Raw genomic sequence first — 144179 nt, 5'->3', positions numbered from 1 at the left:
ACCTTCAATCCTGTATCCAATACCCTTTTTGATCTTGACCCCTTCTTCACTGCAACTCATCCCACTGACTGCAATTTTACCCTATCGTCTGCCTGTCCTTCCTGACAGTCTCACTAACCCCTGCCTCTGCTTGTGAGCCAACAGTCCTATCCTCAACCCTATCACTCTGGTTCCCATCCCCCTGCCAAATTAGTCTAAGCCCTCCCCATCAGCTCTAGCAAACCTGCCTGCATGGATATTGGTCCACCTAAGGTTCATGTATAACCCATCCCTTTTGCAGGGATCATAACTTCCCCAGAAGATATCCCAATGATCCAGAAATCTGAAACCATGCTCCCTGCACTATTTTCTCAGCCACGCATTCATCTGCCAAATTATCCTATCCTTACCCTCACTGGCACATGGCAGCAATCCAGAGTTTGCTTACCTCTTTACTGACATGATTAATCTACAGCCTTAGGATAAAGAGGAAATGGGAGGTGTTCCACTGAAAGAGGGAGAAAATATGCAGTGTCTGGGTCAGGGAATAAAATCAGATTTATTATTACTAACATATGATGTGAAATTTGGTGTATTGCAGCAGCAGTACATTGCAAAGACATAAAAGTCTACATATTCCATAACTAATACATTCTTGGAATAGATACACATTCTTTACAAAAACAATCAAAGATGAGTGTGTCCCTACAAAGTCATTCAGAGTCTTCTCCAGCCACAAGTCCTGGATGAAACATGAGATCCACAATCTGCTAAGGGCCAGATCACTGATATTCAAGTCTGGCAACCAAGCAAGGTACAAGAGGTCCAGGTACGTTCTTCGGAAAGCCATCTCACATGTGAAGTGGTATTTCTGGACTACACCTGAATCATTGAATGTTGTTTGACAGTTATAGCAGGGTTTGAATGCTAACACTTCCTACAATGTGAAACCAAGTGACATAGGTGACAACAAAGTTTTGCTCCTTGGTAATCTCGATGCCTTATATGCTTGTTTTGACTGTCAAAACACGGAGGCATGAACTCCCACAGGCCCTGATGATGTAATGATTTCAGTCTCCATGACATGACAGCATCCTTCGGGAAGGCGGACTCACGAAAAGCATACGGCTCAGACGGACTACCTGGCTGAGTACTAAAGAGCTGTGCTGATCAGCTGGCTGGAACGTTCTTCGATATCTTTAAATTTTCACTACGGCAGTCTGAGGTATCCAGCTGCTTCAAGCAGGCTTCAAGGGCGTGGTAACCTGCCTCAATGACTATCGTCCAGCAGCACTTAAGCACAATGTGCTTTGAGAGGTTGGTGATGAAACATATCAACTTCTGCCTGAGAAGCAACTTGAATCCTCTCCATTTTGCCAACCATCACAACAGGTCAGCAGCAGATGCCATTTCATTGGCTCTTCACTCAGCCCTGGAACATCTGGACAGTGAAGATGCATACATCAGAATGCTCTTCATTGAGTACAACTCAGCATTCAGTACTATCATCCCCTCAAACCTAATCAATAAGCTTCAAGACCTTGGTCTCAATACCTCCTTGTGCAACTGGATCCTCAATTTCCTGATTTGCAAACCCCAATCAGTTCAGATTGGCAACAACATCTCCTGGACAATCTCCATCAGCACAGGAGCACCACAAGACTGTGCACTTAGACCCCTGCTCTACTTACTTTATACTTAGGACTGTGAGACCAAACAGAGTTCCAAAACCATATTTAAGCTTGTTGATGACATCATTGTCGCTGGCCAGGTCAAAGTTGGTGACTAATCAGTAGAGAGATTGAAAATCTGGCTGAGTGGTGCCACAACAACATCCTCTCACTCAATGTCAGCAAGACCAAAAGGCTGATTATTGACTTCAGCAAGAGGAATCCCAAGATCCATGAGAGTCCTCATCAAGGAATGAGAGGTGGAGAGGGTCAGCAACTTTAAATTCCTCTGTGTTATCATTTCAGAGGGTTTGTCCTGGGTCCAGCACGTAAGCGCTATGATGAAGAAAGCACATCAGCGCCTCTACGCTCTTAGAAATTTGTGAAGGTTTGGCACGTCATCTGAAACTTTGAGAAAATTTGATAGATTGGTGCTGGAGAGTCTATTGACTGGTTATATCACTCCCTGGTATGAAAGAACCAATATTCCTGAACAGAAAAGCCTACCGAAAGCTATGGACGCAGCCCCAGTTCATCACAGGTAAAGACCTCCCCACCACTGAGCACATCTACAAAGAGCGTGGTTGCAGGAAAGCAGCATCCACCATCCAGGTCATGCTCTCTTCTCGCTACTGCCATTAAGCAAAAGGTACAGGAGCCTCAGGACTCGCACCACCAGGTTCAGAAACAATTATTACCCCTCATTCATCAGGCTCTTGAACCAGAGGGGATAACTTCACTCGCCCCATCACTGAACAGTTCCCACAACCTATGGAGTCACTTTCAAATATTCTATAACTCATTTTCTTGATATTTATTGATCATTCATTTATCTAATATTATTATTATTATTATTCAGTTTCATTCTCATATTGTACTTGCACATGAGTTATTTGTCCGTCATATTGAGGGCAGTCTTTCATTAATTCTATCATGTTCCTTGTATTTAATGTGAATCCCCACAAGGAAAATGAACCTCAGAGTCATATAGGTGTATATATATATATATATATATATATATAGTCATATATGTACTTCGATAATAAATTTACTTTGAACTTCAAACTTAAATAAATCGAACAAAAAAATGAATAGCAAGATAGTGAGGATAAAAATCAACTGACAAATCCTCACATTGGAATATCTGGGGTAAAAGGTTTGGTCTTTCCCGATTACAATATCAATTTTTTGGGTTTACTTTGATTTGTTGTCCTCTTAAATCTGCTGTGGTCATTTTCTGCGCAGAGAGATAATGGAGAAGTTGCTCTCACAACCTTCCCACCGGCGCCATGCTCCAGCCTGCTAATGAATAAGGGACAGTACTCAGAGGTACTTGCTGGTCATACCAGTTCTGCACCATTCTTCCACTCGTGCCTCCATCCGCTGAAGAGAGGAGCACCCAGAGACACAGCTCAAGGATCTGTGGAAGGAGTCCTTACTGGCATTTGTACACAAGAGCAGAGTTGTTGAGCCGTGTACCCTTCGCAGTGCTGCATGTAGTTAAACTGGCCAAGGGAACTGCCGTTGCTTGTGAAATCTTGTATTGGAATCGATTTATTATTGTCATATGTACCAAAATACAGTGAGAGCTTGTCTTGCACATTGCGTATATATCTCAAATCCCTGCACAGTGCAGTGTGGTAGAGCAAGGTGAAATAATAACAATGCGGAATAAAGTGTAAAAGTTACCGACCAAGTTAAGCGTAGGTAAATGATAAAGTGCAAAATCATAATGAGGTGGATAGTGAGGCCAAGAGACCATCTCATAGTGCATTCAGGAGTCTGATGACAGTGGGGTAGAAGCTGTCCTTGCTTTCAGGCTTTTGTGTCTTCTGCACGATGGAAGAGGGGAGAAGAGAGAATGCCCAGGGTGGGTGGGGTCTTTGATTATGCTGGCTGTTTCACTGAGGCACAGAGAGGTGCAGGTTCCTGTTATGTGCTGAGCTAGGTCCACAGTTCTGCAGTGGCTTGCATACTAAGCCATTGTGCTTCCAGACTGACTGCTTTCTGTGGTGGTAGGAGTCAGCGGGAACATGGCAAGTTTCTTTAGCCTCCTGAGGATGTAAAGGAACTGATGAGCTTTCTTGACTGTTCTATCAATATGGTTCGACCAGGACGGGCCCTTGGTGTTATTCACACCTAGGAACTTGAAGCTCTCAACTCTCACCAAACCACACCAAAGATATCACTCAAGCCAAGTGATGACAGCTTTTGAAAGAGGAAAGAACATCATTCTCTCTTAAAGATATTTCAGAGTTCACAATGTAAAACAGTAGCTGCAGTGTCAACTGACAAAACTACCCACTACCCCAAATCGATCCATGTCTAGATTATTTACCATCTTACATTGAATGTTGTAGCACTGCCATTGACCAGGTCTACATATATCCAAGTTCTCTGCTCCGCACTTCCTTCTGAAACATTTCTGCCTCTTATCTCTTATCACGTATTTTAATATTTGCACTTACCGATGACTAAAGTAGGTGGTGTTAGAGATAGCGCAGAATGTTTTGAAATATTACAGAAGGATTTTGGCTTTCTATAAGATATAGAAACAGAATTAGGCCATTTGGCTCATCGGGTCTGCTCTACCGTTCCATGATGACCAATTTATTATCCCTCTCAACTTCGTTCTCCTGCCTTCTCCCCATAACATTTGACACCCTTACTAATCAAGAACCTATCAAGCTCCGCCTTAAATATACCTAATGACTTAGCCTCCACAGCCATCTTTGGCAATGAATTCCTCTTCATCTCTGATCTAAAGGGACATCCTTGTATTTTGAGGCTGTGCCCTTTGTCCTGGACTCCACCACTATAAGAAAAATCCTCTCCACTTGAGCTCTGTCCAGACCTTTCAATATTCAATAGGCTTCAATGAGATCACCCCTCATTCTTCTAAACTCCAACAAGTACAGACACAAAGCTACTTTAACCCTTTCATTTCTAGGGTCATTGCAATTTGCCTATTGCCACAATAGGTCAATGGCAGATGCAATCTCAATGGCTCTCCACACGGCTTTAGACCACCTGGACAACACAAATACCTATGTCAGGATGTTGTTCATCAACTATAGCTCAGCATTTAATACCATCATTCCCACAATCCTGATTGAGAAGTTGCAGAACCTGGGCCTCTGCACCTCTGCACAATTGGATCTTCGACTTCCTAACTGGAAGACCACATTCTGTACGGATTGGTGATAACATATCCTCCTTGCTAACAATCAACACTGGTGCACCTCAGGGGTGTACTTAGCCCACTGCTCTACTCTCTATATACACATGACTGTGTGGCTAGGTATAGCTCAAATACTATCTATACATTTGCTGATGATACAACCATTGTTGGTAGAATCTCAGGTGGCAACGAGAGGGCGCACAGGAGTGAGATATGCCAACTAGTGGAATGGTGCTGCAGCAACAACCTGGCACTCAATGTCAGTAAGTCAAAAGAGCTGATTGTGGACTTCAGGAACGGTAAGACGAAGGAACACATACCAATCCTCACAGAGGGATCAGAAGTGGAGAGAGTGAGCAGGTTCAAGTTCCTGGGTGTCAAGATCTCTGAGGACCTAACCTGGTCCCAACATATTGACATAGTTATAAAGAAGGCAAGACAGTGGCTATATTTCATTAGGAGTTTGAAGAGATTTGGCATATCAACAAATACACTCAAAAACATCTATAGATGTACTATGGAGAGCAATCTGACAGGCTGCATCATTGTCTGGTATGGAGGGGCTACTGCACAGGACTGAAAGAAGCTGCAGAGGGTTGTAAATTTAGTTGGCTCCATCTTGGGTACTAGCCTACAAAGTACCCAGGACATCTTCAGGGAGCGGTGTCTCAGAAAGGCAGTGTCCATTATTAAGGACCTCCAGCACCCAGGGCATGCCCTTTTCTCACTGTTACCATCAGGTAGGAGGTACAGAAGCCTGAAGGCACACACTCAGCAATTCAGGAACAGCTTCTTCCCCTCTGCCATCCAATTCCTAAATGGACATTGAACCCGTGAACACTACATCACTTTTTTAAATATACAGTATTTCTGTTTTTTGCACGTTTTTAAAATCTATTCAATATACGTATACTGTAATTGATTTACTTATTTATTACTATTATTATTTTTCTCTTCTAGATTATGTATCGCATTGAACTGCTGCTGCTAAGTTAACAAATTTCACATCACATGCCGGTGATAATAAACCTGATTCTGATTCTGATTGTTGTGGAACTCCTCTGGACCTTCTCTAATGTCAGTACATCCTTTCTTGGAAAAGGAACTCAAACCTGCTCATGATACTTCAAGTCCTCTCAAAATGAATGATTTCAATCCAGATAAATGTGAGGTGTTGTATTTTGGGAGATCAACGACAGTAAGATTTATGCAGTGAATAGTAGGCCCCTGGGGAGTATCATGGAACAGATGAATATAGGAGCGAAAATTCATAGTTGAGTGAAAGCAGCATCACACATGCACAAACAGGAGAAAATCTGCAGATGCTGGAAATCCAAGAAATACACACAAAATGTTGGAGAAACTCAGCAGGCCAGGGAGCATCTATGGGAAAAAGAATGTCCAGCCGAAGGGTCCGGGCCCGAAACGTCAACGCTGCTCTTTTCCATAGATACTGCCTGGCCTGCTGAGTTCCTCCAGCATTTTGTGTGTGCTGATCACACATACACTACATGGTGAAGGTGGTGTCTGGCACTCTAACCTTCATCAGTCAGTACATCGAATAATGGAATCAAAAAGTCATGTTGAGGTTCTGTTAGAGTGTTGGTGAAGCTGCACCTGGGGTTTTGGTCATCCTGTCACAGGCAAGATGTTATCAAAGAGTGTGGAAAAAAGTATTGTGTGAAGGGCCTGAGTTCAAGGAGAGGTTGTGTTGACTAGGATTTTATTTCCTGGAACACGGGAGATTGATGGGTGCCCTGATAGATGAGAGGCATAGACAAGATGAAAGCACATAATCTTTTTTTCCAAAGGATAGGGTGCTAAAAAAACAAGATGGTATGGATTTAAGATCAGAGTTGAGAGATTTGAAAGGGACATTGGGGCAGCTTCTTCACACAAAGTATTTGGAATGAATTGTCAGAAACAGTGGTTGAGGTGGACACATTGGCAACATTTAAAAGCTGTCTACGTAAGTATATGGATAGGAGAGGTTGAGAGGGCATGGGCCAAACGTGAGCAGATCAGACTAGCTCAGCAAGGGCAAAGGGCCTATTCCCATTCTGTCTGACTCTGTTACTCTGTACCTCTATAACCTTCGGCTCCTCCATTAAAATGAACCTCTTAGACCAAGAGCTTTTACCCACTAGGAACTCCTACTGGATCATCGTTGCTGCTCTTCCAGGTAAATGCAGTTGACAAAGCACATGAATGTTGACGATCCAATCCTGAATGACAAGCCTTGAAAGTTCTCAAGTTTACTTTGTAGAAATTTCACTCCAAAGCTGGGTTATCTTTTCCATCATGTGTGGGCTGACCGCACTATGAGTCTCAATGTCTTGGACCTCTATAGACTGCTTGTGGCCTCCAGCAAAAACTTCCAGCAAACACCCTGCAGGGTGAGAGGCAGCCCTTTTGATCTCTACAAAAATCTGCTCTTGGTTTTGGGTTTCTAACCTTCCTTAAACATTTTTGGAGATGTCTGCTGCCCATCCACGCAAACCACTTTTTTCCAGACTCCAATATTTTTAAAACAAATAATCAGAAGTATTCAGAAGAACTTCTAATGCCACCATGAATTTTTGCTGGAATGATCAGAAGGAAAATTTTTCATTCCGGGCAGCTTCAAGATAGTCCATGAAGCTTGCCCACCTTATTCCCGGAAGTTGTCTACATTATCCTGGGAGTTGTTCACATTATCCCAGAGCAGTATTCATATTCTCCTAGAGAGTTGTCCATATTATCCCTGAGGAATGTACACATTATCCCAAGAAAAAAATTAAAAGATTTAAAGATTAGCTTTATTTGTCCCATGTAAATTGAAACATTGAAACATACAGTGAAGTGTATCAGTTGTCTCAAATCAAATCAAATCAACAAGCAAGTGTGGCCACACTTCCAGCACCAGCAGAGCGTGTCCACAACTCACAAACCCTAAACCTAACCATACGCCTTTGGAATGTGGAAGGAAACTAGAGCACCCAGAGGAAATCCACACGGTCCCAGGGAGAATGTACTGTAGGGTTTTGTAATTGGTCAAAAAGTACATAATTCACAACCACCAACAGCGAGTTGAGGTACCCTTCAAGGGACCTGTCTACGTGATGACATAATTATGTGAAGTTCAGTTACCCCATGCTTTGCGTTCAGGTTTTGGAGTACAATAAATGAGTTGTTACGGTTTTTCTTAAATATAGAATGCCTCACGTCATTTTATTTGCAAAAACCTGCAGTACAAACTCTCTACAGACAGCAGTAAGAATTGAACTCTGATCAGTGATCGCTGGCACTGTGAAGCAATTGCACTAACTACGATGCTATGCTATGTGGCATGTAGAAGGTTAATTTTCCATTCCTGGCAGCTTCAAGATAGTCCAACAAGTTGGTTTGCCTCATTCCAGGAAGTTATCGGCATTTTCCTGAAAGTTGACAACATTATCCCAGAGCGATATTCGCACTCTCCCAGAGTTGTCCATGATATCCTTGTGGGATGTCCACATTATCCCAGGGGATTTCTCCACGTCATCTTGGTTCCATACATGCAGCCGACTTTTGCACTTCCACTCTCAGTATCCCCAATCAGGAATAGCTGGGAAAGACTGCACCCTGACAAGTTCTAGGACGAATTTTAACCAGTCTTCCATGCCTGAAGATTAAAGCAATCAAAGTGAGAGGAGCAGAGGAGGAAGGGCACAGGGAGAAGAGGGTAGAAGGTACAAGAGAAAGCTAAGGAGTTTATAACATTATAGGTTTATAAAATTATGAGGGGTATAGAGTAGACACCAGTATCTTTCTACCAGAGTCAGAATGTCTAATACTAGGTGAGAGGGTGTAAGTTCAAAAGAGACCTGAGAGGCAAGTTTTCTTTTACACAGTTTAGATTAAAATTAGTTTTATTTGTCACATTTATATTGAAACATTGGAATATATAGTGAAATGCATTGTTTGCGTCAATGTCCAGCACAGTCCAAGGATTATGGTGAGGGCAGCCCGCAAGTGTCACCACACTTCCAGAGCACCCAGAGGAAAGCCACGTGGTCACAGGGAGAACATACAAACTCCTTATTGACAAAGGCAAGAATCGGTGATCGCTGGTGCTGTGAAGTGTCAGGAAATGACTCTCAGCTGGACACATGAATATGCAGGGAATAGAGGGATATGTACTTGTGTAGGCAGAGGGTACTAGTTTAGTTAGACTTTTAATAACTAGTTTAGTTAGCTCAGCACGGGTATCATGAAGTACTATTCTATTCTATTCTATGTTCTAAAATCTGGTACATACTGCAATCGACCAAGAAGGTGTTTCCAGCTGAACCTTCTATGTTGTCAGTTTCATAAAACCTGATCACATAACTTTGTAAATTTGAAGCTCTGTTAAATCCCATTCTGCGCTTGCCCTTTCCCTGTGTACCCAGAGGGGCAACGAGAGCTACTCCTGTCCTCCATCACACCAGACTCCATGTTCAAAGGTTGATCCTTCATCATCTCCATCATGATGTCACCACCAAACGCATCTTCTCCTCCCACCTTCTCATAGTGCTCAGAAGGGATCATTCCCTCCACAACACCTGGATCCCTTCCTAGCTTCCTCTCGCCTTCTCACATGAAGAGTCCAAACCCTGTAGATTCAGTATGTAACATGCTATAAGGTTTCACTGCTGAGGTAATGGCTTCTCTGTAGTAGCAATGTTTGGGTAATGACTGGAGACAATGGGGCATGTTGGCCAATGAGCGGGAGTTGTTCTCTCTTGTGTGTCTGGGAGCCAGAAATTTGCGCTTTTACCAGGGAGAGATGAGGAGAGAAGACACGAATTAATTCCCGGGATGGCGGGACTGTCATAGGTTGAAAGATTGGAGTGACTGGGCTTGTATACACTGGAATTTAGAAGGATGAGAGGGGATCTGATTGAAACATATAAGATTATTAAGGGATTGGACACGTAAGAGGCAGGAAACATGTTCCTGATGTTGGGGGAGTCCAGAATCAGAGGCCACAGTTTAAGAATAAGGGGTAGGCCATTTAGAACAGAGTTCAGGAAAAACTTTTTCACCCAGAGAGTTGTGGATCTATGGAATGCTCTGCCTCAGAAGGCAATGGAGGCCAGTTCTCTGGATGCTTTCAAGAAAGAGCTCTTATAGATAGCAGAGTCAAGGGATATGGGGAGAAGGCAGGAACAAGGTGCAGATTGTGGATGATCAGCCATGATTGCATTGAATGGCGGTGCTGGCTCGAAGGGCCGAATGGCCTACTCCTGCACCTATTGTCTATTGAATTGAGAGAGTTGGTAGACCTCAGATGGAGTGGACTTGGAGCGAGGCTCCGAAGGTCAGCGATAATTGGAGGAGGCTGATGGTGAACGAACGGCCTTATCAGTGAGCTCCAACCTTGTGTATTAGACTGTTTAATGAGAATGGGCTCTTTTCTTTCTTTGTTTCTTTACTAACCATATAGTCAAATTAAGAATTATAAAGCTCAGTTATTTAATCGCATACTGTGTGCTATTTGTTATTTCATGGTACTGATTTGTAACAGGGGACACATCGCACAGCATCCACCCAAACGAGATTTCTTAAGTTTGGCCAGGCCAGGGGGCTATTACCCCCTAGATTAAGCCACTAACCGAAGCGAGAGTTACAAATAAGTGCCTTTTTAATCCCCCTCATAAATCCGGACATTATTTTGACATAAAACAACAGATCTTCATTACACATCACCGTCCTCTCTGTTCACAGTGTGGGCTCCTGTACACGGAGGAGACTAAATAGGACCTGGGAGCCACATGTGCCAAATACCTCTGCTCAGCCTGGGTTCGCCTGACTTTCCGGCTACTCTGTCAGCAGGTTGAAGCTACCGTTCCACTCCTTGCAGAACTGACAGGAGTTGTACTTACCTCCACAGTGATGAAGTGATTGAGCGGTTGGTGATGAAACACATCAATGCCAGCTTGAGAAGCGACTTGGATCCACTCTAATTTGCCCACCGGAGTAACAGGTCTCCCTGTTGCAATACCCCCTTGTGCAACTGAATCCTCGATTTTCTCACTTGCAGACCCCAGTCAGTTTGGATTGGCAACAACATCTCCTCTACAATCATCAGCAGAGGGGCATCACAAGACCGTGTGCTTAGTCCCCTGCTTTACTCACTTCACACTTATGACTGTGTGGATAAGCACATCTCCATTACCATATTCAAGTTTGCAAATGACAACATTGCAGGTCAAATCAAAGGCAGTGATGAATCAGCATACAGGAGGGAGATTGTAGATCCAGCTGAGTGGTGCCACAACAACCACCTCTCACTCAATGTCACCAAGACCAAGGAGCTGATTATTGACTTCAGGAGGAGGAAACTGAAGGCCCATGAGCCAGTCCTCATCAGGAGATCAGAGGTGGAGAGGGTCAGCAACTTTAAATTCCTCTGTGTTATTATTTCAGAGGATTTGCCCTGGATCCAGCACAGAAGTGCAATTATGAAGAAAGCACAGCAGTGCCTCTGCTTCCTTAGGAGTTTGCGGAGAATTGGCATGACATCTAAAACTCTGACATAGATGTGGAGTGGAAAGTATATTGTCTGGACTGGTATGGAAACACCAATGCTCTTGAACGGAAAATCCTACAAAAAGTAGTGGATTCTGCCCAGTCCATTAACGGGTAAAGCCCTCCCCACCATTGAGCATATCTACATGAAACACCGTCACATGATCATCAGGGACCCCCCCCCCCCCCACCATCAACATGTTCTCTTCTCACTGCTACCATCAGAAAAACAGTACAGGAGCCTCAGGACCCACACCACCAGGTCTAGGAACAGTTATTATCCTTCAACCATCAGGCTCTTGAACCAAAAAGGATAACTGCACTCGATCCATTATTGAAATGTTGCCACAACCAATGCACTCACATTCAAGGGCTCTTCATTTCATGTTTTCTAAATGTATTTATTATTATTATTATTTCTTTCTTTTTGTATTTGCCCAGTGTGTTGTCTTCAGCAGTCTGGTTGAAAGCTCGAGTTGGGCGGTCTTCCTCTGATTTTGTTATAGCTATTACTTATTGAGTATGCCCACAAGATGAATCTCACGGTTGTAGATGGTGACATACATGTACTTTGATAATAAACTTGCTTTGAACTCTTGAACAAGGTTCCATTCGCTGAGAGCAAGTAAACCTTGGTTTGCTAATCCAGTCTCAGCTCTTCAGTTGTGTACCAGACTGTTGTGCTCAGTTCCGCACGATGAACTTCAACCCACTCAGAATGATCATCATTAAGACCCAGAAAACTGCTGCTGCTTTTCTGACAAAAACTGACATGTGCTCCCTGAAGCAGTCATGTGAGCCACCTCCAGATCGGCAGGGGATTTTGAGGTAATTTTTGTTCTCTACGTTGGACAGATTGTGCACGTTACACAAGAGAAGGCACAGCATTACAAACAAAGCACAGCAGCACCTCTACTTTCTTAGAAGTTTGCGCAGATATGGCATGTCATGTAAAACTTCAACTAACTTCTGTAGATGCACAGTGGAGAGAATCCGGACTGGTTGTATTATGGTCTGGTACGAAAACACCAATGCTGCTCCACACCACTCTAAACTGATTCCACAACTATCAACTCATTTTCAAGTACTGTACAACTCATGTTCTCAATGTTATTTATTTATCTATCTATCCATCATATTTATTTATTCATTCAATCATCTGTTTATTTATTTATTCATTTATGTATTTGTTTGTTGTTATTGTATTTTCACTGTTTGTCTTCTTTTGCACTCTGGTTGCTTGTCAGTCTCTGTGTGTCGTTTTTCACTGATTCTTTTGTACTTACAGTGAATGCCTGCAAGAAAATGGATCTCAGTGGGATATATAGTGACATATTCATACTTAGGTAAAAAAAATTACTTTGAACTTTGAAGAGAAACGACAGATGCTGGTACACAAAACGTTGGGGGAACTCAGTGAGTCAGGCAGGACCTATGGAGAAAAATAAACAGTCGACATTTCAGGCTGAGACCCTTCAACAGGGCAGGACAGGAAGGGGAACATCAAACATTGTCGATCACCTCATACCTCTGGTTCTTCTCCTGAGAACGTCTTGAGATTAATAGTACTTGCTGTTAAAGGTAGGTGAGTAAATTCCCTTCAATACTGATATTCAACTGCACACCAGGAAGATGTATTTGTATTTTAATTTTGAAACCTTCCTGCCGTTTCCATCGGTGTGTGGATGCTGTTGGTCTAGTCCAAATCTGACAGCAGCACCAGGGCTTGCTTTGGTAGCACTGGCATAGACAGTTGATCTAGTTTCCAGCCTAACTCCTCTCAAGGTAAACTCTTTAACAGAACCATTAATCACTGATGTTTCATCTTCTCTTCACGCCTTTGCATCAAACTTGTACCTCTCTGTTAGTTCAAGTGGCTCCAAATGAGAACAGTGCTCCAATTTCTTCACTACTTCTGTGAACAGGACTACCCTGACCTTCTGTGGGACCACCAGTAAGCATATGGTAGGTTTCAGAACAAGCCTCTATCAATAGGATACTCCTGTAGGCTGTAAACAAGATCTCTCAGTTACTGCATGACGGGCTCTCCCTCTTGGGCTGCCTGTCCACGCTTGCCCATCTTGTCCCAGTTTCCGCTACACTCAAACTTTGTTATACTGTACTCATCTCACTTCCCTGTCGGTGAACTGTGAAATTGGTTTATTATGTCACAGGCACTGAGGTACAGTGTTTCCCATGCTGTCCATACAGATCATTTCATCACATCAGTGCAGCAAGGTAGTTTATGGGGAAAGCATTAACAGTATGCAGAATATAGTGTTGGAGTTACAGAGCAAGGGCAATGCACGACGAGGTAGATTGTGAGGTTGCAAGTCCATTCAGTAGTCACATACAGCTGGGTAGAAGCTGTCCTTGAGCCTGGTGGTATGTGCTTTTGGACTTTTATGCCTTCGGCCCGATGGGAGGGGCGAGAAGAGAGAATGACCGGGGTGGTAGAGTCTTTGATTATGCTGGCTGCTCTACCAAAGGAGAGAGGTGCGTAGGCAGAGTCTGCTCCCGTGCATTTACTTTTCCAGTAGCCCACGGGCTCCCTTTGTTTTTTTTAAAAAAGAGTTGCCACAGCCAGCACAGTTTGACAGGCTCACTGTGCACCCCATAAATCGTCAACACTCAAGCCTTTTCCTCTCCCCTGGCTGCCTATGCTGAGGGCTATTAATCAGCAGTGCCCAGTAGCTTCATTCATACTACTGCTTTCTTTTAGGAGCCAAATCTTATCAGATGTTCGGTCTATCCTCAACACCAGATGTAGCATATTAGGAAATGGTCTGCAAGCCAATCTTGAAGAGCAGTTAAGTATTATTTATAGTAAATCCTAGGAGACATCACAGACAAGGGTGTATACTACTGATTAACTACTAACATATGCTTACACCACACATTTTATAATTAATTTATTCACTTTTTAATTTAGAAATACAGCACAGTAACAGGCCCTTCCAGCCCAATGAGCCTACAGCACCCAACTATAGCCATGTGACCAATCAACCTACTAACCTGTACGTCTTTTGAACGTGGGAGGAATCTGGAGCACCTGGAGGAAACCCAAGTGGTCACGGGCAGAGCGTACAGACTTCTTACAGAAAAACGGCAGGAATTCAGCCCGATCGCTGGCACTGTGAAGTGTTACGCTAACCACTACACCACCGTGCCAACCCCTGATTCCAGTAGAGAGGTAATTCTAGAATTTATGGTTCACCATTGCCAGGCTGAAGAGTGGAAAGCCTCAAGAGGAATGTTTGATTTAATCCAGGCTTGCCAGAATTTTGTAAGCTTTTATTATATTCCAGAAGGAAGTGTGAATTCTTCTGCATATATAGAATCCTGCAGTTCTGACTGCATATGAAATTCCACTTGTGCTTTGAGAATACAGTGCGACCAATCAGACTGGCAAAGTGTCTCTCCTCATCCTTAGCTGGAGGGGGCTGTCCACTGCCCAGTTAACCATCACACAGAAAACTGTCGCAAGTAAAAACGCCTGCTGGGAGAAAAGACAATGATGGTTACTCAGCAGGTCCGTGGAAAGAGAAGCAGAGTTAATATGCCGGCTGGCTAACCTTTCTTTGGTAATGATGAAACTGTAGATATGGGGAAAAGTAGAATGGGGTGAAAGGAGATATAGACCGGTGGAATAGGATATGATATAATTTCAGATTTGCCAAGTGCTTGTCATTGTGGGAAAATTATGATTCACTCTACCATGAAGAAAACATTGCATCAAACTTCGAGCAATTCTGTTAAATCCACATCCCTGGCTTTTGACCACTCTACTAAGAGAAATAGGTCCTTCCTATTCACTCAATCTTAGCTCCAATTTTATGTACCTCAGGTCTCCCTTCAACATTCCCTCTGGCCAAGGAAACAAATGCCAGCTTGTCCAGTCCTACCTGGTAGTTTCAGTCCTCCAGTCCCAGTAACACTTCGTCAATCGGCACTGCACTGTGTCTGCTTCAATCACACCTTCCCCTGTTTTGGTGACCGGAGCTATGTGTAAAACTGAAGATCTGCTGCTGTATACAATGGCTAATAAAGGAAATATGAGCGACTTTCCTTGGACGTTGTGGTGGTATTTAGTACACTCCCAGCAATATGACTGCCTCTTTGTTGTCTTTAGTTCAACCCATACAACTAATTGATCCCTCTTGCTCTCTCTGACCTGCTAATCTTTACCTGTGAGGCAGCTGCCCAGCAACTCTCTGTCTAAACTCTCTTGATGGATGGGGTGCATTAATTTCTGAGAAGTGTCCTCCATAGAACCCTCAGCCTCATGGATGGGCTGAGTAACACCAGCTGAGGGTTAAGCTCCAAAGCCTGGAGCTCGATCACCTCCTCTTTCGTACACCCTGGACCCAAGTAACCTTGAGGTTCTAAACAGCAAATCCTGCATTACATGGGTCTGAGGTGCTCCACCATGACTCGTTCTCCTCAGATCAGCTCACAAAGCAGAAACCAAATGCTGGAAAATTTTAGTTTATCTATTTTTGTAAATATAAAGCTGCACCACTGCACTAGATTCACTGAAGTTCCTATTCGTTTCCTGCCAAGCGCACATCCCTACAAAAACAGCTCTATAGAAACCAACTAAAACGGTGCCTGCTGGGGATCAAAACAACAAATGCAATGACAGAAGATAAGCCTCCAAAAGTATCATGAGCCCTCCTGGACTGGAGAACAACTATCAACTATAAACATCCTCTCTTCCTATTGCCCATCCAAGCCAATATTAATTAACATAATCTTTCAAATACACCGTGGATCTCCGCTCCCTCTGGGAGAGCATTTGACCTCCTCTTGAGACTGTACAGTACCTTTTGCTCTTCTCTAAATGATTGATATTGCATTCATTGATACAATATCCAGATGATCCATCATTAGCACTAGGTCCTGTTTAGCTGCCCCAGGCACTGGAAAATGAACAAGTGCATCGTCCTGTTTCAAAAACCATTGACAATCCATATCTACTCAAGGTCAAAGCCCATCTTTAAACTCATGGGGAAACCACTTGAGGCACTGGGTTCATTTCATGGGGATTGAGGGGTTGTGATCTGTGCAAATGGTGAATTGATATCTATAAACATACTTCTGGAACCAAAACATGACAGCTGGACCTTCTTTTCCAAGCTGTGAACAGTTTCTCTCTGCTGTAGTCAGTATCGTGGACATAAATTGTGTTGGCTTCTCAGGATCGCCTTCCGTTTAATGGGACAACACAGCAACGTTTTAGGAGACATAGAGTCACAGGGTTATATAATGTGGAAGCACACCCTTCAGCCTAATTTGTCCATGCTGACTGAAATATCTTTCCAAGCTAGTCCCATTTACTTGTGTTTGGCCCACATCCATATAAAACTTCCATATGAAGGTCCAAGTGTCTTTCAGCTAATGCATCTGTACCCACCTTTATAGCTCCTCCTGCAGCTCGTTCCCTATACCCACCACCCACTGGGTGGAAAGTTTCTTTTTAGCTCCCTTTGAAATCTTTCCCCTCTTACCTTTACCCCATATGCTCTAGTTTTAAACACCCTGCCTGGGAAAAAGACTGTGACCATCCATTTTGTCCTCATGATTTCATAAACCACTATATAAGATCATCCCTCAGCCTCCTACACTCCAGGGAAAAAGTCCCAGCATTTCCTTATTGCTCAAGCCCTCCAGACTCGACAACTTCTGCATTCTTCTTATAGATGGGCAACCAGACCTGCACACTATACTCCAAATGAAGTGCCACCAACAACTTGCACAATTGTAACAAGATATACCAACTCAAGGCTCTGATGAACTCTGTATCCTGAGGTCTATCTATTCTTCAGCCCTTTCCAGGACCCTACAATTCACTGTGTAAATCCTGCCCTGTATTAAACTTACCAAAATGCAACACTTTGTACTTGTCTGTTACATTCCATCTGTATTACTTGTCCACCATCCCCAGTTCATCTAGATCCTGTTGCAATCTTAGACAACATTCTTCACTGTCCACTACACCATCGATTTGGATGTCAACCACAATCTTATTAACCCTGTAATCCAAATTGTTAATATACAGTAGGCGTTGATAATAAAGGAGGCTGAACCAAACCCTGAGACGGCCCATCTGAATAACACCCTCTACCACCATCCCCTGACTCTTTCCACCATGCCAATTTTATTTTCAAATTGGCTAGCTCACCCTGTATTACATGTGATCTAGATTAATGTGATCTACATTATAAGATGATGTGTCACAAGATAAAGTTAACTCTGTGGCTATTAAGTAGTGGACAAACACATCGGTAGACTGTTGGAATTCTTTGGAATGCACAAACCCCTTTGCCGTGGTTTTGCCCCACTCTTTTCCAACAGCTATTGTAATGCAGCCAAGAGCATTGCCTGATATTATTTGGGGCCGGTTATTACCTGAACAGGGTGTAATCCAAGCAGTGCCCTAAGTATGTTACTTTGATCACTAAGTAACTACACTTACTTTTCTTTAAATATCTTTTCCAATCTTCTCAACACTTCCTATTTATTTCTCAAAGTCCCCATAACCAGCATTTTGTCCAAGAATACAGTGGCCCTGTTGATGCCATTTAGCAAGTCCTCAGTGACTATCTGAAAGATAGCAGCTGCCAATGAAACTCTAAAGGGTAGAGAGCTGGGTATGAATCAGCCCTTATATATTGACAGTCAAAACCTTCTCAGACAGTTCCTCTGAAGCCCTCTGTTGATATGTATGACTCATATCCATCTCAGTGAACTGTTGCCCTCCAGTCAACATTTCAAACAAATCTTCTATTCTAGAAAAGAGATACAGTTCCAGGAAGTAGACTCATCTATCATCCATCTTGTAATCTCCACAAATCTTGATGGATCAAAAAGACTGAGACAGAAGCAAGAGTAGGTCACCATTCTCCCTGTAGCTCTGAGAACACATCCTGATCTTTCAAGTATTTGTCCAGCTCCATTTTAAATACTTCTGATGACCCAGCTTCCACAACCCTCCAGACCCAGAATTCCAGAGGTTAATACCCTCTTCAAGGAAACTTCCACATACCACAGTTTTAAATAACCAGCCACTTACTTGAAACTATGCCCCGTCATTCAAGACTCTCCACTTGTGATAATGTCTCAACATCTCCCCCATCACAGTCCCTCAGGATCTAATATATTTCAGTGATTCCCACCACCCCCTCTTCATTCTTCTAAACTCCAAGGAATGCAGAGCCAACCAGTTTAAAAGTACAATCCTCTGATTCCCAGGAATTATCCTGGTGAATCTATTTTGGCTGCCTCCAAAGCCACTGTATCCTCTCTCTGCTCTACACTCATGACCGTGTGGCTAGGCACAGTTCAAACACCATCTATAAATTCACCAGTGACAGCACTGTTGCTGGCAAAATCTCAGGTGGCAACAAGAAGGCAAGGAGCGAGATTGGTCAGTTGGCTGAGTAGTGTCTCAAGAACAACATTGCACTCAACGTCAATAAGGCCAAGGAATCGATTGTGGTCTTCAGGAAGAAGCTGGGAAAACACGTACCAGTCCTCTTTGAGAGATCAGCAGCAGAAAGAGTGAGCAGTTCCTGGACATCAACGTCTCAGAGGACTATCCTGGGTCCAACACATTGATGCACTCAAAGAAAGCATGCCAATGGTTATACTTCATTATGAAAAACACGAAAAACACAGGAGTCCTGATGAAGGGTTTTGGCCCAAAACGTCGTCACTACCTCCTCCCATAGATGCTGTCTGGCCTGTTGAGTTCTGCCAGCATTTCGTGTTTTTTATTTATTTCCAGCATCTGCAGATTCACTCGTGTATACTTCATTATGAGTTTGAGGAGATTTGCTAAATCATCAAAGTCACTAGCAAATCTCTACAGATGTATAGTGGGGAGCATTCTGACTGGTATGGAGGCTCCAATGCAGGGGATTGAAAGAGGCTGCAGAGGGTTGTGGAATCTGCCAGCTCCATTGCAGACACAAGCTTCCCCACCGTCAAGGATGTCTTCACAAGGTGGCGCCTCACCAACATCCTGCCTAATTGCAACAAAACGTCACTATTTGTAAACTCCGATCTCTTTACAATGAAGGCCATCGTACCATTTTCCCTCTTAATCCTTGTACCCACCTGCTAACATTTTGAGATTTATTGCCGAGGTTGCTCGAAACTTCACTCATCTGTAGTTTCTCCCAACTCAGATAATAATCAGTCATCTGGCTCTTCTTACTAAAGCACATAACCTCACACTTTCCCGCTTTAAACTCCATTTGCCAAGTTTTAACTCATTTACTTGATCTATCTATATCATATTGCAGAGCTCAAATAACCTCATCACAACATACCCTCCCACCTATTTTTGTATCATGGCAATCTTGGCAACCTTACATTCAGCCGCCTCCTCAAGGTTATTAATGTAAATAGGAAATAGGAAATAATGAAAAGGAAATAGGATCCATCATGCCATAACTCAGGCACATTCAGGGTACTTAACAGGCTCAATTACCTTCTCCCTGAGACGCCTGTCAATTTTTGCCTCCAATTCTGGCTCCAGTCCACCAGAACAACCATGATGTGATGTTGGGATCGACACAACTTTTGGCTTGGATCCCCTTTAATGTAAGCAGCTCATCTTTGAATACCTCTTCATGACTTGCAGGCACTTCTTGTAATATTCCACCCTTTCCTGTCTTAATGTGATTAATACTTCTCCAATCTAGCCAACCAACCATCAAATTTGTTCTGGACCCACTAGTTATAAGTCTTTAACCTGTCTTTGGCACTTCATTGTCGCCTTAGCAACTCCAACATCTTCACAGTTTACAGATTTAGCTGTGCCTTGTTAAGTTCAAGTGCTGTGTTTTCTGGCCAACAGTTACATATTCAGTCTGATTTATCAGCCTAGCCGTGCACACTTTCTCAGGCTCAAATGTCATCTGTCTGTCATTCATTTTCACAATAACAGTCATTAGTCGTACTTCTGATAAGTCGGCCTCCTTCTCATTAAAAAATTGTGAACATTTCCTCTGTATTTCAAACTTCACTTATCTCCTACAGATTATGGAAGTTTACAAATTTTGAGCACCATCATTTAATTTCTTACTTTCATATTGTTTTCTCAGCTTTATTGCTATGAGCTCTGGCAATATGTTCTTTTAGCACTTTTCTTGCTTAAATTAGCATTCTGGTCCATATGTTTCACTCCACGTTGGTAATATACTGTGCATACATTTTAAAAATGATGTTCAGTTTGTTTTGGAACAGGATGTTATACCATTTGTCCACTATGCACACAGTTGCATGGGAGGAAAAAACAGTCTCACTTGCAAATTTTTACTTGCCCGCTCCACTAATTGGAAATATTTCAATGCTTTCTCAAAGGTAAGACTCATCTCTGAAATCATCCATCTCTAAATCAGATAATCATTAGTTCCACTTGCTAGCCCATCCCTTAGCATCATGCCATGATTGCTGTCTTGTGGCAAGTTTCTCAATCCAGCTACAAACTTCTACACCGTTTCATTAGATTTCTTAAACCCTGAAACAAACTTAAAGCTTTGAACGCTCTTGCTTGGCTTTGGGCTAAAATGATTACTCAACAAATACACAAAGTCCTTAGTTGACTTTGGGCTCATCAGACTTTATTTAGGAACTCCTATCAAGATAGACCACTCTCACTATTAATGTCATTTGTAGCGCAGTATCCCATAGTATTCTACCCATGAATAGAGTTAAGAATCAAATGCTGCGATGAGTACTTTAGCTTTGACCATGTTCTTTATCTTATTATCTTGTTAGAATTTGGTTGTTAGAATTTCCATCCCCTCTGACCCGACCTGACTTTGGGAGCAATTGTCCTCCTTTCTCTAACTTCTGGTAACAGCTCTACTCTGTCCCCCTTTGTTTTCCTTTGTCCCACCAGCCCCACCACTTCTTCTCTTTCTCCTCTCCCACCTTGTCAATCTGACCATCACTAACACATTCCTTCCATCGGTTTGCCTCCTCACTGAATTCCCTTTGTCCCATGGTTCACTGTTCTCTCTTCTCTGATTCAATCTTCTTCAGTCCTTTGTCACTTCCACCTATCACCTCCTAGTTTCTAATATCACTCCCACCCCCAACCCCCTGCCCCTGACCTGCCTCTCTATATTCCCCTCTCACCTGGATCCACGGATCACCCACCAGCTGTTGCTCCATCCCTCCTCCCACCCTTTTCTACCAGCTGCCTTCCCTCTTTCTTTCCAATCCTAATGAAGGGTCTTAACCCAAAACATTAAGTGCCCATTTCCCTCCATAGATGCTGTCTGATCTGCCAAGATCCTCTATGATTTTGGGAGCTGTTTCCTCATCACCAATTAGTTTTAGCAAACAAAAAAAAGTGAAGGCTGAAAGTTTTTCTTCAAGAGGTTTACTTGTTTCCTTCAAGCCTGCTGAGTCTGCAAGTATGATCCTTATAGAGGTCAAAATAAATGGTGTCAATAATTGTCCAAAAGCACGTGTCCCGGCTTTCTTGGAGGAGAAAAGCTATCAAATATAGACACTCAGTATACTGCAAAAACACTTTTAGATTAAGTTTTGATTGCCATGAAACAATGGCAGACACTGAAAATCAGCCACTTCACATCTTGTTCCAAGCATTGCAGCTACAAATGTAAAAAATAGTACTTTTTTGCCTTTTTTGTCACTTTCTGATTCAGTCATTTTGGTTCTTTTTATTAATTCCACCTTTCTTTCCTTGTCTTTATTTCTCGTTCTCTACCTCATTTGAAACTGCATTCATAAGCGAAACAATTGCCTTTATAAAGCAGCACTCAAAGCAGATCTTGTCTGTGGAATAATTGAGATATATTCACTGCTTTAATGTGGGAAATGTGCTGGCCAATTTGTGCACGACCTAGTGATAATGATCAAATAAACTGTATTCAGTGGTGCTAAGTGAAAGATAAACCTCCCTACTCCCCTTTGAAATAGAGCCTTGGGATCTTTTATCTCCACCTAAAGAAACAGCAAGGTCCTTCTTCTTCAGCCCTTTGCCTCTTCCACCTATTGTCTCCTGGTTTCTTACTTCATCCCCCTTTCCCACCACCCTCCTTCCCCTTCACCTGGGCTTTGTCTCTTCCGCCTATCACTTATTGTACTCCTTTATCCTCCACCACCTCCCACATTCTTATTCTGGCTCCTGCTCCTGTCCTTTCCAGTCCCAATGAAGGAGTCTTCCCTCCATAGATGCTGAGTTCCTCCATTTTGTGTGTCACTATCTATTACTGTGCTTAAGTCTATGGCAAGAGAATTCACACAATAGCCTAACAGAAACAAGGATGCTAAAAAATGAACTGCAGTTGACATTCCCTTTAATATACCCTCCCCTCACCCACACCCCATGCATTATTTTCCTCCAATTAGTTTGGACCAAAAGGAACAACTTGCTCTTTTCCTTCAACCAAATCGAACCAATATTTATATTTACAAATCATAAACACAAACACATTTACAAAGCAGCTTGAGCCAAATGAAACACCCCAGGACGTTTCCTAGGAGGAGTCTTGAACAAAACGTAACATCAAGCCAGTTAGAAGTATTAGGATCGATGAGCAAATGCTTGGCCAGTAGCTAGAGTGACAGCAGTGATTATGAAGAGAGTTATATAATGAGTTTATGCAGTATATGCAGTTTATACTGTGGGTGGCACGGTACTGCAACTAGTAGAGTTGCTGCCTCACAATGCTAGTGACTTATGTTCAATCCTACCCTCAAACGTTGCCCGTGTGGAGTTTGCATGTTCTTCCCGTCACCACGTGGGCTTCTCCAGGCTGCTTCTGGTCCTTTCAACGTGCTGAAGATGTGCAGCTTGGCAGGGAACCGCGGTTGGTGGGCAAAGGTGGATGAAATTGAAGGAAAGAAGGCATGCTAGTGGTTATAGTTCGTAAGGAGTTTGAGGAGATTTGGCATGTCGCCAAGGACTAGCAAACTTCTGCAGGTGTATGTCAGAGGGCATTCTGCCTGGTTACGTGCCCAATTGGCATCGAGTTTCCAATGCCCAGGATTGAAAGAAGCTGCAGAGATTTGTAGACCCAGCCAGCTCTATCACTGGCTCAAGCCTCCCCACCATCGAGGGCCCTTCAAAGAGTGGTGTTTCAAGAAGGTGTCGTCCACCTTCACCATCCTGGACATGCCCTCTACTCATTACGACCCTCATGGAGAAGGTACGGGAGCCTGAAGGTGCACACTCAATGTTTTAGGAACAGCTTCCTCCGTTCCAACATCAGATTCTGAATGGTCCATGAACCTAAGAACACGACCTTGCTTTTCCTCTTTCACACTATTTATTTATTGTAAATTACAGTAATTTTTATGTCTTGCACTGTACTGCTGCCACAAAACCATAAATTCCATATCATACAGTATGTCAGTGATAACAAACCTGATTCTGAGTAAAAGGAATAGGGTAGCAATGGTACATAGAGGGTGGCTGGTGGTCAGCACAAGGTCAGTTATCCTCTTGTACCTCTGTGTGACTCTTTAAGACTGTATGACCAGGAATGAAGGACCTGTTAGTTAAAGGGAAGTGATTACAGAGTTGGAAGGAAAAGACCATGGAGGAACTTCGTAAAATAAACAGTTTAAAAATGCCTTCCTTCACTAGGGTCCAGTACAGGCGAGTGAGCACTGGGATGATGGAGGAATAGGACCTGTTAGGATACAAGCATCAGGACTTTAGATGAGAGATTTACAGAGGATGGAAGATGACAATCCTTCTAGTGTCTTGATTTAGAACTAACAATGGCATGGAGAAGGGCTCAGCAGCAGAAATATTCACTCAGTGACCACTTTGTAGGTACACCTATATGCCTGCTCATTAACGCAAATATCTAATCAGCCAATCATGTGGCAGAAACTCAATGCATAAAAGCATGCAGACACCATCAAGCGGTTCAGTCGCTGTTCAGACCAAATATCAGAAAAGTGATCTAAGTGACTTTGATTGTTGGTGCCAGATGGGGTGGTTTGAGTATCTCAGAAACTGCTGATCTCACACACAACAGCCTCTAGAGTTTATAGAGAATGGTGCAAAAAACAAAAAGCATCCAGTGAACAGCAGTTCTGTGAGTGAAAATGCCTTGTTAATGAGAGAGATCAGAGAAGAATGGTCAGACTGGTTCAAGCTGACAGGAAGGCAACAGTAACTCAAATAACCATGTGTTACAACAGTGCAATCACTGCAACCCACGTCCTGTAATTTCCCTGTGAGATTTGTGCTTTTGAACCGTCTGTATGTCCTGACATTTTTGTGATATCCTGAAAGATTCAGCAAATTGGAATATCAAGTGTGCAGGTACGGACTAGGGGCTAGATTAAAACTTCAGTCCAGATCGAAACAACGGGACAAGGGCCGAGAAATTAACTGATGTTTAGTTGATATAAGCACCAAGCCAGATAAAAGATCAAGGCATTAAGGCTCAGGGCAGAGGAGAACTACTCTGAGAAGCTTTACTCACCTCAGTACTGAGGCCTGCTGCCCTCAGGCTCCTGGACTGGCCCCGTGGCTGTGGGCTGAGCTTCTGGAACTCCGTGGTTCATGTTCTGTGTGTTGTTTGTTTATTTTTTTCCATTGTTAGTGCGATTTGATGTTTTTTTCGCACATTGCGTGTTTAACCGCCTTTGTTGTGTGACGTGTTTTAGCAGGGTTTCTTTGTTTTTGTGGCTGCCTGCAAAAAAAAATCTCAGGGTTGTATATGGTATACATACTTTGATTAAAAATGTATTTCAAAATCTGAAATTTGGATTTTGGTATACAGCAGACCATCTGTAAGTGCACAACACGTCGAACCTTGGATGGATAGGCTACAGCAGCAGAAGACCATGAGCATACACTCAGTGTCCTCTTTATTAGGTGCAGACGGTACCTAATAAATTGGCCTCTGATGGCATGGTGTTACAGTCTGTGGCCTTGTCATTGAAGCTGATAGAAGTTAGGGCTCACCTCATGGTCAGCTGTAAAGGGAAGTCTGGTTCAGCATGAGCTAATTGTTGGGCTGGACACAGTAGATGCAGAGAGGATGTATGCTCTGTCTGAGGAATCTAGAACCAGGAGTTACACTCTCAGAATAATGGATAGGACATTTAGGAGTGATATGAAAAGAAATCTCTTCATGCAAGTAGTGAATTTGGAAATATCTCCCATTAAGGCTGTGAGAGCTCAGTCACTGAGTTCATTCAAGACAGAGATCATTAGATTTCTGGGTATTAGAGGAATCACGGAATATGGGAATAAAACCACAGAATCATAGAACAGTTGGCGCACAGGAGGCCATTCAGTCCATTGTGTCTGTGGTGGCCCTCTACCAGAACAGTTCTCTAGTTCCACTCTCTGGCTCCTCTTCCAGAGTCTTTTCCTCACCACATTTATTCACTTCCCCCCAAAGGCCACCCCAAAGAACCACCCTCCATTCCACCACATCTGCAGGCAGGGTGTTCCATCCACACACTTTGCACAATAGATTTTCGCCATGTCACGATTAAATCTAGAGTTATACCATCATGGAAAGGTACATCCTTCAGCCCATCGAGTCTGTGCTCACCATCTAGGGTCCATTTTCATTCTAATCATACCTTAGATGGAGACAAGAGGGTGTACAGGAGTGAGGTATGCCAATTAGTGGAGTGGTGTTGCAGGAACAACCTGGCACTCAACCTCAGTAAGACAAAAGAGCTGATTGTGGACTTCAGGAAGAGTAAGATAAAGGAACACATACCAATCCTCAGAGGGATCAGAAGTGGAGAGAGTGAGCAGCTTCAAATTCCTGGGTGTCAAGATCTCTGAGGACCTAACCTGGTCCCAACATATCGATGCACTTATAAAGAAGGCAAGACAGCGACTATACTTCATTAGGAGTTTGAAGAGATTTGATATGTCAACAAATACACTCAAAAACTTCTATAGAAGTACAGAGGAGAGCATTTTTACAGACTGCATCACTGTCTGGTATGACGGGGGGGGTGGGGGGGGTGTGGGAGCCAACTGCACAGGACCAAAAGAAGCTGCAGAGGGTTGTAAATTTAGTCAGCTCCATCTTGGGTACTAGCCTACAAAGTACCCAGGATGTCTTCAAGGAGCGGTGTCTCAGAAAGGCAGTGTCCATTATTAAGGACCTCCAGCACCCAGGGCATGCCCTTTTCTCACTGTAACCATCAGGTAGGAGATACAGAAGCCTGAAGGCACACACTCAGCAATTCAGGAACAGCTTTTTCCCCTCTGCCATCCGATTCCTAAATGGACATTGAACCTATGAATACTACCTCACTTTTTTAATATATATTATTTCTGGTTTCTTGCACGATTTTAATCTTTTCAATATATGTAAGCTGTAATTGATTTACTTATTTATTATTATTTTTTTTCTTTCTATATTAACATGTATTGCATTGAACTGCTGCTGCTAAGTTAACAGATTTCACAACACATGCCGGTGATAATAAACCTGATTCTGATTCACGCTATTTAATTCTCTTCCCCATTATTTTAGGCCATTAATTCTCTACTGGCTTCTCTTTTCCAAGTAAAACTATCTCAATCCCTCTACTCTGTACTTGAAACTGTTATCACTCCTCTCAAAACTAGTCACCTAAGTGGTTTCCAGAACCTTTCTGAGGCCTTCACATTATGGTATAATGTGGTACCCAGAATCAACACAATAGTCAAGTTATGACTGAAATAGTAAATATTCAATCTGCCTTACCTGCTCTGTGTCCTGCATCTCTATTAATAAAGGATAGAACTGTGTACACATTATCAACAACTTTCTCAATCTGTCCTGTGTGGCACAGTAGCCTCACAGTTAGTACAATTGCTTCACAGCCCCAACAACTGCTGATCAGGGTTCGATTCCTACCAAAGTCTGTGAGGAAGTTGCATGTTCTTCCTGTGACCAAGTGGGCTTTCTCAAAGTGCTCTGGGGTCCTCTCAAATTGTAAAGATACATGCTTAAGGTAAGTAATTTGTGGCATGCTGTGTTGACGCTGGAAGCATGGTGACACTTACACCTGCCCCCAGCATGATTCTCATTTGTCTAACAAGTACTCACCCTCCTTGGAAGTTTTCATGTTTTATTGTTTTACATTAAATCACAATGGATTTAACTTGATTTTTTTTTGATACTGATCAACAGAACAAGGCTCTTTCACGTCAAAGTGAAAACAGATCTTTACAAAGTGATCTAAATTAACTACAAATATAAAACACAAAATAATTGATTGCACAAGTATTTTCACCCCCTTCAGGTCAGTATTTAGCAGATGTACCTTTGGCAGCAATGACAGCCTTGAGTCTGTGTGGATAGGCCTCTATCAGCTTTGCACATCTGAACACTGCAGTTTCCCCCATTCTTCTTTATAAACTGCCAGATTGCATGGAGATCATGAGAGAACAGCCCTTTTCAAGTCCAATCACAAATTCTCAATTGGATTGACGTCTGGACTCTGATTTGGCCACTCCAGGACATTAACTTTATTGTTTTTAAGCCATTCCTGTGTAGCTTTGGCTTTATGCTTGGGATCATTGTCTTGTTGGAAAACAAATCTTTTCCCAAGTCGCAGTTCCCTTGAAGACTGCATCAGGGTTTTCCTCCAGGATTTCCTTGTATTTTGCTGCATTCATTTTACCCTCTACCTTCACAAGCCTTCCAGGGCCTGCTGCAGTGAAGCATCCCCACAGCATGATGCAGCCACCACCATGCTTCATGGTAGGGGTGGTGTGATTTTGATGATGTGCAGTGTTTAGTCTGATGGTCAAAAAGCTCAATTTTGGTTTTATCAGTTCTTCCAGCTGACTTCAGAGTCTCACACATGCCTTCTGGCAAACTCTGAGATTTCATGTGAGATTTTTTTCAACAGTGGCTTTCTCTTTGCTACTCTCCCATAAAGCTGTGGCTGGTGAAGCGCCCGGGCAACAGTTGTGGTCTGTGCAGTCTCTCCCATCTCAGCCACTGAAGCTTGTGACTGCTCCGGAATTATCACAGGTCTCTCTCACTATCCTCCTTCTTACACCGTCACTCAGTTTTTGAGGACAACTTGCTCTAGGCAGATTTACAGCTGTGCCATATTCTTTCCATTTCTTGATGATTGACTTAACTGTATTCCAAGGGATATTCAGTGACTTGGAAATTTTTTTGAATCCATCTCCTGACTTGTGCTTTTCAATAACCTTTTCGTGGAGTTGCTTGGCGTGTTCTTTTGTCTTCATGGTGTAGTTTCTGCCAGGATACTGACTCACCAGCAGTTGGACCTGCCAGACACAGGTGTACAATTATACAATCAATTTAAACATTTTGATTGCATACAGGTGATCTCCATTTAACTAATTATCTTACTTCTAAAATCATTTGGCTGCACCAATGATATTTAGTGTGTCATAAAGGGGTGGGGTGAATACTTTTGCAATCAATTATTTTGTGTTTTATATTTGTAATTAATTTTGATCACTTTGTTGAGATCTGTTTTCACTTTGACATGAAAGAGACATTTTCTGCTGATCAGTGTCAAAAAAGCCAGATTAACTCCACTGTAATTCAACATTGTAAAACAAAAAAACAAGAAAATGTCCGAGGGAGGTAAATACTTTTTATAGGTACTGTAAATTATGGATTTCACTGGATATTTTGATGTATTTGTGCCAAATAAAGCTACTGTATCTAATCTAATTAACATCTTGGGTATGCAAACCATCAGAGCTTTCTGCTCCTGTGCCCTTTCTAACAGTATCTACATTCAATGGCCACTTTATTAGATACACCGGTTACCCTGCTCATTTTTGCAAATAATAGCCAATCATCTGGCAGCAACTCAATGCATAAAAGCATGTAGACATGGTCAGGAGGTTCAGTCGTTCAGGACAAACATTTAGAGTGGGTATGGTGAATAATCCCAGTCTTTTCCCTAGGGTAGAGTGAGTCTAAAACTAGACAGCATAGGTTTAAGGTGAGAAGGGAAAGATTTAAATGGGATGTGAGGGGAATCTTTTTCATGCAGAGGATGGCAGGTATTTGAATGAGCTGCCAGAGGAAGCTGAAGAGGTGGGTACAACTATGATGTTTAGAGAGGTACACAGACAGGAAACATTTAGGCCATATGTTTAACACGGTCAAGTAGGGCTATCTCGGATCAACATCCTATTAGGCATGTTGGGCTGAAGGACCTTATTCTGTGCTTTATAACTCTATGACTCCAGTTTTTCATCAAGATACAATACCTGTGAGTTGTCCAACCCTCATTAAGCTATTCTACAGGCCGGTTTATATCCAGCTGCAGTTTATCAGCATCTTCTATGCAGAGTTCAGAGTACAGCAAAGTTTTGAGTCATTCACAAAGTTAGAAATTGTGTTTTACAGCCCCAGGTCTGAGTTATTAATATAAACCAAAAAAAATCAATAGATCCCAAACCAACTTTTGAAGAACATCACTCTTCAACTTCCTCTGCTAAAAAAAAATCATCCGTCAGGACTCTCTGTGTTATCTGCCTTATTTTCAGGGTGGGGGTTCTAAAAACTAGATATCATAGAATTTATGGTGAGAGGGGAAAACTTTAAAACAGATTTCAGGGGAATGGGGTTATGGCGAGAAGTTGGGAGAATGGGGTTGAAAATCCATCAGCCTTGATTGAATGGTGGAGCAGACCCAATGAGCTGAATGGTGTAATTTAGCTCCTATACCTTATGGCCTTGTGGTGATATCATCATATCCATATGATCGATATCCCGTTTATGCCATGTGCATGAGGCAACTTAGAAGAAGCTTCTGGAAGCCCACATACACCACACTGACTGCATTACCCACATCAGCTCAGTGTAAAAAATTCTATCAAACTGGTAAAACATGATGTACCCTTAACAAATCTATGCTGGCTTGCCTAAAATGATCCCTTTCCCTTCTGGATGATGATTAATATTGCCTCGGGTCAACAGGAAAGCTGAAAGCATGCCCACCCACTGATGTAGGAGGTTAGCCATGGTGGCTCAAGTTTGAAAGGCCCAAAGGCCTATTTCTGCTTTGTCAGTAACTAGGAAGCAGGGTTTCCGGTAGATACATACTTCCCTCACTTTGTGGTCACATCAATGCACCATGCCAAATATGCAAAAATTTAAACAAGCACTTTAGTTCCTGTGGCCTGTGATCTGATGTATGATCAAATCTCCATTCATAGTTGGCAGCCTTCACTGAGAATAAGCTGCAATTAACACCTGGAACCTTCGATGCTGACTAAACTTACTGATCAACAACTCCTAACAACGTGGGTTACCTGAGGGAAATTTTCAAGGGAAAATGGTGCCAATGAGCTTCACCTTTCCCAGAATTGAGGAGAAAGAGAGAAAATAGTCAGGGGAAAAGGAAAACAAGGAATGTAGGTACAACAATGCAATGTAACTAAAACATTGCAGAACTTAAAATAATGAGAAAAGATACTGAAAAATTTAAGATTTTCAGATATTTAAGATGGATAAAAATGAATGTTAAGACAGAAACAAGGGTGTTAAAGGAGTCTGTTGGGGTCATATATGTGTCCAATGTTCACAGTGTGGCCTCCTGTATATCGGTGAGACCCAGCGTAGATTGGGAGACCGCTTCACTAAGCACCTATGCTCTGTCTGCCAGAAGAAGCGGGATCTCCCAGTGGCTACCTATTTTAATTCCACTTCCCATTCCCATTCCGATATGTCAGTCCACGGCCTCCTCTACTGCCACACACTGGTTGGAGGAACAACACCTTATATTCTGTCTGGGTAGCCTCCAACCTGATGGCATGAACATTTATTTCTCAGACTTCTGCTAATGCCCCCTTCCCCCTCTCCTTCACCATTTCCCACCCCCTTTTCCCTCCCTGACCTTATCTCCTTGCCTCCCCATCACCTTCCTCTGGTGCTCCTCCCCCTTCCCTTTCTTCCATGGCCTTCTGTCTTCTCCAATTAGAATTCCCCTTCTCCAGCCCTGTTTCTCTTCCACCAATTAACTTCCCACCTCTCCCCCTCCCAGTTTTGCCTATTACCTTGTGTTTCTCCCTCACCTTTTAAATCCACTCCTCATAATTTCTTCTCCAGTACCGCCAAAGGGTCTCAGCCTGAAACGTCGACTTTATCCTTTTCAATCAATGTTGCCTGGCTGCTGAACTCGTCCAGCATTCTGTGTGTGTTGTTAAATGTGCATCTTCTAAGGTCACACTAAGAACTGATAATCTCTCTTACCACCCAGACATTTCCCAAATTCAAGTGCATTGAATCCCTGGCACTTCTTTGATGTGGCTGAAAATAAGCAGATCATTGCAGGCCTCACCTGCTAAGTGGCAATTTAGAGCACAATTTAATGGGTGTGTGTGTGTGTGTGTGTGTGTGTGTGTGTGTGTGTGTGTGTGTGTGTGTGTGTGTGCGTGTGCGTGTGCGTGTGCGTGTGCGTGTGCGTGTGCGTGTGCGTGAGCGTGAGCGTGTGTGTGTGTGTGTGTGTGTGTGTGTGTGTGTGTTGGTCCAGCATGAGACATGACATCTGTGTATAACATACTCTGTGATTAATTCAGCCACCTCCTGGTGTTAGAGTGTCTACCCTCCTCTGCTCTGCCAGTTAGTATTGTGGTGTCATGTCACTCTCATGATAGTATGATGACTCATGGAAGCCAGGCAATATTGCCACAGTTGTTTCTGGTTGTCATACTCTGCAAAGTACTGCTCGACACAGTGAAGCATCTAGTGGTGGAGGAATCCACTCACTAAAACCCAGTAGAGCAATACCCAAAGAAATAACAGAAGATGCAGGAGATGCTCAGCCGATCAGGCAGCATCTGTGGACAAGAGAAGCAAGGGTAATGGTTGATGACCTTTGAAACCACAGCCTCGGTCTCAGAGGGTTAGGGTTAGGGTTCGGGTTAGGTTAACCCGAACCCTAACCCTAACCCTAATGCCGTGATGAAATTCAGGCTACCAGTCAACTAAATTAGCAAGAAAATAAGATCACATGCTTTAATGACGGCCACCCAGTGGCTCCAACATCCACCATCAAGAAGTGGTTCGAGAGGCTGGTGATGCCACACATCAACTCCAGCTTTCTAGACAACCTTGACCCTCTACAATTTTCCAACTGCCAAAACAGGTCCACGGTGGATGCCATCTCCCTGTCCTTACACTTAGCTCTGGAGCATCTGGACTAAAGATACCTATGTCAGATTATTGACTACTGTTCTGCCTTCAGTACTATCATTCCAAGCCAACATGTTGTCTAACTCTGACGCTGGATGTTAAAGCTTCTCTCTACAACTGATTCCTTGACTTTCTGACCAACAGACAGACTGTAATCAATAAGAATAGGTGGTAATACCTCCACCACAATTATTCTAAACACTGGTACTACACAAGATTGAATCCTCATTCCCCTACACTACTCCTTGTACACTCATGACTGTGTGGCCAGATTCTGCTCTCAGTCCATCTACAAGTTTAGAGATGATACCACTGTAGTGGCCTGCTTCTCAAGTAACAAGAAGATCAGAGAGCTTAGTGGCATAATGTCATGACAATAACCTTTCCCTTAAGGTCAACGAAAGAACTGATCATTGACTTCAGATAGGAGGGCAGTGCACGTGCGCCTGTCTACATCAACAGTGTTGAGATTGTGAGAGTCAATAGCTTCAGGTTCCTAGATGTAAACATCACCAATAGCTTGTCCTGGTCCAACCATGTTAATGCCATGGTTAGGAATGCTCACTAATTCCTCTCCTTCCTCAGGAGGCTAAAGAAATTCGGCATGTCCCCATCAACCCTTACCAATTTTTATCAATTCACCACAGAAAGCATTGAGTCTGATTACTTAACAGCTTCGTATGGTAACTGGTAGTAAAATGCCATGGTATTACAGGAAAGGTACAAGTCTGGATAGAGCATTGGCTGATTGGCAGGAGGCAAAGACTGGGAATAAAGGGAGTCTTTTCTGATTGACTGCTGGTGACTAGCTGTGTTTCACTGGAGGGTGTTGGGACCACTTCTCTTTACTTTGTATGTCAATGATTTGGGTGACAGAATTGATGGCTTTGTGGCCAAGGGTGCAGACGATACAACAATAGGTGGAGGGGCAGGTAGTGTTGAGAAAGCAGGGAGGCTGCAGAAGGACTTAGACAGATTAGGAGAATGGGCAGATGGAATACAGTGTAGGGAAGTGTATGAGTATGCATTTTGGTAGAAGGAATAAAAGCATAAACTGCTTTCTAAACAGGGTGCAAAAATCCGATCTGAAAGGGACTTGGGAGTCCTCATGCAGGCTTCCCTAAAGGTTAATTTGAAGGTTGAGTCTGTGGTGAGGAAGACAAATGCAATGTTAGCATTCATTTCAAGAGAACCAGAACATAAAAGCAAGGATGTAATGCTGAGGATTTAGAAGGCACTGGTGAGGCCTCACTTAGAGTACTGTGAACAGTTTTGGGCCCCTTATTTAAGAAAGGATGTGCTGACATTGGAGAGGGTTCAGAGGAGGTTCACAAGAATGATTCCAGGAATGAAAGGCTAATCATATGAGGAATGATTGATGGCTCTGGCCTGTACTCACTGGAATTTAGAAGAATGAAGGATATCTCATAGAAACTTACCAAATATTGAAAGGCCTAGATAGAGTGGATGAGGAGAGGATGTTTCCTATGGTGGGGGAGTCAAAGTCCAGAGGGCACAGCCTCAGAATAGAGGGATGTATATTTAGAACGGAGATGAGGATGAATTTCTTCAGCCAGAGGGTGGTGAATCTGTGGAATTCATTGCCAAAGGCAGATCTGAAGGCCAGATCATTTGGTGAGCTTAAGGTGGAGACTGATAGGCTCTTGATTAGTCATGACATGAAGGGATACAGGGAATAGGTAGGAGATTGGGATTGACAGAGGAATGGATCAGCCATGATGAAATGACGGAGCAGACTTGATGGGCCAAATTGCCTAATTCTGCTCGTATGTCTTATGGAATTGATGGCTTTGTGGTCCAGTTTGCAGAGAATACGAAGACAGGTGGATGGATGGCAGGTAGTGATAAAGAAGCAGGGGGTCTGCAGGAGGACTTAGACAGATGAGGAGAATGAGCAAAGACTTGGCAGATAGCATACAGTGTAGGGAAGTGTACAGTCATGCACTTTGGTAAAAGGAATAAAGGCATAGACAATGTTCTAAACAGGAAGCAAATTCAGAAACTAGAGGTGCAAAGGGACTTGGGAGTCCTCATGCATGATTCCCTAAATGTTAACTCGCAGGTTAAGTCAGTGGTAAGGAAGGCAAATGAAGTGTTAGAATTCACTTCAAGAGAACTAGAATACAAAATGAAGGATGTAATGCTGAAGCTTTTAAAGGCATTGGTCAGACCACACAGAGTGTTGTGAGCCATTTTGGGCCCCTTTGCTAAGAAAGGATGTGCTGGCATTGGAGATGGTCCAGAGGAGGTTCAGAGGAATGATCCCAGGAGCAAAAGAGTTAATATATAAGGAACGTTTGATGGCTCTGGGTCTGTACTCACCGGAGTTTAGGAGAATGAGGAGAGATCACATTGAAAGCTATTGAATATTTGAAAGCCTAGATAGAGTGGACGTGGAGAGGATGTTTTTATATAGTGGGGGAGTCTAGGACTAGAGGAAATAGAAGGATGTGTAGTGGTAGTTCCTATGCCACTCAGTTAGCCATTCTTACATGGGATGAGTTCACATACTGTACAAGCAGGATTATCAATGAAGTTCAGCTGAGTATCCTCAATGCTGTTGTCTGGAGTGCTCTGCAGTATCCCTCAATATTGAACTCAACATGGTTGTCATAAATGGTTGACTGATGAGGAATTGGTGCTACAGACTAAGTGAGATCCTCAACAAAAAAGAATTTACAGTTAAGACAGTTCTGGTTCGCATAGATCAATGAAAAATATCCCGAGACTTAGCAACCTAAACTGCCAATGCTAGTTTACTAACAGTATGCATGAGCTGAGGAAGAGCCAAGGTTGTTAGGCAACGCGTTCAGGCTACATCCAAAAGTGGATAAATTGTAATAATCCATAGCCCACTAGCCAAGGAGGGTGCACAGAGACACAGATACAACAGAGAAGTCAGTCAAGCTCTCTGAGAGAGAAAACAATACTTCTGTAGTCCAAATAAATAAAATAATAAATAACCAAACAGGAAAATGGAGCAAATATCTGCTGTACCTACATCTGCTTACCTAATAAGGTCACCCAAGACATTTCTCTAAACAGGATGACTTATAGAGATGGCTCAAATGCTTTGAGAGATTTAGGGTTGCAAGCAATCTCACTCAGGCTTCAGAAGTGCATCAAGTAAGCACACTGATATGCTGCAAGAGTGACAAAGCAGATGACACCATGGGTGGATCAGGACTGACAGATGCTCACTAAAAGGAGTACAAAACAGTGCAGCACAAATTCAAAGAATATTTCACAGGAAAGCAAAATGTGATATATGAGAGGGCAAAGTTCAACTCCAGAAAACAGGAGCCAGATGAAAGTGTAAATGACTTTATCACAGTATGCCCTCTCAGACAGCAGTGCATATAGAAATCTGAGAGATGAGCTCATTAGAGAAAGGATTGTTGTCAGGCTACTAGACACCAAATTGTCAGCAGGTTCAGTTTCACGCAGATCTCATACTGGAGAAAGCTATTACTATGGGCAAGCAGAGTGAGAATGTTCTTCAACAACAGGCAGAACTCAGGCATGAAAATAATGCTGATGCCTTTCAAAAAGAAGGGCAGAAACACGGTGCAGCCAGAAAGACTACAGAAAGAGGTGACAGTAGAGATCCGCTCAAACACAACAGACAAGCGAAACAAAGAGCAGGTAAAATGCCCATTTGCAGGAGATGCAGCAAGTCTCCATTCCATATCAAAGAGCTCTGTCCAGCAAAGGGAAATGTCACCAGTACAATAGAGTTGGCCATTATAAAATTGAATGTCACTCAAAAACAGTTATTTGTGAGGTCAAAGAAGACCATGACTCAGACGAAGGCAAAGCTTTCTTTGGGGCTCTACATTCAAATAGACAAGACTCATTTGCAACATGCGGCAGTGACGTTCAAAATGGTCACTGGAACAGATGCCACAGCCATCCCCGAATGTCTGTTCTCAAAACTGGTGAAGAAAACAGGTATTACGTTAAACCCAACAAAGGAAGTGCTCTTGGGGCTTGGGAAACATAAACTCAGTGTGAAAGGAATGTTTACTTCTTCCATCCGTAAAAATGAGAAACAGTTAAAAGAGGATGTCTACGTTGTTCAGAATCTCTTCTCAGCACTACTGGGACGACACGCCATTGAAGCCACATGCCACATGCTCATTGCAAGGTTGGATTCACTAAGCAATGTTCAATGGCAGCAGAAGTACCCGGAGTTGTTCACAGATGGAAGAGTACCTTAACCAGCTGAGGCCAAGAGTCACACCCTACTGTCTGACCACAGCGAGGTGTATACCAGTCCCATTGTTGAACAAAGTCAAAGCTGAACTTGAGAGAACTAAGGTGCTTGACATCATAACGAGAGTGAATAGACCTACTGACTGGTGTGTGGGCATTGTTCCTGTTCCCAAGCCAGACAGTACAGTGAGTATCTGTGTTGATCTAACAAAGCTGAATAATGCAGTGAGGTGGGAGAAGTTCATTCCGCCCTCTTTTGAGCACACATTAGGTATGCTGGGTGAAGCGATGTTCTTCACCAAACTGGCTGTAAACTCAGAGATCTGGCAAATCCATTTAGCTCCTATGTCACAGAAACTCACAACTTTTATTACACCATATGGATACAATACCTTTAAGAGACTCCCTTTTAGCATCTAATCAGATGAGGATGAACCAAACTTCGGAGGGACTAGAAGGAGTAGTCTGCCACATAGACTATATACCCATCCTCGAAGGTTCAAGTGAGGAAAATGACAAAAGAGAGGAAGCTGCCTTGGAGAAACTAAAACAGGCTGGAATCACACTGAACAAAAAGAAATGTGAATTTGCAAAGTTGGAGGTGAAGTTCTTAGGCCACCAACTGTCCTCGGAGGGAAAGCAACCAGATTCAGACAAACTGGCAGGAATTCAGAACATGGAACAGCCTACAAATGTATTATAGATCCTCAGTTTCCTTGACATGGTAAACCAGCAGGGAAAGTTCATTCCAGATTTCGCAGAAAAATCAAAGCCACTTCATGACTTCCTCTCTCAGAGAACATAGCAGTCAATCTCATCACTTAAAGAAGAGCTTATCTCTCCACCAACATTAGTGTTCTTTGATCTGAACAAAGCAACCAAGGTCTCCACAGATGCCTCTTCCTTTGGCTTGGGGGTTGCTCATGCAAACTGCAGTGGTGTATAGAAACCGGTGGTATATTCATCAAACGCACTGACTCCTACCAATCAGCGTTAAGCCCAAATCGAAAGGAGACGCTGGATCTTGTGAGGCCTCAGCTGCTCCTTGATATGCACTAAATTCTTGCTCGAAACAGACCCCAAGCCACTTGTCAGCCTCCTCAGCTCGAAACACTTGGATGACTTGCCTCCATATCTGCAAAGATTCAGGATGGGTCCGATGTGATACTGTTATGACATTGAACATGTCCCTGGCAAATTTTTCACAATACTAGACACTCTGTCGAGGATGTCGTGAGAAAGTGAATGGATGGAAACTGACTTCACCCTCGTGGAAGATACCAACATCTACTTATCTCAGGTACATGAAAGCTTTCCTGCTTCACAGAGTAAACGGGATGAAATTTACACTGAGTTGAGAAAGGACCAAATCTGCAGCAAGATCATGCAATGCTGTGAGCATGGATGGCCAGCTGTTCCAAAAAGAGCTCACAAGCTCAGACCTTACTGGCTTGAAAGAGATACACTCACCATTCTTCATGGTTTGCTGCTAATGGGCTCCAGACTCATCATTCCTGCTTTTATGTGTGCCAAAATCATCAGCCAAATCCACCAAGGACATCAAGGTATTGAAAAATATCACCTAAGATCAAGGCAATCTATATGGTGGCCTGGCCTGAGCCACAGCTGGGAGGTTCTATAAAATAATGTGAAGCCTGCAGAAACTGCACAAAATCATCCAGGCCTGAAACATCAACTGTACTTTTTCCATAGATGCTGCCTGGCCTGCTGAGTTCCTCCAGCAGTTTGTGCGTTGCTTGGATTTCCAGCATCTGCAGATTTTCTCTTGTTTGAGAAATCATGCTGAATCTCTCTGTCCCATCCAATTCCCAGACCTTCCATGGCAAATTGCAGGCACAGACATTTCTGAGCTGAAAAGAGACAAATACCTTCTCACTGTGGATGCTACTCACGGAATGTTGAGGTGTCCAAGCTGTCCTCTCCATCCTCGGCAGCAGTTATACAGCATCTGAAAGCTGTATTCACTCACCATGGAACACCAGAGACACTTGTGTCAGACAGCGAACAGTCCACAGTTCAGCTGCTCAGAATTCAAAGCCTTTGCTAGGGACTGAGTTCAAACACCAGACAAGCAATCCACAGTACCCACAGGCAAATGGAAAAACAAAAAGAGCAGTGTGAACTGTTAAGGGTCTCCTACTGAAGGCAAAGGACCGCTACAAAGTACTCCTAGCTTATTGCTCCACACCTCTTGTGAATGGCTACAGTCCATCAGAGCTGTCAATGGGCCTGAGACTGAGAACAAGCCTGCCTATTCTTCCTCCCCTTCTCCAACCTCACTTATTGGACTTAGACAAAGTGAGAATTTTTGAGACCACGCGGCATGAGAAAATAAAGAGCATGCATGATCTCAGACACAGAACAAAATCCTTGTCCAAGCTGTTTGTGTTTCAGACCAATTTGCCAAAGGGACAATAGTCTGGCAGCATACACCACGATCGTTTGTGGTCAGAACATCACAAGGTGAAATCAGGTGGAACAGGTGTGCACTCGTCTGCCTTCTAAATCCACAAAAGGCAAAGAAAGAAACAGAGGGGCCTGATCCCTATGATGAGAACCACATACCCGGGGTGGAGACACCTGTTCAAGAATCTCCATCCCCTCCCCTCCAACACTTCCAGGAACCTTTACCAGATCAGGTTGTTTATCTGTCCCACCACAGAGATACAGTATACCCCATAACAGCTTAGGGCAAGTGACGAAAGAGGCAGAATCACCCTCTCACTTTGCCAGAGTGTTCAGGTAAACTGCCCTGACCTCCATCACGTTTAGTGCTTTTTTAAAACAAAAGAGTTCTGATGTTGAAAACATTTCATAAAATGAGACTGTTCTTAAAAAAAGGAAACAAAGAGAGAGAAAGACTGTTAAAAACAAAGAGGAAGACAGTTATAAATTTGGTATTTTTTATGTTTATGTAAGGAGCATAAGCTACATGCTCTGGGTAAAGTGAACTGAATCACTCAATTTCAGTGACTATAATTTCAATGTACCGGTAGTTCAATGGACAAGAAATACAAACCTAGTTTTTCTTGGGTTTTTTTGGAGAAGGGGAGAGATGTGGTGGTTAATATTATGCCAGTCGGTTAGCTACTCCCACATGGATGGAGTTTGCATACTGTACAGGCAGTAAAGTTCAGGTGAGTATCCTGCAGGCTGAAGTCCCGGTGTGCTCTGCACTATCCCTCAATATCCAACACAACAGATGTCCCTTTAGAACAGAGATGCGGAGGAATTTTTTTACCCAGAGAGTAGCGAATCTGCGGATTTCATTGCCACAGACTGCTGTGGAGGCCAGATCATTGGGTATATTTAAAGTGTTCTTGATTAGTAAGGGCATCAAAGGTTATGGGGAGAAGGCAGAAGAGATAATAAATCAATCATGATGGTGGAACAGACTCAATGGGCTGAGTAGCCTAATTCTGCTCCTTTGGACTACCCTCTTACACATGAGATGGGGGAAAGGGAGATGGAGAAATGGGAGGGGGAAACTTTCTTTAAGGTAACTTTGAATTCAGAAATTTAAAAAATTCTCAGCAGACCAAGCACCATTTGTGGATAGGGAATGTTCGATTTCTGTCCTTTCAGAGAACATAAGACCAGCTGAATGTGGTGAATCGGTTAATAAAAGCTGAACGAATAGAAGAGAAAATGGTAAACTCAGTTTACAGGAACTGAAAACAAAAAAAGAGGCTGGAAATGCTGGGCCGATCAGACAGGTTCGGTGACCTGAAATGTTAACTCTTTTTCTGCCCCTCTGATCTGGAGAATGTTTCCAGCCTTCGCGTATTGCCAGTACTTTCCTTTCGTAACAATGAACTCGGCTTGTCCTCGTGGACCCGGCACTGCAGTAAACATAAAGGTCACGTATGTTCTTTCATTCGCGCAAGGAGCCACCGCGCTGGAGCTTGTAGGGAATATTGGCTGTGTTAAAGGAAGCGGAGCAAGATACACGGACAGCTGTCTGATATCCTTTCATGCAACAGGGGCATCTAATGTTGCTGTTAGGTATCAGACTGGAACAGAGCAGTGCCGAGGAGAAACGGAGTGAACCAACCGGCCGCTTCAATTCACTTGCGGGAAGTCGTTCTGTTTGCATTGGAAAGGGAGGATTCGTGTCTGTCTGCATTTTTTGTTTTGTTTTCTAATCCACTCCCAGTCGCCGACACACACACCAGGCATTAAGTCCAAGTGCAAACGCAGACAACAATCGCTGAGAAAAACCACAGGCTTCCTTCAGCTGGCTGGCGAAGAGCCCATCTATTGGGCAACCGTGACCAGCCAGGCACAAAGAACAGACTAACCCTGCACTCCTACCAACCTCCACTATCTCGCCGCCTGTGGGAAATATCAAATACAGATATAGAGGGAAAGATTTTAAATGCATTTTATCAGCAGTATCCAGATCAGTCGTACCACACTTTCTCCGACGGTTGTAAAATGATCTAAGGTCACAGAATATCACATTTATACGATGAGATTTGCACGCAGACTGCAGATAAGGCTCCTGGGTGTCAGTGGAGTAACTTCATATCACGCTTTGTCATTTTCACCTAAGATTTCATGATTTTTACAGCTTCCATTAATCTTCATACTTCCTATACTTTTATTTGGAAACTCCGTTCTTAGTATTGCATTTACGATATTCGTCTGAAGGAAATGGAGGAGTTCAGACGGATGTGGAGAAAACAGTGTCGATTCGGTTTGTATCATTTTCGGGTCAACGTAAGGTTACGCTTTACAAGAGCAGATTGCCTTGTAAAGTCTGTCTGAATACACAGACGATCCCTCCCCCAACCACAGCCTTTATTTTGTATTCATTCATTCCGAGGTGTGTGTATACGAAGTGCGAGAGAAATTGTAAACGTGATCTGGGTTGCGGCATCCTGTTCGTTCCTCTCTCTCCTGCATAGCTCTCCAAATTTATTCTCGAAATGCCAAAGCGACTTTGACTCGGCTTAGTATATTTGCAAACGTTAGCCCGCTTACGAAAGTGCCTTATCTCATTTCTTAGTTAATTTTCCAAGATATGAAGAATGCAACTTTGTGAAATTGCTTATTTATGTTAACATCAGCACTCAAGCTGCGTCAAGATTTTAATCACTCGGTTTTGCATGATCTTTTTTCATTTCTTGATAGGGAGCTGGATTAATTTATTTAAAGTTAATAAATCGCCTTGCTGACCAGTGAACCGAAAATTCCTATTCATAATCGTACCCTGCATTTTGAGCATAAAAGAGGAATTCTAACAAACACTCCCCTCCTTTAGTTTCCTGTACTCGTATGAAACAAGTGGTGTTGGCCCACGTGTGCGCTCCAAATTGTCTCCGCCCTTCCTTCTCATTGTCCAATTAAAATACGGGTGGCCGTGCCAGCCTAGTTCCTATTGGCTCTCTTTTACATCAATAAGCTCTCCAACGTCAACTTCGGCCCCTGATTTCTCCCCATCTCTGGTGTAAAAAGCTTCAAAAACTCCGCCGTCACGCCTCTTCACTCTCCCACGATTAGCCGGCTCTCTCTGGCGCTTCCAATAGCAGCGCACTACCGTCGCCCCCCCCTGTGAACTTTTGATTGGGTGGCATCCACGCCAATCACCAGGGCGGCCTAACGAAGAAGTTGGTCGGTCGCGCCCTGTCTCGCTGGTGACGTCATACAGGCGAACTCGAACTTCCTGAGCTCCCGCCCCCGTCGACTTTCTCTGTTCCTGATTGGCGGCCGCCCGCAGGAACGCTGGGCGGTGAATGGCCAGGCGTGCGGTCCATCGGGTGGGCGGAGGCGGGGCTGAGGTCGGGGGCCGGTTTGAGTGGCAGCGGCTGAGGGTTGGTTGCGGCGCTACTTGTACGTGAGTGAGAGGCAGCCAGACACAAAGTAGCACTTGGTGTTTCCGGAGCCAGGCTGAGCAGAGACTGAGTAACGGGGACCGGACCGGACTGGGCTCGCGTTCCCTGACTATGCTCTCTCACAACTGAGGCGGACCCAGCTGCCCTCCCTGTTCCAGGGGCCAGCCTGAAGCCCTGAGCACTCAGCCAGCCAAGACTCCTCTCTTTCTCTCCCTCGCTCTTTCTTACCCCCCACCCCCCTCTCCAGGGGCCGCCTGGCTGCCTTTATTTAATTTTATTTATTTCCCCCCCCTTCCCCCCTCACATATTAAATGTACAACTTGATGGGTCTGAACAGTACAGCCGCCACGAATCAGCCCAATGTTTCCTGCACATGCAACTGTAAACGCTCTTTGTTCCAGAGTATGGAAATTAGTAAGTAATCGAAACATCTTATTTATATGCAGTTTTAATTAAATGCGGCATTGTTTGGGGGGAGGGGGGGAAAGATCCTGAATGTTGACACTTGCAACTAATATAAAGAGACTCCTTTTAATAAAGGGGGAGCGCTGAGAGTGTGGGGGGTGGATTTGGGGGTCTGTCTGTCTGGTTGCCTGTCTGGCAGTATTGTTAGTGAAGACGGCGCTTCAGCCTCGGCTGCCTAGAGTTTTCGCTCCTGTCAGAGTTTGTGGCTTTTTTCTCTCAGAAATTTCCTCCCCCCCCCCCCCCCTCGTGTTTTAAATTCTGTCTATACTGATCTGCCTTCATTTTGTGCCGCTCTTTCACTTTCTGGTGGTCCGGATGAGCTTGAAGCCGACCCTCCCCCGTGTTTCTGATTTTATTTTCTCCCTTACTCGCTCCTTGGCCAAGTTCGAGGCCACAACTCCCGGACTGTAACGAAGGCGTCTGCTCGCCCTCTTTTCCTCCAGCCACCCGACTCGTTTTTTTAAATTAAGGCAGTTTTGAGGCACTTTCAGTTTTTTGTTGAAGCAGTGAAATCCTGGGCAAGTGTGTTCGATTTCATTTAAGGCTTGCCTCCACCCTCAGCTTTTTTTTGTTTGTTTCATTCCCCTTCGCTTCCCTTTGGAGCAGAATGTTTGGTCTCGTTCTATACCTGGCTAAGACGGGTTGGTCTAGTCATACCCAGCGTATCTTCAGATGACCTTGTCATGCAATGTATTCAAACGCACTAAGCATTCTTCGTGTCACATCTTTATGGCATTTCTCACAATTCATTACAAAAGCGTAAAGGAATTGGGGGGTGCTTATCCCTTTCTACACTTAATAGTCTGTATTTATGATTTGTTAAAAGGAATGAGTCATTCTAACAGTTCTGTAGGATGTCTGAGTATTCACTGGCTTTCTATAAAATACAATTCATTATTGATTTGAGTAAAAATAATCATAACTTTGAGTAAATATCATTGTACTGTGACCAGACATGATGTTCAGGGGTTTATATTCCAGAGCAATGAAACAATTTTAAGATTATTGGAAAAATCCTGTGAGTTGAAAAAAAGTTGACTGTTTCAACTATGCTTATTTTAATTTGGGGGATAATAACTGCTTATTAAGAACAGATATTTAAAATAAAAGCTTTCTGTCTAACTTTTGAAATGTTCACTGTTCCAGTCATTTGGAATGGAACAGAAGTTGACCAAAGCTGCATGTTCTCTTCCTACCCTTGTTGGATATTAAGAGTTCTGTTTCTTGGAGGGTGATCACCCAATCCTGCCAAAATGGGTGCAGATATTTACCTCCCAGTCTGTAGATCAGATGTTGCTTTATGACTTTGTCTCTTCTCTGATGGAGGAACTGTCAATTATTTGCTGCTTGGCTAATTACTGACAGCACAGGTTTGTTGGGTTTCAGGGGAGCAGCTTACAATTGAGTCTGGCAAGAGTTTATATAAATAATTTTTTTAAAGCAGTGTCGCTGTTTGCTCAGCATTACTTAACATTTACTGTCAAACCACAGATCCTGATTCAAATGCATCATCTTTTACCATCTGCCAAGATTTCCCACTGTCAGACTTCAGATGTTTGTGTGAGGGCTGAAGATTGAGACATCTTTTGCATTTCTCCTTCCACTGATTGCCATTTTGTTGTAATATTTTTCAATGTGGACTCTTAATTCTTGTCAATCATTAAGAACTGCTTAAACATCAGCCTTGTACTGTTTTTGTGCTCCTACTCAGCTTTTGCTGTTGGATGCTTCTTTACAGGCTATAGAATTGCAAGAAATGTATCATAAAAGTAATTATAGAAATTTACAGAACAGTAATGAATTAATTTGTTGAATGCTACATAGCCAGCCCAGGTTGCTGAGTCTAGACAGTAGGATTAAAATTGGGGTGCAGTGCTGCACTGTGTGGTGTTTGTCTGGCAGGTTTTGATTGTCAGATTTGAAGCTTGTGGAGAGGATCTGTTGTTCAGCTTGTTATTTAAATACCAGTACGATGCATTTCCTTCCACATTACTGACTCTCTGCAGTCAAATACACTTCAGGTGCTGAAATTCTAATCAACGTTGCGACCAAACCCAGAGGCTGAAGTGTTGGTGAGATTCCGGTCAGTAACCTGTAAAGCTGTTTACCGGTAGTTTGTACACAGTTCACAAAACCTCCAGGTGCTTCATGTTCCTGGGGAGGGGAGTGACAATGAGCCCCACCTGTAATCAACCACTGCATTCTCTTGGTGCGAGGGAGCCTCTTCGAATGTTTTTAATTGTAGTTATTCTGTTCTCTCTGACAGTATTTTGTTCCATTTCAAACATTATTTCCAGGCAGCAGGCAGTTGCTTTTAGAAAGACTGACTGTGGTTCACACCTATGAGAAGAGCTGTTTTATTTTAAGTGTAACCTAATTCACAGTTACAAAAGTAAATCAAAACCTGATAAGGTTTGATTGTGGTTAAATTGTGCACCATTTGAACTTAGTGTAACTCTGTGCTGCCCCTTCTACGCCCTCAATTCTCAGGGATCATCGAGACACTTGAGGTCTATTTTCGTTGTCAAACACCCACTCTTCTATCTCAGTGCCTTGGTCTGCTAGTACACCTTTCCCCCCCATAAGCCTGTTCCAATCAGATCTTGACTCAATAACTGGACATAACAGCACATCAAACAGCTCATACATGCTTTGTCCCAAGTAGTAATGTTATGTCTGTGTCTCGTTCTAGTGCAGAATTCTGTAGCATGGATGTTGGTAGTAGTCACTGGGTAATGCCATCCTTGCCAGGCAACTGGAGACTAGCAAATCCCGACCAGAATCTGAGGTTGGCAGAGTGCAGAGTATTATCTGATTCCTGGGATGGAGCTCATTGGGTCAAGGCCATATTTGGAAATGGGAGCTGATTCCACTCCTTTTCCATTTCTTCCCTCTTCATTGACCTCCTCCTTGTCCCAGTGAGATGTCATCCAGTCAATTATTGACCATGGGTTTTAATACAACCACCTCCAGCATAAATGGGAAAGGGAGGGCCTTAAAACTATTGATGTTGCTCTCACCCACCATTTTACCGGACATCCCATCAGCACTCACCCCATCTTCCCATTGCCTTAACAGGGATAGTTCCTCTTGTCTTCATTTACCACCCCATGAACCTCCACATCCAGCACATCATCCTCCGCAACTTCTGCCATCTTCAACTGGATCCTACCACCAAGCATATCTTTACCTTTCTCCCCCCCCCCCATCTTCCACAGAGATTGCACCCTCCACGATTCCCCTGTCCATTTGTCCCTCCCCACTAATCTTCCTCCTGGCACTTATCCCTGCTACCCTGGCCATCCACCTCCTCCCTAACCTCCATTCAAGCAGTCCTTCCAGGTGAGGCAACACTTCATGTGTGAATCTGTTGGGGTTGTCTACTGTATCTGGTGCTCCCCATGCTGCAGCCTCTTCATGAGTGAGACCCGACATAAAATGGGAGACTGCTTTAAGCACTTGTGTTCCATCTGCAAAAAGCAGAAGGTTCTGGTGACCAACCATTTTAATTCCTGTTCCCATCCCTGTTACATGTCAGTCCATGACCTTCTCTTCTGCCACAACAAGGTCGATCTCAGGTTGGCGGAGCAGCACCTCATATTCTATACAGGTAGCCTCCGACCTGATGGCTTGCACATTGTCTTCTCCTTCCGGTAGTTTGTCCCCTCCCCTTTCTCTCTTCCGTTCCCCACTCTGGCCTCTTGCCTCTTCTCACCTGCCTATCACCTCCCCCCGCCCCCGCTTCCTCCTTCCATTTCTCCCATGGTCCACTCTCCTCTCCTATCAGATTCCTTCTTCTCCAGCCCTTTGCATCTCTCCTCCCAGTTTCTCACTTCGTTTCCCCCACCACCCACCTAGCTTCCTCTCTCACCTTCTAGCTTGTCCTTCCCCTCCCCATACCTTTTTTTAAATTCCAGCATCTTCCCACTTCCTTTCCTGCCCTAATAAAGGGTCTCTGCCTGAAGCATTGACTGTCTGTTCATTTCCATAGGTGTTGCTTGACCTGTTGAGTTCCTCCAGCATTTTGTGTGTATTGTCTTAAAACTGTTTGTCCCTTCTTGTTTCACAAACTTGCATCTGCATCATTAGCCTGGGGAAATGGGAATGCTATAAATTCCAGCTGTTTCCTTTCATAAGACCTTGGTTGACTTTATTCCCAAGATGTATCACTGGTTCCCAGGGCTAATTTAGCTTTGCTGGTGTGAAGTTAAGGGTGTGTCTTATATGTTGGAGTTGTCTGCTACTTGGTCAGGTCAAGTGTCAGTGCTGTTTTGATGTGTTTCAGGTAGCACCTTGTATTATAAGAATGAAGATTCCCTTGCCCTTCCTATACCTCAGGTTTTGAAGAAAATATCTTGTTCCCAATTCCATCCTCTTTCCCCATTCTTTAGTTCCCTTTCAACTACTTATCATAAAAACAAAGGATTCTGCAGATGCTGGAAATCCAGAGCAGCACACACAAAATGCTGGAGAATCTCGGCAGGTCAGGCAGTATCTCTGGACAGGAATAAACAGTCCATGCTTCAGTTCTGATGAAGGGTCTTGGCCCAGAATGTTGACTGTTTATTCTACTTCATAGAGGCTGCCTGAGCCCCTCCAGTAATTTGTGCGTGTTACACCTACTTAACATATTTCTTTATCAGAGTTTTCTGACATCCTCTTTCAAAGCGGTGAATTGTAGAGAACTGGTTATGATAGATGAAATAAAATTTTCCTCCTCTTCTCACTTTATAATCTTAAATTTGGGCTCTGGACACTAACACTGCTGCAAGTTACTTCTGTATCAGGAACTTTCATAAGATTGTGTGGAAGACTACAAGACGAGCAGAATCAGGCCGTTCAGCCCATCAAGTCGGCTCTGCTATTCTATCATGACTAATTTATTACGCCTCTCAACCCCATTCTCCTGCCTTCTCCCTGTATCCTTTGACACTCTGACTAATCAAGAACCTCTGAGATGGATGCTCAAAGAAAGAAAGGACTGATATTTAACGCTGATTGAAATGGCCAAAGCCAGTGTTTGGAAGCTCTGACAATTGAACTCGCCGCGCTCCTTTGAAGTTCCAGTTCGAGTTGCATGCTGAAATGCTTTTTGTAGCTTGAAGCTACAAACTTTTTAATGTGAAAGTGGGAGTGTCTTATTACCTTAAGCGTCCTGTTATTCAAGTCCACAGCCAATGAGCCAATGCTTGTATAGCTGCGGTCTCAAGCTAAAGTGTACAGCATCTGTTGGCGTGGGGACTAACAAGTTGGATATTGCACGGCTATATAGATAGATAGATAGATACTTTATTCATCCCCATGGGGAAATTCAACTTTTTTCCAATGTCCCATACACTTGTTGTAGCAAAACTAATTACATACTAATTATATGTGGAGTAGATCTATCTGTGCTGTCTTGATCCTTTGCACTAGTTATAAATTACTCATTCTACAGCAGTAGCTTGCTGGTAATAACAGATTTAGTGCTGAATTATTGCGTGCAGGAATTGCCACCGAACTCAGCAGTCCAGTGCAGGTAGTCAGTTGCTGTCTTATCAGGTTGCTCATGTGTTGTACTCCTGTGCTGGAAGATGCCACTGTGGTGATTTACTGTTATAATGTAGAAGCAAAGGGAGGGTCATCTGGCAGAGCGGGGATCCCCTAAGTGCAGCTTTTGGAGTCCCATCTGTAATGGGCATTGGGCTGGAATGCAGGCTCAGGCTCCCCAAAGTTCATGGAGATGCCCTTGCTGTTGGTGCCATTTTCACAAGGTGGAAGCCTCCCATTGCCTTACTTCAGCCTTTCCAAGGGTCCTTTGCCCTCTTCCTCTTCCAGAACTATCTGCTTCCTTTCTTTCCTGATTGTAGAAGGCACTTAACTTTTGGCAACCCTCCCCAGGTCCTGGAAGAGTGCTGGCTATATTGTGATGCATTTGTTAAAGGTTAATTTGTACCATCAGAACTGTAAGGAAAAGTGTTACTAATGTGAGAAATTCAACCTCTGACACCTTCCCTACCCGGTATCGAATGACCCTTTACAAGGGAGCTCTAGGGTGTTTTTCTTTTTGGAAACTGGTGGTAGTGACTTTCATATCTTAGTTTTTTTGAAATTGTTTAAAGTGATTCTTGACACAATTTTAATGCTGTAAAAATTGTTAGATGAATTTTTAGGTCATTATTCCAGCCTGTGTCTGCAAGATACAGCCTTCCCCAATCTCTGAACTCATCTAATTCTGGCCTATTTGGCATCTGCAACTTGTTTATTGAATTGTCATTGGATGCTGTGCATTCAGCTGCCCAAGCCCTATGCTTTGGCGATCCCTCTATCTCGCCTCCTTTGTTGATGCTGTTTAATCCCTGCCTCTTTAATCAAACTTTTGGTCATTAGTCCTGATGTACTCTGACGTGGTTTGGCATCGAGCACTATTCGATAATACATCGGTAAAGCTTGCCATATAAATGTTGAACTAAAGGTCACTGAAGGTTTGGGACAAATAGCAGTATTAACATCTTCATACAGGTCATAGCAGACACTGACTGAGAATGGAGTAGGGTGACGCGACTATGGATAGGAAACATCCGGCTGTGAGCTTGATCGGACTGAAAATCCTATGCTAAGTGTGCTTCTCTCTTTATTTTATAAGATTGTTGGGTTGTTTAACGGCACTTCTCACACTGGAATATTTGAGGTTACTTGAAGTAACATGCCTAATTTCATGAAGGGCCGGGCCTGGTAGAGGTGTGGAGTGAACTCCAGTTTCACCAATGCCATTTTAATCAATTGGATTGACCACAAAGTTTCAGCCTTCAATATCAGAACAAACTTGCAAATACACAGGACGAGAAAAGTTAGTTATTGTTAATTGTGGCTCACTGTAATGGTTGGAACTCTCTGTAATGTCACCTAAAGACAAGAGGTTCTGGATTCCATTCCTGGTCTGCCTTAAGATAGTTGATCTCAGCCAGGAAATAATTTTGGGGCAATATTTAATCTCAGAGGAAGGGTCTGTTGCCCTCAGCCTTCTGTACAACTTGAAGAGTGGGTTTGTTTCCCAGTTTGCCACCTTTTGAGCTCAGTGGGCCACACCTAGGGGCACAAAGCAAAATGAATGTTAACTATTATTGGAAGAACTCCAGCTTGATGCAAGTGGTCCAGAGACACGTCTGTTTCCAGATGAGAGAACCACCTAAAACCAAGTGTTACCAGGTTCAAGGACCATATGCTCAGGAATGCACTCCCTCAAGTATTGATTTTTGGGGGAGATGGACACGGGCAACAAGGAACTTACCTCAAATGCTTACCCTGCTCTGTTCATTGCAAAAGGACAACCAGTATGCTCTTCTCCTAAATGATCTGCTCAGTGCACAACAGCTTGGCTGAAATATGCCAGGTTCAATCCTCTCTTCCCATGCTATCTATGTAGAGTTTGCACAATCTCCCTGTGACAGCACGAGTTTCATTTGGTTGCTCCTATTTCTGCCTGTCACTCTTTAAGATGAGTGGGTAACTGGCTACTGTAAATCCCGTCATGAGCAGGTGGGTGGTAATGGGGTAGTTGATGGAGAGAATGAAATTGGATTAGTATAAATGGCTTTTGATGGGGCCAATAGGCCTGAAATTGTATTGTATATTTCTGTGGCTTCATGTTAATGACATTACAATGTATTGACTGTAAATGTGTAAAATATTTTATATTAGCTTTTCAGCTTCATAGTACACATTGTGTAAAATGTTGTAATTTAATACCTGTTGTGGAAAGGAAAGGAGGGACGTGCCAGTGAGTCCTGGTGAATTGGATGGATTGGAAGTTAAGATGGTTGCCCTCCCGAATCGAATAGTCTTCAGGCATATCCTGACAACGTTCAATATTGAGCATCGTTGCTGGAGTAAGGGAGGGACCAAGGCCTCTAAGAGTTGCTGCTTTTCAGGAGGGAAGGAGTGAACATTTTTGACTCCACTCTGTTCTTCCTCACTTGTGGGAGGGTAAAGTAAGAAATGTGAAGTGCACTCCACCTCCTTTCTTTCCCTTTGCGATGAAAATCATTGTTTGGAAAAAGCACCAATTGGGATCATGCCACGTGAGGGATGAGGAGATTGATGGCAGATCTGTGCATCTCTGATGCTGACCATGAGTTACCAAGAGATTTGATCAAGGTCTCACTCTGGATGATTAGCTGTTTGTTGGTGAGAGATCTGCATAGAAACTAGTTTGTTTATATATGCTATAGATTGTATATTGATTAGGCTGAATGGCCTAATTCTGCTCCTTACAGATTTTGTATGTAAAAGCTATCTTAACTCTTTCAGTTGTAGAGGCAGTTAATCCTTAATGAATTTTGGATTTTTCTAGTTTGAATGAATTATTTTAATTGAGACAAATGTGGGTGTTACTTTCAGTATGATGAGGTTTTTGTTTACCTTCGGTGGTTTTAATAATCCAATGTCTATGAAGTGACGGTTTAGAGTACATCTCAGTGAATACACAGGTTGTAATAGACTGGCATATTTGTGGTCTGAAAGGCAGTCTTCCTGTGCCCGTTCAGTCCCCATACAGAGGTCGTGTCCAGGGCGTTGAAATCAGTATTCCCCATGAGACACTGTTTATCTTGCTGTCTGTCTGCTACTGATTTCACCTCTGTCTTTTTTTAATCCAAGGTTCTTTGTATTTGCTCCCCCCCCCAATCATTTTCCATCCTGATTATACAATTCCTCTCCTTGCTTTTCTGTGTCTGGCTCCCTGCTTGTGCTTGTATCCTCATTTGTTGTAAATCATTTTATGTTGGTGGTTTGGCTGATGTTACCTGCACCTTTTAATTCAGTTGCCTGCACTAATTAAGGGCCAAGGCTTTCACTTTTTAAATGTTGATGAGTCTTGGGGGAATCTGTACTGTTAAGAAGACTCTTTTAAAAGGGCTTGACCCGTCTGAACCACACAGCTCTTTAGTTGCAGAGAGGGGAGGGGAAGGTGGTGGGGTTGATGTTGAAAGAAGGATTAAATTGATTTGCTGTGTCTGACGGCATGTACTTCATGAGCTGTGCTCTTTGCCACTGAACAGATTTGTATTGCTTTTTAATAAACCAGTTTGGTTATTGGAGGCAGCTTCTACTCTGTTTTCTGAGGTGAATCCTGTTGCGTCCTCAGTGTCGTCCATACCATTCAACACAGTCACATGTGGCACAGTAGAAATCCAGATGCTGACTAATTGGACTTCTAATTAGTATATTTAAAAATGAGTAATCAGCATGCTCGTTGGGCCCAATCTCATGGACAATATGGCTGTCTTCTGTTATCAGTTTGCAAGTTGATGAGTATCTGTGACCGATTTGAACTGCCTCCTCGGTGGGGGGTGGGTGGGGATGCTGTGGATAGAATATTTGTAGGAAAAGCAAGACCACATTCTTCGGTGCCTGGGTGTAACTGATCCTTTTTTCCTGTCCATTTTCTAGAAGATGTTGGGAATGTGGTTTGAGGAGACGGGCTGTGCTTGGGCTCCACGGTGGAGGAGATGAGCTGTGCTTGGGCTCCACGGTGGAGGAGATGGGCTGTGCTTGGGCTCCACGGTGGAGGAGATGAGCTGTGCTTGGGCTCCACGGTGGAGGAGATGAGCTGTGCTTGGGCTCCACGGTGGAGGAGATGAGCTGTGCTTGGGCTCCACGGTGGAGGAGACGGGCTGTGCTTGGGCTCCACGGTGGAGGAGACGGGCTGTGCTTGGGCTCCACGGTGGAGGAGATGGGCTGTGCTTGGGCTCCACGGTGGAGGAGACGGGCTGTGCTTGGGCTCCACGGTGGAGGAGACGGGCTGTGCTTGGGCTCCACGGTGGAGGAGATGAGCTGTGCTTGGGCAAAGTGGTTAGCGCAACACTACTATAGGTCATGGCATTCTGGAGTTCCACCTTTTCCTGTGAACCAGGACAAAGGCTCACCGGATAATTGGTCATTGTAAATTGTCCTGGAATTAGGCTAGTGTTAAATAGATGGCAGTATGGCTCGTTGTGCCAAAAGGGCCTGTCCAACATTGTACATCTACATAAATGGACTGGACAGAGTGCGTAGATGAGGCGGGACTTCACCTGGTCATGTGGCATGGTGGAAGGAATAGGATTATCAGCTGCAAGCTGATCTTGGGGTTGATGCAGTGGGACAGGGGCTACATGTGGTTGGCATCCATCTGTCTCAATGGGCGGTGTGCTGATGATCATCAATCCAGGGTGGAAGGTATGGAGATCCTGAGATACCCAGTTGTCAAGACCCCCTCTCAACTTCACTGGTGTAGTCCAAAAGCTGTGAAGCAATACTTATGGCACCAGCTTGCAGGAAGGATGTTCAATGACAGCTAGCTACCTCTTCGGATTTGCTGTCTGGGTTATCTTCCGTAGTCTTCATCTCTTCTGTGGCTACCCATGAGGTAGTGGGACTATTTACCTGTAGCTGGGAGTCTGGTTCATGTGCTAGGGCGTGTCCACACACCGGTGGGCCTGTGTACCCCCAGCAGGGAGAGACTTGCACATTCAGCTCGCTTTTTGCAAGACTGCTAGCTAGCGGTGGAATCTGAAAGTGAGAGCAACAAGCACTACCCACTAGACACATTGCAACAACCATTTTGACACTGGTCCACCGTGCTTGTACAATGCTGTTTTCCATGTCGAACGGTATGCCGTGCTTGTACAATGCTGTTTTCCATGTCGAACGGTATGCCGTGCTTGTACAATGCTATTTTCCGTGCCGAATGGACGTTGGGTATCGGATTGTGTCTACAGAGAGACAATCGACAAAATTCCGGAAAAGGCCAGGAAAATGTGTGAAGCTGCATCGAGATTGAATACACGGACACCAAGCGTCCCTACCTGATAAAGGTTTTAATCTGTCCCACTGTGGGCCTGGCCACATTGCCATGGAATAGTCCATTCAGTTGGATCATTTCTCACCAACAGTCCCTTCCAATAATGTTTCCAGAGATGAACACTGCAGACTGGCCAGGCAGTGTGATCCATGTAAAACGTCCCTGCTGGATCCTGTGGGATGATTTCCCCAAGCAAAGAGTGATCGAGCTCTGAGACCTAGAGCACAACAGTAGCTGGAAATACCCAACAAGTCAGACTGTTACAGGTCATCAGATTTTGCCAGTTCTGCCGCAAACTGGAAAGGCTGGTTATAGTTAAAGGCTGAAATAGTTACATATTGGGTCTTGAGGGCTGTAGTGTGCCTCGACTAAAGATGAAGTGCAGATTTCCAGCATCTGCAGTTCTTTTAATTTCCGATACAAATTCATTATACACTCAATGACTACGTTATTAGGTACCTCCTGTACTTAATAAAGTGACCACTGAATGTATGTTCATCTGCTGCTGCTGTAGCCCATCCACTTCAAGGTTCGTGTTCTGCATTCAGAGATGCTCTTCTGCACGACACTCTTGTAATGTGTGGTTGTTTGAGTTACTGTCGCCTTTCCTGTCAACTTGAACCAGTCTGACAGTCCTCCTCTGACCTCTCTTTAATAAGGTTTTTTCACCTACAGAAATGCTGCATACTGGATGTCTTTTTTTTTGTTTTTTGCACTGTCTGTAAACTTCAGTCTGCTGTACGTGAAAATCCCAGGAGATTAGCCGTTTCTGATGTGCTGAAGCCACCCCATCATTCCATGGTCCAAGTCACTTAGATCACATTTCTTCCCCATTCAAAATGTTCGGAGTGGACGACAACTGAACCTCCTAACCATGTCTGCACGCGTTCATGCATTGAGTTGCTGTTAAATGACTGGCTGAATAGATACTTGTAGAACAAGACGTACAAGTATATCTAATAAAGTGGCTGCTGAGTGTATACGCTTGCAAATATTATATTTTTGATTTTTAAATTTCAATAGCCATATTCACCTTAGTAACTCAGATCTAAGGTTTTGATAACTTTGTTAGTGAAAGAGCAAATGGATCATTTTTTGTGTGTACTTATTAATAGTAGATATTAGATCTCAGAAGTACAATTATCTTAGTTGTTCGTAACTATAATTAGATTGTTTGGTTAAAATGGCCACACCCATTTCTGACCACAGGATTTACTGCAAGAATGGGGTGTGAAAGTTCAGTGCTGTGCTCATTTGAACCGTAGGGTTGAAAACATCAGCAACACAATACCAATGAATGCCCTTGAACTCTGAGGAAGATGTACTGTTGTTGCATTAGATCTGGTCAATACAGCGCTGTGACTGGTGATAATGAGCAAGCTCGTGTTGAAACACCACTCTGCTCCCCCCTCCACAGCATGGATTTAGTGGCCTGATTTTTAAATCCCTCTGTACAAGTAATAGTTGAGAAAGATACAGATGTGGTATTATCCCTCCCTATGTCTGTAACCTCCCCCGCTGTCTGCTAACAGATCTCTGTGCTTCCACTTCTGGGCCCTTCTGTATTCTGGTTTCTATCATTGCCGGTTTTTAAACTCCGTAAAACTCTCCCTCTGCCTCTGCCCTTCTAGTCACCTGTCCTGTTATTTTCTGAAGTGGGCTGATGTCAAACTTTACTAATAAAGTCAAGTGGACTTGGGGATTCTTCACTTTACTAACCGTGCTACGTAAAGCAAATTCTTCAATGAGAAAGATTAGCTGTATTTGTCTGTACATTGAAACATAGTGTTTGTGTCAGCGACCCGCATGCCTTTTGGAATGTGGGAGGAAGCAAGGAGCACCTGGAGAACAGCTGCACGCTCATGGGGAGAAGGGGCAAACTTACAGTGGTGGGTATTAAACCCTGATCACCAGCAACTAACCGCTACGCTACTGTGTTGCCTGTGTGTATATATGGGGACATGTGAGTCTTTTCTACTTGAACCAGTCCAATCCCAAAACAATGGTGCAGCGTGAGATACAGCAATAGAATTAGGCCACTCAACCCATCGAGTCTGCAAGGCCATTCTATTGTGACTGATTCTTATCCCTCTTCTGCCTTCTCCCTTCAACCTTTGACCCCCTGACAAACCAAGAATCTGTGAACCTCAGATTTAAATATACTCAATGACCTGCCCTCCACAGCTGTCCGTGATGATGAATTGCAGTTTCACCGTCCTCTGGCTAAAGAAACTCCTCCTCATCTCTGTTCTAAATGGACATCCCTCTATTCTGAGGCTCTGCCCTCTTGTCCTAGATTTACCCACTACGTGATATTCAGTAGATTTCAATGAGATCTCTTCTCGATCTTCTAATCTGCAGTGAGTACAGGCTCAGAGTCGTCAAACACGCCTCAGATGTTAACCCTTTCATTCCCAGAATATTATTTGTGAACCTCCTCTAGACTCTCTCCAATGCCAGCACATAATTTTTTTAGATAAGGATCCCAAAACTGCTCACAATACTCTTAATGTGGTCTGACCAGTGCCTTACAAAGCCTCAGCATCACATCCTTGCTCTTGTATTCTAGTTCTCTGGAAGTGAATGCTAACACTGCTTTTGCCTTCCTTACCTCCAATTCAACCTGCAAGGAAGCCAGCACAAGGACTCCCGTCCCTTTGTACTTCTGATTTTTGGATTTTCTCCCTGTTTAGAAAATAGTCTGTCTTTATTCCTTCTACCAAAGTGAATGATCATACACATCCCTTTGCTATATTCCATCTGCCATTTCCTTGCCCATTTTCACAATCTGTCCAAGGCCTTCTGCAGACTCCCTGCTTGTTCACCACTACCGGCCACTCCACCTGCCTTTGGATTGTCTGCAAACTTGGCCGCAAAGACATCAATTCTGTCATGCAAATCACTGATGTATCAAGTGAAAAGAAATGGTCCCCATGCTGACCCCTGTGAAACACCTCTTGTCACCAGCAGCCAAACAGAATAGGCCCCCTTTATCCTGACTCTTTGCCTCCTGCCAGTCTGCCAATCCTCTATGCATGTTAGTATCTTTCTTGTAATACCATGGGCTCTTGTCTTGTTGACCAGCTTCACGTGCGGCATCTTGTCATGCTTTTATGCCCTCTGTATTACAATATGAGGCCTCTGCTGGAATGTTTTGGGCTGTCTGATCCTCTCCACTCCCAGTCTGAGGCTTCTGTCCTCCCTGCTTCTGTCGTGAAGTTAACAAATTTCACAACATATGCCGAGGATATTAAATCGGGTTCTGATCCTAATATCCAGGGTTCCCAGCCTTCAGTCCATGCAGTTCTAGCCCCTGTATCTACTGTAGAACCCAATTGTATAACTGGATTAGAGCAATGAGTTATAGTGCAGAAGGAAGGTGTAGTGAAAAATGCTGGTTACTAAGGTAAAACACTCCACAGACACGACTGAACTGTTTGTAAAATGTATACAAAGTTTAATCTGTATTTCCCCCGAAACTAAATGCCAACTAACTTCTTCAAATCACCACAACTAATATAAACATTACTTTTCAGCAATTTTATCTGTCCTGTCTGCAATTCAGCTGTAATTTTGTTTTTGACTTTCATCATGAAGTCTGGGTCAGGATTTAAAAATGCTACGTGAGCCCAGTAATGCCAGAGTGTTAGCACTGTGGCCGGAACAGTTAGGGCTGTGTAATTCTGTCATCAGAGAGTTATCCTATCTGTACTGGGTGAGCAGTCATGCCCTGATTAAACTGTCTGCGAGCAGCAGTACAATGTGAAGAGACAGCTGCTTTCTTGGTTAGATTCTTTATGCATCAGCTGATTCTTTTGTACGGTGGTTGTAATTTTTTTTCTCTCTCTCCCTCTCACAGACGCAGCCTGTGTGATGTGTGCAGTGCGCCCTGTCTGGGTTTTAAGCAAACTGTATAGTCTGCCAGGGTGAACTTGGCCAGCTGTCTTGTAAGCTTTTATGAGGCAGTAACGTTTTTTTTTTTAAAAATCGCAGGGTTGAAGATTTCAGAATATAATCCCTCCTGTCTTGAAGGAGAAATAGTCCTGGTTTTGTGACTTGGCTGTATTTTGCTTTTATAACTGTTGGATTTCTCTTTGGCAAGGATATTTATCAGTAGGCTTAGAAATTTTGACTCCTGCCTCAATACTCCTGATTCTGGGAGAGGAGTTCCAGGTCTAAGTTGAACTTCTTGTGAAGGAGTGTTAATTTCTAAGTGTGGGCTCCTTGTTTTGGCTTCTCTGATGTGGGGGGAGAGAGGGTTGGAATTGCACCATTTGTCCATGCCACTGTGGAAGCAAGGAAGGAGATCGCTGGGGCAGAGATAGTGAACTCTTCACTGGCCGTGGGTGAGGTGCCAGATAACAGGAAGATGACGAACTGATACCTTTTATTAAAGAAAGGCAGTGGCGTGATGGGGGAAAGAAAGTTACGTCACATAACTATAGGTCAGTTAAGGCTGATTTATACTTCTGCGTCTCATCTACGCGGTAGGTACCACGTACCCTACGCCATAGGGTGACGTGCACCTCCCCAAAAAAGTAACTCGCGCATTGCAGCAATGCAGACCGCAACAACTATGATTGGTCCGCTTGGTAGCATCGCATTTCCGATTGCTTCTTCTCCGCCATGTCTGTACACCGATGCGAAATGGATGAACCAAATCGTCAAATCTACCTGCCGACATGTGAAAATGTTTGAAATGCATTTCCTTGTCCATGTTTCTCAGCCGAAACTCAACACAGTGGCATAGAAACCCCACCGCCAACTAGCATTTTGGCGCACACCAATGCATGCTCGCTACGGCATAGAGCTACGCAGAAGTGAAAAATCAGGGCTACGGCGTAGCCCGTGCGCACAAGTATTAATCAGCCTTTAGTTTAAAGTCAGTGGTTGGGGAATTATTTTTTGTTTTTAAAATTGAACAACAAGTAAGTCTACACTTGGAAAGGCGGGTATTGTTTAGGAAGAGATGGCCAGAATGGATTTGTTAGTGAAGAATCCAGCGAGTAATTTGAAGAGCTAACTAAATATACTAGTGAGGGCTGTGCAGTCAATGTGGTTTACTGGATTTCAGTAACAGCTTGCATAAGGTCCCTCTGAGTAAGGCTGGTCCAAAAGTAGAGTGTGTGGGATCCAGGGCAAATTGGATCCAAAAATGTTTTTTTAAATAGACAAATGGAAGGTTGGTTGGAAGCTTGTGACTAGTGTACCACAGGGATCAGTACTTGTGTTACATACATAAATGACTTGGGTGTGAATATAGGAAGTATGACTAGTAACTTTTCAGATGACTGTTAAGTGTTGTTGACCACGAGGTGGATAATCTTGGGATTCAGAAATTATATTTATTCCTGGAAAAATTAGGCAGGCAACTGGTAGATGGAATCTAATCCTAGTACACATAGGGTGATTATTTCCAGAGATCCAATAAGGGCAAGATAAATGATTGGGTTAAGGGAGCACAGAGCAAGAACTGGATCTTGGTGTCCAAGTCCAAAGATCCAGGCCTGTTTCCATGATGTTTGACTCTAATCTTGTAATAATCATGGTGTCAAAGTCCAGAGCTGATAGGTTACAGTACAGGTAGATAGTGTGGTGATGAAGGCAGAGGGGATGGTTGCCCTCATAAGCAAGGTTATAGAGTATAATGGCAGTCAGGTCTTGGTGGTGTTATGTAATATATTGACTGTAGCTGAAATACTGTGTGTAATCTCATTCGCTGTATTATGGGAATGATGTGTTTGTGGTGGAGAAAGTGCAGAACAGATTCACCAAGGTGTTTTCCATCCCAGGCAACGTAGCATAGGCAGAAGCCTTTTGACTCTCCCTGTCTGTGCTAACTGTGATGCTAATCTAGTTAGTCCCATCTGCCTGTACGTGGCCTGTATCTCTCTATTCCCTGCTAATTTATTGTGAACATGGTAACAGGCCCTTCCAGCCCAATGAGCCCAAAGCACCTAATTGCACCCATATGACCAATTAACCTTCTAACCCATACGTCTTGGGAATATGGGAGGAAACCAGAGCATCCAAAGGAAATCCACGCGGTCACAGGGAGAGCGTACAGACAGCGGCAGAACTGAACCCGCGTGGCTATAATAGCATCCCGCGACATCCCCATGCTGCCCGTGCTTGGTCATGGTTCTCCAGTCAGAACAGCACCTCTCCTCGGACCAAACTAATTTCAAATCCAATTCACCAGCTTGCTATAGACCCTGTGTGACTCGATCTTTTGTCCAGCCTAGGCAAATATATAGTAGTGATAATGTCAAATACTAGACAATAATCATTGCTGTACCCTCCTCAATCATCAACTCCAAAAATGTAACCAAATTTGAGACTGGAACCCCCCCCCCACAAAAGGCCATGCTGACTGTCCCTAATAAGTCCATGCTTTTCCAAATGCAAGTTAATGCTATCCCTAAGAATATTCAATGTAAGGCACATTGCCCATGAATTTCCTGGTTTATCCTTGTCTTCAATAGAAGAACAAATTGCCTAATCTGCTCTCTTCTTGAACTCGCCTTTGGCTAATGAAGCTGGAGAGATCAGTGTCCTTCCTTGCTTTCTTCACTATCCTGGGATTCATTCCATCAGGCCTTTGGGGACTTACCCAACTCTCTCAAGGTACTCAGCACCACTGCCTCTTTAATATCAGCGTACACAATCCTGATCTCGTCATCATTTCTAACCTTGGGGAATACTCATTTACTACCTCACTGCGCCGCACACAACTTCCTTCCTTTGGCATTGAGATCTAAAACACCTTGAGATTCTCTTTAATCCTTTGCCAAGTGCATTCCATGGCCCCTTTTAGCCTTTCTAGTTCCTTGTTTAAAATCTTTCCTGTTTTCTTTGGTCACTGAGTTTTATCCCATTTCATCTTCCAAAACTTTGCATATACAGTGGATTCCAGTTAATTGGGCCATCAGTTAAAGTTTCGGGCCGAAACGTTGCTATTACATCCTCCCATAGATGCTGTCTGGCCTGCTGAGTTCTGCCAGCATTTTGTGTTTTTTATTTATTTCCAGCATCTGCAGATTCACTCGTGTTGCTAAGGACCAGTTATACATGTCCAAAGTTGTGAAATGCATAGATTGCGTAGGTAATAGAAACTTTCCCCCCATAACAGGTTCTAAGAGGATAGATTTAGGGGATGAGCAAGAAGTTGGGAGTGATTTTGAAGAAGAATTTTTCATCCAGATAAACACTTGCTTGAGAAGATGAAAGCAGAGACTCGATGTTAAGAAGCATCTGGCCAAGCACTCAAATCACCAAGGCATAGTAGGTTATGCACCGAGTGCTGGTAAAGGGGTTAATTTTAGGATATGATCATTGGGATGCTTATGGTGGCTGAAGAGCCTGTATCTGTACTGCATGGCTCCTTGCTCTGTACCCAACACCAGCTCACCCGGCAGTGCACGTAATGTTCAGCTGCCCGGTCCATTCATTGAGATGGGAACTAGTTTGTTACATACAGCATAAGTGGACTGTGCAGAATGATTGTTTCAAATTGATTGAAGCAAAATGATTACTTGAGGAACAAAATCAGCCAGAAAGTTTACAAATACTGGCCTTCCCCATCAGTCTGCGCTTAATTTGTGTGGCCTCTTCTCCTGCCGGGGAAGTTTGTGTAAATTGTTAGTGTGTAGAGTCCTAAGTCTGGGGATAGCAGAGGATAGGCTTCAATGAGAGCTCCTGCTGCTGTTATCTCTTTGTTGCTAATATTCCTTTCCTAGACTGCATTTCAAGCTAATGATGCATGTAAGGAATGATCACACAGCCAAATGCAGACGTCTTTTAATCTTTTACTTTCTCCCCAGACAAGTTTGTTACATCAGTGGCTGCCTGTGAGTCTTTAACTGCACAACCTTAAACCAAGGTGAACTCCTTGTGAGGAGTCTGCCCTCCCTTGATCTGAGCATGTAGTGAAAGATTGTGTTAATATAGTGCTCTCCACTACCTCTGAACATTGCAAAGCAATTACTAACTCGCAAAATACTGTCAGAAGGGATAGTTGAGAGGTGCCATGCAATTTGTACACAGCGTTCCACAAATAGCAATGAAATGTAGGAGTGATTTTCAGTGATCTTTACATATTGGTCAGAATGTCAGGCAAAATATGCTACTCCTTATTTTGCTCGTGAGTCATTGAGCAGGGAACTGCTGGAGGAACTCGGTGGCCGAGCAGCATCTGCAGGGAAGGGCAGGGTGAGGGGAATTGTCTGTGTCAGCAATTCCTTTCCCTCCACAGATGCTGCTCGACTTGTGAAGCTCCTCCGGCACGCTGTGGACTCGTGACATAGCCGGAAGTCTGCCACTGGGACCGCCCTACCGGCTTGGCTGACATCCCCAGGGCCAGTGCTGCTCCGGAAACATGCGAGGAGCAATAAATACTCCCCGATGGTCGAGAGGGTTCACCTACTTCATGCAAATACCCAGTATGCCTACGTGATCTTACCTGATGGGCGGGAGGACACAGTCTCTGTCCGCGAACTGGCGCCCGCAGGAGCAGTCAGCAAAGGGGCGTGTCCAGACAGGTATACACATAGTTTACCACATTCACCCCCGCCCCCCTTTGTTTTAAAAGAGAATCCCCACGGGACGAAGTTTCTTACAAGTATATTTACAGGTTAAGTCTATCAGGTGGTCGAGTCTGTCGCTGCGATCTACGTAGCACCGGCTATGATTGCACAGGTGCCGGTGGTGATTGCACTGGAGACGGTGGTTGTGCTGGCTCCGGCCTGACTTGAGGTGCCAGCCCGTTAGGCGTCAGTAATCCCTCGTGTGTGCTCCCGGTATGGGAGTGTCGTGAGGAGTCTGTGTAGGGCTTGGTGTGCGCGGTGTCTCATGGGTATATACATCGGTGGGTATGGGGTTCATAGTCACCGTGGAGTGTTCGGGGTAGGAGTCTGGTGCTCCTGCAGGTGCCAGGTCATGGACGGATACTGTGTCCTCCCGCCCATCAGGTAAGACTATGTAGGCATACTGGGGGTTTGCATGAAGTAGGTGAACCCTCTCGACCATCGGGGAGTATTTATTGCTCCTCGCATGTTTCCAGAGCAGCACTGGCCCTGGGGATGTCAGCCAAGCCAGTAGGGTGGTCCCAGTGGCAGACTTCCGGCTGTGTCACGAGTCCGCAGCATTGCACAGTGTCCGGGTGAATAAAACTCTCAATGCTGCCCGTGTCAAACAGGCAGCTAGTCCTGTGCCCCTCCACCAGGATGTCCATCATTGACCTTGTGAGCTGGTGTGGAGCGCTTTGGTTGAGGGTCACTGAGGCCAGAGTGACCTAGGTGCCCGGTAAGCACCCATGGGTCGGGGGCGGGGCAAGGAGGCGCTGACAAAGATGGCCGCCCCCATGCCTCGCACAAGGCGGGCAGGCAAGATGGCGGCAACCAAGATGGCCGCCCCCATGCCTCGCACGCGGCGTTGTTCGACTCCGCTCGTGGTTTGGACTTACAGGCCTTGGCGAAGTGGCCCTTCTTTCCGCAGCTGGAGCAGGTAGCTTCTCGGGCTGGGCAGCATTTTCGGGGGTGCTTTTCGAGTCCACAGAAGTAACACTGCACGGACTTGCGACTGGCAGCAGCCGTGGTCGATACGCTGGGTTGTGGGGACTTCACGGACTCACGACTGGCAGCAGCCGAGGTCGATTCGCCGGCGGGTTGCGGGGTCTGCAGCGTTCACGGACCCGGCGGGAGATCGTGCGCTTGGACAACGTCAGCATTGTGTAGAGCGGCCTCCAGTGTGTCGGTCAGCTCGATCACTGAATGTAAGGTAAGATCGGCGTGTTCCAGCAGCCGCTGGCACACGTACACTGACCTGATCCCCGTAACGAAGGCATCTCGTACCAGGAGCTCCACATGCTGTTACGCTGTCAGTCCCCTGCAGTCGCAGGCCTGCACGAGTGCCTGTAGGGCCTGGACAAACTCAGCGCTCGACTCTCCGGCCCGCTGCCGCCGTGTCACTAAACGATGTCTTGCGTAAACGGTGTTCACCGGCCGCAGGTATTGTCTTTTGAGGGTGTCCAGTGCCCCTTGGTAGGTCGGCAGGTCCCTGATCAGGGAGTAGACCCGCGGACTGACCCTGGAGAGGAGAATTTTGTGTATTGTTGCAGGCTCGGTCACAGGAATCTCTTCCAGGTACAATTGGAAGCATGCAAGCCAGAGTTCAAAAGCGATGTTGGCTTCCGGAGATTGAGGGTCAATATCCAATCTTTCGGGTCATAAAATGCTCTCCATGTTTTAAAATGCTGCTAATAAAATTGATGCGCCATCAATAACTCTCGGAGACGAGAGGCGAACGATAGGCTTTTATTAGCAGCAAAAGTGACCACAACATCTCGGAAATTGAGGGAGGAGCAGTGCCTCCAATCGCCTTTATACAGGGGTCTGTGAGAGGAGCCACAGGAGCAGTCAGCAAAGGGGTGTGTCCAGACAGGTATACACATAGTTTACCACACAGGGTGAGGGGAATTGTCTGTGTCAGCAATTCCTTTCCCTCCACAGATGCTGCTTGACTTGTGAAGCTCCTCCGACAATTTGCTTTTTGGCTCCAGATTCCAGCATCTGTGGTCTGCTGTGTTTCTGGTCATTTGTAGCTTCCTCAGGTGGCAGGTACTGTATAACAACCTAATCTGGAAGCACCTGATACCGTACAGCCTGCACTATATACTCAGATTTTCATGCCAGTCTTATTTCTCTTTGCCAGTTATTATTCATAAATAATTATACATGAGATGTATACAACAAAACAGGCCATTCGGCCCAGTCAGTGAATGCTGCCATTTATGTTCCACCTCACTTTAACAGCTCTTATTGCATACCACCATCTTCTGTGATTTTAAATTCTCCAACTTGGCCAGCCTTCCCTTAAATGCGTCAGTACTACTTGCTGTGTAGCAAGTTCCACTTTCTCACTGCTGGAAACAGTTTCATTCTGTACCTGGAGGAGAGTTTATTCGTAATATAGACCGGGAAAGTGCTAATCCTTTTTCAGTTTCTCCCTAGTTGTGAGATCTTGAGGTATGCTTATCCCTGTAAGTGGAAAAATTCAAGCAATATCTTCCATAAGTTAAAAGACCTATTTTAGGTCATCCTCTCAACTGCATTTTTCCATATTTCATAAAGACTTGTAATATAAAAATTGTGCAAAGGAATAATGCAAGAACTGCATTCAGTAGTGTAAACATATGGAGGGGACAAACACAATGATAGAACCATTGTCACTCGTATGTCTTCCTGAGGTGATTCATCCTTTGATTGTTCAAAGGGCTACCCCAGCTGACATCGCTCCTCCATATGTTGTAGTGGATGGAGCTTAAACTGTTCCACCCCATAGAGCACTAACATTGGCTGCATCCATTGTGTCACTAAGCAGCGTGGACTGTGCCAATCAGCGGCATTCCTTTATCTCACTGTGCTGGAAGGCCAACAAGTTTCAGGCAGGCCAATGGGTGTCCTTCAAGCTGATGACCTTTCGGTGGCAGTTCGAGTCTATGCCGTGCCTTACAGGCATCATCCTTTCCAATTTTCTCCACGCTCTCTCCAGTGTCTTTCTACAATATGGTGACCAGAAAAATACACAGTGCTGCATGTTCTAACCAAGGTTCAATTCCGGTTTAGCATAACTCTGGATTTTCAGTTTGTTTCTAGAAATAAGCGAAATAAGCCCTATGCTAGCTTTTCTTCCTGTATAACCCTGCTACACTGGAGGGAAGGTGTGGTGGGGGGAGGAGGGGGTCAATTTTAATGGTTTCCTTATCTATACTCAGACTCTCACCTTCCAAATCATCCTACCACCAAAATGTGCTACCTTGCCTTTACTTGTGTTGAACATAGTCTTAAAAAAAATGCCACACCAGTTTATTACTGCCCTCTTCACTGCTGGGTGTCATTTGGAAAATTTAGTAATAGTCACTTTAATTCCAGAGTTCAAATTATTAATATCAATGTGAACAGCAGTGGTCCCAGTACTGTCCCTTGAGTATACCACTACTTTCTTTCCACTGTGACTTTACTTACACTCCCTGTGCTCTACAACATATCCCTTCTGTAGGCTGTCCTCTACTCTGCAGGTTGTCCTCTAACTCCATGTTCTCTGACCTTATTTGTCTCTTGCGGGGAAGTTTACAAATAATCTTTTGTAAAAATCTAGGTAATAATTCCATCTTCTCCATCACCATTGTGTCTCTTTTCATAAAGGTTGGTCAAACATGACCTTCCTTTGAAAATTCATGTTAGCTATTCAGCCATCCATGCCAAATGCTCTCAATTACTTTCCGCGTTCTCAAACTGGAAAATAGACGTTCATACAGAATTCCTGTTCCTAAATCTTGCCAGCAATGTCCATCTGTAGCTGAGATTACTTCCAGCTGGGATGCCCCTCACAGTTGGACAACTCATTAATACTAAGGTTGTGAATTTGCACGGAAGGACTGCATTGGTTTCGGCCATTCCTACCTTGACAAAACCATAGCATTCAAGAGAACGATGGTGATCAGGACATTGTCAGATATAGCGGAAAGTATTATGATCAGTATCCATAGTTCCTTGGGGTTTTCTAACAATACTCCTTTTCTCTAAGGCTGGTTTGCACCACTGTAATTTGACGTGAAACTACACTAAAGGTAAATTGTTTTGTTTACTGGGAGGACACTTGTTGGTTGTCACCAAATTTGACTCCCAGTCATAAACAGAAATGCTTCAATTGATTGTTGGTCTTGCGCACACATGGATGGGAGACTCTTTATCTGGACAGAACTAACTACAATGCAGTAGTTTTGCTTTTGCCAGCCCCCACCACTTCTTGGCAAGGCAATGTTTTAAGTGCCTTTTGATGGATGAACAATCCTTAAAATGTTCGTGCAGCTGTTTTCATTCTCTGCAGCCTATGTGGAGTACCCAGGGACCATTTATGGAACTGTTCTTTAAGCAAGCACTGCCTTGGTGGTTCATAAGCCTTAAAGAGCCTGTGGCTTCAGACTAGAAGGTGTACAGGGTGATCCTGGTAGTGTGTATGCACACACAACAGAGTTAAAATACACTTATTTTAGGACCCTTGTGATACAAATTGCAGATGTAGATCCCGTTTCCAAAATTCAACCTTCGTAAAACCAGCAAGTGCTTGTTATGTCCCCAAAGGCTATCTAGCCTCCTGGTATTTCTTCAGAGTCATACAAAAAATAACATTAATTTCCATTTTCTGATCTACCTTTTGAGAGATTGAATCCTTTTGCACAAGTTAATGATTAAGCTACGTCAAACACGCAGACATTATGGGCAAATACATGTCTCAACTGTCGGTTTCTTCCCTCTGTTGGTGATTCAAGAGGAAAGGGAGGAGACGGGTGTTGCCTGGATTCGAATCTCTGCTCATTCCTCTGAAAGACGAAGGCTCGGCTGTTTCCACCTTGCACGTGTGGCTGTTCCAGCCACGTGTGAATGATAGTGCATATTAAGTGCAGTGCTGGGGTAGTCTATATCCTGCTAATGTGCTCCTTCCAGTCATTGCCCAGCAGTCCTGCCCCTCACCTTCCATAAAAGCTGGATAACAAACTGAGTAAAAGCATAAAAGCTGATTTATTTATTTATTTTTAACCCCTCCTTTACCAACTTTGACTTTTGCATAACACTTTAAAGTGGTAAAGCATCCTAATGTGACAATGCAATCGGACAAAATCAACACCAAGGTATTTGGGTTAAAAAAAAACAAACGTGTAATCTAGCAAATTTTAGTAGTTTCTTCCTCTTGGTACTTTTTTAAAGAAGAAAACTTAAGAGCTATCGATCTCTGCTACTTTTAGTGGTTTCTTGGGGTTAGGGATAACTGGGCAGGGGAGTGGAGTCAAGAGGGAGAATGGATTAGCCATGAGGGAATGGTAGAGCAGACTCAATGGGCCAAATAGCCCCATTCTGTACATATGTCTGTTGGGGTTGAAATGATTAATGAGGGCACTGTGGGATCTGCAGAGTATGCTATAAGTGTGAGTGAGAGGTGGGTAGATCAGGAGGAAGCTCCTTCCTTGTACCGTACACCCACCAGAGGAATTGATTCTCAAATGTCCCCTTCTCCACTTTGGATCATTGTGTGCCAGAGATTCCTGTGAGGCCAGCGTGGATTATTTCGGGAAGCTTGGAGGACATCCTTTGTCCGCCTGGTGATCTCTTGCTGTGCCAGGGCTCAGAACAGAATGTCTGATGTCAATCATATGAGCAACCTGACCTGCCTGGCAGATCCAACTGAATGCATTCTGGGCCTTTGTTGGGCTGGGAGGGAACACTGACAGTGGTTTGTTTATCATACTAAAGGTTTCATAGGATAAACGAATGTTTGTCTGGAATAATAGGTTTGCCACCATCTCTGGCTCTGAGCAGGGTAGGTCCATTGGTGTTTAGGAAGTAAGCTGACCTTGTCAGTGTTGTAGAATCAGCTTATTTCATGGCTGTCAGCCTGTTGCTATGACCTTTGCACTTCCCCACAAACATCTGTTTTTTTAACTACAGGTTTTTTTCTTACTGTTGGACCTTGCCCATGCATTGGTGGAGTTTCTGGTCTTGGAACACCTTGCATTTGTGGTAAACTGCTCGCGTATCTCCTGTTCATTCATACCAAACCAGCCCTGGTGTTTTCTCTGCCATCTGCCAGTTAGCCAATCTTCCATCAATGCTGGTATCTTTCCTGTGATACCATGGGCTTTTATCTTGTTAAGCAGCCTCGTGTAAGTCACATTGTCAAAGATCTGCTGAAAATCCAAGTAAACAACATCACTGACTCTCCATTGTCTACCCTCCTCGAAGGAGTTTACCCTTAAGGAAGCCATGCTGACTATGGCCCATTTTTTTAATCATGGTGAAGGGGATGCAGACATTCTTGTGGTTTCTTGCTGCAATTATATAATCGAGTAGGTGCCAGTGTCTGGGCTGGAGATGTGACCTTGAGGTCTTGGTCATGTGTCTTTTGAAACGGGTATTGATTATGATGAGATCCTGCTGAAGCTTTTAGCAAGGGTGAGTACGTCATTGGGAAACACTCACAAAATGCTGGAGGAACTCAGCAGGTCAGGCAGCACCTGTGGAAATAAACAGCATTTTGAGTTGAGACCCTGCATCAGTACTGGAAAGGAAGAGGGCAGAAGCCTTTCCCTACTACTCCTTGCTGGACATCTTTTCTGACCCAGGCATTGACACCATCCAGGAGGGTCAGTTTGTCTCCCTCTGGCTAGAACTTTACTCCGCCAAGGACCTCAAACTTCATCTATTGCTTCTGGCATTGGGCTCAATGCCCTTCTGATTTGTAATGTGTTGGTTCTGTGTTATTGTGAACTGAAGGTATTCACCCATCCCACGGGAGATGTTTTGGAGATACCACACTGGCTTGATCTTGATGTCAATACCTACCCAATGAACAGTGTTCAGCTTCCAGTTTGCTGCTCCAGAAGGTGGTGTACCCATTGCCTGATTCCCTGAGTTGGCTTTCTCCTGCCTGTCCTGTCTGACATGGGGCACCAATGTTGATGTCAGCCCACTCTCATGGCATGCAAACACTGGTGCTTTGACATTTGTTCTTTCACTATCAGGGCTGTCCATAAGGGTCCTGACATCCTAGGTCCCAGAAACTGATATCTCCCTTGCTTTGCTAAAACATTTCATGCATCCTTTGCATGCTAGTCACAATGCATAGTTGACTGGATGAAGTCTTAGTCTGGAGCAGGGGTGTGGATTGGTGCCAGAACAGCTCATTGGCGTGCTCATCAGTGAAATTGTGTACAGGAGGCAGTATTGGAATGAAGGAGGTGTGGATGGACAAGATGCGAAACTGAAGGACCGCAGAGCCCAGGGAAGGTTGAAGGGGACAAAAGGGAATGTTGCAGCCCAACCACTGAATCTGTCAAGTTTGGATATGAAAAGCACATGGGATCCTTCTCAATGTGTACCAAGCATTAGAAGAACTAAGAGTGCTAACAAAACTTGCATTATGGTGTATTGAAGAGTACAATAGAATCTGGAAGTTAAGCTAAGGCTGTTCTGAAGGTCTACAGGCATAGAAATCCCTTTTTGTAAATAACATGGGCTCTGGGCCACACCTAAACCCTACAGCCGAGGGAAGAGGTGGTTAACAGGGAGAGTGCATTGTGGGGGTAACAACATGTGGCCTCGTTCACACAAGAGGGACAATCAGGTTTTTTAAAAAACAAGTTGAGCTGGAAATGTCAAATAGTAAGTCTGAGAAATATCACAAAAATGATGGATTTTTCCTGTGAATTGTCTTGGCTTGTGCCAGGTTGGCTTAAATGGACAAAACGGAGTTCACATGAATGCTGAATTGAAATAACCTGGGTACTTCTCATCTGTAAGGTTTGCTGTTGCTCTCGGTCCACAGACCTAGGGATTGGGAATACAATGCAATTACATTTTGGTCCATCCAGGCAATAACTCTAGATGATTTCCCCCATCCCATTATCCTTAGAGTAATCTTAGTTTGAATCCTACCATCCTGGCATTTCTTTAGCTCATTATGGTGCACTGTTCCAGATATTACAATGAAGATCATCACCTTGTCATGGTGGGCGGGCTTGTGAGTTCCTGAGATCCCGAGAGCAACGCCTCCTGTTTTTGGCCATCTGGCGCTTAGCTCTTGGTTAGGGTCAAGAGGTGGGTTCCAGTCAGGGCAATCCAACCAAGACCTCGGTGATGGAACTGGCAGGAGGTGATGCCACAACACAATGGTAATGAAGGGTCCCCAGTCATCTTACATTCCATGATACTGGACCCTGATCCTGATCTGTCTTAGCTAAATGGCCACTGGTTTTTTTGCATGAGAGTCCAGATATGTCCAGTCCTGATGAAGGGTCTCAGCCCAAAATATCAACTGTTTATTTCTTGCCATACATGCTGCCTGACCTGCTGAGTTACAGCAGTGCGTGTGTGTGCGCGTGTGCGTGTGTTGCACCAGATACGCTGGTGAATAGACACAGATGGTAAAAATGTTATTGCACAGACCAGGATGATGACTTTGACTCGGTAACAAGAGAATGAGAGTTTAGGGAGAAAATTTAACACATATTGAAAGATTGCTTTTGAGCACTATCTTAAAGGAGGGGAGGCACACGGGGGTGGTTAGTGGATGATTAAATTGAGAATTTTAAGATTAGGTAATTTGGTACTTTCAATTTTTACCCTTTTCCTTCCTGACAGAGCTCCAGAGTAAGGAGCATAACTTACAAACAGAAAGTTTAAAAATACTTTCCTCAGAAGGCTGGGAGTGATATGAACACTTCTAGGAAGTGAGTTTAAATGTTATTAAGGATAACAGGGAGAGTAGGTGAACTGATTAGTAATGCAGGCTAGAAGGGCTGAAATGCCTCCCCTGCGTTCCATTTGCTGGGATATAGGGAATGTTTTTCTATCTTCTGCAACATCACTGTTCCATTTTGTTTCGAAACAAAACGAGGCTTGGATCCAGTGTTTGAGTTCTCTTGGTGTTCTGGCTGTGCTGTTGTTGACAGTGCAGCTTTAGAGACGCTGGGACATGAGCTGGAGAAGGTTACACCGTGGGCCAAATTGGCTGAAGTCTGACCTTTTTCCCCCGTACAAAATGTTCTAGTGAGTTAATAGTCTAATTATCTTTCAGTCAACAACCTCTAACAAACTAGCAAGGCAAGCCTTCAGAAGTGCCAGTGGCTGGGACTGATTGGCAACCTGCAGTACAGTGACACCCTTTCACTTAAGGTGATAATTATTATCTTTTTGATAACAGAAAAGGAAGGAAAGCGCCGTTTAGACACATGATATGCTTAAGCAAAAAATTGCGCAATTTCCAAGAAATAGTTGCTGCAAAATTAGGCACTGTTAAAATCGGCCTGCGGTCTTTGAAGATGGTAGAAACCAAGTGAATGGTCTGCTCCATCTGCCACTCTTAGAATCTTCCAGCTGAGCAGCAGGCCATTTGGTCAATCATGCTTGTGCTAGCTCTTCAAAAGAATTATCCAGCTATGCTCAGGGCAATGCAGAATCCCAGGTTGTAATGTGAGAGGAGGCCATTCAGCCCTTCAAGACCACGCTGGCTCCTTGCAAAATAATCCAGTTTGTCTCACACCTGCCCCTCTCCCTGTGTCTTTTTCTTTCAAATACCATTCCCTTTTATTGTAATCCAGATTGCAACAACTCACTTTTTATATATAAAAAAAAGTCTGTAGTGCTTACCTGCCACTTGGAACAAATTTCTCCATAGTCATTCCATCAAAATCCCTCATTTTAAGTGCAGGCAGAGAAGTCTCAGGTTTGACCTTGGGCTCTGTAGCAACGTGTCAAGTGCCATGTGTGCCTAGCAGGGAATAGACTGGTTGAGAGGGCAGTGTTTGGGTAAGCAACCTCTCGCAAGCTAGAGAGGTGTATAGCGAGGACTCCCAGGGCAGAGTTGGTCGGTGGTAGCCTCCTATCTGTCGGAAATCAGTTGCGAAGCATGCAGAGCCTGGAGAGTTGCGCGCCTGAAACTGTATGGTCCCACCCCGCCAAGCCGAATCAACCCACTGGTGTGAACCAATTCTTCATGAGTATGGTTAGTAGACTGGATTTAGAATTTTACATTGCCTCTGTTGTGACTTTTCCTGTATCAGCTCTTGCCACTGTTCACATCTTGCAGTGAGATTGAGATATGCTAATTCATAGCACAGCAAGTTATACCATTTCAGCAACTCCTAGCTCTAACACCCAGTTAAACTGCAAGGTTGTGGTCACGGAGAACTGTGCAGTTCAGAGGTACCCAGAAACCGCAATCTGCAGCCATTCCTCGTGTCTGAGCCAGGGAAGGGAATGTCCAGCTCCTGATGATCCAACTTACCCCTGGGCTGCAAAGGAGGGCAGGGTCAAGGTAGACCATGGGAATACTACACAAACACGTACATGGTATATAAACATCCAGGTTCGTGCATGCAGAGCTATCAGTAACCAAGAAATTTTGATCCATTCCTTGTGTAAACAACTTCAGGAGGAGGAGGAAACCTGTAATGAAATTGAAGTCTTGGGTAACTTCCATGCTTTTCATCCCCGATTCCAAATCCGGGGAATCAGTTATCATTTTCTCCCTCCTCTGGTTGGCCTGCTAAGTGTTTCCAGCATCTACAGTTACTTTGATTCTTGGGGGCCACTTCCTATACTTTCTTCCTCTGTACCCATGGCGATTCATTTTCATAACTGCAGTCAGGAAATGGTGTGCAGTACCTAGAATAAAAGATTTGAACTGATCAATCAGTTTCAGGATTAGCAAGATGTCACTTAGCCTGCCTGTGTCTTGTGTTTGCCGAGTGTTTTTTCCAGCTGGCTGTGTCAGTACTCTCCAAAGTGTGACTTCTGATTGCCATTAGTATGAGAAAAAGCGCTATTTGTAGAGCACTATTTTCATCACTTATTCTATTTGTCTATTAAACAGTCTAGCATGTCTATCACACTACAGATGTTGCAGTGTGGTTTGCATTCACACTGTTTTATATCAGTAAACATTTCTTTTAAAGAAAGATGAAACTCTTGGCTTCTCATTCTGGATTCTAAATCCTGATGTTTTAGTGAGTCCTGGATTTGGAACCCGGATTATCAGGGGAAGTATTACAGCAACAAACCAAGTGCTACTATCCAGGCAAACCACGCTCAACATTACGTGTTGTCTGTTGGTAGATGAGGGACCTTGGCCATGGCTGCTTGATCGTTTGGTGCCAGTTCATCCTTCATGAAGCTGCAAGTGGTCTGCTCCTTTAGCGCTCCCACAACAATCACAGTAGGGGCAGCAGTGGTTCCTGTTCCTTTCCCAGCACAGCAACCAGCATGATTGAAGAATCTTGAGGTTGGAAGCATTCTCGTGTAGATTAGTGATCCAGAGATGGTGACATTGGGTAGGGTGAGAGTGTCTTTCATGTTGACCTGCATGCCTAACTGGTGTCTTCAGCCTGAAGATGGAAACTAATCAAATATGCTATTTAAAAAAACATTTCCAGCAGTGTAAAGCAGGATAGGCTCCACAACACCAGTATCTCCATGTATTGGAAGGCCCAGGTAGAGTGGATGTGCAGAGGATAGTGGGAGAGACTAGGACCAGAGGGGACAGTCTCAGATTAGATGGACGTCCCATTAGAACAGAAGTGAGAGGTCTCTTTAGCCAAACGATGCTGAATCTGTGCAGTTCATTGTCGTAGCCGACTGTGGAGGCCAAAAGCTTGAGTATATTTAAAGTGAAAATAAGAGTCTCAAGCATTTTGTGGGGGAAGGCAGGAGGATGGGGTTGAGAGAGAAAATAAAGCAGCCATGATGGAATGGTGGAGCAGACTCAATGGGTTGAATTCTGCTCCTATGTCTTATGGTCTTGTGTCACAGAGATGATCCTTGGGCATAACTGTCTTTAAAATGTTTTGTTTCCCTCTTGCCTTTGCAAAGTGCTGAGACAGGAATAGCCTTGTAACATCGATTGATTATGGAGTTGGTTGGTCTGCTGAAGGGGAAATGGCTCCTGTTTATTCAGGTGTCACAGATGAGACTGCAGTGAGATACTTGCTGGCTGTCTGCTGTCAACACCTTATCTCGTGAACTATCTGTCTAAGAATTCTACAAAATCTCCAGTCACAACCTTTATCTTGCAACAAAGGCAGCCTTTGTGAGAACACAGGTGTACTCTGCAGTGTGCTCAGGCAACGCTTATAAGATTAGGCCATGAGACCATCAACGTCACTCTTGCAATGAGATAATCCACATGAGAAATGTCGGCACCCCAGCAATTTTTTGCTTTGTGATTTTCTTTAACACGCTCTAGTTGTCCAAGTTCATATGATTTCCTGTGCAAATCCACTAGAAAGGATTTGTTTCTTGTCTGAAGGAAACCCAAGCGTGCTCTCAGAATTTCTAATCAAAATACATGTGCTCTTAATAAATAGTTTGCACTTGCCCAAATACTCACAGCTATTATAAGCAGAGTTATGAAATGTCTGATGAAAGGTCTCAGCCTAAAATGGCATCTGCTTATTCCTGTCCATGTTGCCTGACTTGCTGAGTTCCTCTTGCATTTTGTGTGTTACTCTACATTTCCTGCACCTGCTGAACCTTTTGTGGTTGTGAAAGTGTTGTCCCTGCTCTTTCATGTATTTGTATTGGTCTTAAGACACAGAATTTACTTGTAACTTCACTTTTAAACTTTTTTTGAGATGTTAAGCTACAAGGCTGAGGATCCTGTTGATGGCAGTATAGGGAGATGAGGTAAAGGGTGTGGTACAACTTTGTGAAACATTGGCTAGGCCAGATTTGGAGTATGTGTACAGTTCTGGTCACTGTACTATAGGAAGGATGTAATTGGATTGGAGAGGTTGCAGAGGAGGTTCACTAGCTGTTGCCTGGGATGGATCATTTTAGTTATAAAGAGAATGGGTTTGTTTTCCTTGGAGCACAGGGGGCTGAGTACAGATGGCATAGAAAAGAAGTAACCTCTTTCTCCTCATTGTAAAATTGTTTTAAGTTAGAAGGTATAAGTTTGAGTGTCGGGGAGAGGCTTAGTTAGAGAAGTTTAGAGATGATTTTAAGAAGTCTACAAACACTCCCTTTGGATTGTTGGGGCAAGTACTTTTGCAGCCTTTAAGAAGTATCTGCATGAGCACTCGAATAGACAAGGCACAGACGGTTACAGGTTGATAACTGGGATCAGTATAGTAAGGTGACGGTCAGTATGGAACGGTGGGCTGAAGGGCCTGTTCCAATGCTGTATGATTCTGACTATAAACTTGACTGGCATGGGATAGTTGCTTGGAAAGCAATCTTAAACAACAGATAGAATCCAACAGGGAGGAATAAAGACTTTGCAGAACAAAGCCCTTCGTCTGTTGCAAGATGTTGTGGTTCTATAAATGTGGTATCCATTACCACAAGCGCCTAGTGATTAAACAAGATATTTTTTCCAAAAAAATATTAAAAGATTGAGGAAAGAGAAGGAAAATGGGATTAGAGTCAATAGTTGTGACTGATTACAGTGAACAGAATTGGCCTCCTCCTGTCCTGAAACTACTTAGAATCTGGAAACCATCAGCATTCTTTGTAATGACGTGATGTTCTTTTCCTTTTGGCATCTTTCCTAATGTCTGATCTGGAGTTCTGAAGTAACTGTTGCCTGTTTCCAATGTGTGGAAAAATTACACAGGGTCCAGGCAGCAGATGGTCCCAACTAAAGACTTGTTTATTTACTTCACTTTGAGGGAACTGGGTGATGATGAGACCAACTTTCACCCCTAGGAAGGTGGGGACAAGCCACCAGCTTGAACCTATGCAGTCCTAACAGTCAAGGTGCTGTTGGGTTGTAAGTTAGACCCAATAGTGAAGCTACAGTGACTTATTTCCAAGTTATGATGGTGTCAAGTCAGAGGAGAACCTGCAAAGCTGATGGTTTTCCATGCCCCTGCCCCTTAATGGTAAAGGTCAAGAGATTGGTGTCAAGAATATCCTGGCTGAGTAATAGTACTGTATTTTATAGATGGTACGCATTTCATTTCCTCTCATTTTTGAGTTTAGTTGTGACATCATCAACCCATTTAATAAATGACGCTTGCTCTTGTCAATTATCCAAGCTGATGTGTTGGTGGGCTACTTGAGATGGTGCACGAGCAAAAGGAGAAAAGGAAGGCTCTAGTGAAACCGTTAGTGCCCGAGCCCAAAATATTCCTCTAAGAGTTCAAGTTCTCTGTAGAGCAAGAGGGCTGCTACTCCTGCAAGACTAAACATGTTATCATTACAACTGCATCAAGCCCAAGTGAGACTGGAATATTGTGATCAAGTCTGGAATAGAAGAAGCTGTACAGTCAATGTTCACCACATTGATTCCTGGCTGAGTAGACATTGGACGTTGATAGTTCTGAGTTTAGAAGAGGTGGTCTAAGTAGTACAAGTAATTTTTAGAGGGCTTGATATAATAAATGTGGGAAGACCTCTAGTGGTCAGCCGGCCAAGGTAGGATGGGGGTGGGGGGGGGGGGGGAGGAATTCTTCACTAAGGGTTAGTGAATATTTAGAATTCTCTATCTGAGGTCTGTCATGGCTAAGTAGTTGAGTGTGTTCAAGTCAGACTTGAAAAGGTTTTTAGATATTAAGAGAATGTAGAGGGAGGCATTGCTGTGGTTAAAAATGGGTGATTTCTGTTGAATGGCATAGCTGGGAGAGTGAGTCAGATAGACTCTGTTTTTGCAGCTCAATGCAGAGGAATGTAACTCTGTCTGTTGTGTCTTGCTTTGCGAATGGGATGCATGCCCGATGATTCGGTGTGAAATTTCCAGTCATGTGGATTTGATAGCTGCTCTGATTAGTGTTGGAATTCGGAAGAGGTGGGTGTGTAATGAAGCTGTTAGGTGCTGGAGCTCAAGTTCGCTGAGTCTGAGTCTTCACGGTCGGTGGGGGGGGGAGCAAAGTCATGCATTCCCCTGTCTCCTTTTGCGTCCCTCCTCAGCGCATCAAGGATACTTCACTGTGGATCACCAGTCCCTGAAGTGACGTCTGAAAGGCCACAGCCAGGCAAGCTCCCAGCAATGCAAGCTCCTCTTAGTGTTAGGTAACGGGGAGAACTCCCCCGCTCTTTAAAATTGTGTTGTTGTCCTTTCCCTACCCCCGCTACATATTTTATCAGAAGATGGCAGCATTATGCAGCCTAGATTGTGATACCAGAAGTACAAGTGCGGTACGTGATAGGTCCACTCCGCCTGTAATCCAGGTACCTCAGTTAATTTAATTTTAAATCCTGCCATGAGTGTATGAGATGTTAGCAACAAAACATCAAAAAAAAGCTTGCGTCAAGCTGCCCCTAAACAAAAGTGAGGCTCTACAACTTGTCTGTCCGCAAGTCATTGGTTCTTGTGTTGGCAGGCACAGTGTTGTTGGTGTTTTGGTTGAATCCAGGGAGCAGATGTGCCCATGACTTTGGTATAAACACTCTGTGAGGAGAGGCTGTGGGATTGTTGTGTAAAAGTCACAGTGGAAGGGGATACTTTAAGGAACTTGCTATTCCCATCTGGTCCACGTGACTTCTGGTCTGACTCCAGAGCTTTGAGCTGGCCCCAGAAGTGACCCTGCCACTGGTCTTTTCAAACTGAGAGTCTGAATACCTTGGTTCCCTGCCCCTGTATGGGAGCACTTTTGCCATTCACTTTGTATGGGCACCAAGAAGGCAGATAGAATGCGCTTTAATATTTTCACACCAACTAGAATTACCCCATGATGATCACTGCATTGTGCTTGCATTGAAGGTAGGATTGGTTAGGGACTTCCTGTCTCTGTCCTAGGCCGTTTAAAATTACACTTCCAGTGCCCTATTAATTGATATGAGTAGTACAATTTTTGGTTTAATTGCATAACAAGGGTCAGAATCTACCCACATAATGGATCTCCTTTTTCAAAATACAACAGCCATAAATACCCACAAGACTAAGTGGCCACGTTCCTATCCTGGGTGTAACTTTGTGCCTGTGTCTGCCAGTGGTAGACAGATTCCCTGCAGTTGTGGGGAATAGTAATACTGGGCCCCATTTGCGGAGTCTAGTGAAGGGACGTGGGGAGGTGGTATAAGGTACTCCAGTAGCAATCTCAATGTGGAGGTGGGAGAAATGACACATCCAGTGACGTTGAGGGATGAGAGAAGCTGAGGCGGTTCCCCTCACAGCCAACAAGGTGAAGAGATGATTTATAGATATCTAAAGGTCACATTTGAAATGACACCGACAAAGCTGAAGACTGAAGTTTGTTACTCAAAACTAAAAGTGGGGCACTGTTGTGCATTCCTTGTGATGACACTTGGAGAATCACTTGGATACATCAGCGCATCTGTCCCAGGGCAGATTCCCTGATGTATTAACACCAAAGGATTTTAAAGTTACTGACCTTCTCCAACTCCATTTTCCTAATGAGGACTGGCTCATGGTCTTCCGCTGGCATTAACACATCCCCAGGATGTGTCAGAGAGGCTGAAACCCAAAATACAGCCAGAAATATTTGATGCACTTTGCAGTCCTAGTCTGAAGACCCATAGGACTGAGGTTAAGTTGTGGTGTTTTAGGATTTATAGCACAGCTTAATTTTTGATTTGTTTTCATTACAATAATTGAGTAAAGATGCCTGAGTTCAGGAACTATGTTACAGTTACAAGGAGAATCCTATGTAAGTACACCGATATCTCAGTATTCATGATGCACAAACTACCCAGTTTTGTTTGTTAGTGAATTAAGAATCCTATGTAAATACAGTGATATCTCGGTATTCATGATGCACAAAACTAGTGAATTTTGAATTATGGTTACAGCCACAGTACTTTACTGCGGGGGGGGGGAGGAGTATGAATCTAGGAAGAATTTATTGTGGGTGGTGGGATGGGAGGGATGAGGAAAGAGACAGAAACTAGGAAAAGAGGGCCGAGGTCACGATACTCTTATTATATAACTCTGAGTCAGCTGGTCTCTGATTACTTTACTCATCTCCCTTGGGCCTTCGGTGAGTTATTCAGGAAAATGATGAAACATTTCCAGTGAGATGCTCTTACGAATTTTATTTTCCCTTTGACACCTGACTCTCCTTCACGAATCTCATTGTCTCCTGGTTTGTTATCGAGGTATTGCTTTTCTTGCTCTTCGGCACTGACCCTATGTGAAGAGTGACTCACATTGATCCAGCATTCTTCAGGTCTCAAAGTACCTTAAGTGCAGTCACTATCGTATAGTAGGTCACGTGGCAGCTAACTCGCAGACAGCAAGCTCCCACTAACAAGGGGTGACTGACCACAGGCCTACTTTCTTACCCAGGAAAGTTCTGAAACGTTTCTAGTGAGATGCTTTCTTGAGCATCCCTCATAAGGAACTAGGCTAATTTCAAGAAGTTATTGTTGTACAGAATGGATGCAGGCCCTTTGGCCCAACTGGTCCTTGCCAACCAAGGTGTCTGTTTAAGCTGCTCCATTTCAAAGTCAGGGTGCATTTATTATCAAAGTATGTATGCATTAAACACCCTTGAGCTTTGACTCCTTACAGGCAGCCACAAAACAAAGGAACCCCAAAAAAAGACTGCTGAACACCCAATGTGCAGAAAGAAAAATAACACAAGCAATAAATGAATGCAAGCAAATGGCATTCTGAATGGAAGTCTGCGGAGAGTCTGTCCCACAGAGCCAATTAAAAGCCGCAGAGCAGCAAGCTGAGCCTCGCCTCGGGCCCCGACACCCTCACCTTTTTAATCTGGCCCAGCAGCTGAATCGTTGTCCAAACCATGCTGCCTCGATTCTGCTGTACCTGACGTTTCTGATTTGGCCCAGCACTTAAATTGATCTAACTTCGGGCCTTCCTCGCTCTCCATGACAGTCCCGCTGCCTCACCTTGTCTCTGCTGCATCGAATTGCCTCTGAGCCCGAAGGGAAGTTGCAGACTTTTGCTGGCAATGATCATTTACCAGAAAAAGTGTGATTAACAAAGTATTTAGTCCTGCCGAAAGGTCTCGGCACGAAACATCGAATGGACTCTATTTCCATAGATGCTCCCTGGCCTACTGAGTTCCCTCAGCATTTTGTGTGTGTTGCTTGGATTTCCAGCGTCTGCAGATTTTCTCTTGTTTGTATTTAGTTGTTTTCTTTATTTCAATAGCCACCTGCCAGAAGTCACTGAGACTCACCAGCACAGTCTTAAACAGAAGCCTTAAATTTGCTTTAAATCCCTCTGAACCTTTCTGACACATGTTACCTGTCCAAGTGCCTTTTAAGTATTGTTAATGTACCTGCCTCAACCACTTCCTCTTCTGGCAGCTCTTTCTATATTCAGTCGGCCCTCCTTATCTGCGGGGATTGGTTCCAAGGCTCCCCCCGTGGATACCAAAAAACACGGATGCTCAAGTCCCTTATTTAACCTTTCTCAGTGCGGTGGTCTTCAGGACCCAGCAGAACCCCGGACTTTATTTAACATGTCTCCGTGCCGTGGACATTAGGACCTGGCAGTGCAGCTCTGAATCCGCAGTGTTTCTGTTCACGAAAATAATCACGATCACGATTGAAAATAAGGTGGAAGTAATAAAGCAATCGGAAAGAGGTGAAACGCCATTGGTCATTGGAAAAGCGTTAGGCTACGTCAGCCAACGATCGGAACATTTTTAATGGAGCATGTGAAAGGCCCTGCCCTGATGAAAGTTACAATTATTACTAAGCAACGCAGTGGTTTAATTATTGAAATGCGTATGTTTCTGAAGAGTTTTATATACACAGAAAGGTAAAGTATGTACTATCTACTAAGAAAAACGTTTGACTAACTGACGCTAAATACTGAATGTACCTGTTCCGACTTCAAATCTGACTTAAAGACGGACTCAGGAACGGAACTCATTCATAACCCGGGGACTGCCTGTACTTTTAAGTCATTTCTAGATTACTTATAATACCTAATACAATGTAAATAGTTGTCATTATTCCCTAAATAATACAGTATAACAAGAAAAAATGGTCTGTACATGCTCAAACAACAAATGCTGGAGAGAGAACTTCTGGGTTTTCCCGATCTGTGGTTGGTGGAATCCGCGGATAAGGAGGGCCGACTGTATTGAACGTCTTCTGAGTGGAAAAATTTGCCCCTCGGGTTTTTATTAAATTTCTCCCCTCTCTAAACCAATGGCCTCTACTCCTTCATTCCCCAATCCTGGGGAAGGAGAAAGTGATAAAGTAGGTTTTCTCTAACACACTTTGTGGCAAGGTGGAAGGTAAGCACCTCTACAAGACCATGCTCTTTTCAAGTCTCTTGGAAAGAACTGGTAGTAAATAGTTAATCTGCATGAAAGTTGCACCTCCTGAGGGTAGAGTTCACTCCATGCCTGCTGTAGTCTTTCTACCGGGCATCAGATAACTGCCTGATAACCCTCAACAAGGTTTCATTAAAGCAAGACTCTCCAGATGCTGGCAATCTGAAAAGCAAAGCAGGCTGTGGATGTTCGGCAGGGGTAGGGTTAGGGCTCCACGTTGACATGCTCTGTTCAGTTATTCTCAGCACAGGTTCGGCCTGACCTGAGTTTTCCCGGCCCGCACACTTCCTGACTCCAGACAAGAGTCATGTAGAGTGAAATGTAGGTACCGCCATTCGAGCCATGTGACAAGATTTAAAGATCAGCTTGTACCTGGGAGCATCCAGTGAAATGCTTTGTTTGCGTCAATTGTCAGCATGGTCTGAGGATGTGCTGGGGGCAGTCTGCAAGTGTTGCCATGCTTCCGGCACCAATGTAGCATCACCATAACTTGCTGACCTGTGCACCTCTCGAATGTGGGGGGAAACCACAGCACCCAGAGAGGGCGGGGAGGGATGTACAAACTCCCTACAGGCAATGGTGGGAATTGAGCCCCTATCTCTGGTGCTGCAAAACTTTATGCTAACCACTCCCGAGGCACCCTGATCTGTTACTTTGTGGACTAATCGAAGCCAAAAAACTTCATTGTCACAGTATTTGCCTGAACCTGCAAAAGCTGATCCGCGCAGGTATTTTTAATTAACTATAGATACAAACGTGACCTAGTTTTTCGAACTCCAAACCTCTCATGAGATCTCCGGCTGTGTCCCAGATTACAAACACCCCCTTCGCTCTGTAGCTTGATCCTGTTCTGCCTCCCGTCTTCCCAAATTGTACTACCGTTGCTCGTCGCTGAGTACCACGGCATTAGGAAGACCAAGGGGGCACCTGTTGTCCCAGTTACGCTGGAGACCCTGAGCTCGTCATGGTGAATGGATGTGCTGCTGAGCTGCGACGTCCATCAGTGGCATGGCCCGGACTGTTTTCCTTTCGGTTCGTAGCGATGATTTTGGGGACAGCGCAAGGGGTTGAGTGTTTAGGGGCAGGGATGAGGGAGAATGAATGAAGAGTCAGGCGTAGGAGCTGGGTGGAAATGCTCTGTGGTGAGAGGTCAGTGATCCTGTAGGCAAATCCTGAGGTGGGAATCTTTATGTGTGGGAGTCACGAGGGCCAGGAGCCCCCTCAGGCCACAAGGATTGGGGGTCTGCACGAGTCAGGAAGTTGATGCCCAAGGCGCTCCATGGTCAGGTCTGGCCTGTTGAGGCCTGAAGGTTGCGATTGGCGAGTCTTGGGGTCGATACCAGAGATCCAGAGGTCAAGGCTAAAGGTCAAAATCCAGAGCTCCGAGTATGGGGGCTGAAAGCCCAGCAGGTCAAAAACAGGATCCGGGGGTACAGGTCCAAAGGAAGAGTCTGCAATTCCAAGCCAGGAGCTCAATACTAGCAGCCCTTTGTCTGAGAGTCCAGGGCCGGGGACTGGTGGCCTCTCTGTGGGTTTGGAGGTGCGTGCATATCAGGGTGGGAAAGGGCTTGTTTTGCTGTTTTGTTCTGTTGCTGCTGTGTATATTGTTTTGTTGAAGACTGTGAGCATGCTGTGTTTGCATTGGCATGTATGATTGCCCCCAGCACATCCTCGGGTGTGGTGGTTGTTAAAGCTGTTTCAAAGTACACGTGAAAAAATCTGAATCTCATCCTTCCTTTCCATTTGTGATTGAAGTTATCGGTGATTACTACAACCACAATCTGCGAGTATTATTCCACGGTGGCTCGGCAGGATTTTGGATCAACCTGACATGATAAAGAAGGCAATAAAATGCAGGTTCTTAAGTAGAATAGGACGAGTAGAGAATGGAAAGACTTAGAAAAGAGCGTGAATGTGTGGTTGGGGAATGGTCAGTAGAGAGGGCCTCCTGCTGTTGTAATTACTGACCCTTCACACTTTGCATAGGTATGCGATCTTGTAGGAAAGGGGTGAATGATGGGTGTGTGAGGAACAAGCTCGCAGTGGAACAGTGTGGTGGGGAAACCGGGCCCTCAACGAGCTGGCAATCTAATCTGCCAGTGTGGCCCTCCAGCACCTTTGCTTCCTGCTTCCTGGGAGTTGATGGCTCCCCGGAGGGTGATCTCTTCAGAGGACTACAATGCAGCCCCTGCACGTTGTAACCTCAAGGCTGTGGGAGGGATCTCGCAGGTGTATTTGGATGGAGCTGCTGGACTCCGAGTTCCAGACTGATCGAACACCGTGTGTTGCCCAAAGCCTGAGCTGTATTCATCTAATCACTTTTGTTCAAAGACTCCCAGCAGCTGATGGCTTTGCTCTATGTTCCTTTATCCTCTCTTTCCTGAATGCCCACTTGATTTTTTTTCGCAGGAAAGATGCATATTTATATATTGTAGGGACATAGAATTGAAATTGTGTTACACTTTACACTTGGAGATGGTGTTAACTCCCTTCCCTTGCCTCTGGTGATTTTATTTCCCTATACCATCTACCCAGTTCTCTGCTGCTATCACTGGCATTCCAAGGACTGAATTTACAGGTCATGAAAATTGCTGACATCCCTGGTTCTTTTTTCCCCTCCTTTCTTTAAACCTGTGTCCTTGACCAATTTATCAGTGGAGAATACAGAAATACAAACACAACTCCGCAGAGGCGGGCCTTTCTGCCCAAACTAATTAAACAGGTAATTAAATGTGTAACTAAACTAATCCCATCTGCCTACACAATGACTATATCCGTATCTGTGAGCCTCCTGAATGCCTCATTTGTGTCAGCCAGCACCCCTGGCACAGCATTAGAACATTCCAGGTAACAACCACTGTTTTGAAGAAAACTTGCCCTGCACTTCTCCTTTGAACTTGCTGCATCTCACCTTAAATGCATACCTCTTAGTAGTAGACATTTCAACCCTATGGGGGAAGCTGTCCACTATCTGTCCTTCAGAAACTTCCGTCAGCTCTCCCCTCAGCCTATGCCACTCCAAAGAAAACAACCTAAGTTTGTTCAACCTGTCCTCCTGCCCTCTCATCCAGCCATCATCCTTCTAAACCACTTCTGCACCCTCTCCGTCCTGCAATTTAAAGGGAATGGTCCCAGCTTCTCCACTTTTATCCACAAATCTGAAATCCTTTGTCTATTGAGCCATTTCTACTAAATCTTTCCTCTAATGTAGTGCTCTTAAATATGTCCTAACCTGTATTCCTTAGCATAACTTCGTCCTTTCCTGTGCCTCAGTTTAAAAAGCCGAAAGAGCTCTTGTTCTGTTTTAATTACTTTCTCACTTCATCGTTCTGCCACTTTCACATCTTTTTTTCGCATGTAAGGAGGCTTCACTATTCCTGCACACACTTTTTAGATGTACTGTAAATATTGTCGTCTTAATTTTTTCTGCCAAAGTACATCACTTGGCATTTCTCGGCATTAAATTCCATCTGTTGTGTGTCCATCCATTCCCAAGTTGTGTTTAAGACTGCAACTGTTTGTTTCACTTCCAATCGAACTTGGTAAAGCTCGGATTGTGATCAGCACTTAAGATTTATGAAACCTTGGTGCTGTGCTGTTTCTTGGGCAATGTAAAGAAGTCTGAATGTGGACTACAGCAGTAGAATTAAACATAGTGAATTTGAGTTGGTACAGATTCCCAAATCATCTGCAGAGGGAGTCTGTGTGGATTTTTGGTGGTTGTTCTGCAGAGAGACTTTAAATACTTTACATGTGGTTTAAGGGTAAGTAGTGGGAGATCATTTCCACTGGATGTTGAATCTGTCATGCTGGGCATGAATTTCTAATGTGTAATGGAAGCTGGGTGAGGAATTTCAGTAACACAGATTTGGAAACGTGGTGCTACCAAATGCAATCGTGCCTTCATATAAGAGGGAGCTGGGTAAATGTTTGTTGGCAGCACGAGAGCATAGCAGCCAGCATAATGCTTTACAACGCCAGCAATTGGGTTTCAATTCCCGCTGCCGTCTGTAAGGAGTTGGTACATTCTCCCTGTGACCACGTGGGCTCTTTCCGAATGCTCCGATTTCCTCCCAATTTCCAAATGTGCAGGGTAGTAAGTTGTGGGCACGCTATGTTGGTGCTGGAGGAATGGGAACACTTGCAAGCTTCCTCACCCTCCGCCACCCCCAAGGACATCCTTGGACTGTGTTGGTCATTGATACGAATGGCGCATTCTACTGTGTTGGTGTTTTTGTGACAAGTAAATCTTTGAATGGTGTGAGGAGCCTTGCTGCAACGAAGAGCAGGCGGTGAGGCAGTAGTAACTTGTAGAGCTGGTGCCTGGGCCGCAGCCAGAATGGCCTCCCTACCAGGAAATGTCAATGCTGACCCCGTCATGGTGGAGGTGCTTCCCCGCCACATCAACTGTTGACAGCTCCAACTCTCTGTCCACTCAGCAGTTTCCCAGCCATTTGCAGCTGGGTGGTGAATGCAGAGTGAGATCAAACGCTTTGCCACCTTTTAAATAAAGTAGCATTACTGCGGTGACAAAACAGCTCCCCAGTGGGCCCACTGCCCTTAATGTGTAGTGGAGGCTCTGTGAATGCTTCAGGCACAAGATCCTTTTGGAGGAAGCAAATCTTCAGGCCTGGACAGCAGGAGGGGCAGTTACTGAGCCAGCTGTGTTTTCCTAAGTTGGATAAGCATCTGCTCGGCTCGCTGGCGGCTTCTGATTTTGATGTTGTTTCAGCTGGATGTTATAAATCAGCTTTTAAAATCCAAGAGGTTTTCTACGTCCCCTGCACTTTGGGTCATTGAAATTTGCTGCCCCACAAGGAGACCATTCAGCCCTTAAACCCATCCCATCCTGCCCTATCTTTCGCTTCCAGTTCATTGGTCAGTTGCATGCATAATGCACATCAATCTCATTTGTAAATGGGATGGGGAGATGGGTTCCTGTTTCATTTTGAGGTGAGTTCCACAGTACACTGCCCTTTGGTCGGAAAGAATTCTCAGAGCAGAAACAGGAATGTGCAAAGGCAGGCACACAATTGCACATAATCTTTCTCAGCAATTTAAATCCAGTTCCGTCCTCTAATTCTTTGCATGCTTTTCTTTAAACTGCTGGTTACCAAAACGAGAAATACAACTAAATATTAATAACAATTTTTCTGTTAAAATTATGATAAACAATCACTGCAAACAATGAAGGGGTGAGCAAAGGTGGCACTGAGTCAAGGGTCAAAGTGTGCAGATACAAGGCATACATTGCCTATAAAAAGTATTCCCCCCCCTTTGGAAGTTTTCATGTTTTATTGTTTTACAACGTTGAATCACAGTGGATTTAACTTGACTGTTTTTTGACACTGATTGTCAGAAAAAGACTTGAGTCAAAGTGAAAACAGATCTCTACAAAGTGATCTAAATTAATCACAAATATAAAACACAAAACAGTTGATTGCATTAAGTATTCAACCCCTTCACCAAATCGTCATAGGTGTAGCCAGTTAGTTTTAGAAGTCACACAATTAGTTAAATTGAGATCTGTTTTTGGAGACCTGCATACAGTCAAGGTGTTTTGATTGTAGTAAAAAAAAATACACCTGTACCTGGAAGGTCCAACTATTGGTGAGTCAGTGTTTTGGCAAAAGCTACACCATGAAGACAAAAGAACACTCCAAGCAAGTCTGTGAAAAGATCATTGAAAAGCACAAGTCATGAGATGGATACAAGTCGCTGAATATCCCTTGGAGTACAATTAAGTCAATCATCAAGAAAAGAATATTGCACAGTTGTAAAACTGACTAGAGCAGACCATCCTCAAAAACTGAGTGACTGTGCAAGAAAGAGAATAGTGACGGAGGCCACCAAGAGACCTATGACAACTTTAGAGGAGTTACAAGCTTCAGTGGCTGAGATGGGAGAGACTGCACAGACAACAACTGTTGCCCAGGCGCTTCACCAGTCACAGCTTTATGGCAGAGTGGCAAAGAGAAAGCCACTGTTGGGGAGAAAAAAACGCATGAAATCTTGGCTAGAGTTTGCTAGATGGCATGTGGAAGACTTTGAATTCAGCTGGAAAAAGGTTCTCTGGTCTGATGAAACAAAAATTGAGCTTTTTGGACATCAGACTAAACACTGTTTGGCATAAGCCAAACACCGTACATCATCAAAAACACACCATCCCTACCAGGAAGCATGGTGGTGGCTGCATCATGATGTAGGGATGCTTCACTGCAGCAGGCCCTGGAAGGCTTGTGAAGGTAGAGGGTAGAATGAATGCAGCAGAATGCAGAAAAAATCCTGGAGGAAAACCTGATGCAGTCTGCAAGAAAACTGACTTGGGAGAAGATTTGTTTGCCAGCAAGACAATGATCCCAAGCATAAAGCCAAAGCTACACAGGAATAGCTTAAAAACAATAAAGTTAATGTCCTGGAGTGGCCAAGTTAGAGTCCCAGACCTCAATCCAATTGAGAATTTGTGGTTGGATTTGGAAAGGGCTGTTCACTCATGATCCCCATACAATCTGACAGATTTTAAAGAAGAATGGAGAAAATTGCAGTGTCCAGATGTGCAAGACTGGTAGAGAACTATCCACACCAGCTCAAGGCTGTCATTACTGCCAAAGGTGCATCTGCTAAATACTGACCTGAAGGGGGTGAAAATACTTGTGCAATCAATTATTTTGTGTTTTATATTTGTAGTTAATTTAGATCACTTTGTGGAGATCTGTTTTCACTTTCACACGAAAAAGTCTTCTGTTGGTCAGTGTCAAAAAAAACCAAAGTAAATCCACTGTGATTCAATGTTGTAAAACAATAAAACATGGAAACTTTCAAGGGGATGAAAACTTTCTATAGGTACCGTATTCAAGGCGAAGCTGGGTGTGCGGACAAGAGCAAAGTTGGAGCGGAGGAGAGGCAGATTCAGGGTCCCTCCACCTAAAACGATTTAAGTGCCGGGTCAATTTGGAAAGGCTGAGTACGGGGTGAAACGTGGCAGTGGGGTCCAAGCCCAGGGTGTGTCAATGCGTCTGGGCCCAGGTCTTAGAGTGAGGAATGACCTAATGCACCAGGCTAGATGGATTGAACATGCAGGGTGTTGGAACATGCAGAGCTGAGAATCAGTCTGGTTCTGCTTGCTACTCCACAATGTTTATTCTGCTTCTCGTTGCACTGAGGCTATGGCCTGCTCCAGGCTTCGTATCTGAGGACTCACTTCCGTTCTAAATGCTACTTGCTTCTGTTGTTTGCACGATCTGAGTTTTCTCTCACTCTGCACATTGGGTGTTTTTTGGGGGGTTTCTTGTTTTGTGGCTGCCTATAAGGAGATAACTCTTAAGTTGTAGGCTGATAATAAATTTACTTGGAAATGCCATCTCTGTGTCTTGCTCAATAGCCACCAACTGGCCTGCTGTGTATTGCCAGCATTTTGTTAAACAAGTATCGTGATTTGCAACACTTATTGTCTTTTCTTATGGGATACTCAAATAGTGCAACCCAAAGGAATAATTCTGGAGTTCTTGCCAATTTAGGTTAACTATCCTTGGGTCAAGTAGAAATAATTCCTGTTTCTATTCCTGTCTCTCCTAATCAATTGTCCTATATCCTTTTTAATTTGTTTTTGAAAAAAAAAATCAGTAGAAAAGGAATGTTCACTCCACATTCTACAAATTTCTAATCATTTTCCAAAAAAAGTTGGTATTCGGTTGCTTTAATGATTTAACATAGAAACGCTGGCTGCTTTCAAAGTGCTGCCTTAGTTATTCCAGAAGGATGAGTATGACTAATGTTCCAGTTTAACAACAGATGGGGAAAAGCAGCATTGAATCGGAGAGCAGAAAATTCTGCACTGGTGTGCCCAGCATGAAGTGACAAGAAACTCGAGGCTGCCAAAATGCTTGGAGTAATATCATATCTTTCCATTGCCCTGCAGGACTCCTAACAGCTTCAGGCCTGTTTCATGTCCCTCCAAAATAGGATCGGACACCTATAAAACAAAAGAAACATTTCGCGCAATTTGTTTCTTGAGATAATGCACATTAAATGTGAATTGCAAAGGTAGTGAATTTATACACTGCTTCAGATAAAATTAACATTCCTGTAATGTTGTCAAGAATAGTGTGTTTGTGATTTGGGACTGTTTCAAGAACAAATAACATTGAACAAAATGTTGATGTAGGGAGATGATGGATTGAGAGTAAATTAAATGAAAGGTATGGGGGGGGAGGAAGAATTTCATCTTTTAACTTGCCACATTCTTCATTTTATGAAATGAGTCCCGTTGAAGTCAGATCAAGGAGATAGTGATGGTATGCAGTTAGAATATTGGATCTACTATCCAGACACCAAGTTCAAATCTCTTCGTGGCAGCAGTGTAGTTTGGGGAAGGGCTGAAGGCAACAGCAACGGTGAACATCAGGCTACTAAATTGTGGTTAAAAGGCCAAAAGGGATCAATAAAGTATCTATTATCTATCTAATTCATCAAATGAACACCAGATTGTGGTCACAGCTAATTGAAATTACATGGCATAGAATAGTACGGAACGGGCCCTTTGGCCCACGATGTGCCAACTTGTATAAACCCGCTCCATGATCAATCTAGCCCTTCCTTCCTACAGTGTCCATAGCCCTCTACTTTTCTAATTTCCAAATGCCTATCGTTGTATCAGCCTCTGCCACCAACCCCTGCAGTGCATTGCAGGCACCTACCACTGTTTCAATAAACAAATATTCAAAAACCTACCTCTTAACTTTTCCTCCATTCACCTTAAACAGATGTGTGCTGGTATTGGCCATTGTCAACCTGGGGAAAAGATGCTGGCTGTCCATTCTGTCTGTGTCTCTCAATAATCTTCTAATCCTCTATCAAGTCACACCTCATCCTCCTTTGCTCCAAAGAGGGAAAACTCTAGTTCACTCAACCTTTCCTAACATGCCACGCTCAGCAGATGTTGGGTGTATTTTGTAAACCTTTGAGAACATAGAACAGTATCAGCCCTTTGGCCCACACAATTTTGTCAGCCTTTTAACCTACTCCAAGATCAATCTGACATGGCCTCTCACATGGCCCTCCGTTTTTCTTTCATCCACCTGCCTAATCAAGAGTCTTTTAAATGTCCCTAAGGTGTCTGGCTCTACCACCACCCTTGGCAACCTGTTCCATACACCCACCACTCTCGTTAAAATAAAGACACCTGCCTCTAACATTCTCCCCCCACTCGTCCCCCCATACTTCCCTCCAGTCATCTTAAAATTATGCCCACTTGTACGAGCCATTTCTGCTCTGGGTAAGAGGCACTGGCTGTCCACTCTATCTACACCTCTATCAAGTCACCTCCCATCCTCCTCCATTCTGAAGAGAAAACCCCTAGTTCACTCATGCTTTCCTCATAAGCCACGCTCACCATAAGAGCCAGTAAGCATATCAGAAATTGTACAGAATCGAGGATCCAGCAATGAGATGACTGGTAATGCTAAAGAGAAATAAAGGGGAGGGAGACTAGGTGGGGCAAAGTTCAGGCGAGCTGACACAGTGGGGAGTTTGGTCACCCTTTGTGGGTGATGATGGTGAGAACACGAGTGCTTTTCTGACTGAAACAAGGGTGGTTTGTTGCTTCCTTGAAGCCAGGGATAACAACATCTGTGAACAAAGAAGCTTGAAGGTTAGAATGGTGGGTGGGGATGGGCCCATTTGAAGGATGTGTAAAGAGGGTGTATGAGGGACGATGACTGTCGAGGAGTGGCGGTGGTCTGCTGTAGTACAATGGTAAGTAGGAGAGATGGAGGTCCTACCAATGGATTGTGGTGAGATTGGGAGACAAGACCTCACGCAATACTTTCATGATGATGGGTTCAACCGAAGCTGCAGTACTGAGTCCAGCTTAGGGTGCCAGACTTGAAGGCTTTGGAGAAGGTGGTTTACCAGAATGATCGTTCAGGTTTTATAAATCATTCAGTTTGTTCTCCATGGGGTAGTGTGCTCAAATGTTTTCAACAAGACTCATTTTTTTTAATAAAGATGTTAGGGGTCAAGGGATGCTGAGTTGGGACAGAAAAAATAGATCTGGTGTATTGCATAACGGCATGCTGTGCAGGAACAGAATGCTATCCTCCTGTGCTGTACAGTGGATCCCAACCGGCTGACCTTGGTGATGGTGCCTGCAAACTGGTGCTGGCTTTTTGAGGGTTTTGAGCATCTCTCTATCCTCTCTCCATTGATTGGGCTTGTAAATCCCTCCCGTAAAGGGACGTTTCACCATAAATCCCACAACTGTATTTTCATCCTTGGTGGGGGGGGGGGGGGTGGTTTAGGTATTACCTGAGACTCTCTATTTCTAGGTGATCTTTGATTGTTCCATATATATTAGGAGCTTGATATTTGCAAAGTGAGTATAACTGGCTTCCACTATTCAATTTGAGCATGGAAAATTTGCAGCAACAATTTGGGCATAGTTCTGTAGGCTTTGACCACTCCTTCACTACATCTCCATATACGTTGGTTGACCTTGCAGGTTAAAACTCTTAACAGTTTGTACAAATTGTTTTATGGATCTGTAATCTAAATGTTAATAGGTTGAGGGTAGGGAATGGAATACTCTTTCTTTTCAAAGTGCTTCTTAATAACCTACTTGACCAAGCCTTTGGTTGTCTAAATTAGAGTCTTGTGACTTAGTGTTAATTTTAGTTTGATAATTCTGCTGTAAAGTCAGTTTAGGATATTAAAGGCACCATTCCTTAATTAATGCTGTTTTGCGCGATTGTTTCCAATCAGCAGTCGAGGTCTGCACCTTACTGGCCAGTATTAGCTGATCCACATGTACAAATGGATGTCTGGTTTCTGCCCTTGCAGAGAATTGTGCTGTCTAGCACTTTGTACAATCCCCGTAGCGCTCTTTTTGTGTTGCTTTATGTACTAGCTCTATATATTTCTTCCCTAGGGAAGGGTGAAGAAGTACCAGCCAAATCAGTCCTGACGCAGGCAGTTTCCCTCTGAGCCAGACTTCAGGATAAGTCCTGTGATTTCTTTTTTACAAAAAGCACCTTCTTGGGTTCCTGCAGCTAAAACAGCATAGATGTAGCTCCTGCACATAACGAAAAAACTGCAACCTCTGCTTGCCTGAGTATCTCTTTGTTACAACTGTCTAGATATGATGCCGCTGTGGGTTTTACCTTTTGGCTGCTGATTAATCTGTTGAAAAGGGACCTGAGTCAACGCTTCTACTCACTGAGTGACTCTGATTCACTCCCTCACACTGCTGTTGTGTGTGTGTCTGTGTTTGTGTGTGTGTGTGCGTGTGCACGCTTCCCCTCATCCTGCTTCTTGTATTTTCAGCATTTGGAAGGACAAACAAAATTTTCCAAGAGAGGTATTTAGATGCAGGCATTCTGAGAACAAAATAAAATTCACCGATTGTGACAATTGAGTTTGCGAAGACAAGTCTGGGTTTTCTTTGTAGGGCTTGTGGGAAAACTGGGTGAAAGGTAACCTTGGGATGGAACAGGACTGAATGGTTGTTATTTCTTCTGAATAGGAGTGTTTTCTCCCTGCTATGTTTTTTAATTGTTTCCTTTCATAGAATTTTTATCCATTTCCATCAAAAATTGCAAGTCTTATCAAGTAGCAAGAGATGCCTTAAGAATCGGGCCATTTGCAGTTAATTGCACCGGCATCGGATGTCTCTCTTGTCACCTTGCTGGAAAACGCAGAGAGGAGAAACATCGTACACCAGAAACTGGAGTGGGAAGGTTCATTGTGTCCATCGATCTTGGAGGGAAGGTGAAGAATGGGGAGTCTGGCACATGAACTTTGTGTGACCATTTTGTTTGAAGCACTACCAGAGAGCACCCTATGGTGCAGGTAGTGCGACAGTCTGTCCTTCAGCAGTCCTTTGTAATGTTTTTTTTTAACACGGTGAGTTTGGGACTTGCATGTTGAACCACTGCAGCGGTGCCTTGGATGGGATGCTTGAAATGTCATCAGTGGGATCTTTGGAAAGGTGGTTGTCATTGGCCACTTCTGTTTGCCACGTGCCAAAGCAAGTGCATTGGAAAGGAGGTCTTATCACGGAGACGTACAACCCTTCAGCCCGCCATCTCATTGTACCTGTATCTCATTTACCCACATTATGCCTTGGTGATTTAGCTGCTCGTCTAGATACTTAAATGTTGAGATGCGTCTTCCTCCATTTCAAGCAGCACATTCCAGACTCCAGCCTCTGTGGGTGCGGAGGAGGGAGGGGAATAGAATACCCTTCAGAACATCCTTCCTCTCACCCTAAATCTACATCTCCTTCCCTCTGATATCGCACCATGGGCAAAATGATTTATCATATTAATACCCCTTGTAGTTTTGCACATGTCAGGTTTCCCACTCAGCCTCCTCCACTCCAAGGAAAACAAACCCAACAAATCCTACAACCCCCCCCCCCCCCGCCCCCAACTGAAACCCTCCATCCAAGCAATATCCTGGTGAATGTCCTCTGCACTTCCTCTAGTGCCGTTATATACTTCCCACAATCTGGCAACCAGAAGTGCAGTCTACAGCAAGCTATCAGCTATACAACATCAATGGGGAATTTGGAGGGGGGAGGTAACCAGATGCGTGAAAATTTGTCAAATATTTACATTCATTGCATCCCATCACGGCTGATTTTCTCCCCCCCTACCCACCCCCCAAAACCCTCGTTCTTGCTCCATCTTCCTGTAGCCTTTAACCCCTTTAACAATCAAGAAATGTCTGTCTTGCATGCATCCACTGCCCTCTGTGGTAATGAAGTTCACAGACTAACCACCAGCCTTTAGAAATCCTTCTTCATTTCAATTTTGAAGGGACGTCTCTTTATTCTGAGGCTGTGCCCTTAGATCTTGGGCACTCCTACTGATGAAAGTATCCTCTCTACGTCCACTTTACATGCTCTGGTTTCAGTGAGATTCTCTCTCTTCCCCAACCCACACAGCTTTCCTTCTGAACTTGAGTCCAGGCCCATGGTCATCAAACATTCCTTCAAAACAAATGTTTTGCTTTGTAATTCTATATTTTGTATCGTACTCTCATCACAAAGTGCCAAATCTTCGGAGATGTTCCTGCTAAACAGCCTACAACTGAATTTCCTTTTGTGTATAAATGTAATACACTAAAAATGTCACTTCATACTTATTTTGCATAGCACTTGAATTAAAATTCATGTATGTCGGCTATGTATAGACTTTTACACGCAGTCTGGCTGCTTATCACTTAGTCGTGCTGCAGAGTGACGTGAGACTGTGCAATCACGTGATTTCCATTCTTCCTTTTTGAAGAAAAGAATTATGGCACTCCTTAATGTTCTTAAAAAATTCCCAGTTATATGAGAGTTATAGATACATAAATACTGGATAAACGAGAGTGGGAGAATCTGTATGGCTTTAATCACACTTGTTTCAAGCAGTACAACAGCTACTTCCCACAGGTGCCATCAGAACCTGTGAAATGTGGCTGCCACTGTAATGTCTGAAAGAAGTGGTTTTGGGTACCGTGAGGCCCAGAAACTGCAGTAGGAATGTTCAGGTAGTCTGTTTTGTGACGTTATATGGGAGATGTATATTAACCGAGGCACTAGGTAAGGTTTCTATTTGGTCATCTTTTGAAATTCTGCAGTCAAGGTCTTTGACATCCCTCCATTAGGGAGGGCATAGAAGCCTCAAGTAATGACTTCACCTGGAAGATGATAATTCAGTGCTTCCCAAGAGCATCAGGTTAGGTAATACAGTCCCTGCCTCAGATGATTATGATGAAACATTTCATTTGTGTAATCTGGTGTGAGAATATGTTTGTTTAAATCCTTATTTTGGTTGATAATGAGGTCATAACCTTAAATTAGTGGCAAAGCATGCCCTCTTCACATTGCTATCTCAGGGAGATAGGTGGTACAGGAACCTGAAGACCAGTGCTTGAAGTTAAAAGAACAGCTTCTTCCTGAATGAATTCTGACTCCAATTCTTTTGCACTCTTTATGTTATTGTAACTTAAAGTAATCTTTTTTTTGTGCTGTATAGCTGCCACAAAAACAACAAGCTTCATGATATATGTTAGTTGATTACAATCTGATGATGCTAATTCTGAACAGGCCTTCAGTACTTAGCCACTCAACCTTTGCAGGTGCTGGAATATTTGTGTGGGTAAATACGTGATCTTAAAACTTTTGAGGAAAGTGTTCCATCTTCAGTGACCAGGCAAGGACTCACCATTGCCTGCAACACTGCACAGGCCCGGCCAACAACGCTGTGCTGCAGGGAGGTCAGTAGCTGCTGTAGAACTTACCCCAACAACCATCTTAAAGGGTCAGAGGAACAACACGGCATTGAAAATTCTGCCTAACCTTTTGCAACACACTTTTGAACGTTGAATCCTGTAGCATGCAGAAGCTGAGGGAAGGGACACCATGTAGAAGCGGGAGGAATTCACCAGGCCCCTGAGGCCTGCCCCTGCTATTCAGTATGATAGTGGCTGATCATTGCTGGGCTCAACTCATCTTCTGTACTGGTTCCCCATTGCTTGTAATGCCTTAATCTTGAAATTTATTTCCACCTTAAACCCATCTGCTGGTCTGACCCCCTCCACCTTTGGAGTTGTGGGGGTTGGCATAGAAATCCAGTGATTAACTACCCTGGAAGAGAAGATGGACAACCTCTTATCCTTTAGGAAATAGCAGGTGCACCAGCTTCAGAGTATAGTTGGTGATGAATGAGGCACAAAGATCTTTTCTGCACAGTTTGGAGCATCAGTATGTTTTAGCTGGCAGATTGCACATGTGTAAGAATGCGCCTGTTTGCTGCAGTTTGACTTTTCTCCAGGCAGCTTGTGTTTAATGGCAGAATCTATAATTGTGTGTTCTTCACGGTTCAAGTGGTTAGTAGGGAAATTTCACACAGCCTCTTCACTGGAACAGTAGATAAACTGCCTTGAAACCAGTGTGTCCTTCATGTTAACTAAAAATCACACAGTACAGTGTGGTAACATCTTGTGCAAGCAACCAAGAATGGGAGAAGTTACATTTTTACCATAAATAACAATGAGCCTGTGTCCAGTTGAACTACCTTGAAGCCACTTAATGGAAATATTACCCAGGACATAAGAATATCTTTATTATTAGGATGTCATTTCTGTTTCTTGAGTAGTACCATGGAATCTTTGCATCCACCAGGGATTACAGGTGGAGCCTCTTTAACACAACGGGCAGGACTTACCAGCAGCGCTCTGTTCCTACAGCACATCACTGGTATCGTGATGGACGCGTTTGACTATGGCACTTCATTCTAGAAGCTGTTACTTCTATGGCTGGTAGCTGAAATATCTCGTTGGGACCAAAATGATGCTTAAACAAATTGTCCAGGCTCTCCTTCGGTAAGACTGGCTGTTAAGCAACTTGCCACGTCAGGTGGCAGGGAGAGAAGTCTGATAGTATTACAGCTAATACACTAATGGACCAGGGACGGGGAGCAAAGCTAACAAGAATAAAATGGATATTGTCTTGGCGCCACAGGCCGAGTTAACAGTGCCTTCATGTGGGTTTGATGCCATCTTGACTACATCCAAGCACAATGGAGGATGTGAATGATAGCAGTGTGGACTTCCCATTTCAAAAGAACAAATATCCATTGAATGAAAGCCCCTTAGTTTCCCAAGATGTTTTGCTGCTAGCAATGAGAGAGAAATCCTGACCCATTCAAGAAACGTCAGCAGATAATTCAGATGGCTTACCGTGCTAACGCAGGGTGTTGGGGGAGGGGGGGGTGGGGCTTATCCTCCAAGTGACTGGGCTGGATGCAAACCCTCAAATTGGAAGAGGACTGTAATTCCCTCAAAATGGGTAGGCAAATGCTTCTCCCTCAGCCAGTGTCGCTAGGATCAGCCGCACATCTGGTATAGATGCTGCCTCACAGCAGTGGTGGCCCAGGTGCGATCCTGACCTTGCATCTGTGTGAAGCATGCAAGTTCTCCCTGTCGCTGTACAATTCCTCCTGGGTGCTGCAGTTTCTTCCACTCCCTCTGTGGGGTGGTAGGTTAATTGTGTGTAGGTGAGTGGTGGAATCTAGGGGTGGGGGGAGCTGGTAAGAATGCGAGGAGAATGAAAAGTAAAAGTGTGGGTTTAAATAAAAACCTGGTGGGGGGGTGGTTGTGCTCAGTGGGCTGAAGGGCCAATGCTGTGTATCTCTGCAGCTCTGGAATAATTGGTTCTTTATCTGCCTGTTGGTCTGGCTGCTACATTTCCCAACACTGAAGCAATGGCTGTACGCCATCAGCCAGAAAGCCCTGGGGCTGATGACGAAGCTGTGAGCGATCAGGAGCCCCCCCCCACATCAGCTGATGATGGAGCTCAGTGGTAACTGTGCAAAGCTTTCAGTGAAAAGCAGGGCCCACATACTCAACTCGTGTGGCAAGGCCGCTTGTCAGTGGGGGCGGGGTGGAGGATATTTCTGGGATCCTGATAATTGGGGATAATAATGAGTGCAAGGCAGTAAAACAGGTGGCTTTGGATAGAGGGTCTACACTCCTGAAAGGCACCACCTTTTGCTGTCTGCAGTACATTCCGAAGGAATGTGTTTGGAATCTGTTTGAGACTCTTTAACAATGCTTAAATAGACCAAATACAGCCTGGGAAGGAAGAGATGGGGACAGCTGTCATATTGAAACCTCCTTCCTTTATCTGTGCTTTAGTCAGTTTGGTTGATGAGCCCCGGACATGGGAGCAGAATTAGACCGTTCAGCCCGTTGAGTCTGCTCCACTATTTCAGCATGGCTGATTTATTATTCCTCTCCACCCAATTCTCATGCCTTCTAAAGTCCTAATGAAAAGGATGAAGAATTCAGCCAGAAGTGATGATGCTTCCTCCTGAGGCCCCTTCTCCTCACCTTCACAAGTTCATCTTCAGTCGATTTGATTCCCTCCACATCTTATTAAGAAACAGTGAGAACGCTGGATACAGGAAAGACCCAGCAGCGTCCTGAGAGCAACCCGCAAAGCACTGGAGGAACTCTGCAGGTCAGCAGCATCTGTGGGTGGCAATGGACAGGTGACATCCTGGTGGGAGTGCTCCTGAAGACTTGCACTCCAAAACTCACTGCCCTCTGGCCAGGCTCTTTCAGCTCCCTGCCAATGTGGAGAGTTGCCCAAGTATGATGTGTTCATAAGATAAATCTTAATGCTCACTGTCTAGTCAATCCAATCCCTGTTATCAGACAGCTGATACCATAAGACATAGGAACAGGATTAGGCCACAGCCTATTGAGTCAGCTCCACCATTTAATCATGGCTGATTTATTTTCCCCCTCAACCCCATTCTTCCTCCTCCCCATAATCTTTGACACCCATACTTATTAAGTACCTATCATTCTCTGCTTTAAATATATCCAATAACTTGGCCTCCACAGCTGTCTGTGGTAATGAATTCCAAATTTACCACCTTCTGGCTAAAGAAATTCCTTCTCTTCTATTCTAAAGGGGCATTCTTCTATTCTGAGGCTGTGCCCTCTAGTCCAGACTCATTTTCTGCACGCCCACTCTTATCTAGGCCTTTCCCCTCTTAAATTCAGCAAGTACAGGCCCAAAGCCTTGTATACTAACAGTATTGTATGTGGGACTTGTATTCATTCCGGGGATCCTTCTTGTAAACCTCTCTGGACCCTCTCCAAAGCCAGCACATCCTTTCTTGGATATAGGGTCTCAGCCCCAGGGCACCCTGCAGGAGATCTTCAGGCAGCGTCCAAGGCCCAATCACCTTTAGCTGCTTCAATGAGTGCCTAGTTTTCACTGCTGCAAGTGTTACTTGTCACTTCTCAGTCTGTGCCTAAATCTTGTCCAGGTCTCGCTGCATGCACACATGGGCTGAGTTGCAAATGGAATTGAACAGTCAGAAATGGGGATGTTCGCTGGTGATTACACCATGTTAAATTCCATTTACAACTCTGTTCATGTCTACATGCAGCAGTAAATGCTAGGCGCTGACTCTCTCTAATAAAAGAATCTATCCATCTATCCTTGGCAACTCCCTTGAATACAAGTCCCACATTATCAACATTCTGGAGGTCACCATTGACTGGAAACGCAGCGCCACTAGCTACACAAGTGTATTTTGGTCATGAGGGCAGATCGGAGACTGGCTGTCCTGTGACAAATGATTCATTTCCTGACACATCAGACATATGGGAACACTTCCTCCTCATGCCCGACCCAGCCTGTACCTTCCGAGTCACCATCCTGCCTTGGAAATGTATCTGTGGTCCTTCATCATCATCACTGGGTCTAAACCCTGCAGCTCCCTTCCCAACATCACTCTGGGGGTGCTTTCACCAGAAGTACTAAAGCAAGTTGCCACTACTGCCAACGAAGGAAAGCCCATTAAATACCTTGTTCCCAAAGTTTGAGTTTACAGACAATCCGAAGCCCCTCGCAGGAACGTCTGCTTGCCCGGTTAATTATTGTCTAAAACCAGGTTATCTGGAAATTTATTGTTTTAATTTTGGGTTGTCTGCGACCTGGCTACTATGCTTGTTACACTGCAGGGGCACCTACTTCAGGAATACCACTTTACATGTGAAGCTCTGCAGCACGTATTCAGAGTGCAAAGTGTAGGCTTAGTTCATTCAGTTGCACCTATCCACCAGACCCACTGCCGGTGGAAACAAACCTACATCAAAGCTGCATCAGTGGTGCTGACACTGCAGCCTATTGGGAAAGTACAACATAGCCACCCCAAAGGCAGCACCTGCCCAGGAGTCTGCCTCGTGGACTGAAAGGCATTCTTCAAACCTGATGGAATGAGTATGGCTGACAGTTCTCCACTCTCAGGGCAGAACCGGCCAAACTTGCTAATAAAGAAGTGGGAGCCCATATAACCTGCACAGTTTAAAAGGTCAGTGCAGATGGTTACTGTGACAGTGATTAGGGTCCAGGATAATCCACAGTGTACTTCTGCCAGACCTGAAGGACATTGATCTCCAATTGTTAATTCAGATGGAAAATCAATGGGCCATTAAAAATAACTGGTGAATTACCCTGTGGAACATTGCTGCTTAATGGCAAAGTGCCGGCCGTGAGTTGTGGCCATTTGACTTGCCCATTCATTTCCGGTTTGTTGAGGGCAGCTGGTTGCAAATGCAAGGACGGGAGAGGGTGCAGAGCATTTGAAGGTGAGGCGATGCCTCTGAATTTGCCAGATGAGTTGGAAACTCGCCACCAACAGTAACAGGCTCTGTTAAACCAACCAGTGTAACGGAGGAGTGTGCACTCTGGGCACCTCAGAGTAGACCTCATTTACAGAAACAGTTACTTCTGTGACTCTTGCTGGAGGGCTTAATTTCTCCCTGTGCTGCAGCATAAAATCTGTGGGGTGTCAGCATCTTCACCAGCTCTCCGTGCATGTCTGCAGACGGAGGGAGGGTGGGAAGGGCTTGCAAGTCCTTCAGAGGTCACACTCACCTGAAAGCACTGAGCTTCCCAGAATTGTCTGTCCCCAGTGATATTCCGTCGCTGACTTAGCAGGTTTCCTCCTCCTGTTTTTAAAAATATTTCAGGTTAGTGGTGATTATGATCTTGAATAGGGAGGAGCGATGAGATTGCAAGGTTCATGGGTAGCTGGAAGTCTGTATCCTGTGTTTATGGAGTGTGATACCCAGTTTACAAGGCAGCCAGCGCAATGTTATGTCTCTGTGTTTGATTGGCATGGACAGATAAACTAGGTGTGGACATGTTTGCAGGTCTCTGTGCTGGTGGTTAATTTTAGAAGTGTTGTATTATGCTGACGAGTCTGTGGGGGAGGGGTTATTCTTGTGTGTATTTTACCCACTACTTGTGTCCCTCCCCCCCCCCATTCTTATATTGATGACTGGTTCCTGAGCTGTCGCTAACTGATAAAGGGTGGGGGGGTGGGGAGAGGGAAGAGAGAGAGAGAGAGAGAGCTCAAGGCCCTCCATTGTGTGGTTTCTGAAGTGTTTGGGTTGTCTGAGTTGAAGGCATTAATTAATGCAGTTGCCATTGTTGAGTGGGAAGACTTTGAATCAGGTTTCATATCACTGGCATATGTTGTGAAATTTGTTGTTCTGCAGCAGCAGTAAATCACAAAATATATAAATTACAATAAGTGTGTGTGTGTGTGTATGTGTATATATATATATATATATATATATATATATATATATAATCAAATAAGTAGTGCAAAAAGAGAGGGATAAAAATACCGAGATAGTATTGGTGGTTTCATTGTCCATTCATAAATCTGAAGGCGAGGGTAAGAAGCTGTTGGTGGAAGTTTGAGTGTTTGTGGCCTGAGGCCTTCTGTACTGGCAATGGGAAGAGGGCATGTCCTGACTGATAGGTCCTTAGTGACGGATGCCACCTTCTGAAGATGTCCTCTATGCTGGGGAGGCTAGTGCTCATGATGGAGCTGGCTGAATTGACAACTTCCTGCAGCGTTTTCCGATCCTGTGCAGTGACCCCCCCCCACCACCACACCAGGCGGTGACTCAACCAGTTAGAATGCTCTCCATGGTACATCTGTAGAAATCTGCATGCGTCATACCAAGTCTCCTCAAACACAGGGATAACTCCTACAAATGGCACAATCCTCCGATTGTTCTCCCCACCCCATTACATTCTAGAAGAGCTAAAGGTAATGAGTTTGCATTTCATTTTGAAACAGGAGATTTTTTAAAGAACAGATGTCTCAATGTGAGTTTGGAAGGATGTTGACAAAAATGGCTCCCATTTTTTTCCCTTTTAATGGAGTTGTCTCTTGTTTTTATTATTCACCCATGGCAAAAGTGCAGGCTGTAAAGAGTCTTGCTTTTTCATCTTGGAGGGTTTGGGGGGAGGAGGAAATGCAGACTGAAACCCCAAGGGGCTGTGTCCAAAGGTCACAGAGTTCCTCTAACATGGCAGGGCTTCAGCTGGCGAACGTGAAACTGCAGCATCTGTACACAAGAATGTAAATAACACTCACCAAAACACTACTGCAGTGAAGACAACACAAAGATAAAATTGTTGCGGCTGCAGTTTTTTCTCTTCTGCCACCTCCTCATTTCATGCTTCTACCAGCATTTGAGTTTTGAGGGATTTGTCTCACTAAAATAGGAACTTGTGCCAAATTCACCTCCCTTCAGTACCTTTAACCATTTCCTGGGAGTTATTAATTTTAGTCTTGCATCCATGATATTCATGTGAAGGGTTTCCAGCTCTCTCTCTCTCTCTCTCTGTTACTCCCATTGTTCATATTTTCACACAAAACTCTTAAAGAGAGGGATGGGGGAGATTTGGGGTGAGGCACATCCCAGGCTGCTGCTGAAGAACAGTTTCAGCTTGTGTTCCCTTGCCCCATTTCTGTTCCTCGGATTTACGCAGTGCTGGGATTAAGTGCATCAGACACGGGCAGAGTTCCGCTGTCTGCAGTATTACGTAGCAGCTTGGACGGATGGCTCGCTCAGCGAGGATTCCTCCAACTGCAGAGAAAGTCCAAAGCTCCCCATTCTCTCTCTCCCCCCCCCCACCCCCACCAACCAAAGCTCGTTGAATGAAGAGCACAACAGATTTCACTGTTCACTGTTTTAAGGGGGCCTCCTTTTCCTTCTGCCCGCACAGTAGACAGACAGACAGGCATGTGACAATGTAGGTCAGAAGTGATCTGTTACTTCACATCTACATAAACAGTAGCCAGCTCTCACTGAAAGGGAGACCGTCTCTGCTGCTCCAAGTTAATTCACTCAGCTCATTGAATAAAAAGAACGAGCCTTTTGTATCCTCGCTTACGCAGTCCGCGGAGAGCTGAGATTTGTCAGTGTCTGACTCTCCCCTCTTCATCTACAACACCTTTCTCCTGCAACTTCAGTGTATTTGTGGATCTTTGTTAGGCTTGTGTTCTGTAAAATCAGGTCTATCCAGAGGGCTGCATCAGCAGCTGGAGCTGGGAGCTAAGATTCAGACCCTCCTGAGGGAGTGGTTTCACTCCAGTTAAGGGTTGTGTGTTTAATTCTGACACACAGGATGCACCCTACTGCATGCCCCATGCCTAAGTGCAGCAAAATCTATGAGGAGTAGTTGCTCTATTATAGTCAATGCAAGGAGAATGGCAATTTGCAACATTCCCTTCAACCTGTCTTGAGAGTGTCAGCTTCCTATAGGTGCAACAATGGACCTGCCAGAGGAACCCAGTGATAGAGCGGTCGGTGCCTGTGGGAAAGAAAGTAATTGTTAAAGTTTTTTGGGTTAAGAGCCTGCATCAGGACCTGCTGAGTTCCTCCAGCAGATTGTTTGTTACCCCAGATTCCAACATCTGCAACCATTAGAGAGACAGAAAGGGGAGGGGGAGCATTGGTCAATAAGCAGAAGACTGCAGGGAATTCCAAAGACTAGGACACATCACCAGTCCTTCATTATCGATGGATCTAAATCCTGGCACTCCCTAGCCAAGAGCACTATTGGAGCACCTACACCAGAGGGATGCGGTTGTCAGGAAGATGGAGGTTGAGCACTGCCTTCTCGAGAACAGTTTGGAGCAGACCACAGTGTGAGGAAATAAACTTTGTAAGAAGAAAGCACGTGGATCTGAGCATGAGATAGTTCATCAGTGTTAATGTGGCAAAACAGCAGATACAATGCTGAGGTAGACACAAGAGATCCTCCAATCTTGAGCAGCACATACAAAACTCAGCAGGTCAGGCAGCATCTGTGGAGGGAATGAACAGTTGACATTTCAGGACTGAAGAAAAGCCCGCAATGGCAACTGTTTATTCTCTTCGGTAGTTCCTTCAGCATTTTGTGCGTGTTGCACAATGTAAGGGTGTGCAGCTTCACACCGGTGGGCCTGGTGGAGTCAGGAGCTGTGAACTCGGTCTGGGTCTCCATCCAAAGACAGTGTAGGTGGAACTGATGAGGTGCAGCAAAATTCCAGTGGGACCAAGTTGAACATTTGGGCAGGAAAGGGAGGCCAGTGGCAAAAATGGGCATTACTGAAACATTTTCTTAACCAATTTAAATCTTCTCTGGTCATGGTGCAGGATGCAGTTAAGTTGATGGGCTATGGTGTTCAGGGTGGGGTTGCTGGTCTGAGTGAGCTGGTGCAGGAGTGCTCGGTGCCCCCAAACGCTTTTGTTGGAATAGAATTGTCAGGTACACTTCAGGTTCCGAAAGATATTGAGAGTTGATGTACAGCAGGCAGTGTTACCCATTCTTGAAGATAAATTTACCTGACTGAATGTGCATGTCTGTGCTTTTGTAAGTAATGCCCATTGTAGACCCTGTACAGTTGAATCCAGGTGAGTTAACCACAATGGTGTCAGTTGCTCACAGAACCTCCTGGTTCTGTTATTTCTCACTGTCTAACATCTGCTGCGAACCTATGGGAAAGATTTGCTTTCATAATCCTCTCCAGTCTTTGCATTTTTTTTTTGTGTGTGTGAAAAGCACTTCATCAGTGCCAAGTTTAATGACGTTTTGGTTCCAAGTAAAGTCCATTCCTGTAAACTAGGCTTGAACAGCATGCCTCCTTGTTTTGGTTACTAGATTTTATTTTGCCCAGAGTACACCTGGCTCCTCTCTGTGCCTGTTGAAGTCGACCTCCCCACCCCCTGCAATTCCTTTGCTGTCACCGTCCCTGCAGTGGGTTGGTAGGAAATAACTTTTGAGTTCCACTTCCCATCCTGTTTCTCAGCAGTGTATCTTTTTATGGATAATAAGCTGCAAGTTATGGCAAGACAATGAAAGTGCTGGTTAAAAGAATATTGGAGGGGCAAGAGCTGAGTGGTTTTGTTTCTGCAGAGCTTTGGGCCCTGACAACTGGGGGCATGCCCCCTGTGGTACGGCCTTGAATTCTGGGGTTCCGCTGAAGGCCAGAATGCCGAGATACAAGTGAACGGTAGGGCTGGTGAAGGTTACAACCAGGGTCACTACTGGAGTGTGAAAACCTGTTTTATTTCACTTTTTATGGAACCAAATTTGTTATTTTCTGATCTACCTTTCCTTTCTAATAAATGCAGAATCGAATTTGCTACCACGTGAAGAGGTTGAAGCTAATAGCACAGATAAACACATGAGGGAGGAAGGAACTAGAGGTATGTGCAGATGCGGGGGGTGGTTAGATGAAGAGAGTTGGGAAGAGACTGGTTGAGAACATAAATGACAACATAGACTGTTAGAGCTAGTTGGCTGTTTCTATGTTGTGCATTTTGTGTAGGTCTCGAACTATTACCACCACTCGATTGTTGTGGGTTTCAGCAGGCACTTTACAGTAAAATGGCCCTATGCACAAGGGATCGATTCATGACCCTGTCCCACCTGGTTCTGGTCATCTCAGGCTCGCAGAAGAGTGGGGGGAAGATCATGACCAGACTCTTCCCATTCATTATTTCAAGATGAATATCATCAACGTGCATTGTTCAAAGTATCTGCAAGTCTTTAAAATACTTTTGTAGAAATGCTGTCTATTTTATTGTCACTATATCTCATCAGATAAATTTATTCAAAATGTTTAATTCATGCATTTCCTTTGGCCTTTTTATGGTCATAGTTTACTTTGGTGTTGTTGTGTCCATTGGTAACCCAAAGTACTCTGCAGTCAGTGTACAGTAAATCAGCAAAGATCCTGTGTACAGGCATGTTCATTAAACAGCATACAAGTTCTTTTTCCTAACATATTGCAGAGATGTGAAGAAACGCCATGGCACTCTGCTGAGCAAGGGATTCGTGTAGTGTCCTTACCACTGTCGTCAGAACACAAGCTTCTGCAGAGTGTCTGGGGAAACGATGATATCTGCCTGTCTTCCATCTGTGGAGGAGGCCTTGTGCAAATGGAGCAATGTAGGAGTTTTCTTGAACACCTCCATAGCACTTTGCAGTTGAAGTGGTGTTGCTGTGTAGTGTAGGAAATGCAGCAGTAAATTTAATCTTCCATTTGATATATAATAAAAAAAACCTGTGATCATGACCACACCATCCAGAGATCTGAGTACGCCATCCAGAGTTTTCAGTGTTGTCAGTGGGGAAAACCTTTGGGTGATTTGTCATTCTGAATGCACCTACCTTATGTGGAAACGATTCTGTTTGGTAGGGAAATCTTCATGGATATCCTGGACAGTGTTTATCTGTGTGGTTTACTTTTGATATGTAGGGGTTGCAATTAAAAGAGTATCTATTAGTTGTTGCAAGTGCTTGATTCATCTATGATTATGGAAGTCGTGAGGTAAGCACGGTTCTCTGGCACTGCACCAGCTCAGAGCATCGCTTCAGTCTTCCATGTCGGGGTGAGCCCGGGTGCAATCCCAGACCGGTTCCTTGGTGCGGTGAGTCTCCCTCACAGCGTCTGGTGCGGGTGACGGAATCCACACACCATCACAGATCTCCTCACAAACTAAGCCATGAGCCAGGCCTGGCCTGACCTGACCTGACCATCTAAAGCAGGAATGAGCACGTGGGAAGCTGGCTGTGTGGGTACAAACCTCTCCCTTTCAGAGTGGAGCCATGAGTGATGGCTGTAGAATCACGGGGTGTGGCACGGAGAATTGACCAAGTGCTAGTAAATGGGATTGTTATTGTTGTTGTTGTTGCTCCTTCTCGTGCCTTGTGGCTCATCAGGCGGCATTTTTACCGTATCCGTAGCATTTGACTTTTTTTTTTAACAAGGTCGAGTTGCTAGCTCGACGCTCGACCCAGCATGGGTGGAAAGCTTGCAAGGAACCAACCGGATTCGAACTCGGGACAATTCGCCTCGAAGTCCAGTCGGCAAAGTAATGTTGTATGCTTAGTGGTTACCATGGACTCAGTGGGCTGAAGGGCATGCTTCTATAGTTCTCTTTTCCACAGAGATCTTCACATTTGTGTTGGTCGAGAATTAACCATCTAACTAGTTCCAGCCACTGCCCCCTCCCTCCACACTTGTAGACTGGGTCTGTAGCTCTGCAGGTCATGCCTCTCTGAGTACATACCCAGGCACTCTCTAAGTACAGTGAAGGTCACTGTCTGTCCCACGCTTTCAGACACCCACCACATCTTTTAGATTTTTATATTTTTTAAAATTGCTCCTCCCCTCTAACCCTTCTACCAGTCACTGCATATCAAGGTTGGCCTTCATCACCTGCGTGGGTGGGGGGGGTGAGGCATTCCTAGTCACAGTCTTAACCCCTCTTTCCCATGGCTAGTCAAAGTGAAGGAGGATGTTCAGGATTGTGTTGAGAACCTCCAGTCCCTGCTTCCAAGAGCCGTGGAGCCTCTGCCTCAGCAGCGGAAGGAGTGAATCGCCTCACACCTACCTCCTGCACCAAGAGTCTGCACTTCCCACTGTTAGTTTATCTACCAAACCCAAAGGGTTGCCCAAGACAGTGGTTAAAGACCATCATAACCATTATTCTTTAACACCTTAATTACATGCTCCTCTACAAATCAAACAATCCCAGCCTAGCCAATCTTCCTACATAGCTGCAGTTTTGCTAAGCTAGTGGCACTCTTGTAAATTCCTCCTTCTCCAGCCCAATCATACCTCTCCTGTATCTGAAGTGCTGTAACTTGTGTAATATGTCAGCCCCTACAACAAAGGTGTTTTTTTTCCCGAACGGTACACTTGGGAACAGAAGTTTGACCTGAGCATTTTGCACTCTTGAAGAGGTTAAGAATTTTTTTGGACTGAATACATTTTGTGGTGTTCCTCATTCACAACGCCTTCATTGCAGTTAAAATACAAACCAGTGAAATTGTGGTGGTAGGGTTTTTTTTTAAAAGAGAAATGGCTGAGTTGCCACCCAGTGATAATCTGCCCATTATGGTACCAGCATAGGAACTGGCTGATGCACCCCTCACCCCGATGAGAAAATATATACTGTGAATATTATTAAAGCAGTGTTCTCCTGTGTCGGGAGTTATTAAATTGTTGGTGCTGCATGTTGTTGGCAAGTAAAATTCCATTCTCGCCAGCCAGCCAGCCAGACATGATGCTCCCCAGAGCCACTTTACCCTGCTTTGTGAAATCTCCCAAAGCCTTCACTCTTTTTGCTAATCGGAGGGAGCTGCTGCTCAGGGAAGAGAGGATAAATGAATCATTGGGCCCAGCCAAAAGTGAGTCAGCAGGGAGCTGATTGTCAGAATGTAAATGAGCTCTCTCCACTGTCGCGCCACATAGAAAGCTGTCATTAGCCCAGATTAGATTTTCATAAAATTCAGACAGTTTAAGGTTTTAATATTTGATGTTTGCATGCTGCCCAGAGAGTGCAGAGTGATGGATTAGTTTAGGAAGGGGTTTGCATCGCTGTTGTTTGGAATAACAATTTTAATGTTTTGAGTACTTATCTGCCATTGAAAGCCACAGCCTGATGTAGGGGTAGGTGGGGCAGGAAGCCAATCCCTCCCTCCTTTTCATTCTATCCTTTAGTCTCTTTGTGTCTCGTTCTGTCGCTCTCCCTTGTAACTCTGGACAGTGAAATTGTTTGGAAGTGTACCTTAGGCATAAGATAAGGATTAGGAAAATGGGCAAAGAAGAGGCAGATGGAACACAACGCAGGGAAGTGTATGGTCATGCACGTTGCTGGAAGCAATAAAGGAATGGTCTCTGTTCTAAACGGGGCAAATTCAGAAATTGGAGGTGCAAAAGGACTTGGGAGTCCTAGTGCAGGATTCCTAAAGGTTAACCTGCAGTTTGTTAGTAAGAAGGCAAACACAATGATAGTATTTGTTTCCAGAGAGCTAGAATATAAAAGCAAGGATATGATGTGGAAGGATTATAAGGCCATAATTTGGAGTATTGTGAGCCGTTTTGGACCCCATATCTAAGAAAGGATGTGCTGGCATTGTAGAGGATTCAGAGGAGGTTTATGCAAATTATCTCAGAAATGAAAGGGTTAAGATGTCCTCTGGGGACTGTACTCACTGGCGTTTACAAGAATGAAGGGGGTGGTCTCATTGAAATTCACTGAATATTGAAAAGCCTAAATAAAAGTGGATGTGGAGAGGATGTTTACAGTCTATGACCAGAGCACACAGCCTCAGGATAAAAGGGCGTCGCTTTAGAACAGAAATGAAGTTGGTGGTAAGTCTGTGGAATTTATTGCCACAGATGGCTGTGGAGACCAAGTCATTGGGTATGGTTAAAGCGGAGGTTAGTTAATAAGGGCATCAAAGGTTATGGAGAAGGCAGAAAAGTGGGGAGAGGGGAAAAATAAACCAGCTGTAATCGAATGGCAAAGCAGACTCAGTGGGCCAAATTTTGCTCCTCTGACTTGTGGTCTTCTGGATAACATCGCCTTGCTTGAAGATCAGAGTGTTTATTAAGCTACATTTGCTGGACTTGCCTTTCACACCCTCCCAGTCTGGTTCTTACATATCAAATGTCATGGATCTTGTAGCGCCACACACTCTGGAGGCCAGCCCTTCTGGCATGCCGCTGCCCTTGCCCACTTTGAGCTCTGGCACGCTTCATTGCTGCAGCTCATCAGACTCATTAAACCTACAGTCCAGGGTCCCAGCTTCCATTCCCATTGCCCGTCACTGCCCAGGCTATCAACAGCCAGGCGGAAGGATGGCAGAGATAAAATATTAGTAGTAAAGATCATAAACGAAAAGAGGCAGTCCTTGGATCACCACTGGTATCTGAAACAGTTTGTGTGTACGGCAGGAAACAACCAGGTTAATGGTGTGGTGGAATGATCCATGAAGGGTTAAATTCAAGCCAGCCTGGTAAGGTTAGTCATGTAATACGGATGAGGGATTTAAAGATGATGATGCCGGCTTTAAAGAAAGTATTTCCTAAATTGGCCAATCTCTGATAAATTAGCTACGAAAATAGGCAGGGACGAATGTGGTAGGACATCTTACTGTAAACCATCCCGTGCAGAATCAGGACTCAGGCAAGAAGGCTGGGTCTTGCTGCTCTTGTAAAAGCCAGTGATCGGATAATAAATGATTTGGTGCCTGGGAATTAATAGAGAAAGTGAACTCTTTGTGATTTGTTTAAATGACTTGAATGAGGAAGTAGACTGGTGAGTTAATAAGTTTGCAGATGACATAAAGGTTAGTGAAGTTCTGGAAGGTTGCTGTGGATACAATGGGACATGGGCAGTGTGCAGAACCGGGCTGAGAAGTAGCAGATGGAGTTCAACCTGGAAAACGTGTGAAGTGATTTACTTTGGAAGGTCGCACTTGAAGGCAGAATAGAGGGCTATGTGTGGAGGACAGGGAGATCTTTGGTTCCATGTCCATGGATCCCTCAAAGTTGCTATGAAAGTTGATAGGTGGTTAAGAAGGTGTCTGGTATGTTGGCCTTCATTAGTCTAGGGATTGAGTTCAAGAGCTGTGAGGTAGTGCTGTAGTGGTCTCCTCATTATGGGCATGATGTGGAAGCTTTAAAGAGGGTGCAGAGGAGATTGACCAGGACACTGCCAAGATTAGACCATATATCTTATAAGGATAGGTGGAGCAAGCTAGGACTTTTCTTTTTGGAGCAAAGAAGGATGAGAGATGACTTGATAAAGGTATATGAGATACGAAGCATAGATAGACAGACTGACTGACTTTTTGTAATAGGCTAATATGAGAGAACATCACTTAAAGGTGATTGGGGAAAGTATATGGGGATATCAGAACTAGATGTTACAGAGTGATATGTGCATGGATCACACTGCCAGTGGTGGGCATTTAGGAAACACTTTCAAAGGCATGTGGGTGGGGGAAAAAAAATTAGAGGTTTATGTTGGAGGGAAGGGTTAGATTGATCTTGGAGTAGGTTACAAGGTCGGTATAACATCTTGAGCTGACGATCCTGTAGTGTTCTATGAACTGTATCTGGGTATTAACAAGTTTGTGGTTTGTGTACAACTTGCTCGCTCGCTCTCACACACAAAAGCCCATCCTTCTATAACCACTGAGTGATGGGAGCAATCAGCGGTATTCACATATCATTCTGCAGTGAGTGGTCTGCGCGTTTATGTTGTGTTCCTTGCTGCATTTATTATTAGACACCAGAAAAGGAAAATAGTACACTAACCTCGATTGTACATCCTTCCCCAGCATTCAGAGCCACTCTGACTACTATTAAACATCTATCAACAGTCCCCAAGGACAAATTACTAGTGAAAAATTGAGCAAGGTCTCCTCCTAATTGAATAGTAATAGTGATTAGCAGCTGCTCTGCTCTAATCACTCACTGCTGCTGCTTCTCCCTTCTACAAGAAGGGAAACTGCTCCACACTCCACCTTCAGGCACGCTCTTCATTTAAATCCTTTTCCCCACTGCACTGCCTTTCGGAATGAGTGGTCCTGGTCTTCTAAGGTTGTTGCTTTTTTTTTGAGGAGGCTAATGTGTGTGAAAGGTTTGTATTGATGGGTTAGTTTTATTTCAGAATGACAGTAGGATGTTCAAATATTTTCACAACTTTTGTTTGGCAAATGATGGAGTTGGTGCTTTTACGCTGCACGTACATCCTTTTTCTTCAGCAACAGCACCCAGATCTCTTATGGTTAAAGTTCTAACCAGTTAGCACAATTCACCAACAATTACAGCACAATACAGGCCCTTCAGCCCACTTTGTTGCACTGACCTTTTAATCTACCCTAAGGTTGATCTAACCCTTCCCTCCCACATAGCCTCTATTTTTCTATCATCCATGTGCCAATCTAAGAGTTTCTTAAATGCACGTAGGGTATATGCCTCTACCTTCGCCCCTGGCTGAGTGCTCTATGCGCCCACCACATTTTGTGCTTTTTTAAAAAAAACTTTACTCTGACACCTTTTTTTTCCTCCAATCACCTTAAAATTGTGCTTCCCCACATTAGCCATTTGCATCCTAGGAAAATGTTTTTGGTTATAGCCCAAATCTATGGCAGTTATCTTCTACACCTCTGTCAACTCACCTCTCGTCCCCTTTGCTCCAAAGAGGAACAACGCTAGCTTGATCAGCCTACAAGACAAGCTTTTTAATCTAGATAAATCTCCGCTGCACCCTGTAAAGCGTCCACATCCTTCCTATAATGTGGTGACGAGAACTGAACACAACATTCCAAAACCCGTATAGCAATAAGCAAAGTTTCCATCTGCTGGAATTCAAGGAGAGCCATCTCAAACTGGATCAGCCGCCTCGTCAAAGGATGTCCTGAATTCCTAAGTGAGCACCAGTCGTGGGTCTTCCTTTGCGCAGTTGAATGTTCCATTTAGGCTTTGTACGTCTCAGTGTTGGAGTGAACCATAGTTGTAAGGTGCAGTGATATTTAAGGTAATCTAAACCAGTTACCTTAAATATCACCCGTTCTTTGGCTGTAGGCAGTGGAGGGATAACAGATTGCAACTGCAGTAATTCCTTGAGATCTGGTTTTTGGGTGCCTGCATTATGTCCCTGTAGAATGAGTGAAGTAAGACATCATTGTCTTGCTGGCTCATTGAAAGAACTATTCATTGGTTCCTGCTCTGGAGATTTTCAGAAACTGTTTGGACATTCAGTTAAGTCTGCATCTGCCATCTTTGGAGGGCTCCAGATTATTACTTGCCTCAAATAGGGAAATGCATTTCCGTCTGGTTATTGTACTGTTATCTACAGTGGCATGCAAAAGTTTGGGCACCCCTGGTCAAAATTTCTGATACTGTGAACAGCTGAGCGAGTAAAAGATGACCTGATTTCCAAAAGGCATAAAGATAAAGAGGACACATTTCTTTAATATTTTAAGCAAGAATACTTTTTTATTTCCATTTTTTACAGTTTCAAAATTACAAAAAAGGAAAAGGGCCTGAAGCAAAAGTTTGGGCACCCTGCATGGCCAGTACTTAGTAACACCCCCTTTGGCAAGTATCGCAGCTTGTAAACACTTTCTGTAGGCAGCTAAGAGTCTTTCAATTCTTGTTTGGGGGATTTTCACCCATTCTTCCTTGCAAAAGGCTTCTAGTTCTGTGAGATTCTTGGGCCGTCTTGTATGCACTGCTCTTTTGAGGTCTATCCACATATTTTCAATGATGTTTAGGTCGGGAGACTGTGAGGGCCATGGCAAAACCTTCAGCTTGCGCCTCTTGAGGTAGTACATTGTGGATTTTGAGGTATGTTTACGACATTATCCTGTTGTAGAAGCCATCCTCTTTTCATCTTCAGCTTTTTTACAGACGGTGTGACGTTTGCTTCCAGAATTTGCTGGTATTTAATTGAATTCATTATTCCCTCTGCCAGTGAAATGTTCCCTGTGCCACTGGCTGCAACTCAAGCCCAAAGCATGATCGATCCACCTCCATGCTTAACAGTTGGAGAAGTGTTCTTTTCATGAAATTCTGCACCCTTTTTTCTCCAAACATACCTTTGCTCATTGTGGCCAAAAAGTTCTATTTTAACTTCAACAGTCCACAGGACTTGTTTCCAAAATGCATCAGGCTTGTTTAGATGTTCCTTTGCAAACTCTGACGCTGAATTTTGTGGTGACGACACAGGAAAGGTTTCTTCTGATAACTCTTCCATGAAGATCATATTTGTGCAGGTGTTGCTGCACAGTGGAATAGTGCACCACCACTCCAGAGTCTGCTAAATCTTCCTGAAGGTCTTTTGCGGTCGGGGGGGGGGGGGGGGCTGATTTGCCTTTCTAGCAATCCTATGAGCAGTTCTCTCGGAAAGTTTTCTTGGTCTTCCAGACCTCAACTTGACCTCCACCATTCCTGTTAACTACCATTTCTTAACTACATTACGAACTGAGGAACTGGTTACCTGAAAATGCTTTGCTATCTTCTTATAGCCTTCTCCTGCTTTGTGGGCATCATATATTTTAATTTTCAGAGTGCTAGGCAGCTGCTTAGAGGAGCCCATGGCTGCTGATTGTTGGGACAAGGTTAGAGGAGTCAGGGTATTTATAAAGCTTTGAAATTTGCATACCTGGCCTTTCCTAATGATGACTGTAAACAAGCCATAGCTGTAACAAGCTAATTAAGGTCTGAAAGCTTGGTAAAAATTATCTGAGAGCTCAAATCTCTTGGGGTGCCCAAACTTTTGCATGGTGCTCCTTTCCCTTTTTTCACTCTAAAATTGTACAAAACAAAAATAATACACCAATCTTGTTTAAAATGTTGAAAAGAATTTTTCATCTTTAACTTTGACTTTTGGAGATCAGTTCATCTTCTACTCACTTAACTATTCACAGTAACAGAAATTTTGACCTGGGTGCCCAAACTTCTGCATACCACTGTATGTACTTTGGTTATTAACCTTCCTTCCAGTACATCAAAACTGTTCCCACTGCTGTCTGTAAGTTGTTTCTATCATGCACGTTCCTTTTTATCTGTGACCATACAAGTTTATTCCAGGTGCTCCAACTTCCTGCTCCGTTACAAAGATGCGCGGGTTGGTGGGTTAATTGGTCACGTGTATAATTGGGTGGTGCAGGCTCACTGGGCGAGAAGGTCCTGTTACCATGTTGTATCTCTAAATAAATAACATTTCTAATTCTTCCTCTTCAAAGAGGATATGCAGTTACAGTCCATGGATTGGGAAGCCAGTTGAACACCCTCCCAAGTTCAGTAATGTTTCTTCTGGCTTGTATAAAGTTGTGGAACAGTACAGAATGGAAACAGGTCCTTCAGTCCACAGAGCCCATGCCAACTATTCACACTTGTCTTGTATTTACCCCCTTCCTTTCTCTCTCATCCTTCAAGGTTCTCTTCTATTTTACCTTTTACTGTCTAAGTTCAGGACATCCAAAAGCAGTCCCTGTTGCTGGATTAAATGCTGTCAACCAGCAGTCTGACACGTTGGTGTCATTTTCAGAGATCTGTGTCAACTAGCTCACCTACAACTCTATAATGAATCGCCTTGGTTTTAGATTTAATTTATATACTTAGCCTAAGAAATGTTTAGGATGGGATAGACTAGAGTATGTGCCTGTATAACAGCCAGTTCTAGTCTGGAAACTATCAGACGGAGGATGATGAGCAGTTAGCTCTCCTGAGCCTGTGTAACAGCTGAGTTCACCCTTGTGCAGAGTGTGGGCTTCAGTATATTTCTGGGCCAGCCTCTCCTTGCTCTAGTGACTCTGCTGTCCAGGCATGAGGTGACAATTTAGTTCCAATAAATATCATCATCATTCCTCACCGAGTCTGAGACAGCTGTTCAGTTCCCTCTCCAATGTGCACTCACACCGCTGTCTCCGACCTTCGTTGGGGGTGGTGTTGTTGTGAACAATGACGTTCAGCCCTTGCCTGTCTCCAAACGAATTGACCCAAGTGTCAGTGTGGAATGTAGAGGCCTATTCCCACCAGTTACGTACCCCAGTGTTATAGCGTGGTTGGCAGCTCATCTAGGAGAAGGAGCACTCAGATCTGAAACCACCACTGCCTTGCGACTATACCCACTCATGGTGAAAGCCTTGGGAGTAAAACCTGAGGGGGAAATCCAGAGCTGGAGACGTTAAGGCAATCCTACATTGAGTACATGCTGATATTGGCAACCCCTGCGATGCAACAGGTGCCAAACTGTATTGGTGTTTGCCGTTCCTTTGGATTCATCATCTGTGAGGAGAGGAGGAGCTTGCTGTGTAGGCATTGTCTTGTTCTCTGCGTTGTTCCGCCCTGGCTTGCTTATCATGTAGATGGCTACAAAGCAATATCCGTGGTCAACCCTGACCGGCAGAGGACTCAAGTGACCAACCCATCCCCACATGCACCCCAGTGTTATACAGTGACAAACTATCCTCAACAGTAACGTGCCCCAGTGTTACAGTGATAGTCTGTCTCTCAATAAATCGTGAGCTGAGGTGTTCTCGGGATGGTGGTTTTTGTTGTGGGGGGGGTGCTTTCTTTGATTTTGTTCCATGCAGTGTCTCATGTTGCCTTTGTGCTTTCTGTTACAGCTGAGTTGGAGTTTGTGCAGATAATCGTGATAGTGGTGGTGATGATAGTGATGGTCGTGGTAATCACCTGCCTCCTCAACCACTACAAACTCTCCACGCGATCCGTAATAAACCGACAGAGCCAAATGCGAAGGCAAGAAGGCACCCTGCAGTCGGTAAGATGCCCGTCTAGAACCTACGCCTTCGGGGGTTTTGAAGATAATTGCCTCAATGCATAGCAAATTCAGTAAATAGGATAATTTGCAAGTTGAAATCACCAGTCACAGTTTCAGACGTCCCAATGCATGGTGCAAGTTCTGAAGTGCCTTTGTAATGTAAAACACTTGCCATTGTCATGATAGAGACACCAACACCTCAGTCGTACTCAAAAGGAGACACAAACAGCCTGCTAATTTGTTCTTAATGACGTTCATTGAGGGGGAGAGATGTTTCCCAAGACAATAGGGAGAACTCCCATTGGTCTCTGATCAGTTTCGTCACTTGGGAGAGCAATGGGAACCTCATGCAAAGTGCAGTGTCTGTGCTGTGTGCCGAGGAACGAGCCTGGAGTATTGGTGGAACTCGAGCCTGCAGCATCTGACTCGGGCAAATTCCACCAGCAGCTGGCCACATGCTATCAGTCGAGGCGCGCCCAGCATTGTTTTCATTGCCCAAACCTGATGAATGGCAGGGTGTCTCCTGCCCTGCTCTCCTACCTCAGTCCCAGCTCCTGTGTGGATGACGCGTATTCCAGCTCCAGTTGCAGCTTCTGCCAGTGATGAGGGTTAAATTCATAGCTCTGTTTTCCTGACTACAGAGGAAGTTTACATGAAAGATCCTGGGAATGAAAGGGTTAACATACGAGAAGCTTTTGATAGCTCTTTGCCCGTACTGGCTGGAGTTTAGAACGATTGTGGGAGGGGGTAGGTATTGATATTTCAGTGAACCCTACCAAATATTGAATGGCCTCGATAGAGTGGACATACAGAGGATGTTCCTAATAGTGGTAGAGTCTGGGACCAGAGGGCACAGCCTCTGAATAGGATGTTCTTTTAGAACCGATGCGGAGGAGTTCCTTTGGCAAGAATCTGTGTTGAATTTGTTGTCACGGATGGCTATAGTCTAGTTAAAGCATATTTTACTAGATCAAAGGCAGGAAAATGGGGTTGGGAGAGAAAATAATTCAGCCCTGTTTAAATAACAAAACAAGTTTAATAGGCTGAATGGCCAAGATTCCGCTGCTGTGTCTATGGGTCTGGAAAGTATGTACGGAGTTGTAGGGGAAGAGATCTGCTGAAGAAATGGGCCTAGTATCTAAGGGCTCACTCCGCTCCATCTACAGACACAGCCTGCCCACCGTTGAGGATGTGTCTTCAAAAGGCAGAGCCTCGAGAAGACAGTATCCATCATTAAGGACTGCCACCCTCTGGGACATGCCCTCGTTGCTGTCATCAGGGACAGGTACAGCAGCCTGAAGACCCACTCTCAACATTTATTTAGGAACCGCTTCTTCCCCTCCACCATCAGGTTTCTGCACGGTCTGTGAGCACTACCTCACCGTTCCTCTTTTGCACTGTTTATTGTGACTTGTACTAATTTTTGTCTTGAGCTGTACTGCTGCAACGAAACAACTTTCATGACGCGTGTCAGTGATGGTAGATCTGATTCTGAATCTGTCTGGAGAAGATTCACAAGAATGATCCTGAGAATGAATGGGTTAACCGGTGAAAAGCGCTTGATGCCCCTGGGCCTGTACTCAGTGGAGTTCGGAAAGACGAGGGGGGATCTTACTGAAACCAAGGCCTGGATAGATTGGATGGGGGGAGGATGCTCCCATCAGTGGGGAAGTCGATCAGAGGGCACAGCCTCAGAATAAAGGGGCATCCCTTTAAAAGTGAGAAAAGGAGAAATGTCTTCAGCCAGAGGGTGGTGAATCTGTGGAATTCACTGCCATGGAGTGCTGTGGAGGCCGAGTCATTGGGTGTATTTGAGGCTGAGGTGGATAGGAGGTTAGGAAGGTGGATTGGGGGAGGGAAATGTCAGCCAAGATTGAATGGCAGAGCAGACTCGATGGGCTGAATGGCCTGATGTGTTATGGTTGTGTGGAAAGGCTGAGCAGTTACAGAGCTGTGTTAGTGAACGACCTTTCATCACTGCCTAGGCTTGTGGACAGGTACAGGCGAAGGGGCAGACATGCTAGCAGTAATTGGTGGCCTGCCTGGAACGGCACCAGGTAGGACACACAGCCCTGGAAAGGGCTCCAAGTCACCAGAGGGCTTTCACAGTGACATTTGTACACTGCCGTTCCCAGAATGTATAGTTAGTTCCATGTACGGCCCTGCGTCCTCAGCCCCTTGCTGCCAGGAGCACGCGGAGCTGCCACAGATGAGCTTCTGCCGTGTGTGCCACGCAGCGTGGAAGTGACCCAGATAGTCAGGCTGCCTGTGTAGATCCAGTCCCTCCCTGCTCAGTGACCTGAAGGCCACAAACAGCCCCTCGTTGCCGGTAGATTGTACACACGAGTGCAGCTCCATTAACCGGAGGAGTTCTCGGGCAGGTGAGTCCCACGTTACTGGGACGGTGAAGGTGTGTGGGTTAAGGCTCCACTCTCTGGGACAGGTGTGGTGTCACCTATGTTCCACACTGCACCTGGCCTTCTGTGTTGTGCACCTGCACATCAACACCTCTGCTTCCATCTGTTTTCCATCACATTTCCCTTAACACTGCTGCCCAGCAACCATTGGGTTTATTGTCACAGAAACTCTGGCCCTTTTGCTCCATGCCAGCCCGGTCTTCTGCCAGTCCCATCTCCCTGCACCCAGACTACAGCCCTCCATTTCTCTCACCTCTGCCACTATCGCTGGCACCTTGTTCCATGCTCACACCACCGTCTGAGTGAAAAGGATCCCCCTCAGGTTCCCCTTAAATATTTCACCGTCACTATCCTCGCTGATCTGATTCGACACATGATGTATTTCACTGTATGTTTCGATGTACATGTGACAGAGCTAATCATTGTATACCTCTATAATATTCCCCTTATTCTCCTGCACTCTGGGGAATAAAGTCCTAACCTTTTCAAACTTGCCCTATGACTCCAGTCATCAAGGGTCCTCGCAGCATCAGTGTAAATCTTCTTTGCACTCTTTTAATTTATTGGTATCTTTCCTTCTGAAGCTGGGAGTGTTTGTACTCTGTATGTCACTCGTAGCTGGACAGAGCAACAACACAAACTCCAGAGCGGAGTGTCCCTGATAACTAATCAAATTGTCCAAAGCTCACCCACTCTGCTATCGTCAGTCTCTCCGGTCTCGCAGCAGATTGGTTTATTGTTGTCACACTCACCAAGATACTGTGAAAAGATTTTTTTGTGCCATCCAGACAGATTATGCCATGCGTAATTAAATCGTGCAAAATGTAGTGTGCAGGTATACAAAGTGTAAGGGCCACACCAAGATCAATTGGGAAATCGAGATTTTGTATTTTAACCTATGACGGGTCCAGTCAAGAGTCCGGTAACAGTGGGGTAGAAGCTGTCCTTAAGCCTAGTGGCACTTGTTCTCAGACTTTTGTTAGACAGGAAAGGGGAGAAGAGAGGGAAGAGGAGTAGAATGAACAGGATAGCAAGGCCCTTGAATAGGTTGGCTGCCTTCACCAAGGTTTCCTTCAGCCTCTGCCACTCTGGGCCAATGTAGCAAGAGTCCAACCGGAGCTTGTCTCACAGGCGAAAGAGGTTTGGGGAGACCCGACACATCCGGTTTTACTCCTGTCACATACTGTGTACACTGCCCTGGTCCAGAGAGGGGCATTGTGCAGCTGAGCTTTGTTACCCCTCCATAGATCCAGGGTCAGTGTTGTTCAACCGGTACAATGATTCGCAATCTCAGACCTCACAGAAATTGGGGTGGATTTCCAAGTGTTGTATCATTCAGTTATGGCTACCTTGCTTTCATGTGTTTGAACCCCCAGGAGCCATAGGCTCCCGTTGCCGCAGTGTAAATACCATTTATTGAGACTGCTTATCCAGACTTTCACGTGACATTTGCTTGGAATTGACACCCTTTCTGATCCAAGTTCTCACTCATTCCCCGTCCAGCACAGGGCCAAAGAACCCCAGACTGTGACCTCCCTTCAGGTTGAACTGGGGGTCAGATGGAAACTCAGAATCAATTCCTTTATAGTTATTGCATAATTCCAAAGGTATTTTGCGGCAGAGAGGAAATTTCTGCTAGACTGGAAATGACTGAGTTTGCATTTGAATGAGTGTCAAAGGAGTTTGCATACCAGTGAAATCTTTGATTTCATGAACAATCCTGAGCCTAACATGTGCTTTTATCAAAGCTGATTTGCATTCCCTTTGGAAGCGTGTGTTAGGAAGTACATGCATAAACCTGTTCCAAGTGGCAGCTCACCACTTTGGGGAAATTGCCAGCCGTTTTGGAAAAATGAGCCACTGGGAATTCCCGGCAATTTCCCCTCTGCTTGGAAGGTGCTGTTACATGTTTGTTGAATACCATATTTGATAGCAGTACTATCACCAACAGTCCTGTTCCAAGTAAGGGAGCAGCTGACCGACAAGGCAGGACGTCATCATCTGACAGTGAAAGGGAAGCCAAGTCCTCCAACCTGTTAGCAGAACAACAGCCCCTTATAATCTTGCCTTGGGTTCAGCAGATGTCCCATGCAATCACCATTATCCTGCTAACAGTGCACCCATCGTGCCAGCTACCTCCTGCCCTTGCACAGATGGTTCCTGGCATGCCTGTGAAAGCCAGCGAGGGAGGTCGATTTCCAGTAGTGTTGCACGCGGTTGCTTCTGTCGCGAGTGTCGAGTGGTCTCGGTGTGACCCAGGTGCTGAGGCTGTGCCTGTCTGCTCTGTTTATGGTGCTCTTGGCCCTCGAGTCACCAGTGTTTAATAAACACGAGAAATACAAGCAACACACACACACACACACACACACACACACAATGCTGGAGGAACTCATCAGGCCAGGCAGCATCTATGGAAAAGAGTAAACAGTCGACGTTTCGGGCCGAGACCCTTCACTGGGACTCAACTCGGCCCAAAACATCGGCTGTTTTACTCTTTTCCCATCGTGACATTTAATAAATCCAGGTCAATACTGAGGGAGTGTCACACTACCCAAGCCACAATCCTTCATGTGTTGTCCTTGCATGGCAAAGTGACTCAGCTGACAGGGTCGCAGGTTCCATCCTGACCTCGGGCGCTGTCTGTGTGGAGTTCACATGTCCTCCTAAAACTACGTGAGTTCCCTTTGAGTGCTCAGCTTTCTGCCCACAGCCCAAGTCCATTAAGGTCAGTAGGTTCATGGGTCATTGTAAGTGGCCCCTGATATTGGGTAAATGGCAGAATCTGGGGTCGGGGTGGAGTTGTTTGGGGTAAAATGGGATTAATGTATTTGTTTCCGGGTTATTTCAGTGACATAAGGATTTGTGGCCATCCCAGGGCACTGAACAATGTACTAATTTTTTTTTTAAAACCACAGATGGAATAAATAAAGCCGAAATACTCAGCAGGTTGGGCAGTATTTCAGGTCAAAGACCCGCTGTCAGAGCTGGGCAAAATGAGAAGCCAAGTGTGTTCTATGGTGCGGACAGGAAAGGGTGGAGAGAGCAGGGTACGGTGACAGGTAAATCGCACTCGCTCTCGCATAGGAGCAGAATTAGACCATTTGGCTCATTGAGTCTGCTCTGCCATTTCATCGTGGCTGATCCAATTTTCCCCCTCAGCCCCAGTTTCCTGCCTCCCCCACCCCGTATGCATTCATGCCCTGGCCAATTAAGAATCTATCAACCTCTGCCTTCAATATACATAATGACCTGGCCTCCGCAGCAGTCTGTGGCAATGAATTCCAGATTCACTGTTCTCTGGCTAAAGAAATTCCTCCTCATCTCTGTTCTGTGGCTGTGTCATCTGGTCTTAGACTCTCCCACCACAGGAAACATCCTCTCCACGTCCACTCTATCAAGGCCTTTCACCGTTCGATAGAGTTCAATGAGGTCTCCCCTCACTCTTGAATCCTAGTGGATATGCTAACATTTATTCGATTTCTCTTTCCTGAGCTGCTGCCTGACCTGCTGGGTATTTACAGCCTTCCGCTTTAGTTCGGATTTTCACAGATTCGGCATTCTTCTCCGCCTCTGCCGTCCGGTTTCACCTGGGACTTCACCTCCTCACGGGCATTCTCCACCCTCCTCCCCTCGCTGTAACGTAAAAACTCATCGTCCCCCTTGTCCCAGTTCTGATGATGAAGGGTCATGACCTTGAACACCGGCTGTTTCTGAGTGTTTCCAGCAATCTTCATTCAAACGCCTTTCTTTTCAAGCTCCAGAGAGAGTGTTTCCCAAATTGTGTCTTGGCAACAATGGCTTTTTTTAGAACTCAGCAGAATAATTCAACATCGCTAGACTTGTCACTGAAACATCACGGGTTCCTCTGTTAAAACCAGGAACAAGCGTGTGGACGTGTGATGTGCGTTACTTGGCACGGTCGCCACATTGCAGCAGCCGATCGAAGCTGTTCTATTGACAGACGGTCTTTGCCCAACATTGTACAGGGTCATTTAATTGTTTCCGATGCTCCCGGTACAGCCCCTGTACGTCACTAGACTCTGCAGGTGGTGGGGGGGGGGGGTGAGAAACCTCTTTGTCGGGCACTTTTTGCTCTGGCTGCTGCAACAGCCAGGATATCCTGGTGGCCACACATTTCAATTAGGCTTCCTATTCTGGCATGTCTGTCCATGGCCGCCTCTGCTAGCACCATGAGGACAAACTCGGGATGAAGGAGTAACACCTCGTATTCTGCCTGCGCAATCTCTTCCTGTAACCCAGTCCCCTCTGTTTTCTTACCCCGGTTACCCTCTCACCCCATCCTCAGTATTTATCACCTGCCCCTCACCCCCTGCCGAGTTCCTTCAGCATGTTGTGCCTGTTGGTTATTCATCCAGCTCGGCTCCTGCACACATCATCTGTGTGCTTGTACACACTTGTGTAGCCAATGCAGCTGCACCACCCCCACACAGTGGCTGCTGAGGACACGGCCACCGTTCTTTTGAACAGCAGCCACTCCGCCCACACGCACAGGTCTCGGCGCTTGCTGGCAAGCCTTGCGTTGACCTCGTTGCCCTGGTCTTCAGGTGAGGAGCGAAGTGCAACGAGTGCTCCTCGCATGCCAAGGAGGAGCAGAACGTTAGATCGCTGCTGCTAATGAAGTGGTCACGGACCGTGACATTCACAGGTCCCTGCGGTGTTTAGCCACATCTAGACTTCGTCTTTTGGAGCAAATCAGTCTCCAGGGACGCCACAGTTGCTGAAAGGTTCAGCCCCTCTGTCTTTGGGGCAACACCGCCACCTACTGGGAGCGCAGTGCATTGCAGTTACTTTCTCCCAGATCAAGAATCACCATTCAGACAAGTGCCTGAAATCTGTTGTTTTGTAAGCAGTAGTACGGTGCAAAACAAAAATTATTTTAAGCTACGATAAAAAATAAAATGGGCAAAGAGTTGTGGCGAGGAGGTGCTTCTGAGCCAACCTGCTTTTTATAAATAATTGTAACAAAGAATGGTCAAGGTATGTTCGACTGGGATCAGAACTGGTCAGTAATTTAAAATCTCCTTGGAGAGGAAAGTGACTTTATTAATTTCCACATAGAATAATTTGATATTCAGGTGAGTAACTTTTGAAAATCTCAACATTTGCAAGCATGTGTACAGTAGAATGGGAAGAAGGAATGCAGGGAGAGGAAATGCTGTGCTTTTAATTTTGACTCAGACTTTAGTATAAAAGTTGCAGTTTTTTTGTCTGCGTTTTGCTTTTGTTTGGTAAATGCCTGACATTCTGACATCATTGTGTTGAGATAAAATAGGGAAGAGGTGGGGGGAGAGGGAAGAGATAATTTCCCAGAGACAGTACTTTTCCTATGTAATGTACGGGAGAACCCTTGACCACGACGGAGAAGAGGCTGTAAATATCTCGATACTTTTGTGCAACTGCTGAGTTAGAGAGCACAGGAAGGATATGCACAGCTCCTATAAAACAGCCACTGTTGCTTTGCCTTCCTCACCAGTAGACAGCCTGCAGAATACACATGGTGATGTGGGTCTTCATTCTCTCTCCCATGTTGCAATTTTATGCCAAACCAATTTATTTTTTAACATTGTGCCTCAAAAGCATGGGAGCCAGGAGTAGGCCACTCAGCCCCTCATTGTGATTTGTGGCTGGTCTGTGCTGGGCCCATCTCTTTTTTTGCACTTGTTTCCTACAACCCTCAGGCTGTAATTGTCAGCTTTCGGGAGGGGGGGGGCGGGGTGTGATAGAAAGTTACTTGAATATATTCTGTTTTAATAATAGCTTGCTAGAGTTGTATTGCAGAACACCACACACCTGCCATCCCCAACTAATTTCTTGCTCATTCTTGCATCCTGGGTCTCCTGGGCATCCTTCTTCCTTTCTGCTTCCATGGGCTTGGAGCTGGACATGGCTGGTTAACCAGTGGACTTCCGGCATACAGCTGCTGGTTCAGGGCCAGCTACAGAATGTAAACATTAAGATCAAGAGTGGGGGGGGGGGGGGGTTCTTTCTCGCACAAGATACCGTGAGGCTTTGCTCTGTTGATGAGCGTTAACCTTCTGCAGAAAGTTTTGCAGTGTTTTTGAAGCGTTGCTCTGCTGCAAGTCATTGGGTTCTCCAGTACAATACATAGAAAGAGAGTACTGTCTTCCTGGGAAATGATCTCCTTCCTCTACCCAAGGGTTCTGGATCAGTAAGGGCGTCAAAGATTACTGGGAGAAGACAAAAGAATGGGGTTGAGACGGGTAATAAATCAGCCATGATGGAATGGCTTAATTCTGCTCCTATGAAGACACACAAGATTAGAAAATGCTGGAATCTGGAGCAAGGCACGAACAGTCTGGAGGACCTCAATGAGTTAGACAATGTCTGTGAAGGGAAGTACCTAGTTATAGAAAACAGTTTACAAGATGGAAGCAGGAAATTTGATTCTGACCAGATGTTTTTGCAGAGGGTTAGCAGTGACTCCACGCCCTGGCCAGTGTGAGAGGTGGACGCTGCCTCCTGTTGGAATGGACTTGGGCAGCTTTACATCTATCTGGCTGTCCGGTTTGCCAAAGCCAACATCCCAAAGGAAGGCATTGCAATCCCCAACACCGTGTTAATAAACACAGGAACCAAGAGAAGCCTCAGAGTGGTCAGCCGCCACTGCTAACCATGTCAGCCGCCACTGCTAACCATGTCAGCCGCCACTGCTAACCATGTCAGCCGTGCTGCAGGAGTTCGCAGTCAGTAAAGTGATAACTGGATGCACACGCAAAATGCTGGACAAACTAAGCGGTTCAGGCAGCATCTGTGGAGGGGATTAGGTGGTCAGTGTTTCAGGCCAAGATCCTTTATGATGCTGCCTGACCTGCTGACCCCTCGCCATGTTGTGTGTTTTGCTCAGAATTTCCAATATCTTCAGAATACCTTGCGTTTATGATAACTGATGTTCTGTTTTGGGAATATTGGTTGAGGTAAATGTCAGTGTAGGTGGGAAGGGTGTTGTAAGGACAGTGATGAACAGTTCACTGTTCTGAAAGCCTCATTGGGTTTGTAGCCAGTGTTCCATCAGACAGGACTTTGTCCACATTCCTCTGCCTTTCGAGCTTTATAACCCCCCCCCCCCCCCCGGTCCGTCCAGCCAACGAGCCAACAGGCAACAGTGCCGGCAAAGTGCAGTATCGGAGGAGACCCATTCTTACCCGGTTGTGCACTTCAGCCTATTAGCAACAGGATAATCTGCTGGTCGAGTGCTAGGTCTTACTGGCCTGGACACGGGGGAACATTGTTGCTTCTTCTCAAGTCGTTAATTGTATTGCATAAACAGAGCATGTATGTTAAAATAATTAACAAGAACAAATGTAGTAATGGTCCCATCAGGTGTCACAAGAACAATTTTTGAATAATGGATTTAAAGATTACCTGCAATGCACTGAAGGATTTTGATCGTCTTCCCTGAGCAAAATGACTCATTCAAGAGATTCTGCAGATGCTGGGAATCTGGAGCAACACACACCAAATACTGGAGGAGATCAGGAGCTCAGGCAGCATCTTTGGGAGGGGAATGAACAGTTGACATTCTGACTGAAAAGAAAGGGGACAGAGGCCAGGATAAGGTGGTGGGAGGGGCACAACCTGGCAGGTGATAGCTGCGATCAGTCAAGGGGAGAGGGAGGGTGAAGTAAGCAGGGCTGAGGAAGGAATCTGCTAGGGGAGGACAGTAGGATAAAGGGAAGAAGTGGTGAACCAAAGGGAGGTGTACCCCTTCTCCTCCCCTACCCTCATGACCTAACCATCACCTCTCTTCCCTTCACAGATTGGTCTCACCTATCACTGCCTCCCCTCCCCCTCATCCTCCCTTATTCTGGCTTCTGCCCCTTTCTTTTCCAGTCCTGATGAAGGGTCTCGGCCTGAAACAACAATTGCTTATTCCCCTCATGAGGAGCTGCCTGACCTGCTGAGTTTTGAGTTCTTGGTATCAAGCTGAGGGTAGTTTAGCAGATCTCTCACCCCCACCCCTTTACGGTGCAGTAGAGAGAATGGTGACATCTTGTGACCATTCCTTTCTCTGGCTGCCAGGTGGTAAAGGGCGGGACCATAGGCATCACAAAATGTTCTTGTCAGCGCTGGCATCCATCCAGCTACACACGTGGATACAGTCTGTTTACATGCAGGGAGCTCACCTTTCTGCCAGCAGTCATCATGGGCGTTTCTGCCACCGTGTGGCAAGGGGAGATGAGGTGTGGAAATGGGAGGATGGGGAGTGAGGGAACGTGCTCAGGAACTCTGAAGGAAGCAGGTAGGTAAGCTGGGTAAGAGGCCACACAGGGCTCTTTATTGGCTGAACCAGTGAGAACACCAACTGCGTTGTTGTGCCAGAACAGAAGCTTGTAAAGTCGTCATCTTTTCGCAGAGGTGAGGGTGAGGTCCAAAGCTAGACTGGACAGATAACAAGGTAAGAGAGGAAGCTATTGTACACAGAAGGTCATGGGTATCTGGAATGAGGTGGTTGAGGCAGGCATTTGTAGGTGGAGGAGAGGGGTTTGGAGGGTCATGGGCCGACTGGGAAGAGCAAGGAGTGTGATCTCTGCAGCACGGACCAGAGGGCCTGTTTCCGTGCCACGTGACTGTGAGGCCAGGGCTGCAGCACCCTGTGAGTTGCAGGAAGGGTTTGGCAGCGCGACAGGAGTGCAGGGCGATGAGTTGTACAGTACAGCGCACGGCGGTTCAGCTGTGAGGCAACACCGGGCAGGCGTGGGTCCTCCTCACCGGAACAGGAGGCTGGGACGACCTCGCCCTGAGGAGCCAGCGTCTCCGAGCAGTTCGGTAAACGGAAAGGAGAAACCAGGCAGGGGGTGCTGGAATATGGCACCCAACAAACTGCTGGAGCAACTCAGCAAGTTGAGCAGCATCTGTGGAGGCAAAGGAATAGTCATGATGCAGGGTTTGGACCCAAACTACCGACTAATTATGTAAAGGGAAAATGTCTAGTTTGTATACATGAGAGGGGAGCGGTTGAGATGGAGGCTGGGAGGGGGGGGGGAGGTGGGGTGACAGGTTTGAAGTGGGTGATGGGCAGAGTTGGAGATGGAAAACCAAGGAAGGAAAATCAATGAGGATGTTAGTGATAGGCAGGTGGAACCAGGTTGGGGGGGGTATGTGGGTGATGGGCAGGTGGAACCAGGTTGGGGGGGTATGTGGGTGATGAGCAGGTGGAACCAGGTTTGGTGGGGTATGTGAGTGATGGGCAGGTGGAACCAGGTTGGGGGGGTATGTGGGTGATGGGCAGGTGGAACCAGGTTTGGTGGGGTATGTGAGTGATGGGCAGGTGGAACCAGGTTTGGGGGGGGTATGTGGGTGATGGGCAGGTGGAACCAGGTTTGGGGGGTAAGTGGGTGATGGGCAGGTGGAACCAGGTTTGGGGGGGGGGGTAAGTGGGTGATGGGCAGGTGGAACCAGGTTTGGGGGGGGGGTAAGTGGGTGATGGGCAGGTGGAACCAGGTTTGGGGGGGGTATGTGGGTGATGGGCAGGTGGAACCAGGTTGGGGGGGGTAAGTGAGTGATGGGCAGGTGGAACCAGGTTTGGGGGGTATGTGGGTGATGGGCAGGTGGAACCAGGTTGGGGGGTGTTTATGGGTGATGGGCAGGTGGAACCAGGTTTGGGGGGGGGTATGTGGGTGATGGGCAGGTGGAACCAGGTTGGGGGGGGTATGTGGGTGATGGGCAGGTGGAACCAGGTTGGGGGGGGGTAAGTGGGTGATGGGCAGGTGGAACCAGGTTTGGGGGTGTTTATGGGTGATGGGCAGGTGGAACCAGGTTGGGGGGGGTAAGTGGGTGATGGGCAAATGGAACCAGGTTTGGGGGAGGAGGGGTAACATGTCCAGGCAGTGGAAGCACTTTATTACAACAGATGCAAGTGCCATTGGGAGATAACTGGAGGCAGCTTGCCCTGCCTTTCTTGGGCACTTGGCATGATTCTTGCCCTTTTGAAGCAGGTGGGAGCCTCTGGCTACAGCAGTGAGAGATTGAAGTTGCCCATGAACACTCGTGCCAGTTGGTCAGTGCCCTACCAAGTACACCTGGCAAAGTGTGGGAATGGGATTGCACGCCACAGTAGGCATTCTTGATGGTGTAACAGTGGTCAAGTGTTCCATAGGTGATATGTTGGTGGTGTTAGTTCAAGCTGGCCTGGTTGAAATCTCCCACAATGTTAGGGAAGCTGTCAGTGCACAGTTTTGTTCCTGCTGAGATGCTCCAGAGTCTGCCTGACTTTGGTCTGAGATGGATCATGGTGGAAAACTCCCTTGACAGATAAAATGGACAGTTGACCACTAGCTGTTCCAGGTCAGATGAGCAGGACTGAGACTGAACTATTCCTGTTTATGCACCACTATAAGTTGATTATAGAGCATGCTCCACTCTTTCCACCTTTTAAAAGACTGAGCTGTTCTGTCTTTGAGAGGATGGTGAAGCCATCCCATCAGGCTGTAACACTGCATCTGAAATTGTGCCACGACTCCATAATGCAGAGTGCACAGCAGTCTCTGATGTCCCTCTGGTAAAGCAGTATTGCTGTGAGGTCTTCAGTTTTATTTTCCAGAGATTGTGCATTCACTGGCATGGATAGTGGGGGGGTGGGGGGTTGGAAGCCTAAGCCTTCTGTGTTACAATCATACCTGTAGAAAGATGCAGCATCCCAGCTGCCGTTTTCTTAAAAGGGGACTGCATTCATGACCCAAGTCTGCCGTCTGAGGTTCATCAATTTTGAACTGTGCCTCACAATTTTTCCCTGTAACTTATTACTCCACCCTCATCTAATTTCCCCACATCCTACCACCCACCTATACTAGGGGCAATTGACAGTGACCAATTAACCAACCTCTCCAAGGGGGGGGGGGGGGGGGAGAGAAGGCATACCCTGTTTCCACCCAGTAGATGATGTCTGGAGACAGCAAATTCTTCCAGCTGGTCTCCTGAATGTTTGTCTCCTCCGCCCGTACATTGCCTTTGGTTGCGAGAGATGAGGAACTGCTGCATGCTTGTTCTTGCAAGAATGAGGCTCCGGGGCAACGTCCGGTGCACCGTCAATCTTCAGGGCATGCCACTCAGTACTGTGTTTGCACCTTGGCACCAAAGGAGCGTTATTTCGCTTCACTTGTATAATCGAATAACATTTGAGCTTGAACTTGATTAACGGTTGTGTGACCACACTAAGTAAATCCAGACTGTTCCCCAAGGAAGCTCCAATGCACAGGATTGCAGGCAGGGCAGCCCTACGGTGGCACAGCCCTCCCTGCCACTGAGGACACCCATCATTAATGACCCCTGCCGTCCCGGACATGCCCTCTTCTTATTACCAGCATCAAGGAGGAGGTACAGAAGCCTGAAGCCCCACACTCAATGTTTTAGGAACGGCTTCTTCCCCTCCATCAGATTTCTGAACAGTTTATCAACCTACCTCACTATTCCTCTTTATACACTATATTTACTTTTTATTGTAACTTGTAGTAATTTTTATGTCTTGCACTGCACTGGAGCCACACATTCCACATTAGTCAGTGATAATAAACCTGATTCTTATTCTTTGACTTTAACACCGGGTGCCTCTCAGGAAAATCATAACTGACTGCCTGTCTTCTCTTCCAGCAGCAGATCTACACGCCCAGGTCGACGGACAGGCTGACAGTGCCATCGTTCTTGCACCGTGACCGGTTCAGCCGCTTCCAGCCCACCTACCCCTACCTGCAGCACGAGATCGACCTCCCCCCCACCATCTCGCTGTCCGATGGCGAAGAGCCCCCTCCCTACCAGGGTCCATGCACCCTCCAGCTCCGTGACCCCGAGCAGCAGATGGAACTGAACCGGGAGTCGGTGCGGGCTCCCCCGAACAGGACTATTTTCGACAGTGACCTGATAGACACATCCATTTATAACGCGGGACCCTGCCCGCCGAGCAGTAACTCGGGCATCAGTGCCACCAGCTACAGTAGCAACGGCCGCATGGAGGGACCTCCGCCCACTTACAATGAGGTCATCGGCCACTACCCAGGGTCAACGTTTTTCCAGCACCAGCAGGGCCACGGTGTCCATTCTGTGGTGGGCAGCAGCAGATCACAGCAACCTCAGAACAATGGCCTTGAAGGGACAGTGCTCCGGAACAACAAAGATAAAAAGACGGGACATCCCTTCTGAGACCAACTTTGTGCACTTCGACGTAAGCCAGAGAGCGTTGGGTGAACAGGAGGATGAGCCCGGCTGTGCTCATTCTAACCCACTCCCTGCCCCCTGCCCCTACCTCCCACCCCTTCATCACCAACACCACCACCCACCCTCCCCCAAACACTCCTCCGCTGTATAAAATACTTAGTTACATTACATCTGAATCGAAAACTTGAGCATAAAGATTCAGATGGTTCTATGAGCTACATTAGATAAGGGAGTTCAAATACCCTGTTTAAACTAAGGTCTCGTAACACAATGTGCGTAAAATGCTGTCTTTAATTACCTTAACTTTAAAGAAACATTTGCACAAAATTTTATGTTTGGAAAAAACTTGCAATATGTCTAATGAGAAATTTGCATGTGGAAGCAGGCGTATTTTTGTAACTGAAATGGCCTATATGTTTAGTTCCCAGATGAGAGAGATGGCAGTTTTTTTGAGTGTCTCTAACATTCTGTATTTAAAAAAAAAAAGACAGGGGTTTAGAGTTATTTATGAACACTTTTAAAACATTGCACTATTTTGTAATATGAGTAACAAGCAGATGCTTGTAATAGCAATGGCCTCCAGTGTCTGCCACAGACACACAAGCGAGCAAATACGGTCTTCATTATAGAAATGCTGAGCTGCGCGCAGCTGTAGGTAAAATCCTACAGGCCCTGGCTCCATTGGGAAGAGAAATTGCATTTATACTAGAACATAGAGCAAAGCTAAAGCATTACATGACATTCAAAATAAAATTCTGCTGCAAAGCTAGATAATGGGATTTGCAAGGAAGCTTCTCTTGTGGCTCTGAAGTGACAGACCTAATACTGTGAATCCAGTGTGCAGTACAGCTTAAACAAAAAACTGTCAGGCTACAAGATGGTTGAGAAGATAACCAAAGACATTGAGTCCTTTTTATGCCCTGGTGTTGGGAGGGGGAATAAAGCACCATTGTGACAGTTCTGGTATCTATTAGCAGGTGCATACATGTGCAGAACCATTTTGTGAGACCATTCCCTCTGTTATGGAGACTAGGCTAATCTTCACCGCCTGAGAGGTGGGGGTGGAGACAGGAGCCCGTCAAAAATTAGGAAGCAGTCTGCGCGTTTTGGCACTCTGACACCGTCAGAGCTAGGTGCAGTTTATTTCTTCCCCCCCCCCCCCCCCCCCACACACATCCCCATACCAAGTCTATGGTTGAAATATAGTCTGTATACAGTGGTTCCACATTGCAGAATGATCCCGATGTAGTCACCTCAGTTAGCTTTGAGCTCAAAATTCTCCATTTAAGGACTTGGGAAAGTGGGAGAATCAAAATAGGGATAATTGATTGGGAAAAGGAAGGCAAGAGTGAGATTTTTTTAAATTGAAAATCTTTTGCAATTTGATCACCACAAATAGCTACAATTTTTTTGAATTATGACAGTAGAGAGTCTGACTACTTCCCTCTCTGTGTGAAATCTCCCACAATGATAGAGAAGTTGCTCGGTTGTGGAGAGGGGAGGAGATCACAATTTGACCCAGAACAATTATTCAGAGTGACATGTTATGCAGGAGATTGAGAATTCTCATTGGTCAAAAGTCCTGATAGCTTTCCATTGCATTTGGGCATTTTTTTAATTGAGTTGCTTTTGAAATGTTCTTGCCTCTGTCAAGGTATCTGGTAGGAAGGTTTGAAGTTTTCAGTTGTAACCTGGTGTCTGTAGTATAAGCTTTCCCTGGTTCTCAGAATTAGCAGTTTCAGAGACAAAGTCTTCCCCCAAGTCCAACCTTCAAAATGAGCTCACGCCTCAGAACAGCATCCAGTTGCAATTTGTTGCATTATTGGCGAAATAAAGTTGAAAATGGTGAGTGAATGTGGTATGAATCCATCTTTTCAGTTTATGGTGGTGCCTATTACTTCACTCCTTGTGTATGATACGTCATTTGAAGAATTCTGTATAGCAATGGGCTACAAAAAAAAGGAAGTTGCTACCTGGTAGCTGGAAATAGAATTTGGATGCATGAGACACCATTTGCAAATGGCGTAAATCACTTTGGATTTTAGTGTGATGTCTTGTCCACACCATTATTTCCAGTACCCTGGTCTTTTATGAATATATTTGAATTGTTCACTTTAAATCTATTTTAATATCTGCTGCCCCACATGATGGGTAACATGATCCTGTAACATTTACTGGCCCAGGTTGATCTCTTAAATTGTCCTCACAAGATTTCAGACCCATTTTTCATTGCCAGTACCTTGTTGTAGTGTGATGCACCGAAACTGGTATATGGCTGCCGGAAGGAGGGTGCAGAGTTAGTGTGTCTACCCACACTCCTGAAGGTCAGATACTGTAGCTTGATTATTTCCCCAAACACAGAAACAGTAGGTATCTTTTTATCCGAACAGCTGGATCAGATAGGTGATCACATCTCATCCAGTGTTACTCCTAACCTCAGTTTCCCAACGCATGGGCTTGATTAAAATAATCCTGGAGCTGGCGCTACGTCCAGTCAGTGGCGCCCTTCATCAATCCATTCTCCCAAAGGAACAATCTTGCTGACTAGAATCTTGCTTTTCCCCTCTGTTCCTTTTTCATCCCTTTCTGCTCTCCCGCTGGTGGTTTCCAGCCACAATTTTCCTTTTAATCTTTCAGAAATCCTTCCATATGTGTGTTTATGAATCACTGTTGGTGTTCGTCTCTCTGGTGTGGGGAGTGGAGTGCTTGCTCATGCTGAGATACAGGAACACCCCACCCCACTTCCCGAACTGGGGGTTGCATTGTCTGAAATTACTGCACTACCCTTTCACCATCCTGTATTTATGATTTGTGCATAGTTATTCAAGTTTGTTTTTTTAATTGCCTGTTTGAGGCAGTTTTTGTTTTGATGTTGGGCCTATTGAGAGTTCTACAGGCTGGGAGAGGAACTGTGTGCAATCTGGAAGGGGAGAAGAGACATGAGCTTATTTTTAAGATTTCAGCTTTGTTAAACCCCTCCCAGGCTCTGTAAATGTGCCTCGTTTAAATTGCTGCTTTGACCAATTCTGGCCCTTTTCTCTGTCTCTGGTGCTGTGTATAACTTGAATATATTATGCAAATATCCTATGCACATATTATGGATATTGTATGAATAGCATGTAGTTTAAACAATAGTGTTAACCAAAATGAACGGAATCTGTGACACCAAGCCTGCAGCGCCGTTGCATACTGTTACAGTCTGAATCTGTCTGGGCTAGTCGAGATGGATTAAAGAGGAACCATTAAAGGCGTAGTTATTTTGCCAGGTTTATTTTCAATTATCATTCTCACAATAAACGGCAACCAACGATAAGAGCCTCCAGCCCCGTTCGTTCTTAATTCTGATATACTGAATTTGGATTTTTTTTTTAAAAAATTCTTTGGGGCTGTACACGGTGTGTGTAGGTCCTGAATAATTCAGATTGATGGTTCTACGGTTGTGGGGTGGACTGATTAGGGCCGAAGTAGTACAAGGATCTGGACCAACAGCCAGTCTACCGCCAGGGGAATTCAGCGGGAGGTTAGGCATTTCCGATTACCCTCCTCCCGCGGCGGGCGCTGTCGGCCCGGCGGTTCCTCCCAGTCATGGTGTAGCTTTTCATCAACTCTCATTAGTACCATTTCATTAAATTCCAACCATATTTACTGAATGTAATGCCGGTGCGATGGATAGAGGGAGGGGCGAGAGTGGGTGCTGCTCCAACGCTCTGATTTACTGACACCCCCCCCCCCATTCCTTCCTCCAGAAAGTAGAGCTGGCCGCGGGGCGGAGTTAAATTAAAGAAACACGTTTGCACTAAACCTGATCCAAGCCGCTCCCCGCTACAAAGGTGTGGTGGTTTACGTTCCCCGCCCTGTGATTTGCAGAGCAGCGCGGAGGTCCTGTGAGGAGACGGCGGTCCGAGAAATCCCTGCATACTCCGCCTTCGCTCGTTTCGGCCCCGACCGTAGAAATAAACGTACTTTCAAAACCGAAAGGCTGGAGTTCACCGCAACGGCCCCAGGTACCTCCCAACATCTCCTATTCTCCTTCGCCGGCCTCCGGCGTGGGAAGGGGCTCTGGAGACACTGAGCATCGTTGTCCCTCGTTACAGTCGTTGGCACCGTTCTCTCTCTGGAGCCCGGAGCAAGCGGCACTGAGAAATGATCACCTATCTGACTGCAGGAAAATTCCCCCACAAAAGGATCCGGCCATTTGGAGAAATAACTGATTTACAAGAGCTTGAACCTTCTCCCGACTGTGACCCGGAGTGGAAACTCCCAGTGTAGTCCGGGAAAGAGTTCACTTAAGTTAGCTCAACGTGAGTGTCTTGACACATACACACTTCACCATTCTACTCTTCAGTGACGAAACCATTATAGTTGGGGGGAAGAAGCCTTAAGTTTAGGCAAGGCTTTAATTTTTTTTAAAGTATTTTTAAAATCTTACTTTTTTTCAACAGTCTGCTTAAACAGTCTGCTTTAACAGTCTGGTTAAAGTTTGTGTAAGATAAATACTGCACTTTTCAAGGTGAGGAAAGGATAGTTTATCTGTGTAGTGAGTACTGGTCTTTCCAAAGAAGATCCCTTTTTAAAGAGCATGTGACCAATGTGTTTCTCTTCCCCCCCCCCCAAGAACCAGGCCGGCACCAACTAGATGGGCTGAAGTGTCTCTATGTAGTCGTCTATGATTGACAAATGCCCATTGCTAGTAGGTTACTCGTATGTCTCCACCATTGACACAAAGACATAGACACCGGTGTTGGTTCAGTGAGCCGAGCATCCAGCAGGGGCTTTCGGTGGGAGCAGTAACGACGGGGGTGAGGTACCCGAGCTGCATCCCTGGAAAACGGGGTTCCAGACAAAGCGATCACTCCACAGCGCAGTGCTTTAGACACCGACCTTCCCTTGCTCACACCAAACCCCCCACCGTCCCCGGGACCGCCTACTTTTGTGGTTTAATATATTTGTAAAATGGTTCAAGTGACAATATTAATCAGTTATTTTTGTTTTTTTTTTGTTTTCAGACGATTGTGGTCGACTTTATAGCGACCACGTTTAAAACTACAAAAACACTTTAAATAAAGATGAAAAGTTAACGAAGTGCGTGGGGTTGTCATTAATGGAGGTGAAGGGGTGGGGTTATTCCTTCGGCGGCGGAGTGTTGCATGGTTGGAGGGTGTGTGGGATGTGTCACTGTCTAACCCGGGTTGAGACAACGCACCTGTGCTGGATCATGCTAAGTGCGGGAAAGAGGAGGGCGAGGGGTGGCGTTCTGGATTGGGAGGAGCTTCCAGGACCCAGAATCACGCACGGTGGTCAGTGGTCCTTGGCCTACCAGAGCCGAGTAACCTGGTCAACCAGACAGACGGGTCCAGAGAAGCGCGTTACAAACCAACGCAACGAAACACGCTCAGCAATGAGATGCAGTTTGTGACTGAAAAGTGTGCGGTAGCTTCCTGGAAGCCCTCTGGGACCGGTCGGTGGGTGTACAACGGGAATGTGAAAATATTAGAAAATGGGAGCAGGATTTAGCACTCAAGCCGGTCGCATCGTTCGATCTGATTTTACAGCGACACGTGGGAAGCCAGGGAATCTCACGGCCCTTCTGCAAGATGAGGGAAATCTGGGAACTTCATGGTCTCCCTGGTGACTACATCTGAGGGAAGTGCACCCAGCTGCAGCTCCTGGCAGACCGGGTCATAGAACTGGAGGCTCCATGTAGGCTTCAGATAGATGGGTGGCCACCAAGAGATGTGAGAGGAATAGGCAGTCAGTGCAGGGTTTCCCCAGTGGCCATTCACTGCAGAAGCAAGTCTACCCCTTTGGATACCGCTGGGGGGTGGACTATCAGAGCTCAGCAGCACTGGCTAGCTTTCAGGGTTAGCTGGGAAGGGTAGAGCGTTGGACTAGCGATCTCAAGGTCGTGAGTTCGAGCCCCAGTTGAGGCAGCGTGTTTTGTTCTTGAGCAAGGCACTTAACCACACACTGCTCCAGTCCACCCAGCTGAAAATGGGTACCGGCAAAATGCTGGGGGCTAACCTCGCGATAGACTGGTGTCCTATCCGGCAGGGAGGACACCCTCCCTGGATATAATGGTAGCAATCTCTGGATGACTCCTGGTGCCACATGGTAGTCAGGACAGGAGTAGAAAGATAGCTGGATGAATACATGCCTGAGGCAGGGAGCAGGGTTTCAGATTCTTCGATCATTGGAACGTCTTCTGGGACAGGAGTCATCTGCACAAGAAGGACGGGTTGCATTTTAATCGCAGGGGAGTGGATATCCAAGCAGGTAGGTTTGCTGCTGTTACTCGTGAGGGTTTAAACAGTGGTATCTAGAGCACCAGGTGGAGGGATTGAGAGGAAGATGGATATCATGACCAGGAGGAACAGGGAATAGACACACTGGGACAGATGGGAGTATTATGGGTAAGGATAATGAACTTGAAGAGCATGGATCTGTAAATGAAACTCTGGTGCTGTGGCCTTTATAAAAACTTGGGTTGAGAGAGGGAAAGTAATGGATGCTTAATGTTCCAGAGTTTCGGTCTTTGAGAAAGAAGTATTATGGGGGTGGTGAAGATGCGGTATTAATCAGAGACAATGCACTCAGAGGGGATATAATGGAAGACTCATCCACTGAGCAAATATGGATAAAACTCCAGAATAAGAAGGTGCAATCACTTTGATGGATTATACCCAATAGCTACTGGGATATTGATAAACAGATATGTAGGCTTATTGGGGAAATATGTAAAAACAATGGGTTGTTGTTGGTCACCTCAACCTCCTTAGTATAGATTTGGACCTCCTTCATATAAGGGGTTTAAAACCAGAGGACTTAGGGGCTGATTAAGGCCATTCAGCCCATTGAGTCTGCTCTGCCATTCCATCATGGCGGATGTATTTTCCCTCTCAGCCCATTCTCCCCGTAACCCAATGACTTGGGCTCTGCGACCATCTGTGGCAATGACTTCCACAGATTCACTACCCTCTGGCTAAAGAAATTCCTTCTCATCTCTGTTCTAAATGGATGTCTCCATATTCTGACATTTTGCCCTCTGGTGCTAGACTCATCCACACTATAGGAAACATTAGAGTTTCCCACATCATTTGCATCCATTCTATCAAGGCCTTTCATTATTAAATTGTTTTCCGTGAGATCCCCCACCCCACCACCTCTCATTCTTCTAAACTCTAGTGAGTACAGGCCCAGGGCCATCAAATGCTCCTCATTCATTAACCCCTTCATTTCCAGAATAATTCTCATGAGTCTCCTCGGACCTTCTTCAATGCCAGCATATCTTTTTGTAAATAAGGGGCACAAAACTGCTTCCAATACTCCCAAGTGTGGTATGATCAATGCCTTGTTAAGCCTCAGTATTCTATCCTTGCTTTTATATTTCAGTCCTCTTGCGATGAATGCTAACGTTGCATTTGCCTTCCTCACCACAGACTCAACCTATAAGTTAACCTTTAGGGAATCCTGCACAAGGACTGCCAAGTCCCTTTGCACCTGATTTTGGAATTATCTCCCCATTTATAATATAGTCTACGCCTTTATTCCTTCTACAAAAGTCCATGACCATATTGCATCTGCCACTTCTTTGCCCATTCTCCCAATCTGTCTAAGTCCTTCTGCAGACTTCCTCAGCACTACCTGCCCCTCCACCTATCTTCATATCATTTGCAAACTTGGCCACAAACCTTCAATTCCATCATCCAAATATTCTGACACTTCACTTCCTGCCAATCATCCAAATGTCTATCCCTGCCAGAATCTTGCCTGTAATTCTATGGGCTCTTAACTTGTTAACCAGCCTCATGTGCGGCATTTTGTCAAAGGCCTACAGCATCCACTGACTCTCCTCTGTCTATCCCACTTGTTATTTCCTCACATACTTCCAACAGATTTGTCAGGCAAGATTTCCCCTTAAGGAAACCATGCTGACTTTTTTGTCATGTGCCTCCCAAAACCCCATCCTGAAGAATGGACTCCAACATCTTCCCAACAACTGCAGTAAGACTATCTGGTCTATTATTTCCTTTCTTCTGCCTCTCTCCCTTCTCTAAAAAGTGGAGTAACATTTGCCATTTTCCAGTCCTCTGTAGCCACTCCAGAATCTAATAATTCTTGAAAGAATGTTACTAATACCTCCACAATCTCTTCAGCTACCTCTCAGATGCTTGGGGTGTAGTCCATCTGGTCCAGGCGACTTTTTTACCTTCAGATCTTCCAGCTTCCCAGGCACCTTCTTAGTAATAGCAATTACACTCACTTATGTAGTGCCTTTCACTGTAAAGATTAAAGCAAAATACTTAAGTCAGTTCACCTGCCATTTCTTTGTCCCTATTACTATCAAGTGTCATTTTTGAGTGGTCTGATATCCACTCCTGCTACTCTTATTCTTTTATACATCTGAAAAAAACTTTTGGTATCCTCTTTGATATTATTGGCTAGCTTACCTTCATATTTCATCTATTCTCTACTTATGGCTTTTTACTTGGTTTTTAAAAGCTTCCTAATCCTTTATTTTCCCACTAATTTTTGAAATATATGCCCTTTTGCTTTTACGCTGTCTTTGACTTCCCTTGTCAGCCACAGTTTCATCATCCTCCCTTTAGAATACTTGGGATGTAAATATCCTGCACCTTCTGAATTGCCCAGAAAAACTCCAGCTATTGCTCTTCTGCTGTCATCCCTGCTAGTGTCCCCTTCCAGTCAACTTTGGCCAGCTCCTCTCTCGTGCCCCTGTAATTTCCTTTAATCCACTGCAATACTGATGCATCTGATTTTTAGCTTCCCCCTCTCAAACTGCAGGCTGAATTCTATTGTGTTATGATCATTTCCTCCCCAGGGTTTCTTTACCTTAACTTCCCTAATCAAATCTGGTTGACTGCACAACACCCAGTCCAGAATTCCCTTTCCCCTGGAGGGCTCAACCACAAGCTGCTCTAAAAAGCCATCTCATGGGCATTCTACAAATTCCATCTTTTAGGATCCAGCACCAACCTGATTTTCCCCATCTGAAATCCTCCATGATTATCTGTTTCCTGTTGAAATTTATGTCCTACTTCCTGGCTGTTGTTGGGAGGCCTGTATATAACTCTCATCAAGATGTTTTTACCCTTGCAGTTTCTTATCTCTACCCACAACGATTCTGCATCTTCCAATCCTATGTCACCTCTTTCTGAGGATTTGATTTCCTTTTCTGCCAACAGAGTCACCCAGCCCCTCTGCCTATTTGCCTGCCCTTTTGAAACATGTATCCTTGAATGTTAAGCTCCCACTATGATCTTCTTTCAGCCACGACTCAGTGATGCCCACAATGTCACATCTGCCAGTCTCTATAACTGTGCTACAAGATCATCTATCTCATTCCATATACTATGTGCATTCAAATATAACACCTTCAGTCCTGTATTCAACATGCCTTTATTAGTCAGGGAACTGCGTTCAAGAGCCAGGAAGTTATGTCGCAGCCTTATATAACTCTAGTTAGGCTGCATCTGAAGTATTGCATTCATTTTTGGATGTCCTATAATAGGAAGGATGTCAAAGCTTCAGAGAGGATGCAGAAGTGGTTTACCAGGATGATGCCTGGATTTGAAAGCATGTTCTATAAGAAGAGGTTGGATAAACTTGGATTGTTTTCTCTGGAGTGGTAGATGCTGTGGGGAGATTTGATAGAGGCTCATTCGATTATATGACACATAGACAAGACAAGCAGAATCTTCTTCCAAGGGTTGAAATGTCTAATAGCAAAGAGCGGGAATTTAAGGTGAGAGGGGCTAAGTTTGAAGGAGGGCTGCAAGGCTTTTTTTTTGCAGAGAGTGATGACTGCTTTGAATGCACTGCCTAGGTTGGTGGTGGAGGCATTTAGGAGGCCTTTATCTAGCCACATCAATGTGCAGGGAATAGAAGGATATGGACATTGTGTAGGCAGAAGGGATTGGTTTGATTGGGTTTCTGATTACAAAATGTTGAACACTGTATTGTGGGCTGAAGGACTTTTCTATGTTCTACTGACTTCAGCTCCTCTTCTTTATCCTTGATTCCCCAACTTTCAAATATACATCCATCTCCATCTTCAACAATCTCACGGCCACCGAGCTCCAGAGATTAACTCCCCTCTGGGAGTAGAAATTTCTAGACATCTCTGTTTTAAACAATTGGACCCTTATCTTGTAACTGTTTCTCTTTATTTATGACTCTCCCACTAGTGGGAACATCTCAACATCTCCCCTGTCAGGCTGCTTGGGATCCTGTATCTCTGGAAAAGGTCACCCCTCATTCTTCTAAACTCCAAGGCATACTGACTCGGACCATCTAGCTCCTGTTGATTAGACAACCCTCTCATCCTAGGAAAAGTGACTTCCTCCAACGCTACATAAACCTTCTCAGGTAAAGGGACCAAAACTCTGCAGAGCGTTCCTGATGTGGCCTCACCAACACGCTGTACAGCTGTAACAAGATCTTAAACTCCAACCTCTTCTGTTTGCCTTCTTAACTGGACCTGCAGGCATCCAAAGTGGATAATCTCACATTTCTCGACTTGCCAGGATTTTGTCAATCGCTCCATCTATCTAAGCCCTGTCGCAGAATCATAATTTCCTCATCACAATCTGCCCTTCCACCTACTTCCATATCATCGGCCAACTTACATCTACATCTTTCCCACCCCCCCAGACCATTAATGTATATATCAAGCAACTTAGGGCCAAGAACCAATCCCTGAGATACTGCAGTCACTGGTGTAAACTGAAAAGGACCCATTGATTCCATCTTTCTGCTTTCTATGTGACATTCAGTTTTCAATCCACAGCCAAAAGAACATTTTAATTTAAGATTGCTGCCTTAATAAAAGAAAATGGCTTTTCTTCTGCCGCTTCAGAGATACCCCGCACCAGAGGCCGTCTGGGCGGTAAAGGCAAGCGTTCTAACCACGAGATTCTGCAAATGCTGGAAATCTTCAACAACACTTGCAAAATGCTGAAGGGACTCAACAAGTCAGGGAGTATCTATGGAGAGGAATAAACAATCAGTGTTCCGGGCCAAGGCCTTTCATCAGGACTGGAAAGAAGGTGGGGGGGGGAGGAGAGTACAAGCTGGCAGGTGATTGGTGAGTCTGGCTGAGTGAGTGAGGGGGGGATGACGTGAAAAGCTATCAGGTGACAGAGGTAACTGATAGGCTGAAGAGGGTATCCAATAGGAGAGGACAATGGGCCCGTGGAATAAAGGGAAGGAGGCCATGAGGCAGGTGAGGAGAAGGGGTGAGAGGGCTATCAGAATGGCAAATGTAAAAAGAGAGGAGGGAGGGTGGAGACATTACCAGAAGATGGAGAAATCGAAATTCATGCCATCAGGTTGGAGGCTACCCTGACAGAATACGAGGCATTTCCTCCAAACTGAGTTTGGCCTCATCATGGCAGGAGACTCTGCTTGTATTAGCTCTGTATGAACCATCACAACTGACCATGAGCTGCCAGAGCTTCAGACATTGGAGGTGTTGACTTGGACTGGATTTCAAATGCAGCAGGACTGTCGCCTAATGCAGTGAGAAAGCATTGTGTTTTGGTAATACACGAGGGCAAACCTTTCTTCAATTCTCTAATTGTTCCCAAAAAACAATACCTGGTGATCTGTACAGTGTCCAGTGGTAGAAGTTACTGAGAATGGTCCATTGAATTAGAGTCTGGTGGGATGGAAGCTAAGAATAAAAAGAAACCCTTTCCCCATTTTGACTGAGAGATATGGTACTTAGAGGAGAAACATTTCATCGCCTCGGCAACTTTGGGAGCGGCTAAGCCATGGTTTATAGGCAAGGAAGACATTTTAAAGGCCTTAGTGAGGAAATTCACACCATTGGAGCAGATAGAATAGAGAGAGAGTTTAACTCGACCCCTCAAGTCAACATCCTCTGCTCTCTTTCAAGCTTGTTGATATCATTCCTACAGATGGGTGACCAGAACTTCACATAATACTCTAAATTTGGCCTCTCCAACCTCTTGTACAACTTCCACATAACATTGCAATTCTTGTACTCAGTATCCGACTTATGTGTTAAAAGCTTTCTTTATGACCCTATCTACCTGTGATTCCGCTTTCAAGGAATTATGGGTCTGTATTCCCAGATCAAAGATTACGGGGGAAGGGCAGGAGAATGGGGTTGAGGGATAATAAATCAGCCATGATGGAATGGCGGAGCAGACGATGGGCTGAATGGCTCAATCCTGCTCCTACGTCTTGTGGTCTAACCCTTTGTTCTACTCCCAACACCTCACACTTGTCTGCATTAAATTCCATCTGCCATTTTTCAGCCTATTTTCCTGACTGATCCGGATCACACTGCAAGCTTTAATGGCCTTCCTCACTCTGCACTATGCCCCAAACTTGGTGTCATCTGCAAATTTGCTAGTGCAGTTGACGACATTAACATCTAACTCATCTGAATCAGAGAGAATGAAAGGGGCCCTGAGAAGATGCATTGGAAAAGAGGTGTATAGAGACAATCTAAATGAAAGAATTTGCAGTAGTTATCTTGTTCATGCTCTCTGATATTTGAAGCTGCTACTATCCGAAAGGCAGTAGCCTGGAGGCAGCCCTGAGTTGGAGTGGTCCAACACTTGGCATGCAAAAGTGGTGACTGAAACCAAAGCCAGGGCAAAGGGGAGAGGGTCAGAGTGGGCCTGGGAGCTCCACACAATGGGTCAATTCTAAAAGAGGAAATCCTGAGCATATCTCTGCAGAAAGTGGCAGCCAGGGTTAGGAAAACAATTTTTTTTAAATGTGGGATCCTGTGATTCATAAGCAAGCAGCATCAACAAACTGGAGCGGCATGAAAAGCACTGGAGAATCAGCGTGTCCCTCTGAATTCCCCCAGCACTTGCTGAGTCGTTCCAGATTCCAGCATCTGCAGTCTTTTGTACTACCAACAAACCGGCTCAACACCATACG

At 44.8% G+C, this 144179-nt stretch overlaps 1 protein-coding gene across 3 annotated transcripts; it reads left to right on the top strand.

Annotated features, from left to right (window-relative positions):
* The first annotated feature begins 42544 nt into the window (after positions 1-42544).
* LOC140735907 (protein TMEPAI-like) lies at positions 42545-136322 on the top strand. Of its 3 annotated transcripts, none has more exons than XM_073061503.1 (4): positions 42545-43036; positions 105670-105744; positions 116480-116634; positions 130680-136322. In XM_073061503.1, exons 1-4 carry the CDS (start codon positions 42934-42936, stop codon positions 131223-131225), a joined length of 879 nt encoding a protein of 292 aa, XP_072917604.1. In that variant the 5' UTR covers positions 42545-42933; the 3' UTR covers positions 131226-136322. The 3 variants fall into 3 exon arrangements, with proteins under 3 accessions (XP_072917604.1, XP_072917605.1, XP_072917606.1); XM_073061504.1 differs by having other exon boundaries at positions 42555-43036; positions 130683-136322; XM_073061505.1 differs by lacking the exon at positions 105670-105744 and having other exon boundaries at positions 42566-43036.
* Positions 136323-144179: the final 7857 nt, after the last annotated feature.

Source organism: Hemitrygon akajei, chromosome 11 (genome assembly GCF_048418815.1).
Source record: "Hemitrygon akajei chromosome 11, sHemAka1.3, whole genome shotgun sequence".
Taxonomy (NCBI): domain Eukaryota; kingdom Metazoa; phylum Chordata; class Chondrichthyes; order Myliobatiformes; family Dasyatidae; genus Hemitrygon; species Hemitrygon akajei.
The sequence above is the reverse complement of the archived record's forward strand: the minus strand, read 5'-3'. Positions and strand labels throughout refer to the sequence as shown.

Bases quoted from the DNA above. Each gene is read 5' to 3' on its own strand.
- LOC140735907 (XM_073061503.1), top strand. From the start codon at position 42,934: ATGTACAACTTGATGGGTCTGAACAGTACAGCCGCCACGAATCAGCCC. The intron at 105,745-116,479 runs GTATGTGCAGAT...TTTCTGTTACAG, and splicing joins GAGGGAGGAAGGAACTAGAG to CTGAGTTGGAGTTTGTGCAG. The intron at 116,635-130,679 runs GTAAGATGCCCG...CTTCTCTTCCAG, and splicing joins AAGAAGGCACCCTGCAGTCG to CAGCAGATCTACACGCCCAG.